Raw genomic sequence first — 130,570 nt, 5'->3', positions numbered from 1 at the left:
CCTTGACCTTGCTCTCGTCGTGCCAGACATCGGCAGGCTCAGCTGACCAATCGGGAGGCGATCTGAATCTGTGTGATTTCTATCAAATTTGTTATTTCATTAAGGTCAAGTCCACCCCGATATCCTGGAAAAAAGCAGAACTCTGTTGAGACGGTATAAGGCGTACCATTTTTTTTTTCATTCTTACACTTCATACACTGTAAAAAACTGTGGTGTTAAAACTGACACCAATTGGTGTTAATAAAGGACCACACCCTGAGGTGTTAAAATAACACCCTAGAGATTGAACATATTACACCAAAGAGTGTAAATGTAACAACCATATAGGTGTTGTAATAACACCTATAGGTGTAAAACTAACACCACAAAATTAACACCGGTGTAAAATAACTGGTGTGGTCCTCTATGTACACCGGTTAACACCACAGTTTGGTGTGTACCATAGTAGCGCGATGATAAAACAGTATGAGCCAATTCAATGCAAACCATGCTCAGTTTTTTTTTTTGGGGGGGGGTTATTTCCAAGAATTGAACCAAATTATGCCACTGTAATTTGCCTATGATGTAAAAAAAGCATTTACTGTTTGCATTTATCACAATATCAATTTTCAATAAAATCCATACAAAATCATTTATCATAAAACAGAGTGTAAATATGATGTATTTTAACAGAAGAAGATGTAATTCCCTAAAAGCATAAGCTTGTGCATGGCGGAATATTATATGCCTGTATTAAACACAATACGAAAAAAAAAATACAAAAAGAGAAAGGAAACATGCAGGGTTAGGAAAATGCAGGAAGTAAAGAAGAAAGGAAGTGGAAGGGGTTCCCACTTGACTTGGGGATTAAACACATTATTAATACATGGGAATGATACTTCCGTTTTATTTATTAAAAAGACACAGAAACACTCTCCCACACATACAAACTAGAATAAACTTTTTTTAATGGAAAAAGCGAGGGAATATAGGGGTGCATGAGTAGTGAAAATTTAGGGGGGGGCATACACGATGTATGGGACAAAATTTACTCAAAAAAATCTGTGAGTGAGCAAAACGAGAGACGAAAAACTTTGACCTTCATAATACAACGTTTTAATGTGATAGATTTTGACATAATATTCCCAAAATTATTTCTCACGTTGCTCTTTCTATTTTCTTCGTCTTGAAAATTGGAGGGGGTGGGGGTCCATGCCCCCAAAAGTACCCCCATCTGGGGCCACTGCTGTCCATATGGGAGGCATTATCATATTTAAAAAAGTTTCCCTATCATATAATTATGCTTGCAAGCCCCGAACACACCCCATGTGATATACAGTACCTCATCACCCTTATCTATTTTCTCCTAATCATAATATTTTACTTGATCACCAAACAAACTTGCTCTACATGTATAGCATGCAGAATGCAACAATATAGGCCTAGACAGTCAATGTTAGTATTCCTCAGCCATGTTTTTTTTTTAATTTATGTTTTATTGAGTCAACACAGACCAAGTATAAACAAAAAATAACAAATCGAACATTTAACTATTTACAAGTAATCATAAAGTACTATGCAACCATTGTTATGATGTAACCCATGCACTGGGATGACATTATTATGGCACAGTCACATTCCCCCTACGGCGGCCGACCGGCGAGTCGACAACAGTCCTTTGACATTTTTTGAACCAGCTACAAAGGTGGTTTAAACAAAAATGAATAAAAGGGACTGTTTTCGACTCGCCGTTCGGACGCCGTCGGGCAAATGTGACTGCGCCATAACAATGTCATCCCCAGTTCATGGGTTACATCATAACAATGGTTGCATAATACTTGCATTGAATGTCTAGACTTATTATTATATGGCCTTCTGCATGCCATTATTAAGCAAGTTTATTTTGGCGGTCAAGTAAAAATTGATTAGGAGAAAATCGATAAGGGTTATATAAGGTATATCCCGGGGACGTCGCTCCAGCTTCGTGTTCGGAGCTTGTATATCTGTCACCTGACCCTCTATTTGTCACTTTGATGATGCCACAATATTTATCGAAACTTTTTTTCATTTAATTTATGATAATTTCTCCCATCTAGACAACACTGGCGTCAGATGGGGGTGCTTTTGCGGCCATGGACCCCCCTCCCTCCAATTTTCAAGACGAAGAAAGAAAAAAGAACAAGAAAGAAAGGGAAAGGACAACGGGGGAAATGTCATTGTCTGAATTATTATGTCAAAATACGCTATTACAAATTATGTATCAAAAAGGTCACGTTTTTTGCTCTCTCGTTTTTCTTGAATTTTTTTTTGGGGGGTCGATTTCGTCCCATATTATCATGCATGGCCCCCTAAATTTTGTTGATTCACTACACTACTCCTGCATATACCTGTTCCATCTCCCCTTTCTTTTTTTTCTAGTCAAAAACGATTTTATTATATAAATTTTGTATGTGTTGGTGTGCCATTATTTTTTCATCAATGATGTAGCGGTTCTGACTCTCACCTTGTGTCCGAATCCTAACGTGGCCTATATAGCGTCCTTTGGCAAGGCATCAATCCACAGTATTTGCCACTCTTCACCAAGGTGTTAAATGGGTACCCGGTAGGATGCGAAAGTCTATGTGGTATGCCTAGCAATAAAACTCTCTTAGGAATGCTCCACAGGGAGTGGAAAAAGTGTATACATTGTATGCGGTCATGCCAGGGGGCCAGGACCCGATGAATGGGGTAATAGCTGTAAAGCGCTTAGAGACGTAGTTCCGATTCACACGTACTAATATTTAACATATTTAAAAGCAGATCATTAATAATAAAACAGAATAAGCATTATGTCCTTGTATTGATAATTTTCAATCTCCAAGTCACATTGAAATCGATCCCTTCCACTGCCTTTCTGTTTTACTTCCTGCCCTTTCCTATAACCACCCTACTTCCTTTCTCGTTTTGTATTTATTTTGTATTGTGTTTAATACAGGCATATAATATCCCGCCACGAGCTTTAGCTTTTAGGGAAGTACGCCTTCTTCTATCAACAAATGTTATATATATTTCCACTCTTTTATGATAAATGTTTTTGGATGGATTATATTGAAAATTGATATTTGTGAAAATGGAAGAATTCGAATTGAATTGAAATGCATACGAGCGTCTAAAAACGACAGCAACAACAATTTTTTTTTGTTTACATAATAGCTTTGACAGATACTCCACCTATATGACCTTTGTTTCTAACTAGCACGCAATGGAAGAAGCCAGCAGCTTACAAACAAAATCCAAACACCAGAGCAAATAACCGGGGCAAATAATTATGTTTGGTTGAAGGCACAGATAATGATTTTTGGTTAGAAATAAACATGATAGAAAGAGAAGACGTATAAACAAACACAATCTTTGACACAGTTTCCGCGATACCGTGATACTACGTGATTCGCCTCAGAGATTGGTTAAATACAAGGAGATAAACGAATTATCTCCGTTACCACTTTTTACGTAATTCGTTACCAATCTTTTATAGAAATAATGCGATAATCTTGTGATATAGACTCCCAGTTAATATATAAAACGAAATGTGGTTGGGCACGAATCCAACAGTGAGATTTAAAACTCGAATTCGAAAATAAGATTGGGATTTACAATTCTATCCAAGATCAAATTTTATTCAGGATTCATCCGAAAATGAAAAGTTTAGTGAATGAATATTCAAGGGCGGCGTTATTTCATATGGGGCAAGTCAGACGACCCAAAAGTCACGTAACTCACGTTGTATGTTTGATTGAACTATATAAGGTCCATCAGAATTCTTCCTCTTATCATGATTAACTTTTTGTTTTCCCTTTTCTCCTTTTTTGTGTGCCTTTTTTACCTCCTCTTATTCGATACTTGAAAAATCATAGCCGGGGCTGTTATCACACCTGCCCCCCCCCCCCCCCGTTGCCGCCCTTGGATAAATTCTAAATCGAAATAGCTTGGATTATAATCGTTCTATTTTATATTTCGGTTTTAAATTTCCCTTATTTATTTTTGATAATCACTAATATTGCTTGCAGCATAAAGCGGGACCGTCTATCACCAAGAATTAAAAAATACAATTTTATGCTTCTGGATTCAAACAGCAATTTTGCATTTAAAAAAAAGAAACAAAACGTTCTCTTATTAAAGTTGTTTTAAAAAATAGGAGAAGGGATCATGATGCCATTTCATTCTGGGTACATAGTTTTTTCGAAGTATTATGACACCATGACCAAAACTTGAAAATCCATGGATCGGCTGCATGGCCGCATACGCAGAGTTTTTATTTGCTGGGGGGGGGGGTGGGCATGCAGAACGCGCATGAACTTAAAAAAAATCAAAAGCGAGCAGTGGCGTAGCTACGGGGGGGGGGGCCTGGGGGGCACGTGCCCCCTCTGAGATTTGGTGTGCCCCCCTCAGGTGCCCCCCCCCCAGAAAAAATTGGCAGAGCAAAAAAAAAAAGAAAGAAAAAGGAGAGAGAAGAAAAAAAAAGGAAAAGAAGAAGACAGAAGAAAAAAAAGAAGAGGAAAATAAGGAGGAAGACTTGCAATTAAAAAAACAAATCTTTCATGTTACTATATACATCGAGCTTTCATTATTTTTTTCATTTACAAATTTAAGTGGTCTGTAAAATGTCCGTTTTATGGTCTACATATCAGCATTTTAAGCTCACGCTGCGTGGTCATATTGTTTAATTTGCCAAGTTCATATTGTCTACGTGTATTCCATAATGTTCCATTAAACAAATTTATTCAGAATGCTTAGATTGATTCTAGGTCTAAATCTAAAACATGCGCGATAGCCTGCATGTTCTTTATTTAAAATGTACTTAAATTATCCAGTTTCACATCAGAATATCAATAACTGTCTGCTCATGATTCACGATCGCATTATTAATGATAATTTTAGGTCTAAAATCTCAATTTTCTTCCTCTCGCGCTTTGCCCTCGCATCAATTGTTTAGTTACATACCTATCCCATTTATTAATACAAAAATTAGAATGACCATTTTTTTTAGGTCCGAATGTCAAAAAAAATTGCTCGCGCTTCGCGCTCGTATTATTGAAATATATTGGCGTTGGCAGTAGCCATCTAGTTACAAATGAATCTTGTTCAGGATCACACATAACATTGTCCAGAAAATTAAACTTTCGAAAAAAAATACATGAAAGTAAAAAAAAAATCGCTCGCTCTTCGCGCTCGCAATTTTTCATAAGGCCTATGAGATTATTTCATGTTTATGTTGTTTTATAAGAATAAAAGTAAGAAGTGACTGATCGGGGAAAATATAGGTGAAGATAATTTCGGGCCCCGTCCCCTATTGGCGAAAGTCGGATCCGCCCTTGTGACACATACACACACACCGGAAAAATGGCCGGTGCCCCCCCCCCCTGAAAAAGCAAGGACCCCCCAGTGCCCCCCCGGGAAAAAATCCTAGCTACGCCACTGAAAGCGAGAGAGCAATGCGACCGAGCTTATCATTGGGGTGCTTTTGAATTTTGTAAAGTGAAATTAAAGGATTATATACATATTTTTTGGTGAATTTTGTGAAAAATACTATGGAAAAATTATGTTTTCAAAATTAAAAGGGGAAACTGCCCCCCTCTCGCAGCGTACGGCCATTCGGCTGTCAATAGTGCACAATTCCAATATTAATCCTTATTGTGGGTTGATACAAAGCTAAAAGATTTAAATCTTAATCTTTTGGGATTTAAAAATTTAATCCTTAAGATTTCCAATATTCGAATGGTCACTGTTCACTGGCAATCTCTATATTTATTTCAAATCTTTGAAATTTAGAGTGAAGCTTTTTAGAATGCCGGTTTAAAATTATGATTCTATTTATTTTCCATTTTTTTTTATCGACAGCTTTTCTCCCCACCCTCTCATCATTTTCTTTTTAGGGGGGTCTGTCATTTATTTGGAATTATAAAGTCGGTCAGCATCGTATCATTGGGGTTTTAAAATCCACGTTCATTTCCAATTCGTCTAATGCAAATTCGTCCAATTGCCAACTCGTCTACTCTCCTTTGTTCTAACATCATTTCGTCCACTATCCACATGGTCTAATGTCCACTTCGTGTACTCACTATTTCGTCTAATACTAGTAACCAGTAATTGGTCCAATAACCATTTAGTCCACAAAGTTTAGTCTAAGTGGACAAAGTGTTAATATTGTACAAAATGAATGAAAATAAAATGGATATTATAGACTAACTGGTTATGAGACGAAATTGTCATTAGCGAAATAGTGATAAGACGAAGTGATGTTTGGACCAAATGGTTATTGGACCAAATGGTTGTTATTCGAAATGTTGATGGACGGAATGGCATTAGAACTAATAAAACTAGACCATGTGTTGAGTGGACGAGTTGGCAGTAGACGAATTGGCAATTTCCCGCCACCAACTATCACGACCAAGCTTGTTTGATACCCAATAAATTATCTTAATTTACACAAAGAATTTAGATCCTAATTATAGCTGATGGTTATTCTTTTATTCGGAATTCTAACATCTTTAGTACTCTAATCTTATACCACCTAAAATGTCAAAAATAGATCTATAAACAACCCCATCTCTTTGTTTTGGTGTTATCGTATTATTCGCAGTCCAGTGGATATGTAGTTTTTATTTTTGATTAGCTTTTCAAGTTTTATGCAATATTCGCATGGATGTGTGTGTGGGGGGGGGGGGGTATTGACCCCGAAATAATCATCCCCTACACATTTCAAAGTCCGTAAAGAAAACTCAATATAATGTGTGGTCTAAGCAAAGCGAAATTTTGTGATCAAATGCAGCTCGGTCGCCTCCGTTAATAATGTCCCCGCCCCAGACTCATTTCGCCTTTGATCCCCCCTCCCAAAACTAGAAGAAGAAAAATCTAAATTTATGAACACCAATTGAGACCAATATTCTTCAAGTACATGCATATGTATTTTATTGTTTTAAGGTAAATTAAAACTCAATTAGAAATTTACTATTTTATCATGCATGATATTATGACCAATAATGCCTTATCACGCTTTTACAATAATAAAGGAGATATTGGAACGTAGTTTTTCATATCAATAAATCATCGTTTCGAATTGAAAACGACTATTAGACCAATCCTGAAAATGACAGTTTTCATCATGTCTTATAGGCAATCAAAGAAATTGAAAAAAAAATGGACATTGGTATATAAGGATCAATAATTGGGGCCTTCAAAATATCATATACAGACTCTGTTTGCTCAAGTAACTAGCTCCTTGGATTATTTAAAGGGGTACTCCGGGCTGAAAATATTTATATTCAAATAAATTGAGTAAAATTTCCAAAGCAAAATGCTGAAAATTTCATTGAAACCGGATAACTAATAACGAAGTTATCGAATTTTAAAATTTATCAATTTGTGAAAACAGTTATATGCACATCCTCATGAATATTCATTAGGTGGGCTCAGGTGAGGTCATATCCCCACAATAATTTCGTTATTTGTTATGCGATTTTTATCAAATTTTCAACATTTTGCTTTGTGAGTTTTGTTCTATTTATTGAGATAAAAATATCCCCAGCCTGGACCATCCCTTTAAAACGTGCACTGCATGCATTGAGATCGTGATAAACTAAGGTTCAGATTGATAGGCGACCCATGCACAGAGCCTGTGTGATTAATGAAAAACAGTTGCGTGACAAACATGCAGTGGCGTTTTCATGTTCTGGATGAGTCGACTAGAACATCACCCCTTCCCTCCTGACACCATTGCATGCCTACACGAAACCTCATTAGGCGCCATTTTAAAGTTGAAGCGCGCAGGGCCTTGGGAATAATTTTTTTTACTGGGGGCGCTGAAGTAAATTTGAAAAGCGAAAAAAGGGTTTCTCTACAAAATGGAGGTCATTTTGGTCTCGAGTAATTCGAAATAATAATGATAAGTTCCATCCCAGCACCGGCTTCCCAGGGCCATCATGGAAGCCCGCGCAAGATCATACGAAATAAAATTTTAAAAAATCATTGAAATCGGACCTGATTTTGCGATACATTTCCAAAACAGACACCAATTTCAAGCTCAGAGTCGGTGACAGACCCCCCCCCCCACCCATGGCTCCGCCCCTCCCCTCTCCCAGTTTCGAGGTCTTTATTAGCATGAAATATCACGCGCTGGCCCAAGCTGACAACAACCTTGCACGCAGGCCCTCTGTAAATATTTTGACGCCATGATTGTTAATTAATCCTTCTTTGAAACTGTTAAGTTGAAGTTGGGACTGATTTGAGATTATTCTTATCGGATTTAGCGTGTTTTCTACTAACGTTATTTAACTTTAGTATGTGTCATTTCAGAATCTAAACAGTATTATAGGATTCTCATAACGAGGATGATATTTTCTACGTGAAAATCGAGTTGTACTGAACAGCCATAATGGTTCTATTTAGCTTGCCCAGAGGACACAATCTCAAGTGTGAGTAAAGGAAAGAGGGTAGGGGACACGTACCCCTATAGACCCACCCGAAAAATGCCTCAGGCAGGTTTCTGCAATTTATTCTTTGAAGGGAAGTTCACCCTGAAGAAAAGTTTGTTGTAAAAACAGCAGAAATAATAATGATAAAAAAATATTGGCGAAAGTTTGAGGGAAATCTGTTAAAGATTAAGAAAGTTATTAGAATTTTAAGTTTTGGATTTGTGACGTCATAACGAGCAGCTGCCTGCCCCATAATGTTATGTAATACAAAATGCACGAATTTCACTTTTTTTAATGGTTCGTGATGACTATATTTTTGTTTTCGGTTCATGATCGGGGGTGAAATGATTTGTCTATTGAAATACAAAAAGTACAGAAAAAAAAACATTTTCAATGACATTTCATTCATTTTTTTACCATTCGCTTACAATGTAGGAATGCTGCTCGCATATGACGTCATAAATCAATTGATTAAAATTCTAATAAATTTTTAACTCTTTGATGGATTTTTCTCAATTTTTCTGCCATTGTTAAAATGATCCTTTTGTCAGGATGAACTTCCCCTTTAATTGAATTTTATCAATAGTCATTCCCAATGTAGGCCTACAATGATTATTGTCGTTAAAATGAACTGGGGTGACTTTTGATTTTTGACAAACAATTAAACAATTAAGTCATCTTTAAGTAATTAGATTAATCTTTTGAACTGATACGATACAGACCAAAGAGCCCGCGAAGGCATGATCATCAGTAAATATTTACACTTATTATTTCATCTCTGCATGTGTAAACACACATTGTTATCTATCCCGAGCTGATGTCAGTGACTCCAGTATTGAAGTCGAATGAAGCTATTCACGCCAGTCCTGTATCTTTTAATGTGCATACTTATAAAAACAAATTAAAATATAGAAATAAACAAAACTAAACAAAAAAAATCATTTTGGTCTGATTTATTTCAATCATCCTAAAATTCCAAAAGCTAATATAGCATGTATTCCTACACTGTTAAAAATAATTCAAATAACGCTGTTTACTTTAAGAACGGCACAGTAGTTGTTTTGATAATTTAAACAAGTATTTAAAATCTTAAAAAACAAAGTTCAAATATTTAATTTTCAATAATTTAAGCATGGTTGTTTAAGATTTTAAACACTTGTTTAAACTGTTTGAACAACTACTGTGCGATTCACATGGTAAACAGCGTTGTTTGAATTATTTTTAACAGTGTATAGGCGTAATTGTGTTTTTTTTCTGCCAGTGTGTCTGTTCATGCTGTTGTGTATTACATAGGAACCTTGTTAGGATTCTAAAATATGGATTATCAAAATGTTCAATCATTTTAAAAGAGGTGTTTAAACAGGTTGAAAATGCACTAGCTCGTCTGTGTTGATCATAATGAGATGGGCGATGATCCCGTGGAAAGGCGGGGGGGGGGGAGGGTGGTGCCCCCAGTTGTAAATAATAATAACGTTTTATTTACCCAGGGTGGCCACTTAAGTTAGGAAACTGCTACACCAGCGGGCCTTGCATGTGTTATTATTATCCTTCTCCAATCTAAATGCTGAACGCCTAGCAAGAAAGCAGACTTATTTTTAAAGTCTTTGGTATGTCTCGGCCAGGGATCGAACCCACAACCTCCCGTTCATGAGGCGGGCGCTCTACCACTGAGCCACCATGCCCGGTCGTAAATCAACCAATATGTGAAATCCCCACCCGGTCCCCACCCGACCCGCGATGGCAAGAATCTCAAGAAGTCGACACAATCTGTACCTGACACCGATCTCACCTTTCGGCATAATGTTGACTTCTTGATAAATAGCTTTTGACTTTATTCAGAATCATATCTTCATGTATCATAATTATATCGGATTGGACAAATACCATGACATTGTTTTAGCAATATTGTGGCATTATGAAAGTCAGTCATTGACATTTATTATTGACATAGACTATCACTGCGAACTGGAAACGACTTTAGTTATCGAACAAAGCATTGAAGATGCTACTTTATTAGTTTGATAAAAGCTGAATATACACATTGTGATATTTCATTATCATAATGCGCCATTATATACTCTTTCTGTCATAATATTCTTTATATTATCTCTTCATAATGTTCGGAGCTTGTTGGTATTAAATTAAAAATGAAAAAAAATCTACATGATATTTGTTGAAAGCGCTGAAAAATTATTAATATAGGCCCTATCCATTTCCTTCTATGAAATACATTTCTTATGAACTCCAATCCTCGCTTTTATTTCAGAAGGGCCTGACTTTGATCCAGAACACATCAGGCGTTTTTTTTTTGTTCTTTTGCAATAACGGTAAGGATGCATCTGATAGAAATACAGAATAGTGATACGAGTCCCTTAGTACCATGGTAACAGGGGCTAAAAATAGAGCGCTGTGAAGCGTTATTGAGTTTTCGTTATCATAACATTGGATTCGACCCTAAAACTGTATCGAGCAAGGCCCGGGGATTTTGGTAGAGAGAAACTAATGAAAACAAGAAAGAAAGTAGTCTGCAAACGCAGGCTCGTATTTCAAACTTTAAGCATTTAAACCATGTCTAGGGTAAAGACTAGACTACAAACTCTCTGTCCGTGTCAGTAGCCACATAGCGAATCTAGTCTCACTACTTCAGACTCTGAATTATGCACGATGCGAATTGCGAAAAAAACAATTAAGGTCTGTGCCTGTAGACTAGGGTGAAACTGTGCATGGGGCGTGGGTACATAATCTAGCATTTGCATAATATCCATACACTCTAAAAAAAAAAAAGTTTAAAGGACAAGTCCACCCCAACAAAGACTTGATTTGAATAAAAAGAAAAAATTCAACAAGCATAACACTGAAAATTTCATCAAAATCGGATGTAAAATGAAAAAAATATGACATTTTAAAGTTTCGCTTCATTTCACAAAACAGTTACATGTATATGCACATCTTGGTCAGTATGCAAATGAGGGAACTGATGACATCACTCACTATTTCTTTTGTATTTTATTATATGAAATATTTTGATTTTCTCATCATTGTCAAGTGAAATGAGGTCTCATTCCTCCCTGAACATGTAGAATTCTATTATTTTAACATTTTTGCTTCAGGCAAGGAGGTCCTAATCATCAAATTTGTAAAAATTGAAATATTGTAAAATTCATACAATAAAGAAAGAAAAGAAATAGTGAGTGAGTGACATCATCGACTCTCTCATTTGGACGTAACTGGCTCGTTCATATAACTATTTTGTTAAAATAAGCGAAACTTTGAAATGTCATAACTTTCTTATTTTACATCCGATTTTGATGAAATTTTCGGCATTGTGCTTGTCTGATTTTTCTCTATTGATTCAAATCAACATTTTTCTGAGGTGTACTTGACCTTTAACCAATATTGGGTAAAATGGGAATGCATATTGGTTGGGTAACTAAAGATAGCCCAATATGGGGTAAAAAAAAATACCTAGCAAATGTGCATGTTCTCTTTTTAACCAATATTGGGTAAAATTTTACTCAGTGTGTTCAAACTGATTACTTCCATCATCAACTACTGATCTATTTTTCGGTTTGTTTTGACGGCTTTTTAAGCGATGTTATTATTAAACGAACTTTCTATATAGCCCATCCTTCACCACGCCTTCCTATTGCTTTTGATTCCCATTGTTTAAAAAGTTTTTATCGATTTGCCAGCGGAAATTGGTTTTGAATTCCTTCCGAAAGCCAGTTTTATAACGCAAAATAGAAACCAGCTAAAACTGGTATGAACTTAGATTAAGTATAGCAAAATTAAAAACATCTGGGTTGATGTAGCCATGGCTACAATACTTTTTAAAGTCGAAAAGGGATTGCTATAAAGATATTATATCCGACTGGCCAAAAATCCTTGATCAGCCCCCCCCCCCCCCCGCTAATAGAAAAATTACTGTTAAAGGCCTGGTCACACCGCGGGAGCGTTGTTGGAGCGGTCGTGAGCGATAGGGAAAGAGGGTCGAATTTCGCTCTAAAAATGGGGGGAAAAATCGAAAACAACAATCGAAATCGAAAATGGTAAACGGTAGCGAGCGGTGATGATGTTTTTCTCTCCGCTCCACGACAGCTCCAACAACGCTCGGGCGGTGTGGCCATGCCTTAACGGCCCAATGTGAAATGCGCAAAGCAAAACTTATAAAATCAGACAAAAATGCAAAAAAAATTACAATTATTAATGACTGGATACATCACTCAAATCTTGTCAAACAGTCTTATACCACATGGGTTAACCCCATTTAGTCTACTATCGATTGGGTCTACTTGCCATTTGGTCTACATCACACTTGGTCTAATACCATTTGGTCTAATCCTCATTTAGTCTAAAGTCCATTCGGTCTACATTGTCAAAATTAATGAAAATTTGGTTCTTTAAAGGACAAGTCCACCCCAACAAAAACTTGATTTGAATAAAAAGAGAAAAATTCAACAAGCATAACACTGAAAATTTCATCAAAATCGGATGTAAAATAAGAAAGTTATGGCATTTTAAAGTTTCGCTTCATTTCACAAAACAGTTATATGCACATCTCAGTCGGTATGCAAATGAGGAATTGATGACATCACTCACTCACTATTTCTTTTGTATTTTATTATATGAAATATTTTTATTTTCTCATCATTGTCATGTGAAATGAAGTTTCATTCCTCCCTGAACACGTGGAATTCCATTATTTTAGCATTTTGTGCTTCAGGCAAGGAGGTCCTAATCGTCAAATTCGTAAAAATTGAAATATTGTATAATTCAAACAATAAAAAACAAAAGAAATAGTGAGTGAGTGACATCATCGACTATCTCATTTGGATGTAACTGGCTCGTTCATATAACTTTTTTGTTGAAAATAAGCGAAACTTTGAAATGTCATAACTTTCTTATTTTACATCCGATTTTGATGAAATTTTCAGCATTGTGCTTGTCTGATTTTTCTCTATTGATTCAAATCAACATTTTTCTGAGGTGGACTTGACCTTTAACAGTTCCTCTTATCAAAGAATCTATAGCCTAACAGAAAATTCCCGAGAAAATTAGACAAAATGATAAAATGGGCTAAAAGGCAATTTGACTAAGTGGCTAGAAGACGAACTGGTTGTAGGACCATATAGGGTGGGTTAGATTAAGCACTTTGGATGCAATGGGAATAGACCAGTTCGTATAGTTACTGCATGGACAATTTTGGTCAAAATGATCTTTCCTTTCTTTCTTTCATTATCATAGGCAGATTTCAAAGCAAGATATTACATAAGCATGCCTGTCATAATTATCTCGATGAAGAAATTGAACAGACCAGGTGACTAGAATAGCACACCAATGAACACTCTAAGGTATATGTTGCATTTCTACTTAGAATGCATGCAGTGCAATGTATACTTGGCAAACTGTGGGAAATACCGGTCGTTCGTGGACGCATTGTGGGGGGTTTTTGTGGATGTAAATGAGAAACACAACTGAAAATAATATATGAATAATCAAGACATCAAAGTTGGTGCCTATCTCATTAGATTTTAAAGCGCTATGTCACTTTAGTACAAATGACCTTCCACTGATCATGCGCAGAGTGGAACTACAAACTGGCTTAGGCCTATAGACAACTGGAAATTAGAAATTAGTTGTAAATGGGTCACATTGCCATTAGACCAAATGGTGATACCATGGTCACATTTGCTCTACGGCGGCCGTATACGGCGAGTCGAAAACAGCCGTTTTATTCATTTTGACTCAAACCACTTATATGTAGTTGGACAAAAAATGTTAAAACTGCTGTTTTCGACTCGCCGTACAACAAATGTGACCATGGTATGGGTAGACGAACTGACTGTAGAGGAAGATAAAATTTGAAGGAGGTAGACAAGACCAAAATGAACAAAAATTATGAAGTGGGTGAAGGCTGACCGCCAATTTACCACCTCTCTCACTTCAACAATTATCTCACAAAAGAAATAAAAACATTGCTTATATTATTGCATTCTTTTATTTTACATAGTAAGTTTTCAACAACAAGCAATAACAATGATTGCACAACAAAGTCAATATGGTCTCAAACTCTCAACTAATAATACGGTTATAGAACCATAATAAAATTGTGTTGATCAATAAAAGTTATGTAATGTGCCCTTTTCAGAAAAAAAGGGAGCAACAAGTCAAATCTGTTCAGTTAATTTTGATGAGTTGCAAGCCCATTCTTCTACGAAATCCTGAATCATGCAGTATTTTCAACTCTAACAATCCCAATAACATTCTTGGATAAAATACAGATCGTCACTTGTTAACGATTTTTTTATTTTGGTTACAAAATAAATTAATCATTACTACATCTGCATTTAAAAGTTAATGAGGATCATAATTATTAGAATTATTGTTCAAAACAACACCTTTGGTGCCAAAAATGGATTTATGCTACATGCATTCGGTAGCCGCTAGCTCATTACAATTATTATACAATCTATTTTCATCAAAGCAATAAGAGAACAAAAAGAATTTGCAGCAAGTAAATTTTAAAGGTGAATTTTAGGAAATTTTATTAAAACAGGAAAGACATATTGCATAATCTCATCATGCAAGGTAAGAAGAAATAATATTTAAAGGAAACAAAGAAACAATTAATTTACAATTTTTTGGCAGATAAAAGATATTAACAAGAGCATCTATCAGATATTTATTCCAATGCAAATATTTACATTCAATTCTAAACCTGCAAGCAATAGCAAGGTGTTCATCAATGCCAACCAAAGCATGCATTAAAAAATATATAATTTATAGAAACATCAGACAAATATTATTACCACATTAACCACATATACTGGCATCTTCTACTATAATACCAAGAATATAAAAATATGGAATACTGGTACTGCTGGTCCAATTTTATTGAAATATGGCCAAAAGTGAAAATTTTGTGCATTAATGTTACAGTACTCATGTATCTGTGAATATGACAGAAATTTGTTTGGTGGGGGTGTGGTTGAAGGAGAGAATGAGAGAGAGGAAGATAAAGAAGAATGAGAAGGAGGAGAAGATGATGAAGAAGAATAAGAAAAAGAAGAGGGTTACGGGAGAGAGAGAGTGAGTGAAGGATTGAATGAGAATATCAGAGAGAGGGAGGAGGGGGGAAATAAATATAATGAATATGATCAATGGATTTTTTTTAAATATTAAAAACATACACTCTTAAAACACAAAAGGCAAAAAGGGTGGAAAAAGGCCGTAGAGTGACAGCATTTTTCACCCCTACTAAAAACACTCTGACTCCTCGGTCCTTTTATAGTATGATTTACCCCTTTCCACTGTTTTAGTTTTTAGAGTGAGCCCAAATATGAAGTATTTTACCTGGCTTTGATATTATTTCCATAATGAATAAACAGAATACATATCTCAAATTTTCCTCTTTAAAACAAAAAAATCAAATCAAACTCCTTAGTATGAGTTCCTTTATGAAGAAAGTATGTAAAATCATAGAGCTTTTCCCCTGCAAAAAGTGATTTTCACAATGCCCATTGCTGACTGAGAGATCAGTCTGTCCAATGTGAAACAAGGCAAAAACCTAAATAAAATTTTGTAACTGCAGTCCTACTGAGAGGATTTAAATAGCATTACTGACCTAAACATTAAAATACTCATAACTTTCATATTACTGTTTTATTCTGAAACATTAGCTGGTCTGTTTGTTTGATTTTTCAGATTTACACAATTTAACTCAGGAAAAATTCAGAAGCTTTACAGGTTTTCATTTGAGTCCAAGATTACATTAAACCCATCAAAACTTCAAGTTTTATGTTGATGCAAACTGTAATCTTTAAAAGATATGAACATATTTTCTACACCACATAAAATAGACAACTTGTATGTATCATATCACTGCACCATCCTGGTTGGGTGGTGATAACAAATATGTATTACATTACATAAAGCATGTGAACATGTAAATATATTTCCACCAAAATATGCTCTCATTTCTACAAATAACACATAAAATGGTTAACATTTGCTGCATATTGGTTTCAAAATTCAAACGGCAACATAAATCATGATCGAAAACCTGATTACAAAACGCTAATAAAATGAGAAAAGAAGGGTGTGTTCAATATCCTACATTCCCGGTCGTATAAACAAACTTTTTTCAAATCACGATTCGGAGGGAAATTAAAACGATGAGAAAGATGAGTTTATAAATGCCATCACCTCAGATTTTAAAACCTTCAGCATCAAGAATGCAACATTGAACATGATTGACTGTTGAAAAGTCTTTAAATTTGTTCTCCCAGTGGAAGCCTACACAAGCAGGTTCCTAATTGACCTTCCTTGTGATGGGTCAAAATCTGCAACAAAGCTGCGCAAATGAAAACAGGAAATGTAAAGATGATCAACACAGAAGTATATTTTCGACACTGAACGGTGCACCGCTGATCATGTTTGTGTTTTGTAGTTGAGTTTTCAATCATGATTCCTGCTGCTGTTTAAATTTGAAACTCGACATTGAACACACCCATTATCCACTTCGCTAACAATACCAGATGACATGAAATCATGCAATCAAAATATTAAATAGTACAAAGAAATAGAAATTCAAGTCATATTGAAACAGTTTTGGCAAACATTTGGCAATAAAACACATACCATCAAATACATTATACAGAAAAACTGCCATTTGACTAATATACAGTATGTAAATAACATGTAACTTACGGAAGACACTTTTGAATACAAAGGGGAAGGGATGTGGTATCGATGGAAATAAACAAAGTTGTTTTATTTTAAAGCTTTCACACGGCCTTCTAATCACACATTTGAGCGATGGGATTGGAATTAAAGACTACAAACATATGATTCATAGGGAATTGCAAGAAACATGTGTTCAATCACAACTCAAGTGCAATTCCCCAAGTCTATACTGGGGTGTTGTGATACAGATGAGTTGCAAATTGAAATGCTACATCTCTGGATATGAATTCATGAAAACATTGCTTCAAGGTTCATGTATTACTGAAGAAGTTGGTCTTTGTAGACAAAAGTCATGAAAAGTGACACGAGTACATGTATTCATGATAAAATGCAACTACTTCTGAAAGGGAGGCAAGCACATTATTTGGTCTTTATAGACAAATGGTCAAGAAAAAGAAAATAAAATACATTTCAATTCAAACCCCTTTTGATAAGAAACGTTTACTTGGTCTTCAAGTATGAACATTTTACATTCCTCAGACTTTTTTTTTGTTCTACATCTCTTCATAAGTTGGTTTAAGGATATAAATAATGGTCTTTGTACACCACACCCCAATATACAGAGACTTCCATGGTGAAATGATTAAATCAATACCAACACACTAATAATTGGAAGTCATTGCATGGGTACACAAACTATGAATACAAAATATTAAAAAGGGTCAAGGGTTTGTAATACTTTCTTCAAATCTATACTACACAATGCAAGAAAGACATAGCACCAACAAGAACACCAATATCGAAGGTCCATTATTTGTCAGTATTTGGTATAACTTGGCCAGGGATTGAACACCTGACCTCACATTCAAGAGGTGGACACTGAGCCACCATGCCCACAAACAATGCCACAATACAAACTATCAAGTAAAATGTATTCAAATATTTCTCCTTGAAAGTTATAAAAGATGCATTCCAAATAAATCATTCAATCAGTAAATAATAATGCATTTAAATATGTGTTTTTATGGTGATCTCAAATGCATTCAGGTACATCACCTGATTGCAGTTTTAAATGCATTCAAATATATCACCCAGATTGAGATGAAATATGCATTCATATTGCATCAATCCGATGGTGTTTTACAAAATGCATTCAAATATATCCATCTGATGGTGATAGAGAATGCAATCAAATCTATACTGATGGTATTTTGTAAATGCAATCAAATACATTTACCCGCCAGTGACTTAAAGAAAAAAACCTTTGACATCAACCCCTAGCCATGCAGAATTAGAATACTAGTGTGACACATATTTCACTGGTGGTCAGAACCTAGTCTGCTGTGCAAACCCTTCACTCGATTATTAAAAGGGGTCTGAAAGCAAAGCATACATAATGTATTGAAGGCCCCTTCGCTATGAATTGAAACAGCAAATTTTATATGTGCTAGTCTTGTGTGAAGACCCACTTGTTGATAACAGTTTAAATCAGGGTCTGTGCCTGCAGACTAGTCAGAACCTGTTATGAGTGACATACAACACACACAAAAGTAAAAATCATATTTTATTACTCTTTTGTTTTACTCCAAAGGGTCGTCAATCATGGAAAGACTCTTTGTGAAATAACTTTAAACTGAAATGGTTGAACTTGCCAAAGCTTGATCTCAAATTGCTTTGAAAGCAACTATTTCCAATCACATACACCTGATACAGGCGCTTCGAACAAACGGCTTTCACTGATAACATTAGATCGTCCTCGGTAAACTGGCAACATTCCAGCTACAATAACGACCTCATTACTAATAGGTTCATCTATGCATGGGGGTCATTGCACTGTGAAGTTATACGAAAGTTCGTGAGGTAGGGCCGTACGCCGGGGGTAGAAGGTGTGCGTCAACGAGTAGTTGCGGAGGTTGCCGACGCAGGACATGTAGATGTCTGCGAAGCGGCAGAGACGGGACGTGAAGTAGGAGTAGTTGTGGTGCGTACGGAAGACACTGCCGAACTGCTGGTTGAACAGAGACTTGGTCGTCATCCTGGGGAGAAAAAAAGCAAGATTAAAACTTGACAAGTTGAAATATGGTATGATTTCATTTCATGAATATGGAGAAAGGGTCAGCAACCCAAAGGTTTACTACCTTACATGTATGTTCATGAGGGTAATAATAATAACAATAATAATAAAACAATAGTGGGGAAGATTTTGATTATGAGAAGTGTGTGTACAGCCCTTTGTAACCAGAAGGAGAAGTCACATGTATATTAGATTGGATGGGATTGTGGTAGCAGAAATAGCTGATAAGTTAATCTAATGTCACATGATGGAGCGACTTGGAGTTGCGACGTTTCAACTGCTAACTGCTATCATTCATCAGGCACAACACTGCATCTCCAGTTTGTTCAATGTTGTGACATTACATTATCTTATCAGCTAATCATAAAACAGTTCTTACGTAGCACAAGAATGCACATCAAGAAAAAAAATAGGGAAGAAAAGAAGAACGAAAGCTGCTGGAAAAGCATTGATGGTATATTATTATTATCAAAGGAATAGATAATCAATGCAGGTCCTAATTGGGTAGAAGATTTGTATTGTGTTGCAATGAATTCCTACCATAATACACATAATGCCTTTTAGTTATGAAAAGTTTTACACTTTGATAAAAACGTCCCACAACTGGAGTAGCCAATCACTGCAACCAATTCACTGTACAAAGCCTTTCAAACAGAATAAAAAGCCAGAAAGTTCACAACCTTGACTGATAGTGAGTAATAAAGCCTAAAACCACTGACAAACGGTCATCAGCTTGATACACTAACTTGCTTCCTGTCCAATACACCCAATGGCTCATATACACCAACAGACTTTAAAACTATCAACGGCAGGTGCGCAGATTGACCAGGGGCGCGACACGTTCCCTAGAACTGCCCAACAATGTAATCGATTTCTGAGAAGAGCCGCCCTTTAAAATAGTGAGATTTTTTATGTCTGTGTCATGGCTCATATACACCAACAGACTTTAAAACAATCAAAGGCAGGTGCACAGATTGACCAAGGGTGTGACACGTTCCCTAGAACTGCCCAACAATGTAATTGATTTCTGAGAAGAGCCGTCCCTTTAAATAGTGAGATTTTTTATGTTGTGTCAAAAAAACTCTCAAAAAGGGGAATTTGAAGAAAAAAAATTTTAGTGACAAATGTGATGTTAAAGTTGAACAAATTTCTGAAATATTATGGGTTTGACTAACTAGTAGGCAGAGTCACATGTTTACGGGTAAAATTTACTATCAAAATGTCGAAATTATCGATTTTCTTTTTTTTTTAAAGGATATTTCATCTGCGAAAAAAATTGATAAGCAAAAAAAGGTCTTCAACCAAAAATAAAGGATTTCTTACCAGAAAAGAATTGGCAAGCAAAAAAAAAAAGGAAAAAAAGGTCTTCAGGTTCAAAAGAGGGGGCACACGTCTGTTTTCATTGCATTTTTACATTATAAATTATTCATTTGGGGATCAGTTGTGACTCGTGGGGGGGGCAGGGATAGGTCCCCTGCATGAGTTGTGGCTTGTCAGGGAGGGCAGTCTGACCCCCTGCCCCCCCCCCATAGGTACGCTAGTGCTTCTTACCTAAGCTGGTCTTTCTCAGTGATCCATGAATTCACTACAGCTCGACAGTCAGCTGACTCATGTACCTGAGAGAAATAAAGAAATGTAGGGTAAATCTATCAGACTTTCTATATTTATGCCTAGTGTAATTACTTTACAACTTTGTTTTGAGTCCATCAAATCAGTTGAAATAATTATGATATTGATAAGATTGCATAATTTCCTCCATTAATCCATTCATAAATGTATCTATGTATCTATCTGTCCATCCATCAATCTATCTTTCCATTCATTAATTTCTTCAAGCCTATCAATCCTTCACTCAAGAAATGTGCATTAAAAAGATCTTGCAATATACATTAAACATTGACAACTCTTTTCATTATCTATCTATCTATCTAACTACCTACCCATTTTTTAATTTATCCATCAATCCATCTGTTGATTCATTCCTCCAAACCTGATGCACCTCTAATAAGGTCTTGTAATGCATTTAACCATATGACCATTCCATCTATCTATATCTGCATTCACTCATCCATCCATCTGTCCATCCATCCATTCATTATTTTAAACCTTAAATCAATCCTTCACTTACCTGATTAGCCTCTATAAGATCTTGTAATGCCTTCTAACTTCTACCAAACGACCATTCCTACTATCTATCTATTCATCCACCTATACATTCATTCTTTCAAACCTTCTATCGATCATTCACTTACCTGGTGCGCTTCTATAAGATCTTGTAATGCATTCAGCCATATGACCGCTCTCTTGAAAGGAAGGGAGTTGCAGATCTCGATCTCATCCTGAACAGGAAAGAGAAAAAAAATATTCAATTAAAACAGAACAATGTTCATGAACAGGAAGGCAAGAAGGAAATACCGCTTTAAAACCGACAAGTCAATTAAAAGTAAAGGTGCTGAGATTAGTTTTATCATTGAGAGTAATATATTTAGGTGGCAAGGATGAAATTCATGAGATAATTATGAAATATAATTATGAAATTAATGCTTCCACAGTTGTTTTAAACCGTAAAAAAATGCTGTTTAAAAGCTTAAGCACCTTGTCTAAGCCCGTCTCTCTAGCAACTATTGTTTACAATTTTTGTTTAAAAAGTTTAAACAATTACAAAATAGTTTAACAACTTGTTGTTAGAGTGACGGGCTTGAACATGCTTTTTTACTTGGTATGGATTATCATTTCAATATCTCGTCGAAATTCTCCTGTTTAATAATAGTGATTCCCCCCCCCCCCCTTTTTTGTAAATTTTACTGCAACAGGGTCCTGTTGCATAAAACTTTTTACCTGAAAAAACTCTGGTAAAAACTGAAAACTAAGGTTAGTCTGATTTCTGCCATTGATTATAATACAGGGCAAATACTCCGGTAAACACAGCCCGAGTTTTCTCAGGTAAAAAGTTTTATGCAATGGGCCCCAGATATAGTCCGAATAGAAGAGTTCAAGTGATAGAACAGGGGAAATTTTACAATAATTTTGTCAGAGATTTCCTCTGACTAGCTTAACATTTTAAGAATTAAATAATGAAACTTTTGCTGTTTAAGATTTCAAAGCTTTGGTTAAACTGTTAAAACAACTACTGTAAGGCTAATAGCTTAAAATTTTAAACAGCATTTTATAACTAAATAACATTGCTATCATGGAATTCCCCTTTGGTAATCTACATCCTTTGTCCCAGTTTCACCCATGAGGACAAGCAACAAATTGATCAACAAAGTTTTTCTCAGTGGAAGTTACCAATATATCATCGCAGTCACGCCTACACTCCCAAGTAATTAATTTGCTCCTTGTAGTCAACAGCTACCAGAGTGTTCACATGAAACTAGTAATGTGGTGTGGCAACAAAATTACCAATCCTACTACTTTTTAATTTTATCAGAAAATTCGAGTCATGATCTCTATAAGGGAATATCTCAATTTATAAGCAGCATATGTTTGAAAATTTGGGATTTTGCCAGAATTTGCAAGGTTATCAAAATGTTTGCAAAAGGCATGTTGGAAGAATGTTCTTAAACAGTTTTCATTTATGTAAACAGTCTATTTTGCGTCTGATTTTTCTAATATGTTCAAAATTTCTAAGCATGTGTTGCCTTTATTCTGCAAACAGTTTGCTAGCACTTTCAAACAGTTAGACAGTATACTTAGGCCTATCGCTAAAATTCTTTTTTGAATCGCCATTGCTGGTGACCCCGTGACCCTACGGCTCCTATACTGTGTTTGATCAACCCATGAACAAAATTGAAGATCTAACAAGGGCCATTGGTTAACTTTGAAAAATTCCCTGTTAAAAAAAAATCCTGCCCTTTGATGTGAGTCATTCCTAGGAAAAATATCAAATTCTTCCAGACACTTTCATGATATCTGTTACTGAAAAAAAAAATATTTAATTTTTCTGCTGGGGACGATGTGCATGTAGCATTCATTTGTATATTTTTGCTTAGTGAAGCACACTTTTACTTCATATTTTCAGGAGCAAAATCTTCAGGCCTACATTTTTACACGGGTAACAATTGGGACCTTACAGCTCAGATTTTTTAAAGCCAAATCATAATTAACCAATGCCGTTAAAGTTGCGTGAGCTGTATACTGTGTGAACATCGCTGTTAGATCATAGGGAAAGTCCCTAATTAGCGATAGTCATCTGGTGTTCAACTTGCATTTCTTATTTTTCAAATCATTGTTTGGCATGAGGTCAATATCAATGTGCCCTCTTAATTATCGTGATTTCTTTTTCTTAAACGTTAAGGTAATACCCTATTCTTTTGTGTTTATTATACTCCCTATATAAGTGCAGATCTAGACCTACTATATATATATATATATTTGCTTGCATTGGAAACTGAAAATAATTGTTATGGGGCAAAACATTCTCTACAGTAATGTTTTTGCCTCCTTTTCTGACAAAACCAACATATTTTAAAAATTGTCTTCAGCATTGCATTCTCATAGGCAAAACTACCAGTTTATGACATTTTCTTAGTACGAACATATACCAGTAACTAGTTGAAATCATCATGTTAGATTTTTTTGTGACTAATGACATTATTTTTTGGTGGGGAAGTAAAACCCCATGCATTAATTTCTTCAGTACATGCAGATCAGATTGTGAAATATATGCAGGTATGAAATTAAAACTTAATATATCACATGCAGTTTAGAATAGCATTGTATTCAAATATCAATTATAACTATATATTACATAGCTCTGGAAGGGTTTCCAAACTGAAACTGAGAAATTATATCATAATAGGCAAACAATGACATCAGACAGAAAATCCTACATTACATGTTTAGGATTCATTAATCACCCGGTAAAACCCAACTCGATATGTCGCATGGAATTCTAATAATGGTAGGCTACAAATAAAGTAGCATAATGTCGACAATCTATTTCATAAGTTGAATATTCGACCAAGTAGCATTACAATTTTTTTTTAATCTGGGCCCCCGTCCTACATAGAGTTGCGATTGATATGATCAGCGACCTTACCTATAGAAAGCCTGCAAAACCCACATCTAAAATGCATGTTTATTCAAAATATTTTTTGACAAATACGATGTATATAAGTAACATAAAATTATTGTTTTCTTGACAATTTTATGTGTTCACCTTTGTTTACAAACTTTTTTTTTGCAAAGACAAATTACAAACATTACAAATGATGATTCAACATTCATGTGTGAAAAGGCCATAAGAATACCCTGCACCTTTACTTGAAAAGATTAAAATAAAATGCAACTTTTTTGTAATTGTTCTATTGAAGGTCATAGGTTCATTAAATCATCCTCATACCTCTAGCCCAATTCCCTATTCATAATCAACAGTACAAAGTATGATTATAATGTAAAACATATTGAATTTGAAGTTAATAAATGAATGTAACTAGGAAATGAAGTGATATTTACCAACAGTCACTGTTAAAAAGAAAGGATAATGTTCGAAAAGAATTCTTTAATTTCATTCTAAATTAAGTTCAAATTTAGAGAATTTATATGATCCCTGGCTAAAATAAATTTCACATTTAACTCCTAATTTCCATTCTCAAAATTTAGAGAGAAGTTGAACAGCCTCCATATTACACAATGACTATGTAAAGTATTATTACAAAAGCACCCTTTCCCCTGAAAATCTGTTTTTAAAGGACAAGTCCACCCCAGCAAAAATTTGATTTGAATAAAAAGAGAAAAATTCAACAAGTACAACACTGAATATTTCATCGAAATCGGATGTAAAATAAGAAAGTTATGACATTTTAAAGTTTCGCTTCATTTCACAAAACAGTTATATGCACATCTCGGTCGGTATGCAAATGAGGGAACTGATGACATCACTCACTCACTATTTCTTTTGTATTTTATTATATTAAATATGAAATATTTTGATTTTCTCGTCATTGTCATGTGAAATGAAGTTTCATTCCTCCCTGAACACGTGGAATTCCATTATTTTAACATTTTGTGCTTCAGGCAAGGAGGTCCTAATCATCAAATTCGTAAAAATTGAAATGTTGTATAATTCAAACAATAAAAAACAAAAGAAATAGTGAGTGAGTGACATCACTGACTCTCTCATTTGGATGTAACTGGCTCGTTCATATAACTATTTTGTTAAAAATAAGCGAAACTTTGAAATGTCATAACTTTCTTATTTTACATCCGATTTTGATGAAATTTTCAGCATTGTGCTTGTCTGATTTTTCTCTATTGATTCAAATCAACATTTTTCTGAGTTGGACTTGACCTTTAAGCATATAAAAAGCTGTGTACATGTATGATGTGTGTTGGTAGTCCGAAATGGTTTTTAACTTAATAGAGAGTGCAAGGACCTATTAGGGCCACGTAGAGAGTAAGCAACTGAATGATGAATATTGATCACAATGATCTACTTTTAAGATCTACCAGCCTACCCATTCAGACAAGCAAAAATCGACTGCATACCTAATTACCTATTCATTACTCCCTGTAATGAAAGAGAGTGTATACACACGAATAGGCTATTGATCAGTCGGGCTTTTCATAATCTTAAAACCTTTTTCCAGAGTCAACGTTCCACAATCATGATTTTTTTTGTTGTCTATTCCCCCGGCTAACCCACTTTTCCAATGTGAATCAAATGACACATTCATGTGGGGCACATGACCGAGTTTATAGGCCCATTTTAGAATCACATGACACAATTTAAGTGGGCTTGTGGACTGCATTTACTCACATAGATGTGTGAAGTTGGCGGGTCAATTTCAGTGGGGGGGGGGGTACTCAGGGGAAAATGTGCCCCCACCTTTTGGAAAAATCCTGGATCTGCCCCTGCAATAAATCCCTAATAATGGGTACTTTTTTAGCCAAAATGACCCATAAATATGGGTATGGGTTTTGAACCTTCAGCCACACCCCCCCTCCAAACCAAATCTCAGTACCCCCAGGGGGCAGGGCGGGGGTCACTTGGTTATTTTACCAACTTACACAAGTCAAAAGACATGATAACAGTAACAAAATGAAAGTCGCTTTATGATATAAGTTGACACTTTATATCCATTTGACTTTGCACAAAAAATAGTTACAGACTTGTTGCAGTTTGATATTTGTCGCGCGTGCCGTTTCTGAATGAGCTTTGAATACAGAGCTCTTCCAAAGTTATGAGTGAGCAACAAAACTTCTAGCATTATACTTTTTGTTGCCTTATCAAAATGACGTCTAAAGAGGGTCAATAATGTCAAATTTAGACAATCATCATTTAACATTCCAATCATATGCTATGAGTCCACTGGGACATTGCCAGTTTGGGCCCATGCAAAGCACCCTGTGTCACCAAGAAAGGTGCTTATATAGTGGCGTGCTGTGACTCTCAACTGGCGTATGGTGACGTGTCATGGTGCCAAAAATTGAATTTGGTGCCACAAAAAATTCAACATTGATATTTTCGTCACACCAAGTGTGCGAACTGGCGAGGGTCCAGTGGACTCCGAGCAATGCAACAGTTTAATGGCCTTGATCAACATTCAAATGTTAGCACCATCTCTTCACAATGTTTTTCTTTCTCTTCAAAAATGGCTTTTGAGCAAAACGTTATACATTTAGTAATTGGATATTCAAACAGAAAAAGATTAAATTGAAATTTTTCGACCTATTCTTTAAGGGTTTGAAATTAAAAAACCCCAAACTATGCACAGCAGATAACACATTTTCACTGGGTGCATGCCCAATCAAATAAATTTTGATGTTAAATTGATAAAAAATCATCCAAAAAAACCCAGTTATATCTGGATAATTACAACAGTTTTAGGGCATACAACAAAGAAAAATATGAAATAGGGGCTTGAGGCAATTATTTTCATTCGAAATTCTCAAAAGAGCCCTGAAAATAAAAAAGTCGCATAAAATATCCAATCACTGCAAAATTAAAGCTTGTTCTATGCTGCAGATTTAGACTTACGAAGTCATATAAACTAGTAATGGATTGGAAGAATGACATGCACTTTTGGGAATTTTTCCTAAGCTATAATCGATGAGCAAGCTTTACATCTAAACCTTTTGTTAAGTCACACAATAAAGAAAACTGAGCAACCGTGGAGAAATCCCTGCGAAAATGCTCCAAATTTGTACTTGTACCTCCTAACTGTAGGGCATTTTTTCAGTGATATTCCCTCATACAAAATAAAGCTTGTCGCAAGCTAGTTACCAGCTTGTCACAATCTTTTTAAGGGTGTTGTCAGCAATAGCTGCTAATCTTAAAACTAGCTTGGAATATAATAAATTATCTTGCAATTATCTTGCGACTATCACTAGTTCGTTCCAAATAGAGAAGAACACTTGCTCCCTCAAATTTGCTTGCAGAAAGCTTGTAATATTTTGAACCTCATGTTTAGTGTACTAGCTTGCAGGAAAACAAGCTAGTTTGCAAGCTACTTTGAGCGATTAAGCGTGCAACTCATTTACATATTTGGAACAAAAGTAGCTGGTCGCAAGTTAATAATAAGATTGTACCAATATGTATGAACATTTGTATTTAAGGGTTATAAGTACATATACACGTGTTTCACTTCACTCTGGAAAAATACCTTGTTCTGATCTCACTAAAATTCTGGAACGGATAATCCCAGGTATTTTCCATGATCACATGCTGGGGTTCCTCCGAAACAAAGCCGCTCACAAATAATACATCCTCCAAGAATTAGTAGAGCATGAAAACCTTGCTCACCAGTTTACTGGACCAAGGACGGATCACAGAATATTGTCTTCTTTTCATTGTCAGATTAAAGGAGTTTCATCACACAATGCAGAAATTCAAGATACTTTTTTTTTCTTTTACATACAAACAAGAAAATTAGGTAAAATAACCAGGTAAATGCTCCTTTCTGAGTTTTCAGGGCTCTTTTGAGCATATGGGGGTTGGAGGATTTCCTTGAGTCCTAGCTGCATCCTTGCAAGCTGTTGTCAACCTCGGCCAACATCAGTTGACTGAGAATGAACAACAGATCCTTTCATTGGGACTTAATTTTGAGATGGCTCGATCCTAAGCAATAACTGAAAAGAATTTGCATTGTGTCATTTTCAATAAAAATGTCTTTAAAAAATTCAATTTGAATCAAACAACCCAAATGTTGTGGAAATAATGAAAATATAGATGTACTAAATGGACAATTCCATAAAATGATCAAACTTTTTGTATGTCCAACTCTATTTTTCTCAAGTCATACTTCACTGACCAAGTTAAGGTCCTTTGAGAACATTACAGACTGTCAAAAGAACAAGAAATCAGAGACAGAAAATTTCACGAAGCCTGAAGGTCCCACATACATGTACATGTATGACAGGGGGGGAGAGGGAGGGGGGGGGGGTCAGACATACATATATCATGGAATTTTCCAAATGTAATATGTATGAAACCCAGTAATAATCAAAATCACAAACATCAATAGAGAAACAAATGGATTTGGTATGATATCATAACTTGAATATTAAAACTTGTATACGATAACCAAAACCCTTGCTTATTTTTCCAATTCATACTGATTAAAGAATCATTTATAACTATAGTATCTTCATTTTGCACATATACTATTCAGCCATGTATGATCATACTTGCTGGTCATTTCATTGTATTCTCCTGGCAGGATAAACTTTGTGATGGTCACCTCCTCACTCTATCATTTAGGCCCCTTAATTCTGAATCTTTAATCTTAATCTAATCTGATCTGATCATATCAAATGCATAGTATTATTTTATTTGGGTGTATCAAGAGTAGGAAAGTCGAAGTGGCAGGGCAGAGAAATACAATGGTATTTGAGATAGCTACCACTGTATCCCCTTATGTCAATCCATTTCACTGAAATCTATCGACAGATTTTCTTTTCTAACATTACACTGGATAGAGGCGTATGAGGGAGTATGTGTGTATGTGATTGAGTATTTAAAGAAGTATGTCAATCCCGGGGGGGGGGGGGGGGGGCACTTCCATTGATGTGTGGATACCATGCGCGACCGTGGGGTCTCGAAAAGCACCCTAAACACATATTTTCCATATATTGAAAATGCGCCCCTTAACAAGTATTGTCATGTAAAACCCTACCCTTAATAAGTATTGGAAACAAAACGATACTCTTGGCAAGTATTCCCTGAAAAGAACCCCTAAACAAGTACAGCCATATTTTATTGTTATGTCACAGGTCCTCAGGTTGTCGGTTTTACCTTTACACATCATTTGGTTTAGTACGACCCCACCTTCCACACCTCGCGCAAATCGGACTCTAAACACGTAGGGTTGGGGCAAAAAGGACATCCTTTATAAAACATTTTGATTTTGTTTTATCATCCCCACAAATTTGACCCTATAGCGAAATAGATACCCTTTTTTCATTATTTTTGTGTTTTTGACACCCTTGTCACGTTACATACGTAACGTGCCCTATATTGAAAAAGACATCCTATTTACTTGTTTTTTTGGTCACGCATGGTATCCACTCGTCAATGTAAGTGGCCCCCCCGGGGACCGACCTCTAATGTCACCATCTGAAAGAGGCAAGTCTCCTCATTTCTCTACTCGAAAAAGGCAAAGTAGTTGTTGTTTTTCATACTTTTTAGTTTCAAAGTGGATACATGTTTCCATGCACTAGCTTTTGTTTTAAACCCTTTTTTCCACTCTTTACAAGAAATCCAATGCCAAAAATGAGTACAGGTAAAAACTTAGCCTAGAATCATACACTATCACTTTTCTTTGAACAAACTCAAATACACTCCTAAGTCCAGAACGTGTCCAGAGGTGGATAGGTGCACGATAAATATCTGATAAGTGTCAAACTTCCAGGCAAGAATTCAAGGTAATGTGAAATCAATTCAATGCCGCTTTTTATAGTTCTTACATCCCTGGATTTACACATAAACCTAATGACGTATGTGGTGTAATAAATAGGTCTATTGATCTCCTTTGAAAGTGGTATCCTTTGCAGACAAATGACCAAGGTCGAATGGTCATTGTCCTTGCTGTCATTTAAAGATACCCTGTTGGTATTGAAGGACAATCGCTAAAAAAAACAAGTGAGAGGACTAATCTGTGGCTTCAGTCAAATAAAAATAATTGCTAGTCACCTAATAGCTGTCAGCTATATGTTCGAATGTCAACTAATCTGATTCTGAAGGCCATCAAACCAATTTATATAGATCTAGATGCCCCTCCAAGTCCACCCCAGAAAAACATTGATTTGAATAAATAGAGAAAAATCAAACTAGCATAATGCTGAATATTTCATCAAAATTAGATCTAAAACATGAAAGTTATTTTACATCAGATTTTGATGAAATGTTCAGTGTTATGCTTGTTGGATTTTTCTCTTTTTATTCAAATCAACTTTTTGTTGGGGTGGACTTGTATCACCAAGAATTAGGCCTATACACTTATTTAAATCATAGGAAATGCTCTTGAAGACATAATACCACACTGATAAAGGCCTACTCGCTACTCGGGGGGGGGGGGGGGGGGGGGGGGGGGGGGGATCAGCGAGGAGGTCTCCTAGAATTCAATATGAATATTAACAATTCCATTTTTTGGAAGAGCAAGAAATATGATGGCCACAACACCGACTTTCCTGAATTTTTCCCTCGTTTTTATTTCCATTCTTCAAGAACAATTGACCACAGCAAAGAAAGAAAGAAAGAAAGAAAGAAAGACAGACAGACAGACAGACAGAAAGAAAGAAAGAAAGGATACTACACAGAAAGTATTATACAGGTGGTCAGGACATTGAGATCTTCTGTCTCACTTGCCTTCGGTCCTCTAGACTTCTGAAGCTAGACTGGTTTCAATTATGGACTGTCAATGATGTAGGCCTATAATACTGTGTTAAGATTCAAAAGTGAAATCCAAATGATGATAGAGAGAAAAGAGCAGGGGGGGGGGAGGAGGGTGTTTCACAAATTAGGAATATGGAGACTGCTTTTAAAAAAATACGAGTTTGCCTCCATTGCCATACATGTAAGTTTGTTTTGTTTCTATATTTATGTGCTTTCCTTACAAAATCATGTTTCGATACAAGGTTATAACAACCAAACTTACACATGTACCTGTTTATCTCATATTTATCTGCCTTTATCAACATATCAAAATTGCCTCTCTTATAAAATATGAGCAACATGTGTAACATTAAAGGTATTGTTTAACTTTGTGAGCAGCTGATTTAAAAAATTCTCAAACCAAGATGAAACATGTGTACAAGTGCATGTATTAGAACTAATAAACCCTGAAAATAACCACTATTGAGAATGAAAAGCTAAAACTACAAGGCAAACCCTGATTTTGTAAATAAGCGTCTTATAGACACCTAAATAGTACAAACAAGTGTATGGGATGAAATTAAGATGGTGTTTCCGGTCACTTTATATTTCAATTTTTGAAGCACTAAATAATTATTTTCGAACGCAATTTTTTCTGGACTTCATTTTTGTAACATATCACAGACACAGGTGACAAGTGTGACCTTCTAGCTCAGATTTTTTAAAAAGTCAAACCAATGTTAACCAATCACTTTAAGTAAATAACTGTACATGACCTTCCATTAGCACAAGAAGTATGACCAAGGAATATCTGTTGGGATGTCACCCGTAACCATGACAACTGCACAAATCTGTGTTTCTCGCTGCTTGAACGGATATGAAACTAACGAAGAATTTACGTAGGCAGGAAGGACCCCTCACTAGGGGCATAGAAGTAATTGGAAATGGTTCGTAAACAAGTGTTGTTATGCACCTTGGTGAAATCATCAAAAAAAGAGCAAGGAGCAGCATAAGTGATATCATTAACATGTACAATTGCTGATGTGGTTTACGGTACACCATGTGGAGTGTTATAGAAACAGTGGATAGAAGAAGAGAAGAAGTGGATAGGCGAGAAAGTGGAGATTTGAGAATAGAGTATTCTTTCTTGAAAATAGTCCTGAAAAGGACTGTAAACCAGAAGGAATGTTGAGTGAGAACAGCTTGAGTAGTAGAGCTGATGAGGAGATGCTGGCTTGAGTCGGGCGAGTAGAGATGATGAGTAGTAGAGAGACTCGACGTTTCGGACAGGTTGACTGTCCGTCTTCACTTTCTCGCCTATCCACTTCTTCTCTTCTTCTATCCACTGTTTCTATAACACTCCACATGGTGTACCGTAAACCACATCAGCAATTGTACATGCCACCATGCAAACCTTCAAACAACCATTAACATGTACTTGAATATTCTTGGAAATATCCCTAACATTTGGTTTGAATTTTAAAAAAATCTCAGAGGCAGTTTTTCTCTGTTATCAATTTTTCATCCCAGACCCCCATACCCCCGCCCCCTTTAAAAAAAACATGAAGAAATAAATCAATTAATTACATTTGGAAATCTTGATACTTGGTCTTTTTGAGCATTTTTTTTAAACAAAAAGTAATCAAGAAGTTAAGAAAGTAATTACAAAACAAAAGATTTCCTTAAAAGATTTATGCTTCCTGCTAATTCTAGAAAACTAAAAAAAATTATCAATGACATTTTTAAAACATTATATTTTTCTCTCTTCTCTATTAAAAGAAAGAAAAAAACAATACAAGTATTTTCATCAAACTGAACTATTCCATATTTTGTTATTACTACCAGTAGATCAAAGCACACCCACGAATAAGAGACGTGATAAAACAATACGACAGGATCTACAAAATTTCATGGCTTCCTCAATATCACCTCAGCATACCAATACATAATAGCAATACTCAACTATCAAACAGTCTTGCTGGTCATTATCACACCTTCAGAAAAAAGGGTCAATTTAAACTGCTGTCAAAGAAGCATCAAAATTCATATGCCACTTAACACAAGCAGAAAAAAAACAACTTAGAGAAACAACCAAAATAAAGCCTCCATTCCTCCACTAAATTAAGAATTATCACATATATATCACAGAAATTGGAAAATTAACATGAAAAATAGGAAATCTTGTAATAATGCTGAAGGTATGTAAGTTGTAATTTTAAGATTGAATGTAAATTGCAAAAGAATTACTATCCTTTTTAAAAATATTATGCATATGTACTTCTTTGACTACATGCACAATGGCAGATCGAAGATTTTGAAATAGACGGCAAAAATAGCCCCCAAAAAAGTGCAGATGATAATTCTATTAGATAATACATGTAGTTGGATGTCACAATATTCCAATGGGCAATTATCAATATATGAAGAGCTTATTTCAAAAGGGGCTTTATCCACTTTTGACCAAAATTGATTTTTAAAGATGTTGAACTCTGCTAGCAACATTCATATGTTTCATGTTGAAATTCCATTGTTAAGCATGTTGAGATATGAAAAAATGGATGTCAACTGAGGTTTTATTCCTTAAGGAACTCCATGTAAATCCAAAACTATCCAAATTATAATGATTTCTTAAAAATTTGAAATAATTGTTCGATTTTTTAAAAACATGATTAATTCATGATGGTAGCACTACAATAAAAAGAAAATAAAACTGGATAGGGGAAAGTGGTGAATTTAAAAAAAAAACTTAATTTACTGAAAAACGCTAAAAGTGGATTTAGCTCATTTTGGAATTAAACCCTTCATATACATTGGAGATCCACCCCTTCTTTACGCCCCTGCCTGGATCCACTGCAGGATGAAGTATTACCAACAAGTATGAGATTACATCAAGTCAACCCTCAGCAGATCCCTCACAAACATCATAAAAACAAAGACCATGATCTGCCATATTCATGACATAAAGTACTGGTATTGTTATTTCTTGCTGGTATTTTCTCACTTTCAGTGTCATTTATCAGTCCATTAGTTTGATGGGTATCACATGATATGAGTTAATTATCAAACTACGGAAACTAGGTCAAATATTCATGTTGCCCTGCATAATAGCGAGAGGATGTAGGGCTGGATGATTTATAGTTAGATTAAATGGGAAGTTCACCCTGGCGATTTATTATTGTTTGAAATATTTTGATTTTCTCGTCATTGTCATGTGAAATGAAGTTTCATTCCTCCCTGAACATGTGGAATTCCATTATTTTACCATTTTGTGCTTCAGGCAAGGAGGTCCTAATCGTCAAATTCGTAAAAATTGAAATATTGTATAATTCAAACAATAAAAAACAAAAGAAATAGTGAGTGAGTGACATCATCGACTCTCTCATTTGGATGTAACTGGCTCGTTCATATAACTATTTTGTTAAAAATAAGCGAAACTTTGAAATGTCATAACTTTCTTATTTTACATCCGATTTTGATGAAATCTTCAGCATTGTGCTTGTCTGTTTTTTCTCTATTGATTCAAATCAACATTTTTCTGAGGTGGACTTGACCTTTAAAAAAAAAAAGAAAAGTAAAAAAAAGTAGGAAAAGTCTGATGAAAATCTATTAAAAATAAGAGACTTATGCTTTTTTTATATAAGTTTTTGAATTGTGAGATTATCCATGAGCAGGTTCCCCATATATCATGGAATATGCATTCCATAATTATTTTCAAAGGAGCATGATGAGTAACAATTCTTTTCTTTTACTTTGGAAGTAGGCAATGATGCATCTCATGATATATCCACAGCATGAATAAAATCAGTCAATACTCTGAGAAAATTGCATTTTTTCTTTATTGATATCACATGACATGGATGTGATTCTCATTTGCCACGTCACAAAATAAAAACTGTAAAAATTCCTTTAATAGCCGTTATTCCTTGATGGATTTTCTTCACACCTTCACCAATATTTATTAATATAATTTGTCTTTGATTAAAGCATGGAGCGTTGTGGCCCAGTGGATTAGTCTTCGGACTTTGAAACAGAGGGTCGTGGGTTCGAATCCCAGCCACGGCGTAATTTCCTTCAGCAAGAAACTGATCCACAATGTGCTGCACTCAACCCAGGTGAGGTAAATGGGTACCGTAGGAAGTAATTCCTTAAGAAGCTGTGTGCGCTATGAACGCCTAGCTTAGCCGGGTATAATATAGGAGCGCCTTGAGCACCTAACAAGGTGGATATGTGCGCAATATAAATATCCTATATTATTATTATTAATATCAACTTTTATCAGGGTAAATTTCCCTTTTAAAAATTCTGATAGATATTGTCACATAGTCTTGATATGGTGCATGATGCCTGTATATCACATACCCTGACATTGTTCAAAAATGATTTGTGGTACAACTGGGGAGCGTTTCATCAATATTTTTGTCCGACAAGTTGTCAGGTCTGATTAAGATTGGCTGAGAGGCACTGTTACCATAGTAACTGTCGGAAAAAACAGTACTTGTCGGACGATTTGTCTGACAAGTCCTTTTATGAACCGCTCCAATGTAGATAATCAATTACTCAAACATGCAATGCAACAAAGACATGTAAAAAAAAGTCAACACAAAATGTGAAAAAAAAGGTCTGCAGTATGAGACTGACAACCCAGAACACAATGGCATAGTTGATGTCCAACACAAGAGGGAGCTATTGCATGAAATTTTGTTCAAGTAGAGTCAGTGGTACACTGTATACCACTAGCAGGCACAGTGATTTCTCATAATTTGTAGTCACTGCCAGGCAGATGAAATGACCCCCTTCACATAGGTAGCTGTACAAACACACAAAAATTATACCAAAATATATTTAATATACCCACCCCCCTGGACATCTGCCCATGAAAATCTTACTGAAAAAAAGCTTATAAAAAGTGATTTGACATAAGTAAGCTGATTGGAGATTTCAGAGTTGTGGTTGCCTTTTTTATGTAAGTGCTAGTGTTAAGAAAAGAGTGAAAAATCTAGCTTGCTCTAACACTGAACTCAGGTTTACAGCAATAATACCAATAACACCACAGGTAGCTTTAGCACCTATCAATGTCAAATTCAGCACCAACATCCTTTCGGGTCAAACCGCTTACACCAATTTTAAACACCACTTTTCAACACCAAACCTGAATCTAAAGGTAGTTGGGAGCATTTCACAAAGCATCATGTAAGTAATTTTCAGTCATAAATCTCATTTCAACCAATCACATACAAGTATTTTATAAATTGCTGCCAAAATGCTTCACACAAGACCATTCCATGATGACATCTTCTTCATCAGCAATTACTCCAATAGAGAATTATCACATCAAACCAAACTTAAAACCTACATAAATATCACTCAACCTAACACCAAACCTAACACTAAACCTAAACTAACCCTGATCACAATCCTCACAATAGTCAGTAACAAATGTGTTATCCCAACCCATAAAGCGACTGCACACCTTATGATTGGTCTCTGACTCAATTTTGGAATAAAACGTAGTAGAAATTGATGCCAGTATTGAGAAATGGAATATCTTACTTTGTAATGTTCGAAATCATCATACAAATACCTATGTTCAAATTTGTGACTATGCTATCATCCATCTTAGAATAAAAGCAGATTTAATATCTAGTCGTAATGACTTCATAGCAGTCTTACGATTGGCTACGATTTGGACCTAATTTGGCCTTTACTCCAAAATAAAGGCTTACAATCTTACAAAATGGTTATGATTAGTATTCTTTCAATTAATTTTAACCTCAAATGTGTGTGGTGTGCGGTGTGCTTTAAATAAATCAAACATCTTGAGAGATCTAGAATTAAAAGGAATAACTTTGCTAACTAAATTTGACAAGCAATTTTTTAATCATAAACTTGTGTAAAGCTCTCAACTACATTCTGTGCAGTCCTATGTAAAAATCTGCCACACACAAAACTTTTTGTGTAGCCGTCTTCAAAAAAAAAATGGAAAGAATTGCAATCCAATATCAGGAAAATTATTCCCTGGGACAATTGCCATTGGAGCAAATATCAGGTGGGTCCGTGGGTGTTTCATGAAGCTGTTCGTAAGTTAAGAGCGACTAGTAATACTTTCTTATGGTAAATGGTATATTCATTGGCGATGGTTTAGCGCATATGAAAGGATCACCAGTCGTTCTTAAAGTTGCTCTTAACTTATGAACAGCTTTATGAAACGGCCCCCCCGGTCAGATTTCAAATGATCTAAAGGAAAGGGCATTGATAGGGTGTAGAGGTGCCATGGCCAAGTGGTCAAGGTCCCTGACTAGACACACATGAAAGTCAGAGGTTTAATCCCTGGCCACAGCACTCGAGAAGGGGGGTTACAATCAAATGTACTTTTTAATCTTTTACTTCAATAGGAAATGCTAGAGGAATAATTGCCAAAATGTTTGCATGTTTGTTAAAAAACAATGATAATAGAGGCATCTAATACCCGATGACTACATTTTCAATACTAACAAATGTACAAAATACTGGCACTTACAATAATTGATTGAACTTGTAAGGCTATTTATTCATCAAATACATTTTTTAACGCCTCATCCAATATTTTGCTTTATATCCTACATGGTTTTGTTCAAATAGCATCATATGGAAAAGCATATTCTAGATATGCTGTTGAAACACAACGCCCACCAAAGAAAATTTGCTATTCCGCGACGTCAATGATGGAATAGTGCGCTATTGAATCACTGACGTCATGGATCATACACTCTCTCAGACACTGCGGTAGGTGAGGTGCCTCTGCCAGGTAAGTTTCATGAAGGGATTGTGCAGGCACTAGTCGGGTACCACTCTGAGCGCTGGCTTCAGGAAATGGAAGCGCAGTGTGTAATCTATGAGGCCGTTCTCATTACGCTTTCTAAAACTAGTTTACTGGAAACCGATTCAGGAAACCAGTTTGGAAGATCGCTTTGCTAGCATTCCCACTTGAAAACATGAAAGTGGTTTTCAAAATCACTTCACGTAAGGCGCTCTTGTTGCTATGGAAACGCTCTCAGTGGGGTGACACGTTTCGCGCGAAATTCGAAACCGCAGCATAGGCATTCTCCACCTGTCATGTGGAGTAGCGCGCTCAAAATGTGCGAAGATTGCTTCCCGAAGAACGGTTGTGTCCTCACTTAACGAGGCAAAGCGATCTTGAAAACTACATCACGAGGTGGTTTTCCAAACTGGTTTGGAAGATCGCTTCCAAGACCGCTTTGACCGTTCTCACTACGCGTTAAACTAGTTTCCAGTAAACTAGTTTTAGGAACGTAGTGAGAACAGCCTCTATATTTTGGTTCATATTACGAATGAGGACTAGATTATCATGATCCATTGTTCTAACTGATTAAAATCAGGATATAAAACAAATATACCAGGCCTTCATTTCGAAAGGAAAGATGGAATTATTCATCCTTGGTTGTACTGGCAATATCACTATTTTGCCCGAGGGACCTCTAACCTCGTACAAATAATTCCTCACAGCCTGGTATACAGTGTATTTGTATCACACTCAAGGCTATCTAATATGTTATCTGCTAGTTAAAGTTAGAACATGTATCAAATATAACTTTGATCTTTTTCCCACTCTCTTTGTCTACTGCTCTGAAACACCTTGAGCATCTAATTGAGATGAAAAGTGCACTGGAGCGTTGTGGCCCAGTGGATTAGTCTCCGGACTCTGAAACAGAGGGTCGTGGGTTCGAATCCCAACCATGGCATAATTTCCTTCAGCAAGAAATTGATCCACAATGTGCTGCACTCAACCCAGGTGAGGTAAATGGGTACCTGGCAGGAATTTATTCCTTGAAACGCAGCGCGAGTAACAGCTGCACTGCTAAAGCCAGGGTAATTATGCTGCATATACTGTAGAGCGCTTAGAGACTTCTGACAAAGTAAGTATTAAGCACAATATAAGCAAGTATAATTATTATTATTACAAGTTCTATGTCTTATTATCATTATCATAAATCCAACATGAAAAGCAAGATAAGGCTACTCACATCGAGTTCCGGTATAATACCGCCAGTCCTCCAGCCATTCTTCAAACATGGCTCGACCAAATCACTGTACACATGGTCTCCAAAGTACAACACACCTGATCCATGCCAGTTTGTTAATTGGGTAAACTGCTCTACATTGCCCTACAGAAATCAAGAGGTGAAACACAAAAAGAAATGATGGGTATAGTTGCAGACAAAAATTGCAAATTTGAACAAAGTTATTGTGAAAGCAGCATGTAAGACTGAGTTTAATTCAAGGATAAATCGCAATTTCAGAAAGAATATTATTACACTAATATCTAAGAACATTGATATATAGCTAAAAGAAAGATTCTTGGCATCTGATTAGTTAAAAAGTATTCAATATTTTACCCATTCTTTGCTGCATGTATTTTTAAATATTCCATTACACGGCGACTGTGCATTTTTTCTTTTTAACATTTCACGGTGATGTTTACTTCATCAGAGCACAGGTTCAATGCACTTTATACAACTGGGCCCAGTGAAAAAATTTGAAAGATCAATACTGATTGGTTCCTCAGTGGTTGTTTTGACAGCATACTCATGCAGCAATGATCTTGATTGGTCAAGCTATCTAACGATTGATCGTAAACCTTCCTGTTATGGGGCAATGAGTGCGTCACCTGATGCATACTCCTGTTATCTCTGATACGCGTATATTTTGATCAGGATCGATCAAAAAGAGTTCAATCATGGCAGCGGTAGATTTGAAAATTGCGCCGATCACTGAACAGGATTGGAAGATCTTATCAATTCTGTTGACTCAGAGAACAAAAAGAAACCAATCCTAAAATCTCTAAAATGATCAAGTGACTGCTAGATTTAGGAGTACAACCTTGCCTTTTGTTGAAGCTTATATTATTCTACGAGTAACTTTAATGCATTCCTGTCCCTTTTTTAAGCTAATCAATGCAAGCATAAGGGTGAAGGCCCCACCACTCTCTACACATAGAAATAAACTCATGCAAAGAATTAAGTATAAGATATTTCCGAAAAAATCTAAGGGTGTGAACTTATGTAAGGATGTGGAATTTCATGTAAGTAATCAAGCCTTTGAAGTCATGTTGGTAGTACTGAAGGGAAGATGGTGAAGAAAAAGAAGACCGTATCTGCAGAGGACATGGCAAGAATTCAGAGTTCAGGGGCACTTCACACAAGAACACCGTTGGGCCTACAGAAGAAAGTGTTTGGAGACATCATGATCTACTTTTGTAATCAGGACATAAAAATTTGTGCGACATGAAGCCTAATGATTTCCCCATAAGTCGGGATGAACAAGGTCTGAAATATGTGACCAGATGCAATCAGCAAAAAAAGAACAATTTTAATACTCATTCAGTTTCATTTGATTTCATTGCATTGATGCATGTAAAAATTATTTTTCATCATATCTGTATTTTTTTCTTCGGACTAAGTATTTACTTTGTTTTAGATGATTTGAATGCTATATTCTATATTTTTTTGTACAATTTTTTGTATTATGAAAAGTTATTTGAGTTTGTGAAAAGTGTTTTTGTTGATGTACTATTACTTGTATGATTTAGAACTGAATGATTTTAATAAATACTATTTATTAATACAAAACAAAAAATCGCGAAGATGATGACAGCTCTTCAAATGGATTCATGTATGAGATTTCCTGTTATGACAGATGCCCAGTTGCTTGTTTTGAAAAATACATTTCCAGATTGAATCCACTGAATGTAATGACTTTTGGCAAAAACCGTAAGAACTTGCAAACTTGGCTCTGGGTATTGGTAATGCAATGTCTCCTCCCGAATAAACACTCTTGGAGAAAAAATGAAGGTAATCTCAACTTCAGTAGGGAGTAGCAGTGTGTACAAAAAAAATTTATAATGGCATCATGCATTTCAACACTGGATAATGCAGGATTCTCAAGTTTTTATATATTTTTTTATTTATTTACCACTTGTGAGATGGAACACCCTATCAGCACATGGTGTTTTTTGTAGGGGTCCATGCACACAACAATAAAAATATACAAAATACAATCAAACATGGTAATGACAAAAGCACAAAATCATATGACATAAATCATAAGAATATACAATAGTGGCGAAAGTCAAGACATAATGAGTGATAGTGGCCACCACAGTGAACAAAGTATCAATCACTGCAGAACTACCAATGATGCGAAGAAGAAACAAATGAGTGATGTTCTAACAGCTAAAGTTGTTATACATGAAAAATCTACATCAGTACCAAATCCAGAGCCCATGATGGCTGTTCAGTTGCCTAGACCCCAGTCTGACCAGCCTGGGCCTAGCCATAGCCTACCCCGACCTAGGCCTTGCAATGATAGCATGCCAGGGCCAAGCACAAATCTACATGCACCTATTCATCCTTCAGGTCCAAATCCAGAAAACCAGCACAACTTCGAGCCTTGTCATGCCTGGCATTAACTCTGACGCTAGATTCCGTGATGCAGCTGGTGAAGATCGACCTCCACCATCTGAATTGCTCCCTATGACTTCTTCAAAGGAAGATCGCATTCTCCAAGAGCTGACCAATATAAATGCATCCACTTTGAACATCAGAAATAATGCAAACACGACTGAAAACCTAATTTTTCATGGTTGTGCGGTTCACTTTCACGACACAAAATCACTGACTGTTTCTATAAATAAACACTCCCTAGATGATACTCAGAGCCACCATGAGAAATCTTCAATGAAAGAAGCTTTCAAAATGCACGTGCTGCAAGGTCAGAAGTGTGGCTACAAGAATTCAATGCTGAGAAATGTTTGGTGCTATGTATAAGAACAGCAATGCGATACCAATTGATTCACAGGAGGAGACTAATCAAAAGGACTTGGGGGTGTAATCAGTCACAACCTCGCCCAACAATACACATTGGTAAACCTGTGTGAAGGGTCGCTACAGTGTATATCGCTCTAACTTTCCTACACACAGACCCTTAATATGTTAAACTGGGGCTTTGTAGAGTCAAACAGGTATAGTAAGATGAAAATGTCAGCGTCCATGACGAAAATCTTGCTTTGAAGAGCAGTATACCCCAGTTTCCCTTATCATCAATTCTCTTCTCCGAGTACTACAAACCCTATTGCCCTCAAGCATGAAATTTAAGTATAGAAACACCTGTTTCTTGACCTCGGTCCGAAGATAACACACCCCAGCATCAACGGTCACAGCAGGGGGCCACACACGATGGATTGCAATGTGTGTAGTTCTGGTGAGTGCATGGAGTTCCATGTATACACACGTTGATAGAAACTTTTTTCTTTCTTTCTCTCTTTCTTTCTTTCTTCCTTCCTTTCTTTCTTTCTTTCTTTCTTCTACAGGCAGACAAGTCTTACATAATAGCAGCTGTTAATCATCATTTCGTCCTTGACTCAACGCTCGTTTACTGGCCCGTGGTGGTGAAATTGAGACAAGGGGATTACCTGGCCAAGATGGGTTTATCGGGGTTGGAAATGTTGAGATTTTTCAAATGAAAAATGGGGTATAGGACCGCAGTTTGCAGTCCGAAGTGCGGTCGAGAATCAAATCGGAGGTTCACGTTATGACAGGCCTATTTGAAATATAGATTTATGTTTTCTTACCTCAAGATATATCTTTCCTTTCTTGAGTTCTGTGACTTTGGCCCAAGATGGTGTCCCTGTTTTCCTGTAGATTGATCTGAAAGGCCTGCATTGAAGAAAAGGCACAGAAATATTAAAAAGCATTAAAATCAGTTTATAGTAACTGTGTACCAGCAAGAAATTAATTAACATTTAAAGGAAACCAAAATACAAGGAGAGAATCCACTTATTCACCCATCAAAAACTTGTTTCATCAAAATCAGTTAAAGAATAAGCGAGTTATAACTGTACATGTAAGTTTGAATAGTCTTGCTGTACTTTCTATGGGGATCCTCAAATTGGCAAACATGCTTCACATGATTTTGTGGACAACTCTCATTTGTTTTGTTAAAATATTTTGAGATTCTCCCCTTTATATTTTACATATTTTACATTATCTCATCCTTAACTTGAATTATGCGGTAGGAATTAAATTTTCCCATGGCATATGTTATGCTCCGAAGGAGGCAAGGTGCAATTTGAAAGATAACGGGGAACTAAAATCTGAAAATTTGTGTACAAAACAAATGGAGAGTTGTCCACAAAATCTGTGATTCTGAACCATGGTGGCCATTTTGAGGATCCCCATAGAAAGTACAAGACTTTAAAAAAATGTCCATAACTTGTTTAATTCATAACCGATTTTGATGAAACTTGTTCTCAATTGTTCCTCTCATTTTTATACTCTTTCCAATAAGATTGCTTCTCTTCTTGGGTTTTGGTTTCCTTTAATACTCAATCCAGGTGAAATACTCCTAAAGCCAGGGTAATAATATCCAAGTCCTTTGGAAGCGCATAGGGATGTTATGATATAATGTGATACGCACTATACAAGAACTGCGTTATTATTATTATACTCCTTGCAGGAGACTGAAGGGATTCATTGACATACATGGAATACAAAATACACTCCGATTATTACAAAATAGAAGGAGCATCCAAGCTCGTAGAAGAAACCGTTCTTCGAAATTCGTAATAAGTCCAGTTGACAAGATTGCACGTTAAAGATTATTTTTGTCGACATACCTTGCGGTATCGTTGAAGAACTGCGGTTTCCTGGCCTGAGTTACAATGATGTCAAAGAGGTTAGCCCAATCAGATCCAATGAGGTGGGACATTCCACTATTCCTGTAGAGCAAAAACAATTCAATTTGTGAAGGCATTTATAATAATAATAACCGCTGGATTCATTAATGCTATTTGCCTGAGGATACAAATCGCTGCTATCATTAGCCCAGCTATAGCGGTGCTGCCATATAGGTGCTGAAGCATTCAAAGAATTTCTTCCTACCAGGTACCCATTTACCTCACCTGGGTTGAGTGCAGCACAATGTGAGAAAATTTCTTGCTGAAGGAAAACACGCCATGGCTGGGAATCGAACCCATGTCCCTCTGATTGAAAGACCAGAGTCAAGACCACTAGACCATGATGCCCCCACATGACTACATGACCTTCCGCTACAAAACAACCCCATTCACATTGCCACTTGGTCTGGTCTACACCCACATCTTCAACATTCCATTTGGTCTATGGTAATCAAAGTCTAATCTCACTTCATCTACAACAAGGTTGTCTAGTAAATAACCATTCAGTCTCTTTGCCATTTGGCCCATTAACCATTTTATCTAATTTTCAATTAGGCTGTACCCCTTTCGCCTAGCATTCACTAATCTGCTGGATCCTAATCTGTCTCATTGTACAATGCCTACTTAGCTTGTTGTATGCGATCAAATGAGAGGCCGAATGTCAAATATTTGTACCGTTGCACACAAGACGTACCATCAAAAATGTACCGGTGCACAGCTTTCAGATGTGACGTCACAATACAATTTAATTCATAGCGCTCAGTAATAAGGTGCAAGACGCATATAAGCCTGCTGGTCATGTGCCCTTGTGGGATTTTGCTTTTCGCTTTCATTTTTTTTTGCTCCCTTTTCATAGATCACTGCAGGGAAAAACTCTGGGGTTTTTTCATATTTTTGCTAAATTCCGAGGCATTGTACAACAAAAAATAGCAAATATTCTTATTCGTGCAATGGTGCAAGATTTCGTATTCTGTGAAAGAAATAAACACTCTATTCAACTGGGCTAACGCCTTGTTGAATAGAGCATCTTTCTTTCACCTCATGCGAAATCTCGCAACATCACACTCATGCCTATTCGCTATTTGTATACCATCACATGATGTAACACTCACTTGGCCTACCTGACATTAGTGTGATGACTAGATAGTCTAATTTCTACTTTGTCTACTCAATATGAAAATTTGATTTCTAAGCCGTGAGACCGTGTGAGTATTAGACCATGTGACATAGAGACAGATTAATCCAAGTTAATAATAGATCAAGGAGGTTTTGACTATCTGCTGGTCGACCACGTGGATACAGCCTCCATATAGAGCTCACAAATTTTACTTGCATTGATATTTAGGTTAAACGATTGGATCTTTAGCTTTGAAGGATAAACAGAATTGTGAAAAGATTTCACCTGTTGTATTGCACTGACATTTTCATGCAACTTTCTTCCAAAATATCAATAACAATTTGAATTTGTTTCCTGAGGTGAACATATTGCATTTTACTGCAGAAAGTAAATTTTTTATCAATTTTATTTATATGACACCTAGACAGATCCTTGTCATTTGATTGGTTGTTTGATATCGATCATTCAGCCTATTTTACAATGACATCACCAACAGTGCAATGTTGGATCCATTCATCGGGCAATTTTGGATCCATACGATTTTGTCCACTACACACACGCACACCGAGACACAGGCACCACCTATGAGCACCAGACGTATTTGCAGCGCACATGTTGTATGAACGCGACAATCAACAGACTGAGCTCGCATTGCATATTAAAATTTCATATGAAAAATAATGTATTTTTTAGGTGTCATGTATAAAATCAAATAACGAATGTTCTTTTCATTCGTGCAATGGACAGAATACTTCATTCAATAAGTATGACATAAATGATCAATTCAAAATTTTTTAGGTGTCATTAAATCAAATAACGAATGTTCTTTTCATTCATGCAATGGACAGAATACTTCATTTGGTGAAAGATTAAATGAATGATCAATTCTACTCAGCTACACCTCGTTGAATGGATCATTTCATCTTTTACCTCATGAAGTATTCTGTCACTCATAAACATTCATTATTTGTAGATAATCATGACCATTGGTTTTGATGTTAATCCCCCTTAGTAAATGAACAAAGAAAGTTATCTTCTCAGGCCTTGCCATCACTCTCTGCCTTTTCTCAACACCTTATGGCCATTATTTATTTAGGTACAAAGTGTAAAGGAAATCTGTTTAAAAATGGGAGATAATATGAAACAGCTTAATTTATTCTTTCACAGATAACCCCCCACCCCAATAATATAATTTGGGGGCTTTTCATTCTTTGTCTTCCCCTTTGTTACAAAAATGGCAAAGTATGGTCCTCTTCTGCTCTCAGGGGGTGAAAAGGGTTGAGTCTTCCCTTTAAAAATATACAAAACAGTCAACAACATTATGGTTATAAATGAAATACATTGATATACCGAAAGGTCATTAATTTTTTGACAAGAAATGTAAAAGCTGATGAGCTTTGGAGCACCAAGACTTACACAAATGCAAATTCTGAATTGGTGATAAGGAAGAGTTGTTTCCCTGCGTCGTGCAGTCTTTGAAGAAGTTCAGGAATGCCGGTATCCATCTGAAGATATTCATCTACAAAAAAAAAGATATAATAGTTATGATAATGGTAATAATAGTATGAATACAAATAATACAAATCACCGAGAGGAATTGGTATACACATCATGAAATGAATTAAAGGGGAAGTTCACCTTGACAAAAAGTTTATTGTAAAAATAGCAGAAAAATTAATGAAAAACATTGCCGAAGGTTTGAGAAAAATTCATCAAATAATTAAAAAGTTATTAGAATTTCAATTATTTGATTTGTGACGTCATATGCGAGCAGCATTCCTACATAGCGAATGGTAAAAAATCAATGAAATGTAATTTTCTCAGAAAATTGAAAATGGTTTTCACTTTAACTTTTGTATATCAATAGACAAATCGTTTCACACCCGATCATGAAAAGAAAACAAAATTAAGTCATCAGGAACCATACAAAATTTGAAATTCATACATTTTATATTACATAACACATGGGGCAGCTGCTCGTTTATGACGTCACAAATCCCAAACTTTGAACTCTAATAACTTTCTTAATCTTTAACGGATTTCCCTCAAACCTTCACCAATTTTTTGTACTATTTTTTCTGCTATTTTTACAACAAAGTTTTCTTCAGGGTGAACTTCCCCTTTAACTAAGAAATACACAAACAAGGTAACTTTGGAGAAGCTCCAATATGCCCAAGGTATAGCCAAGGGCGTTAGAACACTACACGGGTGAATTGAAGAATTAAAAAAATGTTTACCAAAATGAAGAATTCCCAATACAGGGCGTAATTAGGATTAATCAGTAGAACTAAATGTGAGACCTCAGGAAAACTAGTGTTTAAATAAAGTATGTAATCCCTTTGAAAGAGAAATACTTTGATTAATATAAGTACTGGAATATTAATCCACATTCGTCTATGAATCTGTCAGGATTAATGCAAAAGGAGCACGGTCGCAAAACAGGCAGAACTTGTCTGCATGTATCATGAAACGTACAAATTGGATCGCAAGTCTCTCAGCAATGGAATATAAATCAAAAACATAAATCTAGAGCATGACTTACGGACATTGTTGGCAACTTCAGTGTGCATTGATCCGGAGTAATGTACCTCTTTCACAGCATTCTGAAATAATTCATAAGAAAAAAAAATTTAGCAATAGATTTTTAATTGTATGGGTAATTTTATATTTTGTTGTTGTTATTTCCATTTTAATGCAACATGATAAGAATTATGACATGAATTTGATAAGAAATAATCAAGCTGCCCAAAACGTTGAGATGCATCATCCTACTCTCCACTGTTAAAGTGATTGGTTAACATTGGTTTGATTTTTAAAAAATCTGAGCTAGAAGGTCACACTTGTCACCTGTGTCTGTGATATGTTACAAAAATGAAGCCCAGAAAAATTGCGTTCGAAAATAATTATTTAGTGCTTCAAAAATTGAAATATAAAGTGACCGGAAACACCATCTTAATTTCATCCCATACACTTATGTGTACTATTTAGGTGTCTATATAAGACGCCTATTTACAAAATCAGGGTTTGCCTTGTAATTTTAGCTTTTCATTCTCAATAATGGTTGTTTTCAGGGTTTATTAGTTCTAATACATGCACTTGTACACATGTTTCATCTTGGTTTGAGAATTTTTTAAATCGGCTGCTCACAAAGTTAAACAATACCTTTAATCTTGTCTTGTCTTGCTGCAACTGGGTTATTGACTTGCATCTCTCACCATCCCAACAGTCCTTTCGAAAATAACCACATCTTGGTGAACATTAAACCTATTCCACACCAATTCTCTTGTTTGATTTTATGTTATCATAAATCCCTCTGAAGAGGGGAAAACACTCTCATTTATATACTTACGTGAATATCATGAAAGAGATATTCAGCATCATAGTCAAATCCTCGTGTCCTTAAAAACTGCAAAAAATGAACAATATATTAAAGGACAAGTCCACCGCAATAAAAAGTTGATTTGAATATAAAGAGAAAAATTCAACAAGCATAACACTGAAAATTTCATCAAAATCGGATGTAAAATAAGAAAGTTGTGACATTTCAAAGTTTCGCTTATTTAAAAAAAAATAGTTATATGAACGAGCCAGTTACATCCAAATGAGAGAGTCGATGATGTCACTCACTCACTATTTCTTTTGTTTTTTATTGTTTGAATTATGAAATATTTTGATTTTCTCGTCACTGTCATGTGAAATGAAGTTTCATTCCACCCTGAACACGTGGAATTCCATTATTTTAACATTTTGTGCTTCAGGCAAGGAGATCCTAATCGTCAAATTCGTAAAAATTGAAATATTGTATAATTCAAACAATAAAAAACAAAAGAAATAGTGAGTGAGTGACATCATCGACTCTCTCATTTGGATGTAACTGGCTCGTTCACATAACTATTTTGTTAAAAATAAGCGAAACTTTGAAATGTCAGAACTTTCTTATTTTACATCCGATTTTGATGAAATTTTCAGCATTGTGCTAGTTTGATTTTTCTCTTTTTATTCAAATCAACATTTTTCCGGGGTGGACTTGACCTTTACTGATCAGTATTTACTCTCAAATGCAACATGAGGTTACAATCTGAAAATGAGTATGAATAGAATCCAATCAAATGATCACCCACTTGTTTGTATGAATGAATAAGATAATATGTGTCAAAGGAATCTGGAAGAAAATGTGTAATTGCTAAAAAGTGAGCAAAAAACAAAGATGGCATTCCAGTCTGGTGTCTGATGTTTTTCAAGACAATAGTATTACAATGTCTCACATGTGCTTGTCTGTATTAGCAACCTTCAGCATGGTTGTCTTTTTTTCCTGCTTAGATTTCATGATCACGCAAAATTAAGTTTATGTAAATGTATCAGATCTAGATCTGCAATGGTTAATGTCAAAGACTTTCTTGTGATATCATTTTTTGCTGTTAACTACATCACCCCACGGTGTTTGGCACCATAACTCTTTGGCCGAACACTAAACAAATGTGTGATGGTGTAGATGAAAGAGGAAATGAATATAGACCAACAAAATGTTATGTTAATTTCATTCACGTTTATGCTATGACTAGTTTATATTGGATTATTCACATCTATTTTTATTATTATTGTCATTTTATTAGATATTACAATGATTTATTAAAGGAGACACACAAAGAAAATTTCACGAAAGTGATGATTATAGACAAATTATATATGGATGGAAAGGTATTGTCTTTTTATACACAAATATGTCACTAAAAAGTCTTATAGATGTCGTGGAAATGCAAGAAATGAAATTATTAGACACCCTTCTCAGCCCCCCAGACCGACAATCACGCAGCCGAAAACGGTCGAGAATTATGACGTCACACAATCGACGTGCTCATCATCTCTCTGTGCATCATGCACTGAATCACCTTACTGACCTGTTCAATATCTTCCGAATTTACCGTTTTCTTCATGTAATGTGATATTCAATTTCTGTTTTCGACAACTTCAGACCAAACGTGATTCAGAACTGTGTTCCTTTGCCCGTTTTTATTGAATTGTGGACTGTAAAGACCAATTTTGTCCACTGCAGTCGTCATTGTGTTGCTCCACTCCAGTCAGTGAGTGAGTGAGTCGCTGCCCAAATAATATAAGTAGAGAATCCCAGAGAATCTAATCAAGAACTTGAAAATCAAAAGCAGCAATTAAGAAGTAAGATTTAATAAATAAATACAGGACTGAATAGAATCTCACATGAAAATAAAAAGAAAAAAAAGAGCTGATAGGAATGGGGAAGGAACATAATTTTAAAAAAAATCCAGAACCAAAAAAAAAATCAAAGAGTTTCGAACCAGGATCCCCGCACTCATAAAAAAAACTGCGTGCGTACAGATTTGTCCACAGACCATGTTATTATATAGACCGTGTTCATAACGATATATGAACAAAGTGCGTTCGCTGCAGTTGCCTCGCAATGCTTCGGCAATCCAAGTGCAATTCCAATCATTTCGCGATCATATATTGCCGTGTTTTTTTGTGGTTCCTGAACTTGCTACGTAATTAAATTTCATAATTTTTATTCAGTTGTGAAGACGAATGTCTATGCTTTATATTGATAATAATATCAATGTGGTGCAAGCATGATTTCTAAGTGAAAATATGCTTTGTTTATTCACGTATATTTCTTGAACACAAATAATTTTTTCTAAGCTAAATATCGGTTACCAAAATATGTTAAATGTGCATTTCATTTTACTGTTCAGAAAATTCAAACTTTTATCTATGTAATAAGACCAATCTTGAGAGGAATAAACTATTCTAAGAGCAAAAAACGCTGATTGGAAAGATCGTCTTCAATGGGCTGCTGTCAGCTCAGCTGCTCACTGCTCGTGGTGTGACGTCACTCAGCTGGAGCTCGCCAGAGGACGGACGAAGGCAGAAATATGCCATGAAAATAAGTCATTTTTGAGAGCTGATTTCTGCAAACTCTAATCACTATTTTAAAAGGTGAAGTTATATATCTGATTAGTAATACTTCCCCTTTACAATGATGACCAAAAAAGTCATTATGAAATACTTTTGATTCTTCGGTTGTCTACTTTAATGTAAATTTCAATAGATAGCCCATGTGAACATTTTCCTCTTTTAAATGAAGTCATTGTAATTATCATAAACTTAAGCCCTCTCTCAATTCAAACCTACATGACATCCACGATCATGTACAGTATTTGATGTCAAAAACTTTTATCCTTAATACAGTCCCAGTGGTAAATATCATCACTCCACGGGGAGGGGGGGGTCTAGAAATTGTAATAACAATTTCCCCCATGATTATCATCTTCAGTTCAACAATATGCATTTATTTGATCTTCTAGCAGATGGTCTAATTCTCCGATTATGGATAAACCTACTTAGTCTACTATCAACTTGGTCCAATTGAAAGTTGGTCCAACCATCAATTGGGCTTACTGTCATTTAGCCTAATGCCTGGATGGTCTAATTTTCACATAGTCTACTTACTTTTGTGCACTTTGTCACACAAATACATTTTGAACTGAATTGAATAACTTTAATGTTCATAAATAACATTCTATTTGTTCATGAAGAGTTCATGAGAGTTTATGAAGTTCTTTTTTGTCTAGGAGGGTTTAACAATATTATGCACCAAGGCAACTTTTACATATTTTACGCCAAATATGTTTTTGCGGGAATCCTACTATAAAGGTACGAGGCGTCTTTTCATGACTTCCTGCATTGACTTCATACATTCCTACATGACTTCCTACATGTCTATGATGATGACATGTGAGGATTGGTAAGGAACTGCGTTATATAGGAATTCTACGGAAAAGATGTGGCACAATCTGTTGACAAGTGCGTAAGTGGTGTTAGGCCAAGTGGATATTAGATGCAATCCGTCTAGTCGGAAATTAGACAAAAAAACATTAATGGGCTTAGTGGCAATTAGACCAAATGCTTAGTAGTCTTACTGGTAAAAAGGTGAACTAGGATTAGTCCATGTGGCATTGCCTGAAGGGAAGTGGACGAAGTATGTATAGACCAAATGAGTGTAGACCAAGTGGCAATATAACAGATAAAGCATACCTCTATGACATTGACGAGAAGACACATCTCAGCTGTAGCAAACATATCCATCAGCTGACGAAGACCTTTCTCCTAGAGAATATTGAAATGATCAAGAAGGTACAATACTTCATGTTTCTTCAAAAGAGAAAAAGTAAATTTACATGTCTCTCAACGCTGTTTTGGTTTCTAATAATGATTTTCTGACATGTATTCACATATCCATACATGTATGTCTTTGGTCTCTAAAAAAGAGAGAATAGTCCCTGTGGAGGTTGTAGCCCAGTGGATTAGTCTTCGGACTTTGAAACAGAGGGCCGTGGGTTCGAATCCCAGCCATAGCTTAATTTCCTTCAGCAAGAAACTGATCCACAATGTGCTGCACTCAACCCAGGTGAGGTAAATGGGTACCAGTAGGAAGTAATTCTTTAAGAAGCTGTGTGCGCTATGAACGCCTAGCTTAGCCGGGTAATATACGAGCGTCTGAGCACCTAACAAGGTGGATATGTGCGCAATATAAATATCCTATATTATTATTATTTATAAACTATATAGTTTGATCAAAGTTATTCTAATAATACAGGTTTCTGTTTGAGATGCACTGTTAATGCCGGATCTCACAGCTATGTGTAAGGTGGATCACTCACAGTTTTGTGATAGAGCAGTATAAAACAGTACTCCTGTGAATTGCTTCCAAATTAAAATTCACAGTATACATTTCAATCTGTTCATTCTGCCTTAGTATAAACAGTATTATAGAATGGATGAGAAAATCCCTGCAATCTGATTGGTTGAGAGCTATGCAAGAATTTTTACTGGGCTGCATGAATGATATCCCGATAATCATAACGATATCCATTGTAAACAAGCTATCGTCCGAAAGGTCATTGTGATGTCATCGCGCATGTACTGTTACGCTTGTTTACGTCAAAATTTTAAATTTTCGATGAAGGCAGAATGAATGTAAAATGATCTGTAAGTACAAATACGGTACCATAATTGTCATAGGGATTAAAACTGCTTGCATGCTCGTTAGTTGAAAAGTCCGGACATACGATCTAACTTTAGATCTACTGCCCTGGGCTGGCTGTGCACAGCCAAATCTCCACTGCAGGCCCTGGCAGCCGTAGGTGCTGGCCCACGGCGCAGCCCAGGCATACACACACAGCTATTGGAGGTTTGAGGCTGCATCATAGATCTAGTCAATGCAAAGCTGTATCTGGCATTTTGGGTATGATAATGCCTTTGTGCCACCATATATCAGGTTAGGCATACATTTTATGTTGTCCAAGGTTATCAAAGGGTCTGCATTACATTTTGGAATTTTCATGCATCCGTTCAAAAAAAAATCATGTGTCCGGTAAATTGAATTTATCGGACGCATGAAATTATCATGCATCTGGTAAATTATTAATTTTTTGGTTTATTCAATAATTTTTGTCCATTCTATAAAAGAGAGGATGCATGATTTTCTTTCGTTGGTGAGTGGAACTGTGTGCACGCGGTAACTGGCATTTTCGTCAAAACCATGCCAAAGTTACCTTGTGCACACAGTTCCTACTGACCCACTCTAACCCATGCATCATTTGTATAATATGGATCCTAATCAAATGATTAAATAAAATCTATTACATGGCTAGTAATTCATTTCAACTATGAGGCAGATTTGCCAATGGAAGGTACTACCAGCTAGTACTATTTGTCGGTCATGATTTTGAGATAAGGATCAAATATTAAAGATCAACATCACATTATAAAACAAATAATACACAGAAATTTGTATGGGAATTGAAATAATTACCCACAATTGTAAACTTTGAAACACTCTAGAACAGTGAGAATTATTCAAAATTTTCCTAGTGAGTTATAATTCTTACTAACGCCCTCAATGATGTTCATTATTTGTGATAACAACAACTCTTCACACTTACATAGCCATGCATGCTGCGATCAACTATCATTTCGTCAGGTATATGGGTTCCGCCGTACATCTCAATAACTTCTTCATTGCTTACTGCCTGCAAACCTCTGCCATGAGACAAAATAATCCTTATAATTCCTTTCAATACTTCAAATTATATTCACATACTACATATATATTTTTGTAATACCAATTGTGTGGAGGAGCCGTGGTGTAGTGGTTAAATTCACATCCATACGAAAAGCTTGTGAGCCCTGTGAATTTCACTTTCAAAATAAAGCTCTATTATCCTATTATTTCATTGATGTTGTCAGCATTGCATAGAATTAATATGTAATCAAACAAAAACTAATAAAAGGAAAAAAATCAATGAAATAAATAAATGAACAAACAAATAGTTTACTTTATCATATGACAATCTACAACTAAATACTTAATAAAATGAATACTTTAGAAAGATGAATACTTAAAAAAGTATAGCATTAATAGTGAGATTAAATTGCAGATGAATTTGTATCTAATAGAATTGAAAGATGTAAGAAATTGCCACATTCCCTATCTATACTTTCCCTACATAGGTGTTTCATAAACTTGAATGAGTAGATAAATGAATCAACAAATAAAAAATTCATAAATACATACATAAATACACAAATACACAAATAAACAAATGAATAGATAAATAAATAAAATACGAAAAATACTAACCTCCTCACTGTACCAAGCTGTATGTGATGGAAAGCATCAACTTTCAACAGAACACCCTAGAAATATAAAGTAGAAAGTATAAATATTTGAATTCATTGCCTCATTGAAAATCAGGTCTACATATTCGGAGAGAAAAAACTTGAGAACATCATGCTGATAAATATGTAATCCAAGAGAAAAAATAAATTTATACTATAACATCTTGAAATCGAATTTGATGTAATATCTAATTTAATCTGGAAAGCAGAAATGAAAAACGAGTGAAACAGATTAGAGCAAGTTTTAAATTCTAAAAAAAGTCGTAGTCTGTGACTTTTCATATGTACTATTTTGCTATACCGCTCATATCCAGGCAAACGGTATTACATGCTATGATACTAAAGGGTTTTTCCAGGATACGCCCCGAGTTGACTTTCTGTTTTCTAGGTCAAAGACTCTGCACCTTCTTGTACTAATAATGTGACCAAAGTACATACAATGTACATTAAATAGAAATAAGTTGTTGGACATTCAAATGCCTTGTGTCCATGCAGGGCACATAGCATCACTTGTCTCGCTATGAAGTCTATAAAAATAATTTTATTGGAGATTAATATTATAAACCAATGAAGATTCATCAGAGTGGATTTAGGTTATAATGTAGCAGCATCTAATAAAGAAAGAAGAAACATGTACAAGGAAATTTGTTTTGGTCAGAATTAAAGGAATGCCATCCATTTGAATACGGGTATGCATGTTTCCCCAGTTACTTACATGTACATGGATAACAGACTGTAAAAACAGTAAAGTAAAAACTAGATTTAAGTGTCTAAAATATACCTGGGTGCATTAACAATATTTTACAGTGTAAAAAGGCTTTCTGGGCAGCGTTTCATCAACATTCATCCCTGAGAAGTAATTGGATCAGGACCTACGTAGGGCCCCTGGGGCCCGTTGCAGAAAGAGTTGCAATTTAAACGCAAGCCAAAAAATCAATCGCAAGTCCCAAATGCGCGCTGTTGATTGGTTGAAAATCAAGTTGCGCAGATTTTCTGAGTTGACAACTTTATTTGATTTTGAGTTGCTGAGAAATATAGTTCCTATGGTAACTGTCAAAGAAAACATCCTTTTTTGGACAAAACAGTCCTTTCTTGATATGCTTCCCAGGGTCCTGTATTATAAAGACTTGTTATAATAATACATGGACAATTTCTATTACAAGTCTACTAGCAGCCAATCAAATCAAATGATTTCAGTAGCTTTTAACTGTTATTGTAAATTTGGTATTAGAACATGTTTTATGAAATAGGTCCCAACTCAAATCAAACATTCTGTTGGGGCCTGTATCATAAACAATGATATCTCTGCCATTGTTGTTACTACATAATTGTGATTGGCAGCGGAGCTGTGTTACCGTGGTACATGTAGTTGCCATACTGGCAAACTAATATGATAGTTGTAATTCTTCAAGGCCTGGTCCCACCGGCCGACGGACACACAACGTACCCATAACGGATACAGCTGACAACCAAATTTTCGGGGTAGCTCATCCGTTTTCATCTGCTCCAGACAATGGACAAAATGGGCGAACAATGAAATCACAGTGGATGGATACAGAGCGAATGAAACAAATATGCAAAGATTACACAATGGATACATAACGTTTTCAAACGTATGGCAGGATTCTTTTACGTTTTACATCCTCTCTGCCTCCGCAAGTGCAGTGGGACCAAGCCTTTATAAAACAGGCCTCAGATGTCACTTACATGTACATGATCAATGTGAGAAAGGTATAAGAGATTGAGAGTATACCTACCTTTTGTGTGTCGAAATGGAGTCCTCTGATTGGATAATCTGGATTGTAAGGCATATCCTGGATACCAGGCGGAAACTGAAAAGAAGAAAACAAAAAGACCCATAATAGCAATGGTGACGGTGATGACAATGATGATGAGAATGAGGATGGTGGTAATGATGATGATGATGAAGATGGTGATAATGATGATGTAGATGTTATTATGATGACAATGATGATGAAGATGATGTGAAGATGGTGATGAAGATGATGATGAAGATGGTGAGGATGATGATGATGGTGATGATGAAGAAAAAGATGGTGATGAAGATGATGAAGATGGTGAGATACTGTAATGGTGATGATGACGAAAAAGATGGTGATGAAGATGATGAAGATGGTGAGATAATGGTGATGATGGTGAAGATGGTGATGATGATGATGAAGATGGTGATGATGAATTGATGATGATGATGACGAAGATGATGATGATGTTGGTGAAGATGGTGATGATGATGATGAAGATGGTGATGATGATGGTGATGATGATGGTAATGATGGTGATGATGATGATGGTGATGATGATGATCATGATGATGATGGTGATGATGGTGATGATGATGAAAAAGATGGTGAAGATGCTGGTGATGATGATGATGAAGATGGTGATGATAATGGTGATGATGACGAAGATGGTGATGATGATGATGATAAAGATGGTGATGATGATAAAGATGGTGGTGATGATGATGATGATGATGGTGATGATGATGGTAATGGTGATGATGATGGTGATGATGGTGATGATAATGAAGATGATAATGATGATGGTGATGATGATGGTGATGATAATGAAGATGATAATGATGATGATGAAGATGATGATGAAGATGATGATGAAGAAAAAGATGATAATGATGAAGATGGTGATGATGATGAAGATGATGGATGATGAAGATGATGGTGATGATGATGAAGATGATTATGATGATGATGGAGATGGTGATGATGATGATGATGAAGGTGGTGATTGATGAAGATGATGATGATGGTGATGAGGATAATGATGGTGATGATGATGATGGTGATGATGATGATGATAGAGATGATTATGATGAAGAAGATGATGGTGATGATGATGATGATGATGATAAGAGGTAAATTTAATATAATAATAATTATATGATGGCTACTTTAAATGGCAAAAGTGAAAATTATACAGATATTCATAATGAAAATAATAACAACAGCAGCAGCAAAAACAACAACAATAATGACAGTAATAATAATAATAATAATACAAAAATTATAAATAACAACCACAACAATAATAGCAACATGAATTAAACACAAAAACCCAATGGTTGAAAGTGAAACTTTCATTTTTATCATCAGCCAAAAGAGGTATAGATTTTAGCATTTGAAAGCTACAACTACATACATGTAGGGTTTTTTATTTTCCCACAAGATATCTAATTTTTCCCTTTAAATGCATCCCTGCCTTGAGTTCAATAAGTACTGCTTTAGAACTCCTCAAAACCCATATGATCACACTGTACACTTCCGTACAGTATCTGCATGGATGCATTTGCTAGTATAGTATCACATTACCATGAATGTGATATACCAACAGCATCACACATTATTGATTTTACAATCATGCCTAGCCCCAGGCAAAGGCTGTGGCAAATCGAGCTTCAATAAAAGCCTGTTCAGTTGGGTTCACACATAACACTCGCCAATGAACCTTGATTTTGCCTCCATGTAAAAGCAATGATACTGGGTTCCCAGCTTTTCAATAATACATAATTCCTTTATTTTTCCCTGATGAAGCTTCAAAATTCCCTAATTCTTTAAACCCATTCCCAGTTTTGCTTCTTTTTTTAAAGTTGTTGCAGTGAATTATATATACATTTTCAGTATAAATGTAAAACTAATTAGTATCACCATAACCAGTCCTTCAATGGATGTTGTTTTGATATGCAACAAGATATAATAGGTTCTGACTGAGAACCATGAATTTGACTTTTGGGCTGATCAAAATTCCCTCATTTTTCCCTCATTTGAGGTATTTCTTATAGAATTCCCTGATTTTTCCCAGGCTGGAAAAAAGTAAAATAATTTTCCCTAATTTCCCTGATGGGCTAGGAACCCTGCAAACAATAATCACATTATTAAGGGTGCTGATTTCATAAATCAGGGAATTTCAAATTAGGATTTAAGAGAGGAATGGTAATGCCACTAAATTTGGATATTAAATACACTAAACACCTTCAAGAAAACATTGATAATGATTGTTTCATGCAATGGGATATTTTCCTTGAATAATTCTGCTCATTTCAATTTCAATGGAGCTTGAATATCAAATGATTAGTACGTGTATGAACACATCCGAAAGATAATGGGATTTAGATTCATCTCCAATGGGACCTGTATAGTCTATATCCTCATTTTAATAGAGGAATACTCCCACGCAATGTAAACAAATTAAGTGAAATCAGTACCGCACACAGCTGGCTTTATAATATAATGTACAAAACCATGATGGATTGGAAGTGTAGATCTTGTATCATCAGTAGTTTTGGGTATCAATAATAACATATTTTAATTGCCATCATTTATTTGAGTAGCGGTATAATAAAAGAACTATTTGTGTTTGCATTAATCAAAAACATGTAAAGGCTTGAACTGAATTTGAGACATTGCTCCTACATGTACATATATATTTATCTTTGTGTGTCAGGGAAAATTATGATTATTACCTTCTGCAGTGGGGCTAATTTTTCCTCCTTCTGTTATGCATTTCATATTCATTAAATTGTAATTTGTCTAAATGATTGCTTACAATTTAGGTATTTTGCAAACATACAGGAACTAAACAGCTCTGTATATTTGTAATATTTTTGTAATATTTAAAAGTACTAAAAATACTTGACTGCTTTTTTAGTAATATGCACATTAGAACAGTTTTAAGCACTTCAAAAATATTACCTACATGTAGGCAGTCATGTTAAAGATCCTAGCTTGCCTGCTTGAAATGTTTTTTCTTTCTCCACTCCCTGGGGAGCATTTCAACAATAGTTTCAATCCCAATTGTTGGGCATACAACATCTAGGCTTTTGCATCCAACTGGGTACCCATTAAAAGGGGTAGTTCACCCTGAAGAAAACTTTGTTGTAAAAATAGCAGAAAAATAATTAAAAAAATATTGATGGTTTGAGGAAAATCCGTTAAAAATTAAGAAAGTTATTAGAGTTCAAAGATTTGTATTTGTGACGTCATGAACGAGCAGCTGCCCCATATGTTGTGTAATATAAAATTCATGAATTTCCAACTTTGTATGGTTCCTGATGACTTAATTTTTGATCGGGTGTGAAATGATTTGTCTATTGATATACAAAAGGTACAGTGAAAACCATTTTCAATTTTCTGAGAAAATGACATTTAATTGATTTTTTACCATTCGCTATGTAGGAATGCGGCTCGCATATGACGTCACAAATTAAGTAATTGAAATTCTAATAATTTTTTAATTCTTTGATTAATTTTTCTCGAACCTTCAGCAGTATTTTTTATCATTTTTTCTACTATTTTTACAATAAACTTTTTTGTCAGGGTGAACTTCCCCTTTAAGACCTGGGTGGAGAGAAGCAATGTAAAGATCAACACCTTGCTAACGGCCGCTAGGCCACAGAGGGATTTGAATGTATGGGGGGGGGGCTAATGTGGACATACATACTTTTTTCTTCAGGATCAGATTGTCAAGAGCCTGTTTATAGATGAGATGATGTAATGCATCGTTGTAACAAGCCAGCGTGTAATCATAGTCAAAACCATACACCTCAATATCGTCCAAGCTTACTTCGTTGTTGGCAAATACAGTCTTTGGGTCGACTTTAAATGTGTGGTTTGCAGCTGCAGTGGATAGGATGAGAAAATGAAACAATTTGAAAGGGAATTAATACATGTATAACCCATGGCATGGGCTGGGGGGGGGGGGGTGCTAAGGCAGAGGAGTTCCGACACTGGCAAGCACAACAAAATTTGGTACCCTTCTTCTGCTTTCAATAGCAGATTTTTCAAACTTTAGTTTAGATGTACAACCCCATACCACTTGAGTTCCACCCCCCCCATGCTCAAACCAGCCTCTGCCCTTGATAACAAAATGAAAGTTCAGCAATACTGCCCTCAATTTATTGCTATCAATGATACAACACTGTAGTATTATTACTAGCAATAAATTGAGGGCAGTTTTGCTTTAATTTATTTTACAGGCGTTAAAGAAAATTACAATGTTTCAACTTAACCCGCGTTCCTAACCCTGAACTCCCCTACCATTCGCTTGTCAATTGACGTTCCACCAAAGTCTTCAGTAAAAAGATTGGACACTTTGCTGACTTCGCGTAACGCTTTGCATCGATTTACGTGTAAGATAATTTTTGTGCCTAGTCTTTCCCTTGTAGTGTCTTTCATATGAAGATAAATCTTTTGAGAAATCGCAAGCTCACTACATATTTTGTCAACGAGAAGTAAAATCAACGCTATTTCATTTTCAGGGATATTCATCATTTATCATTAGGAGGAATTGACTGCAGATTGTTTGGTAAGTTTCGTATGACTTGAGTCTTGAGTCTCTTGACTGTGTTTATTACCTTATTACCGGATCTACTGGAAAAATGCAATTAATTATGCAGTCGTGTTTCCAGGTCTATCACTGTTGCTATCTCCATCTAACTATTAAAATAATGTGTGCCTGTGTGCTGTGCCAGAGTTACTATTCCCTCTTAATATCCTCTTATTAAATTTGCGGGAGTTTGTTGCAATTTTGCATGCGCCATGCCTTCAATTTTCCTGTACACGGCGACAGTAATGCACCCATGGGTGGCATATTATTAGAAATTAATAACCTAGGCCTAGCTAGCAGTAGCAAAGCCAAAAAGAAAAAAAATTTGGCTGGCCATCGCATCGAAAGGATACCATTACCATTACCATGATTCAATGATTTTACTTTAAAAATATAAAATGGTGATCAGCCTAGAAAAATAAATGGTAGCTATTTTAAAAGATAAACAGAAGACAAACATGAGGAAATGGATACGAAAGTGCATTAGCACCTCTTCGGCTCTTAAAATTAAAAACTAAAGGCGAAGCCTCGCTCTTGTCGTTTTGCCATGCCTGTAGGCTGTACCCTGTCCTGCCCTGCGCCTGTGCTCTCCCGCGCCATGAGCTGTTGGCACTGCAAAAACTGACTTACCATAACCCTCGCAGTAACTTTTCAGTGAATTGTAATCCTCCCATAGGTCACTTTCTGTCAGAACCTTTGCTGGATTACTAATCCGACGATCTATTACATGATCATACAAAACTGGTTTAGAATAAAACCGCCGAATTAAGGGCGATTTGCAGAGAACTTTCCGCCCTGAACGAAGAGCAGCAGACGCCATTTCTTCAAAGTGATGTAATATTTGAGAAATGCGATATCGATACTGCTTCGTTTTTAAAGTGCGCCAGCTTGCTTCATCAATGTTATTGCGTACAGGTACCGTACGGTAATCAAATTAATTTTCAATTATTGCCGGGGGAATTGAAACAATATTAGAAAGTAATATTTCAGATTTTCACTCGAAAAGTTAGAAGAATCAGAGAATTGCTAGTATTTTATTAACATAATGATGAATTCGATTAAGTTCCCACTGCCATATGCAGATAGAACACTGGCTGGATAAGATTTAAAAAAATATATACTTACGGGCCTGAAAAGAAACGTCAAATGGGCGGTTCTGAAAAATTAAAAATAATAAACGTTGCTTTTGTGGTCGTTCTAGAGCTAATTACAACACTGAATTTCAAAAGTTTTGCAGACAATTCTTCACTAGTATTTATTTATCTATATAAGAAAACGTGATGGTCGGAAAACTCCCTCCTGCACAAAAGATACCCCTTTTTTCACTTTAAGAGAACAAAGTGGCATATATTGCATTAAAGTTCAAGTCCACCCTAGAAAAATGTTGATTTGAAGAAATAGAGAAAAATGTTAAGGGAGGAATTGTTTCACTTGACAATGAGGAGAAAATTAGAATATTTCATATTTCATATAACAAAATATAAAAGAAATAGTGAGTGGGTGACATCATCAGTCTCCTCATTTGCATATACCGACCAGGATGTGAATAGAACTGTTTTGTGGAATTGAGCGAAACTTGAAAATGTCATATCTTTCTTATTTTACATCCGATTTTGATGAAATTTTCAGTGTTATGCTTTTTAGATTTTTCTCTTTTATATCTTCTCTTTACTGTCTGCATGCTGCTTAATAGAATCAAACTCGGAGGCGAAAAAAAAGTTAATCATATAAACGGCACATTTTTTCTTTCGCCCCCCAAAATCATGTTTTTTTTGGTTTTTTTTTTTTTTTGGGGGGGGTAAAAACTGCCCTAACTGCCTCCGATACTGTTGCACATACCTAACATTAACAGATTGAAAATACTTGATTAACTCTGAATTAAATCAATCAATCAATCAATCAATCATCAATCAATCAATCAATCAATCATATTTCGAGCACCTATCGGTTTCGTTCTTTTATCACCTGTTTATCTAAAGCTGGATAAATGCGATTGGTTCGAATTGCATTGGATTGAAGTGTAGGGAGTACATGATATTTTTTTTTCACTGGGGAATTTTTCCCGAATTATGCATGTCATATGTCTGCAATTCCAACGTTGTCCTATCATAGTTATCAAAAGGTCGGGTCAAAATGTTGAGCTTCTGAAGTTCTGACCTCAGAATATATTTGATCATTATGATTGGGAGAATTGATAAAACTCTCTGCATCCAGGCATCTAAATTTTAGGTGCCCGTCGAGCATCTATACACTCGTACTCTGCTACTATACCACTGCACATCGCGCGCCAATCCTTCACTGAGCTACACATTCGTCGTATTATATTATACGGTATGCGGTGATATACACTACTGCGCTGCAGGTGCATGCTGATTCCAAAACCTATCCAGTGATACGGGCGTCGGACTCAGAGCCTAAAAAAGATAATAAAAATCATCGTCAGGAAACAATATAGGATTCAAGATTCACTCAGTGTCGGTGAGTATTTTTTCGATACACATTTGGGCTTACTGACATCAAAAGAGATTATTGTTTTCGTTTGGTATTTTTGTTGAACGAGATGCCGCAAAGTCCTAAGTGCCGTCGGTATTCCACCATGACTTTCGCCGGAGCCAGCGGCGTGAAAAACATTACTTCGTGGTATGCTGAAGTAGACAGGCCGAGGCTAGTTAATTTTTAGGGTGGAGTGGCGGCGACTTTGAAAGACTACGTGTACTAAGGGAAATGCGAAGTTGAATTTGAAATCTTTAGAGAAGAATTTAACAATTTGGGTAAGCTTGCTGTGAGAATTAACAAGTTTGACAGGGACATGAGACTCCTAGTTCAAATTGAATGTTTTTATTGTTGGGGTCGGGGTAGAGGATGGGGAGAGTGGACAGTGGGGGTCTTATGAAACGGCCTTGAGTTCTGTTCTATCTAATATTCTAAGCCACCTACAGCCACAAAAAGCATTGAAAATTGTCTATAGGTTTAGACAGCCAATATGCATCAATGTAGTTAGAAGAAGGTTTGTTTTTTCGGGACCATTCATGAGCAGACGCCAAGTGATAGCATTTTCTCAATCATTCTGATTCTATGAGTTATGAATTGATTGTTTATTGACACTCACACGTATTGCGAGGTTAGTACGGTTAGCCTCATATTTTTTATTATTATATTTCTTTTTTGGGGGGGTTGGAGGGGGGACTGGGACAATTTTTATTACCTACTGCATATTTATTGGATAAGCTTTATTTTTGCAGGGTATGGGGACTTTTTCGGGCTCTTTTTAAATATCTAGGGACCAGGGCTATAATTTGGAGAATTCAGGGGGAGGGGGGGAGGGGATTTGCATAATACATTTTTCCCCCTGCAATACAGGTATCAGAACTAGTGAAACTCCCTGTTAATACCATTTTAATTAGATGTAGATTATGTCCTTTAGAGTGCATCCGGGGTGGCACTTACATTGACGAGTGGATACCATCCGCGACCAAAAAAACATGTAAAAAGGATGTCCTTTTCACGACAGGGCATGTTACGTACGTAACGTGATAAGGGTGTCAAAAACACAAAAATAATGAAAAAAGGGTATCTATTTCGCTAGGAAAATTACGTGTTTAGGGTCGAATTTGCGGGGATGATAAAACAAACTTAAAATGTTTCATAAAGGAAGTCCTTTTTGCCCCAACACTTCGTGTTTACAGTCCGATTTGCGCGAGGTGTAGAAGGTGGGGTCGTACTATAAACCAAATATGGTAGAGCCGACGACCGAATAGGACCCGTAACAATAAAACATTCCTGTACTTGTTTAGGGTTCATTTCAATGAATATTTGCCAAGAGTATCGTTTTGTTTCCAATACTTGTTAAGGGTAGGGTTTCACACGCCAATACTTGTTAAGGGGTGCATTTTCAGAATATGGAAATTACGTGTTTAGGGTGCTTTTCGAGACCCCATGGTCGCGCATGGTATCCACTCGTGAATGGAAGTGGCTCCCCCGGGGGGTGCATTTGTGAGGTTGTTGGTCATGGGTGAGTACATGTATGTGTACATATGGAGATGTACCTTTGATTGACCCCTTTTAAAAATGAGTTTTTGGAAGAACCATGGTGTCGTGGTTCTAACTCTCACCTAATCTGAGGATAGGGTTTTTTAATTCCACCGCAGCCTAGCGTCCTTTGGCAAGGCATTAATCCACCCACACTCTATTTCTGATCCGGCAAATTATCTTGATCTGAACAATCTTGATATTATTTGTAATGGAGATGTAATTATCTATCGTACTAGTTCTTAGGATTAATCTCGAGATTGCAATCCCAAGTCAACTCATTATTTGCAAAATAGCGCGCTATTTTACAAATTATCCCGCTAATTAGCAGGTGCAGACGCACTCAGGATTATTCATTCACAGCGTAAGACCATAATGCATCGATGCCTTGCTCGAGCAGGAATTGCTTTCCTTGCGATGGTGGAGATGGGTTTTCTTGAATCTCGAGGTTAATCGCGAAAAGGGCCGATCAGGCAAAAATCTTGAGATTGAGCAAACCCGGGCTGATGCAGCACCACCTTATTTCATGCTACCAGGTAGGATGTGAAAGTTGTTGTAGCTTGTCCAGAAGTGTGTTCGCCTCTCTTGGGACTGGCTTGAACACTCCTTAGGGATTAGAGGATTGCATGATTTCTTTGTATAACTTTTTGGATCTGATCATGGGGTAATGATATATCTGTATTTGGGGCTTTATGTAGGTATACATAGTACACTAACCGGATTCATTACGTTTTACATGTACCTACATATTTGGTCTTGATTACCCTTTAATACTCTACAGCTGATCCAATCTGAGAGAAGCTAGCCGTTATGCCTACTCCTCCGGATGAAGCTGGCGATGCCCAGACGGGTGAAGTTGCCATGGAGACCAATACTGATCCTCCGCCCTCAGAGACTGAATCAGGAGCTGATAAAACTCAAGATGTGGAGCAAGCAGGTAAGAATACTGTGTTTGTACTGTACTTGTAAATTGAGATCATTTTCAAATTTAAAGAAATAAGTTCAATTAATTTTGTATGGTTTTAGATATTACATGAATCAATCCATTTTTTAGAAAGAATTATTTGAACAGCTTTTTGTCCTTTAATTGATAGCATCAAAAATACATCTTCCTTTTGCTCAACTGCATTTTCATTTTATAGAGAGTCTGTCTGAAATGAATGAATCTATTGACAAATGATATTGAAAATTTGTCAATTTGCTTCAAATGGATTGCCTTGACAAGAACTGTCCCGAGAAATGCAGTGTTAAGTTTACTATTGTTTGAACTTTGAAATTAAAAAAAGTAGAATTTTTGAAAATTCACATGTATTTATTGAATGAATGAACAAAAAAGTTTCTCGTACAGTATGTATGCCTCTTGTTGGCACAAAAACGTTCCATCCAAGAAAATTTGAAGTATTGAATAGGTCAAATATAGTTATGTGTTATTGTGTTACCTGTTCATGAAGCATTATATTTTTACATGATTATGATAATTGTAGAAATATATTTTCCGGAAATATAGATTCTTAGTAAATTCATTTTCATCAAAGTTGTTATGTACGACAGTCATGCTAAATCCAGTATTTAAGTCAACGTTTTATGATTTTTCATCGCTTTCGTATCTATGGCTGCTTTTCATATGGCATATATTGTGCATAAGTACGCACATTGCAGACATGTCATTACCTTTAAAAACCAGAGCTGGAGAGTGATGCTACAATATGCATATTTTCCATAGGCATGCAGCAAATCGCAGTCTTGATCTTCAACAGGTTAATATCCATAGTTGGAATCCAAGGTTATCTGTAGTATGTTGCCAAAATAGTCTATTGGACTTTGAAATAGAAATGTAATAAATGGTCTTATGTGAAAGAGTTGCTCTTTATGTAACTTCCGTGTGTTTTAAATGAGTTTCCTATGGGATAAAGATTTTAATTTTGAAAGGGCATATACAACCAAATGTCTCTATAATGGGGACAGTCCCTTCCTTTTTTTTTGGGGGGGGGGGTTGAAAGAAAACACAATTCTCATCCATTATGACACATCTAATTTTGTGAAGTTTTGTTCACAGGGTTGTGTAGATTTTTTTTAGCAACGTCCATGTTTTGTTTAAATTCTGTGCAATCCTACATGTACAAAACAACAATGCAATGTCTGCAGTATATACTTGTACATACAGGTCATAACATGACGTTATATCTACTCTCCATTCATTTCATGCAGCCTGCGCGCATAAGGCCTGCACGTGACTTGACGAGCGTGGATAATCACTTGATTCACTTTTCATCACTTGTCATTTATCTTGCTGGATTATTTATGCCATTGAAGACATTGTACATTGCTTTAATACATGTATTGTGTATTCCATTAATTATGGATTTGTTTGTGGTACACATGAAAGAGTGAATGTAGACACAAACTTCCATGAAACTAAGATAAAAGTCAATGAACAAATTGTAATCTGCACTTCATTCACTTCTCTGCGCTGCACTCATCAAATCAATATTATGGCTATGCCCACTGTGCAATTGAGGGCAACCCATTATATTTCCCAAATATTTGAGTTTTGAGTGTTTTGTTTTTTAAAAAAGGTAAAGAATGCCTTGAAATTCATTTTCATACAGAAGTCCATGTTAAATACTCTCTTAAAGCATTGATTTATGCTTTGAACTCCTGATTGTGAAAATTGTGTTTTTTCCAATCCTGAAAGTTAGTGCTGGAGTTGTCTGAACTCAGACTTAAGTCACTTGACCATTTCTTAGCAACATGTGACAGGGGCAAATTTGGTTCAATACCCATGATGGGGGGGGGGGGGATGTTTCACTAAGATTTAAGTGTGACTTAGAGTCACACTTAAAGGTCAAGTCCATCCCGGAAAATTGTTGATTTGAATCGATAGAGAAATATCAAACAAGCATAACGCTGAAAATTTCATCTAAATTGGATGTAAAATAAGAAAGTTATGACACTTATAAGTTTTGCTTGTTTTTCCCAAAACAGTCATATGCACAACTCAGTGTTTTTTTTATGCAAATGAGAGTCGATGATGTCCTTCACTCACTATTTCTTCTGTTTTTGATTATTTGAATTATACAATATTTTTTTTGTACAGATTGGACAATAAGGACCAACTTGACTAACCAATAAACTGTTGAAATAATGATAATTCCATATTCAGGGAGAAATAAAATTTTGTTTCACATGACAATGAGGAGAAAATTATGATTTTTCATATTTCATTTAATAAAATACAAAAGAAATATTGAGTGGGTGACGTCATCAGTCTGCTCATTTGCATACCGACAAGGATATGCATATTAAAAATATAACTTTCTTATTTTACATCAGATTTTGATGAAATTTTCACTGTTATGTTTGTTGGATTTTTCTCCTTTTATTCAAATAAATTCTCTATTGGGGTGGACTTGCCTTTTAAATATCCATTTGTGTCGTATAACACATAGCATTGGTCAGATCATCTGCACCGGATGCGCACTTCTGTGATATAGCATTTGTCTCCCCTTCCCCAGTTGGATACAGTGCCCATCTAACATCTTCTCTAGAGCACTGCTCTCTATAAAAGGTACTGTTCCCGGAAATACTACATGTAGTCTTTCCGAAGAATGACTTTCTATGGAAAACTCCCCTATTAACTTAGGGGAGTTTTCTTGGAACAGGGATCATATTTATCTTTAACAGACTAACGGAGTGTTGCAAGAATCTTGCATTTGATTGCAAGTAAATATCAACACCCAAATCCAATCATAAGTCTTGCAATCAAGTGCAAATTTGAAATCGATTGCTGGGTCCCGTTTCATAGAGCTTGTTATAATAACAAAATTGCAATAACAGTTATAAGCTACTGAAATCCTGCAATTTGATTGGTTGATTAAAAAATTATCACAGAAATTTCTGTAACAAGACTTTGTGAAACGGGACCCAGGTCTAGTTCTTGTATCAACTATAAATTGCTTTGTTTAGTTAAAATTGTTGTACCACTTGTAATTTTGCAACTATATTTTCTTGCAACATCCCCAATTCTATATTAAAAGCTCTGTGTCTTAAAGTGCAACCTCCTTCCTTGCTTATCATTGACTGCTCTATAAAATGGCTCTGTACATATTATTACTTTATTTAGTCACCTATGATATTTATGCTAATTAACAAAACATACCAGCTTTGCTTTAATCATCAATTTCCAGTACTCGGTATTCATTTGTTCCTGAGATTTCTAGCGACAGAGCCCCAAAGTCGTACCAAGATGCTACCATTTGGTCAACTACATGTATGTATCTGTAAGTTTAGTTGATTTACATTATACATACATAAGAAATTCATCATACATGTACATTTGATTTTGAACAAGGAAATAACGTAGTCAAAGCATTAGACCTTAGGGGAGTATTCCCTTTCAGTCCTTAAATTAGGACTATCACTCGGAAGTTACATGTATTATGGATTTTTTAGAAAAGAGAATAAAGATGAAAGATGCGGAACGAATAAAGACTAAAAAATGAAAATATGTTTTAAGGATTGGCAGCTTTGATTTTTGAAAAGAATACCCTTGCATCTGTGTGCATCAGTAGAAAAAAGTAAAACTCTTCTGCTAGGCAGACTCGCCGTAAATATCAAAGATACATTCACATTAATCAGCAACAAAATCTGTTTGGCAAACATTAATAGCGATAATAAATTTATGATATACATGTTCATGTAGGCAGCCTTGCAATATTTGTTTAAAATAACTGAACATTTATAGCAGTTGCTACTTTTCATACAGTAAAATTATGTCAAGTTCTGTCATATAACCAGTCATTCTTGCCAAACATTAAATCATCTATGTACAGAACAAAGGCACATAATTTGCCAACACTTGGCAAGCTTCTGAAAGTGAAACTATATTATGATCATCACTCAGAATTAATATGGCTTTCCATCTTGCATATATTGCCAATGCAAGAGACATTTAGCAAGATCTTGTTCATGACCTAATTAATGATATCCATACAAGTACATGCTTTGCATATAAATCTGGTTCGTGGTGAGAGCCAATGCATCTTTTATTCCATAGAATGTTCCCTTGGAATACGTTCATGTACATGTAGGTCATAACTTCGCTTTTGCTGCTTATACAGTACTTACATACATGCATGTAGAGCATATTATATACAGCAGTAATAAGGATATAACAATTGCCATTTATTATTAGATTTACATTTAGATTGCTTCCTGCTATAAATGGGAAGATTCTATTCTCTTAATGTCAATGTATTGTTTTTCCTTTCTGTCTCTCTCTGTTGTGCCCTAATATAGAGGACCATACCCACCAATCCTCTGTTGCCGTTCCTTCCGATCCTACCTCAGAACCTCTTGGTCCCCAACAACCTGTCTCACTGCACCCCTCTTGCACCCCCTAGTGACCAAACAATACCTTTAGAGGGTGAGGCGCAAATGCCTTCTGAGCAGTACCCCTCACTTGTGACACACATATCACATGATCAACAACAATCTGAAGACACAGCTCTTAAAGTGTCTGCTGAAATTGCTATTGATTCATCAGTTCTAGCCCAATTAGAAACAGAATTACAAGACATTGCCACTCCAGCAGAGTCTGAACATGATGTTCATGTTAAAACAGAAGAAATCAAAGCAGAAATACAAAATGAAAATACCAGTGACTTTGAAAATATGCAAACAAAAGAAGCAAATGCCTCAGACACTTCACAATCTGACGGTTCATCCACAAGGGCACGCACTAAGAGATCTGCGTCTATAGAAATGTTTGGCTCTTTCTTCCCTGAGCAGAATGTAAAAGTGGGTTCTAAGACCAGAAACAGAGGGGGCCCTCAAGGGATGTATGTTCCTGGAGCAAGGGTGAAAAGGTCAGGATCAGTAGAAATGTTTGGCTCGTTCTACCCAGCTCACAAAATTGGAGCTGATTCAGTTTCTGGAAATAGTGGAAATCTGCAACGTGTTTCTGTTCCAGGAGCAAGGGTAAAAAGGTCAGGATCAGTAGAAATGTTTGGTTTCTCTTTTCCAGAAAAGAAAAAAGATGAAAATGTAGAAGATGATTTTTCAGATACTGACAGTGTGAAGAGTGGTAGTATGCGCAGATTCTCTATACCCCAAGCACGCACTACAAGGTCAGGATCAGTGGAAATGTTTGGGTTTTCTTTCCCTGAAAACAAAAACGAGGATGGTTCAAATATGAGGGAAAGTGACAAATTGCCAAGGTTTTCCGTTCCTCAGGCAAGGGTTAAAAGGTCTGGCTCTGTAGAGATGTTTGGGTCCTTCTATCCAGTTGGCAAAGAGCCCAGGGAGAGATCGAACAGTGATGCTAGTCAAAAGAGCGATCAGCTTGAACCAAAGTCTGTTCCTTATGCACGAGTTAAACGGTCTGGGTCTGTCGAAATGTTTGGGTCCTTTTACCCAAGCGACAAGGCGGGAAGAAGCACAGAGGTTGTTGAGGATGTTGAAGAGAAAAATGGATGTCAATCCTCTTGTGAGAAACCTGCCATCATGAACCAAGGTAGTGCTTCATCACTGCATGCTATAGTGGAAGCTGATGATGATCGTGCAGGAGTACAAGATGGGACAGATACAGGAGGAAGAACTAGACTGCAACCATTGCATGTTCCAAGAGCAAGGGTAAAGAGGTCAGGTTCAATAGAAATGTTTGGCTCATTTTACCCTCCTCAAAATGCTGGAGCAGATTCAAGGTCTGGGGCAAGCGGGAAGCTCTCTCCCATCTCTGTACCTGGGGCTCTTTCCATCTCTGTACCTGGGGCACGGGTAAAGAGGTCAGGGTCTGTTGAAATGTTTGGTTTCACTTACCCCGAGAAGAAGCAAGATGAAGGTATTGAGGATGATTCTCTAGAAAGTGATGCTCGTAATCGTGTGGTGCGACGATTTTCTATTCCTCAGGCACGTACCACAAGATCTGGCTCAGTAGAGATGTTTGGATTCTCTTTCCCTGAAAAGAAAAATGAAGGTGATACAGATGAAGACATCCCTGATAATGCAGTTGAAAGGAGAAGTGAAGTCCGAAGATTCTCTATCCCCCAAGCACGTACTACCAGGTCTGGTTCAGTAGAAATGTTTGGCTTTTCTTTCCCTCAAAGTAAAATTGGTGAAGGTGAGAATGCAGAAAACACTATGAAACACCAAAGTAGATGTCCATGGGCAAGAGTGAAAAGGTCAGGTTCTGTTGAAATGTTTGGATTCTCTTACCAAAAGAAGAAATCAGATGCAAGTTCTGGTGGGAGAGATCGCTCAGAGAGTGAAGGTAGCAGTGACTCTATGCAACGGTTTTATGTGCCCCAAGCACGCACCAAAAGGTCTGGGTCGGTAGAAATGTTTGGATTCTTATATCCTGAAAACAAAATCGCAGAAGGATCGAATGGAGGCCGTCTACGACCAAAGTTTGTTCCCAGAGCTCGAGTCAAAAGGTCTGGGTCAGTTGAAATGTTTGGCTTCGGCTATCCACCAGACAAAACCGAGGGAGGTTCAGAAGATATTTCTGATGGTGATAATCAAAGTATTGTCCGACGCTTTTCAATCCCTCAAGCACGTACCACAAGATCAGGGTCAGTTGAAATGTTTGGATTCTCCTACCCTGAGAAGAAAAGCAATGAAGATCAACAGGATGATGATGAAGATTCTGATAACGTCAGGCGAGCAAGTGGGGAAATGCGAAGATTTTCTATACCCCATGCACGCACTTCAAGGTCAGGGTCGGTGGAAATGTTTGGATTTTGTTATCCTGAAAAGAAAGATGATGGTTCAGAGCATGAACAGGGTAGTAATTTGCGACGATTTTCTATCCCCCAAGCAAGGGTAAAAAGATCCGGGTCCTTAGAGATGTTCGGTTTCTCTTATCCTGAAAATAAAAATGGGTCAGGTTCAAGTGTTACAGGAAGTGGCAATCTGCCAAGGTTTTCCATTCCCCATGCAAGGGTTAAAAGGTCTGGGTCTGTTGAAATGTTTGGGTCGTTCTATCCAGCTGCTAAAGATTCCAGGGAGAGATCAGACAGCGACGAAAGTCAAAAGAGCAATGATCGTGATCGAAGATCTCTTCCCTTTGCTCGTGTTAAAAGGTCTGGATCTGTAGAGATGTTTGGGTCCTTCTACCCATCTTACAATAGTGGAAGAAGCAGAGCGAATAGTGACGGTAGTGATCAGGATGATCTTCAAACTTCCTCTGTGCAACCTGATGTCTCAACCACAAATGACTCTTCAGTGTCTTTGCTTCCCATTGGTGAGGCCGATGATGATCATGTAGAGGAAGAGCTACCCGCTTCCCCACAACCAACTCCTGATGATTCTAATGAAGCAAATGCAGAAGACTTTATAGATGATTCCATTGCTAGACCTCGTACTGTACGATCAGGGTCTGTGGATATGTTTGGATTCATTTATCCGGAGGATCAGAATGTTAGTGAAATTCAAAGAAGGCCATCGCAGCCAATTGTGGTTCCACAGGCTAGGGTTAAAAGGTCTGGATCAGTAGAAATGTTTGGCTTTTCATATCCTGAATACAAGAATGGTGAAGCTTTAGACACTGCTGCTGGTGGAGATAATCAATTAGAACAAGTCCCAATGGCAAGGGTTAAGAGATCAGGATCAGTAGAAATGTTTGGGTTCTCATATCCAGCAAGAAAAGGTGCTGAAGATTCAGAAGATAGCGAAAACTCAGATAGTTATGGTCAAAAGAATAGTCAAGTTAGAAGGTTTTCTATCCCTCAAGGACGGTCTAAAAGGTCTGGATCTGTAGAAATGTTTGGCTTCTCATTCCCTGAAAAGAAAAGTGAGGAAACCCCAGAAAGTGAACCTCAATTGGAAAGTGAAGGTCAAAATCACAGTCAGGTCCGCCGCTTCTCTATTCCGCAAGCACGCACGACTAGGTCAGGTTCGATTGAAATGTTTGGATTCACCTTCCCAGAAAGCAAAACCGATGATGAAGGACAAAGGGTCCGTTGTCAAGTCAAGTCTCCTTGGTTTAGAGTAAAACGGTCAGGGTCAGTAGAATTGTTTAGTGGTTCATTTACAGCACACAAGAGGGTTGGGCTTTCAAACAATGCAGACAATGTAGATCAAAATACTGATAACCAAAACACCTCTGTTGAGCCTGACGATATCATTGCAGAAGATGAAGCAGAGCATGCAGAAGAAGAGCGACCAGCTTGTCCTAGAAATTCAACTGGGCTCCCTGCTGAAACATTGTCCCACCTTGCCACCATGGCAAATTTATCCTCAGAATTTGAGTCAACTCCTGAATCTGACCTACCAACCACCCAAGTCCTTGAACACTCCAACCCACAAACGGACAATACACAACAAGCAGAAAAAGAACACACAGAGTCCAAAAATTCTCAAGACCTTACACAAGCTCCTAGAAAAGATTCTGAGTCAATCAGCAGTGCTGATTTTGTCATGATCCAACATGACGATTTCTGGAAAGAAGTGAAAAGAGATTTACCCAAGGATGGGGGTAAAGAGAAAGATTTGGAGAATGTCAGAGAGGGGAAAAATGATGGAGAAGCTGTATCACATAGTGAGCTTCCAGGAAATCAAGAAAGTGATCGAAATGGTAAAACTTCATAGAACAAAATTAACAAGTTATTTGTATATATGCATGTGCATGAAGATATACACCTATAACTTCACTCTATCATCATGGTCATAACTGATTATAACAAAATATGACGAGAATACCTGAATGCAACTGAAATCCTTCAAATTTTCATCATAAAGAAATTAAACCTTGTCTGGGTATAAGGACAGTTGGAATCAGTTTTCAGTAGAATCTGCAGATTCTGGGTGTCACAAAGATTTATTTTGAATCATGCAGAGAAAAAACTTCAACATGTGATGTTTGAAAATGTTATTTTTGCTTCAAAAAAAAAACTTTATCTGATCTTTTCCCAAAATGATTCCTCAATTTATCAATACAGTTTTTGTCTTGAGCGAGACTATTCAGGCGCCTCTTTTCCGACGGCGGCGTCAAAATCAAACCTAAGGTTAAGTTTTTGAAATGACATCATAACTTAGAAAGTTTATGGACCTAGTACATGAAACTTGAACATAAGGGTAATCACGTATAACTGAACATTCCGCCCTGGTTTCAGGTCACATGACCAAGGTCAAAGGTCTTTTAGGGTCAATGAACTTACATGTAGACCATGTTGGGGAATCAATATCAAAATCTTAAACCTAACGTTAAGTTTTTGAAATGTCATAACTTAAAAAGTATAAGGACTTAGTTCATGGAACTTACACATAAGGGTCATGAAGTATTTCTGAACATCCTGCCAGAGTGTCAGGTCACATGACCAAGGTCAAAGGTTGTTTAGGCTCAATGAACTTTGGGCATACCAGAGGTATTTTTTTTTACTTTGCATTGTATCTTTAAATTTTTATGGAGGTAGTTCATAAGACTTGGACATAAGAGTAATCAAGTATCACTTTTTTGCCATGGTTATTCCATATTATTCTGTACTTAATTTCATCCTTAACAATTCTGGGTCACTATTTATCCCTAACAATCCACCAATTACATTTTTAACCCAGACATTTTTTTTTATATTTCTCATTAACAAACCCTTATTACATGTAGGTGTATGTCTTATATATTCTTGTATTGGATGCCTATTTCCTTATCTACTGTGTATGAACATAGTTTATTTTCATCTCATATGTGTATATTGAAAAGTATTACTCATTATTACCTCATAGTGTATATGTACATGTACATTGTATGTAGGCCTACATGTATGCATGGTAATTGATATTCAGTCAGAGCAAATATGGGTGTCTGTATCTCTGTTGCCTCTCTTGCTATTCAGCCATTTTCTCCCCTTTTTTTTGGGGGGGGGGTGGAGTTATAGCCACTTCCACATACTGAGTGTATGAATGTAACAACTGCCGGTTAAAAAAAAATTCTTGCAAAATGAATTTTTATTTAGATTTTACCGACAGTTGGTCTGTTCATGCTTTAACTTTTTGGTTTGTTAAAAAATTCTGAGAGTGTATAAGCTAGATAGAGACTGTAGTTAGGGTCATTATCTGTTTCATCCACTGATGCTTGTTGAAATTAGAATTTGATCATTTGAATGGAAGAATTGAAACAATCATGTTTTTTTTTTCTAATATAGGTCTTCAAACACTAATATATCATATAAAAAATATTCAAAGATTTTGAAAATTATCACATTCCATGCTCCAAAGTGATATGAATTTTGACAGTTTGGTCGTGAATATTCAATAAATTTTGAAAACCTTTCTTGATAATGAAATTCAATCATCATGAACCATAGATATTTATAAATGTATCACTTTATCAGGATTACTTGCTTACTTTGTCTTTTCTTTGATTAAATTTTTTTGAAAACTCATTAACATTATTCTTTGATGAATTTTCGCAAAATTTTCAGTAAGATCTTTCTCTAATTTTCTGCTTTTATTAGTTTAAATACTAGTGGAATTCCCTTTCAATTTATTTATCTTAGGCTGCGTTTCTCAACTTTTCCCAGTTAGAAACATGTTTACCACTCTCAAAATGTGTTTCCATGGAGCTTTAAAAAATAATTGCCCGTGCTAATCATCTAATTGCAAAGTAAAAAAAAAACAACAGACTTGTCAGTGTACAGCTTCATTGCCCGGGAGAAGGGGTCGCGTATAAAGGCTCATGTTTTTTTCGCAATGTAGCTGTGTATACTTGGTTTGGCCATGGAGCTCCATGGTTTGGCGATCATCAAGTATTCTCTGAAAAAGAAAATGGGTGGAAGTGATCATAGAAGTATTAAAATCACCACTGCAAAAATGTGTTTCTGGCTCAGACAGGTCATGGATTGCACAAATGTTTGCAAAATCTTCAAAAAGATTCTGGAACCCTGTTATCAATACAAATGCATTCATAATCTAAAAAAGTACCCTGAAAGTCTTAAACCCAGTTTGAAACATAATCCTAGCAGAGAAATCAGGTGATAAATATACCCTTATGTGTATATTTTGCTTGGAATGGAACACATGTTATTAATCAATATCACTAATTATATTGACAAGTACTTCCATAAGAAGGTTTTTAATAGAGGTCCCACATCTAAAGAATCACAACCTTTGAACTTTAAGAATCTGCTGCACTCTTCGTATAAGAGTAGGGAGAAATCTTGGAAATGCAGACGGGATCGATGGTCCTCCTGTACTCCTCCAATTTCAGTTGGGGGGGGGTGGGGTGATAGAGTTTACTCACATTGATTCACTTTAATAGCTCTTTTATCTTGGACATAGGTGATGCTAAACAAATAATTATAATGATGATAATGTTGTAGGTAATTATAAAGACTAAATGATTATACTACAAAATAGTTACTAACTGATATCACTGGTTATATTGACAAGTAAGAAAGTAATGTCTAGAGAGAATCACCAACTTTGAGCATTAAGAACCTGCTGCACTCTTCGTAAAAGAGAAGGGAGAAATCTTGGAAATGCAGACCGGTGTAGTGGTCCTCCTGTACTCCTCCAACTTCAGTGGGGGGGGGATAGAGTATACTCACAGTGATTCACTTAGCTCTTTTCTCCAGGACATAAGTGATGCCAAACAAATAATTATAAAAATGATATTGTTATAGGTAATTATAAAGACTAAATGATTATACTACTAAATAGTAGACTAGATTTTTACTTGCACAAACAGCACAATGTTTTATAAGCACCAACAAGTATGCACTGCAGATGAGCACCCAAGATATTTCCTTAGCACTTCATCCTGACTTATGGATCCTGCTGAGTATTGTCGTATAAGTAGAAGTATGAAATTTATTTTTGTAAGTTTCTCTGATTCATTCTTAATACATTTTCTACATCACTGTCACATGTTCCACCCTAACCATCGTATACATTCGTAATTCCGAAGCTTTGTTATTCCGAAGGTTTGGATATTCCGAAGGTTCCTTAATCTGAAAGCGAAATAAGGTTCGTTGTTCTGAAGGTTCGCTAATCCGAAAACGGAATAAGGTTTGTTGTTCCGAAGGTTCGTTTATCCGAAAACGAAATGGGGTTCGTTGTTCATTTCGTTTTTGGACTAACGAACCAACTGAATTACTAACCTCATTTAGTTTTTCCGCATTAACAAACCTTCGGAATTACGAACCTCATTTCGTTTTCGGACTAACGAACCTTCGGAATTACGCCTATCATTTTCTTTTCGGATTAATGAACCATCGGAATTACGCCACAAATGTTCGGATTAACGAACATCGAGGTATAGGCAATTTACGTGTTTCGGAATTACGAACCTTCAGAATAAAGAACCTTCGGAATTACAAAGTGCAACCTTAACCGTCACCCTAAATATATTCTTGAATCTATTAAATCAGAAACTAAATGCTAACTTGGGATAATCCATGTTTTTTGTTTTTTGTTTCACCTGCGCAGTGAAGTGAGACTAGGGGCTATTATTTATGTCAACAGTAAAGACATTGGCATTCAAGTTATACATAACCAATTAATGTATCCCAGATGGTCTTTTTACAGAAAATCTTATGATGTTTTTTATTCATTGATTTTCCAAGTATTTTGGGTGTTATCCCACAAAGGTGAGCTCTATGAATACCAGTATGCCCATGGCACTGTTTTGTCATAGCTTTCAAAACTCAAAATGTTGGTAATTGTTAGATAGCAAAGAAAGTCTTACAAATATGCAGATCATATTTTAGCAGACTTCAAAATATGTTGAATTCTTTGTGCTTACATTGTGGAAGAACTTTATTTTAGTTGGGATGTCTGACTACACTGGCATACCCCCCCCTGCCCTTAAAAAAATAATTTAACCTAAGATATATTTATCAATGCTAACTAAACAAGATGTCAGCAATTTATACCATCGACAAGCACTTAATTTTTGCAATTTCTTGTAAATTTCGGCATTTTCTACTGCTTGGACCCAAGATTTAGTAAAGAGTGGTACAAGTCACTTTGGCGAGATACTGTTTCCCGGATAAGACACATGAATACCACTTCAGGGCCATATTATTTTGCACAATACTTGGCCTCTCAAAAGTATTTTGTTCTACTCCGACTTGATGCGCTCCTGGATACTGTGCCGTTTCTCAAATTACCTGGTCCATGATAAGACAAACAGAACAAAACACATAGCATTTGTAAACAGTTCAGCCTTACATAGAAAATTGACACACAGGTCGTGTGGTCCAGTGGTTAGAGCATTGGACTCATAATCGCAAGGTTGTGAGTTCGAATCCCAACTCTGCCATTGTCTCCACTTTGATAAAAAGGCCCAAGAGTGATATCTGTCGTCTGTTACGTCAGCCACTATGACTGATTAACCTAGACGTGAAATGTTTCCAAGGTAATTGGTTATATACCAGCTTGGCATTTACCAGCTAAAAATGCTGTCCTGCCGAGTTCCTACGGCAGTTACCACAAACAGAAACAGAAACAAACAGAAACAGACAGAAGCACTTTGGACCTGCAAAATAGTTTGTAAAGATGGGTTGATAAAAAATGAAAGTTTTCTTGAGGAGTCCAGACTCCAGAGAGGCATTCTTCTGCGCTGGGTCGACCCAGGATTAAGAGGAGGTGCAGCAGTGAGGCAGTGATATAGGGATGAAGAGAGAGTGGTTCAAAGATGGGAAGATTCAGGGGATCAACATTGACAGAAATGGTAATAATTCTTGATTTGTTTGAATAATAATATTCCGCTCCAATATAGCATTAACATTGTTTTAAAATGTTTTAGAAAAAATACCTCTGTCATATTGAATAGAGGAAAAGCAAACCATCCAAGCGGGGGAATTTGTTATGGAGGCCTAAAGATAGACTTTTGACAAGGAATTGTTACTTGGCTATATTCTTTGTCAAGTAGTGGCTGGAAGGAGACCAGCAGTCAAAGAAGAGAGCTGGCGAAGATCAAGATAAAGACTTTTGTCAGAACCTTGCGTTCACTGCTTGCTGTGAATTATTCATGAGCATGCTGATGCGCCATTCTGCACTATTGATGCTGATGACGTCATCCCGGCGGGTTAGAGGCACTGATCTGTATCCAGTATCAGTGGTACAGGGTCATACGGGGTTCAATACGAACGATGCTAGCTGATCGGCCGCTACCTTTCAGGTAGAGATTGTGAGACGGTAATAGTGGTTAAAATAATAAATCCAAGTCGAGTTCCTAAAGGCACTGACTGACCTCGCATCTCTCGCACTACCCGGCCTTTCACGACTAATCGTTTTTTAATCGATAGGCATTTAATATAATTATAACAATTCAAGTCCTTGTTTGAAAGATTCCTTGATGAATGCCTTATACATCATATCACCTAACAATGATGGTTGCCAATTTGACAACTCACCAAAACAGTTGATGAATTCAGGTTCATCCTGTGCTCCTTTCAGTGAATAAATTTACGATTTTGGTCAGTAATTTACATCGTGTGTTTTTTTTTACAACACTTGAACATATTGACAACAGAAGTTATGGCCATTATTCCACTAGTTAATTCAAAAGTCTCAAATGAGACCAATAATGGCATTTCTAGCTTTTCTTCATAGTTTCCATTCATTTAGATCATTAAGATGGGGCGTGGTCTGGCCCCAAAGCATTACCCATACAAGATTTGTAATCATTCCATCAGTGATCAGTACCTTTAATTTTAATCAAGATATGCATTCTTCTTAAAGTCTAAAGCCCAAGGTTTGCTATTGGCAGAAAGAATTTGTATCAAATATTCTATACATATGTAATGCTGGGATTTGAATCACCTGTTGTGTTTTCAAACCGGCCTAATCTCTACCAATATTCCACGCTAACATACTTCTTAAGATAAGATGCACTGTTTGTAATGTGTTTGTGGAACCGTAAAATATGCATGTAAAGATGCTCTGTGTGCCATATCACCAAGCGTAGCGATTGATGGTACGCCTCATTCTTACGATTGATGATCGTGCGTGATCAATGGCGGGTGTCAGCTGTGTGATTGATTGCTGAGCCTTGTGTAACTCCCCCCCCCAGGGAAATACAGGTGACTCATCCCAATGCATTGGGAGTTAAGCTGCTTCATGAATTTCTAATCATCAGATACAGTCAGAGTGTCTGAGATGGTTGTGCCCTTGTGGAATTTACAGGTAGTGTAGTGTTTTCAAAAAATTCAAGGTGGAAAGAAACCAAGACCCCGTTCTCACTACACTTTCTAACACTAGTTTACTGGAAACTGGTTCAGGAAACCAGTTTGGAAGAGTGCTTTGCTTGTGTTCCAATTTGATCACCCAAAAGTTGTTTTCAAAATTACTTCAAGTAAAGCGATCTTAATGTTACGGGTACGCTCTCAGTGGGGTGACATGTTTCTTGCGAAATTGGAAACCGCAGCTTAGGCATTCAACACACACAGTGTGTGGAGTAGTGCGCTAAAGTGTGCGAAGATCGCTTTCTGAATAATGGTTGTGTCCTCACGCTAAAACCAGTTTAATGCCGCAAAGTGATCTTGACAACTACATCGCGATGAACCAGTTTGGAAGATCGCTTCGAGCGTTCTCATTACACATTAAACTAGTTTTCAGTTTCACTAAACTAGTCTTAAGATAGTAGTGAGAACAGTGTCCAAGTTGTGTTCATGAACACTTTATATGTATGCCTCATTTACATTTTCTAAGATCATCATACATGGATTAGTCTATGATATTTTGGTGGCATTGTAGGTGCTATGGGGCCATGGGCTACAATATTTCTGTTTACATTTACTTATGGGCCATTGTACGTTGTCTTGTGTTTTACATTGTAGAAAGAGGTGGTACTGAGATTGAACGATGTCCCTCTGCTACGATAAAGCAAAAATTACTGGCATCAAATGTTAGAAGGGGGCATAGTTTAGTAGCACTTGCACACGCTGACACTCTCTTGCTCTACAATATGCCACTGGATGGTTTCAAACTGCCTCGATCACAAAGGCAGTGACATAAATTTTTGTTCTAATGATTTAAAATTCAGGAAAAATTAGCCTACTCAATTTGAAATCACGATTATTTAGATTTTATAATTGCGACATCACAGTTGTTTGCATTTAAACTTGATGGCTCGTTATCAAGAAAATTCCCCTCTTTGTATTGTTTTGATTGACTCTAATGAACTCAGGGTCATTACCAATATCTCTTGGATGATTGCCAAGTTAGCATGTCAACTATCCTTATCATGTTTACAGTATATGAAAGTACCAGGGGCAGCACCATGGGGGGGGGGGGCTGGGGGCGGCCCCCACTGATTTTGTTTTCAAAAGAAAAAAAAGGAGGAAATGGTGGATTAAAGGTAGAAAGAAGATCTTAAAATGGGAGATTTGGGCTGTGTAACCCTGTAATATCACTAAAATTCTATTAAGATAAAAAAAATGACATCACATTATGAATCCTCTTCACCCCCCCTCATCCATCCAACATCCCTACCCTTCCCAAATCTGTTTAATCTGGGTTTAACCTCTCGCCACTTCAAATGAACAGGTAAAATTCATAAGTTTCGTCAGGCATACTCAGTTCTCTTTAGAAATGTACGTTGAAGTGCAGTATGTTCACATCAGACAAAGATTGAGGTTCAAGGGTGAACCCAACCTTGGTTACCAAACTGATCATGTGAAAGCAGAAAATTGTATTAAGACATTTTCTGTTGTTTGAAAAGTTATAAGAGACTTTCTCAAATTTGTAATTTGCAGAGTAGGATTATTAGTAGTGCCAGGGAATTTTTTCCATTTAGTCACATACTTATCAGGAATTTATGGATTTTCTCCTAAGCACCTTTATCCTCAGAACAGTAACAGTTTTTTTCTTTGAAAATGAAGGCAGCGATCTGTATAGCTGGTTGCCCAATTCCTATTGAAATGTTGAAGGTTATTAGCAAATGTAAATTGATTTTAGTATGTGACTGTATGGAATTGCAACGATTATCTGATTGTGTTTACCTCTAATGACTTTAGAATGAAGTTTGAAAGCTGATATCCACAGGGAAGTACTGAACTGTGCTTGTCAAAGAAATCAAGAGCTATAAAGATGGCTGACTGATATACTCTTATCAGAGCTCTGTATCATTTCAAGTGAAGTTGTTGCTTGAGATCAACTAGGGATTGGATCAACAGTGCTTGAACATGCCTGGATGTTCGGCATATCAAACATATATACTTGTAATGCCCTGTTTCTACTATTGTGCAATCCGTTACGAATGCCACGATATACATGTACCTCCCGTAACCAAAGATACTACAAGGGGAAGATGGGACACTTTGGCGATTTTTGAAACGCTCGATAAAATGCTCATGGGGAAGGACGCCCACTAGCGTCAAGCAAGTAAACCAGGCAAACCATTGCACATTGTCACGCTGCTGTGTATAAAACATGGGGAAAATGAGAGAGGGGATTTTTGAGAGGGCACAAGGGCGGCGCATGGGAATAACTCCACCTTTTATTACTCAGAAACCTCTGAATATATTCATCTCTAATAAAAAAAAAGAAAATTGAAGGAAAAAAATCTTAAAATGTTCAAATATTCTATTCCTTCACTCCACCATTTCTCTCATATGTTTTGTACACAACCAGATCGCGATACGCAAAGGTAAAAAGAGGTTGCTACTTAACGCTGTGGGGCGCTCTTCCCGAGCGTTTCATTACGCTGTCTATGTATTGTCCGATCTTCCCCTTGTAGTATCTTTGCTGTAACTAATTCCCAGAATTTTTAACCATTCAAAATTTTCTGCAATCAGTACGATTGCCACAAGTACATGTATTAAATCTGATACGATCTGACACGAGTGTCACACGACCACTATGATTATTACGTGATTAAGATCACTAATTCAATCATGGAGCGATTGTGAAAATGGGAACTAAATTTAGGTATTTCAATTTGGACAACACAGAATCTTTCAGAGAATTTGAAAGCTGCAGGTTGATCTGCAAAATCTAGATGACAAAGCGTCCTTGGATTAGAATAACCATCAGTTGTGATGATGAAACTAATTAGTGGTGTGCGGCTCCAACGTTTGGAGCGTCCATGTGAGGCAAGGCATAATTAGGCAGTAAGGTACTGTATATCATGTATGTTGATGCCATTCTAATTAAGTTAGATTTCTGGATATATTCTGACATGGTGAAATTGAAATGTAAAGAGCGAAATTGAAGATGTAAATTGTAATAATAAGAATGGATAACTCAATAAGATTAATAGTTTGACCACTTCTGAATATTGTGCTGAGACTCTTAAAACTGTGTGTGCATATGTATTAATATAGTTTCAATGATGGATTGTAACTACCAAATACATGTATCCTATTTATTTCTAAACATGTTTTAGCTAATGGAGCTAATAGTAATCACGCTGTAACTGAGGAAACAACAGAACCTGTGGTCAGAATTGATGTTCCAACGGTGTCTGTCACGGTCCAAATCAGAGATCCCAAAGATGAAACAGCCGTTGATGGACAAGCTGCTTCAAATGCAGCGGAAGCGGAAGATCAGGTTTCTGATATGCCGCCCTCTGCTGTGCAAAGACGGGTCAAGGGTGAAGCAAGTGCCGACGAGAGCAAACGAAGATCGCTGATGCTGTGGGTAGATCCAGATCTGGTGCAGACGGTTCGACCCGACCAGAGTACAAAGAGTCCACAGCATTCGCCGGAAGACATCCCTTCGGATCTGAAGAGGCTGAAGAAGGTTATAAGGAAGGAGCGATGGGCAAGTGAAACAGAACATGAGGTGATTAAATCTTAGGTCCTATTCACAAATATAAAGAGAAACTAATTAAGGTCATATGGTTTCAAAATAACTCATTCTACCGTGTAATTAAATAGATATAAACGACAGTGTCTATTCCTTTTGCTCTTTCTAACTGACATCCCCTTAAGTGTAAGAACTTGTTAGAGTTTGGCTCTGAAATCTCAAATGTGTAAGGTTCAGAGGAACATTTGGTTGCTCTGAACCCCCGGTAATCCCTGTATAAATGCACAGAATCAAATAGTCAAAGGGTTATGAATAGCTTGTTTGAAGGGCTTTTCAAATCAAACTTTTAACCATATCAGCTGAATTACCCATAAGAACAGGGTTTTAAGTTACCCAAGGCCATTGCCATGGGTGCCATATTAACTGGCCTTCGTGCCCCTCTAATTGGTCTTTGAGGTTTGTTCTATCCTGTAATTTAAAAATGTGGTCTTGAAAGAACCATTGATTGGATAGTTGTTATTGAAAGAAGTTGGAACCTTGTTTTTGTTTTGCTCAAGACGGATTCTGTCTTTTATGATCAGGTTCGCAAGGAGATGTGGAAGAATCTTTGTCTCCAGAACAGCGCAGGAGCATCTGTGTCCCATGTCTACCAGGAAGTCGAAGAAGGACTCTTTGGGAAAGGGCCAGACTCAATTGGTAAGTTCGCTTGATGAATTTCATAATTGTCTATCATGCAGAAATCTTTTTTTTGAATGCTTATATAAAAAACAATATTTTGAGCCCCCCTATACCAACAGGTGAAAGTAAGCAAGTGGGTGGATGGGTTGGGGCGTATGTTTCTGTTTATATGTAAATGTTGGAGATTAGTCATTTACAGGGAAATCATGATTATGATGCAATTGTATGTTTCATATATTGGTGTGTGGTATTGTGCATTTGTATCTGAGTGATCTGTGTATGCTTGTGTACAGTGGGAGTGGGTTGATACGTGCACATTTTGGTACATTGGTGTTTAGGTGAGGGTGATCCATATGCATGTGGGTGTTGGTGTTGTTGGGTTGTTTGTGTGTGTGTGTTTTTATGAGTGATGCACTTTATGAGTCTAAAGTTGGTTTGTGAGGGTTTTTATGGTCTAGTTTTTTTGTCATTAGTACTTGCAGGTGCGTGTTGATGGGTATATGTGAGAATTAATTTACTTCACTATGAGGATGTCTGTATGCGTGTTATACAATGTAGCATAATTTTATGCATTTAAAGTTGATGTGTTTATTTCAATAATCACGTTTGTTGGTGTGGATGTGTGTTTATGAATGATTGATTTCATTATTGTAAATATGTGTGTGTGTGTTTGAATGATTTAGTTCCTCAATTTGTCTAAGTAGAGGTGTGGGTGTGTGTTTATTTCTGGTTTAATTTATTGTCTGAGCGAGTGGGTTTGTGAGTGATTTGTATATTTGCCAAGGAGGGGGTGTGGGTGTGGGTTTGTGTATGAATCAGTTTCTTTGTCTAAAGTGGGTGTGAGTGTGGGTTTGTGTATGAATCAGTTTCTTTGTCTAAAGTGGGTGTGAGTGTGGGTTTTTGTATGAATCATTTACTTTGTCTAAAGTGGGTGTGAGTGTGGGTTTGTGTATGAATCAGTCTCTTTGTCTAAAGTGGGTGTGAGTGTAAAGTGGGTGTGAGTGTGGGTTTGTGTACGAATCAGTTTCTTTGTCTAAAGTGGGTGTGAGTGTGGGTTTGTGTATGAATCAGTCTCTTTGTCTAAAGTGGGTGTGAGTGTGGGTTTGTGTATGAATCAGTTTCTTTGTCTAAAGTGGGTGTGAGTGTGGGTTTGTGTATGAAGCAGTTTCTTTGTCTAAAGTGGGTGTGAGTGTGGGTTTGTGTATGAATCAGCTTCTTTGTCTAAAGTGGATGTGAGTGTGGGTTTGTGTATGAATCAGTCTCTTTGTCTAAAGTGGGTGTGAGTGTGGGTTTTTGTATGAATCATTTACTTTGTCTAAAGTGGGTGTGAGTGTGGGTTTGTGTATGAATCAGTTTCTTTGTCTAAAGTGGGTGTGAGTGTGGGTTTGTGTATGAATCAGTCTCTTTGTCTAAAGTGGGTGTGAGTGTGGGTTTGTGTATGAATCAGTTTCTTTGTCTAAAGTGGGTGTGAGTGTGGGTTTGTGTATGAAGCAGTTTCTTTGTCTAAAGTGGGTGTAAGTGTGGGTTTGTGTATGAATCAGCTTCTTTGTCTAAAGTGGATGTGAGTGTGGGTTTGTGTATGAATCAGTTTCTTTGTCTAAAGTGGGTGTGAGTGTGGGTTTGTGTATGAAGCAGTTTCTTTGTCTAAAGTGGGTGTGAGTGTGGGTTTGTGTATGAATCAGCTTCTTTGTCTAAAGTGGATGTGAGTGTGGGTTTGTGTATGAATCAGTTTCTTTGTCTAAAGTGGGTGTGTGAGTGTGGGTTTGTGTATGACTTGGTGTCTTTGTTGACGTGGATGTGTCATTGTTGGTTTGTTTGATTTTGTTCATTTGACAAAGTGAGTGTGGGTTTGTGTATAGTTACTTCATTTATCCAACTCAGGTTGTGTACGTGTGGGTTTGTGTGTTGTTTAAATGGATGTGTGATGTGGGTTTATGTGGCTTTAAGTACATATGTCTCTGTGTATGTGGATTTGTGTCTGAACTAGTTTATCTTATGAAGATGATGTGTGGGTGTGCGTTTGTGTGTGTGTGACGGTGGTTTAGCTCATCTGTTTTTGTCACTTCCCTATATGGAAGTGAGCAAGGGGCTCAGGCTTCTTCTGCCCATGGTCCTATTTCAATGGGTAAAAAGTCCTCTGATCACCTTTGCTAAGCTTTATTTCATCAACAATATACTCACAGATAATGAGCCGATTTCATTTTATTTTGAAGATAACCTTGTAACATTTATGTCCAGGGTAAAAAAGGTTTTGAAATTCAAGAGCTAGAAACTTTGCAATATGTCTTGTGCTGTCCAAGTAGTATAAGTTTGAAAAACAAACACCCAATCATATTTTGCTAGACTTTGTGATCTGAGCAATTCATCAACAATGTACTTACAGGTGATTTCACCATTTGATATGAGGTTATTTTTAAGAAAACAGAAAGCAAATAACATACATACATACATGTAGCTTGTCCCATACTTCCCAAGTAGAAAGAATTTAGGTAAAGCAAACAACTATCATATTTTGTCAGACTTTGTGATCTACTATCTTAAGTTTTATGAATGTTTGTTTGTGCGTGAATAGAATACAAAAAAGAGAATTCAATTTGAAATGTTTACCAAACATGATTTGTTTTGAGTACCCACAATTTGTTCCTTTTTTTAACGATTGGTTTTTGTTGGTGTGATCCAGTTTTCAAGACTCTGTACCAACTCATGTCAGTGTTGGCCCATTTAGGCCACCATAACCATCATATATTTTTTTTTTACTTGGCCTGAAAAAAATGAAGAAAACATCAAAATGTAAATGAAACTTATAAACAAGTTAAATGGTTCTGGCAGTACTTTCTAAAACTAAAACCCCACAATCTATACAAGTTAATACACAAGGAAAAGATTTGAGCTTATGAATGCAACACCTCGGAAATTAAGACAAATAAAGAATGCTACAAAAATATCTTCATGGTTTGTGCACAAGAAGTGTAAACTTATAGATTGAGTCTGGATCCTACTACACAATTTCAACGAGTTACCAGGGTTCCCAGCCCATCAGGGAAATCTGGGAAAATTATTTTGCTTTCTTTCAGTCAGGGAAAAATCAGGGAATTTGATTTAAAAAATACCTAAAATCAAGGAAAAATGCCCCAGATCACCAGATGAAAGAAAAATCTGAATTTTGATTAGCCCAAAAGAGAAAAGCACGGTAGTCAGTAAAGGCCACCGCACACCTTATGACCCGACTGGTCGGCGACTGGCTTGCGACTGAGTGAGGGGAGATGAATCGCAAGGCAGTCATAAGCCTCGACACCGCACACATTGCGATCCGATCTGTGACTCACGCATGCGCTTTTTGCTTTTTGGCATAGCATCTGAAAAATTGCGCTTACTACTGCGTATGCGTGTTGTTTATCATAATACGCGTCATGCAACTCTGCTGTCTGATTGGCTGGAGGTTGGATTGAGCTTGCGACCCAGTCATAAGGATTCGACATGTCAAATCCTTCCGATTTTCCTTGCGACTTGTCTCTGACCGGTCTGCGACGCTCAAGCTGACAAGAGCTGTGACGTCACATCTCCCCTCACCCAGTCGCAAGCCAGTCGGCGACCGGTCGGGTCGTAAGGTGTGCGGTGGCCTTTAGACTGTTATATTGTTGCATATCAAAACAGCATCCATTGAATGACTGATTAGGGTGTTTATTTAGTGTAGCCTCGCTCCCTGCAGTACAGTTTTTATACTGAAAATACATGTGATTCACTGCAACAACTTAGATAACATGTGAAACTGGGAATTTGTTTAAATCAGGGAATTTTGAAACTTCATCAGGGAAAAATCAGGGAATTTTGTTTTCTTGAAAAACTGGGAACCATGAATTACAGAACTGAGGTATTATCAATCTCACATTGACATAGGAATAGATTTTAAGATCAATCATTGAGTTTGTGTTCTGCTGCTTCGGGGCCCTGAGAAACACTATCCCATAGCTGAGTCAGATCTCAAGTGCAGATAAAACATCAAACCACACGGTGGACGGAAAAAGTGAATATTTCACCTCAGCGTTCTTTCAGTTTCACTCATTCCTCTGAAAGACATAAACAGGAAAACATTCAAACCAAAGGATTTATACTTAGAGCAATGGTAAATAATGAAGTGCATTTTTTTTATCTTGCAACTTTTCCAGATAAAAACAATCTGGAGATAGTTTGTAGTGGAGATTCTTTTATCAGGATATTTTGGTGGCTTAATCCATTGGCAGATCTAGCCATGTTCGATGTAATGGTATTTCTGGGGCTCTTATGTGTGTGCAAACTAGGACCCGGTTCCCATTACCGCCCCAAAACTAGTTCAACGTGTAATGAGAATGCTCGAAGTGGTCCTTGAAGCAATCTTCCAAACCGGTTCTGAAAAATCACCTTAATTTTGCGTGAAATCTATGACCCCACTGAGTGCATTCCCGTAGCAAGAAGACCGCTTTACGTGAAGAGGGTTTTGAAAACCACTTTTTGGTTGATCAATTGGAAACGCTAGCAAAGCGATCTTCCAAACTGGTTTCCTGAACCGGTTTCCACTAGATTAGATTTCGGAATGTAATGAGAATGGTGCCTAGTTGACCCCTAAAAATTTGTGTGTCAAAAAAATATGTGTCATTGGTCCAATTTTTTTCCATGCGTAAGTTTCTTATTTATGAGTTTTAACAGAAGGAAGTGGACTTGATCACTCTGTCCTGGGGAGCAATTTATGAAGAAAAAGAAAGATCGAGTCATAATTACTGACAGTTGTTATAAGCTACTGAAATCATTGCATCTGATTAGTTCTGAGCAAATTTGTCAGTGAAACTTGCATCATGAAACATACTCCAGTAGTATATGGGAGAGGAACCCTTTGATATAATGTAACCCTAGGAATGATAATCTGTTGTTTAATCCGGACCCGTAGCACAAATTTTTAAAGCGATTAATTTATAATTTAAAAGAGTAATTCTGATCGGTTCCTCGTCAGTCTACTGATCAAAATGCGCACGCAACAATGATCTTGATAGACCGTTTGATTTAGTGATTAATCACTAACCTTGGTTTTACTTGGCAGTATAGGTGCTTCTACACACTTTTTCACGCTTGTAATTTCCCCCTTAAGAATGTTCCTGAAAATCAGGTAGAATTTGTTATCAAAATTTTGAGAACACTCATAGTACATGTATGAAGTGATTGTGTTTGCATCAGCACTTTCGTATGAAAGTAAGATAGACATCACTTTCTGAAATTGCCTCCTGGTTCTTTCTATATTTTTACACTCCAATGTTTCACAAGTATTGGTTTTCTATTCTTGTTTTTCCCTCAGACCCATCATCCATCACCCTACCCAGCTTTGTGGACCCTGACCACTCTGCCGCCTCCTACGCCCTCAAGTCGGAGGGTCAAGCCCGACTCAACCGCCTCCTCTGCGTACTCGCCGACACAAGACCCGACATCCTCTTCTGTCCACTGCTGGCGCCTTTGGCTGGCATGCTTCTGCATTACATGAGTCCGGAAGAGGCCTTTGACAGTCTCTCGGCGCTCCTAGGAAGCACCCGCTACAAGTTCTTGGAGGTGTCCTGGGTGGAACACGAATCCTTCAGGATCAGTTTTGAGAAGCTGGCTGCAAGGTTTGCGGTAGGTTGGCAATCCTTTCTGCAATGATATTAAGTTATAAATACAAGCTGGCTGCCAGATTTGTGGTAGGTTGGCATTTTTTTCTTGGCAATTTTTTTTGCAATAAACGTGACTGCAACCATGATTACAATCACATTATTATCCTTGCTATTATATTTATTCTTGATCATACTGTGATACCAACAGATACAAGCTGGCTGCAAGTTTTATGGTGGGTTGACAATCTCTTCTGCAATAAATGCAGATCCAATCATGGTTACAATCACTTTTATCTTAGCTCTATAGTCTTAATCATACTTATGGTAATTAGGAGACATTACTCTAAAATTCTATTTCACATCAAGCATAAGTCCTTTGATTGAACACAAATTTGTCGTTGATTTAGGTTTGATTGCAACTCAGTTTTCTTGCAACGCCCTAGTCACGCCTTATTTTACCAAAGCTTTAGATGGGCTTTAAAGGGGAAGTTCACCCTGACAAAAACATTATTGTAAAAATAGCAGAAAAAATAATAAAAAATATTGCCGAAGGTTTGAGAAAAATTCATCAAATAATTAAAAAGTTATTAGAATTTCAATTATATGATTTGTGACGTCATATGCGAGCAGCATTCCTACATAGCGAATGGTAAAAAATCAATGAAATGTCATTTTCTCAGAAAATTGAAAATGGTTTTCACTGTATCTTTTGTATATCAATAGACAAATCATTTCACACCCGATCATGAAAAGAAAACAAAATTAAGTCTTCAGGAACCATACAAAATTTGAAATTCATGCATTTTATATTATATAACACATGGGGCAGCTGCTCGTTTATGATGTCACAAATCCAAAACTTTGAACTCTAATAACTTTCTTACTCTTTAACGGATTTTCCTCAAACCCTCACCAATATTTTTTACTATTTTTTCTGCTATTTTGAAAACAAAGTTTTCTTCAGGGTGAACTTCCCATTTAATTATACTTATGGTAATTAGGAGACATTACTCTAAAATTCTATTTCACATCAAACATAAGTCCTTTGATTGAACACAAATTTGTCGTTGATTTGGGTTTGATTGCAATTCAGTTTTCTTGCAACGCCCCAGTTACTCCTTATTTTACCAAAGCTTTAGATGGGCTTTAAAGGGAGAATGGCTTTGCCGTTTTCTTGTAAAATACATTTGGCAGCATAGGCCTATTATGAATGATAGATACATTAAAAAACTAGATGTGGCCCTGAAACTTGGATACAGTATATGTTTTTATAACCATCTTGAGTAAATTGTATCCTTCTCATTGAAATGATTGGTTTTGGGGTCACAGTTTATGTCAACATTGTTTGAGTCAATCTACATAATTTACATGACAAGTCAAACTGAAACTATTAATCAAATTTTGTTAGACATCTGCAAGTGATGAATAGGTCATTCTGCACTAATATGGTGATCTATTTATCTTGTGCATGCAATATAGATTATACAATTATGGTTTTGGTTTTGGTTGTTTCATTTGAAATGAAAAATTAGATAGAGTTTGTTCTGTCATACCCTATGTATACACCTACTGGATCAACAAGACAAAGTCATAGGTCAGGTGAATGTACTTTTGCTTTTACCCACAATGCCCTATGACTGCCTAATTTGATCTTTTTTTTCTTCCAAATTTAAGAAAAGGAGCCCAAAGCCATAAATAAGTTCAAAATTAATGATTTTAAAAGTTATTGTTGGATTATCTGGTGGTCTTAAAGCATAAGAATGATTTTTTTTTTTTGGGGGGAAGTGGGTGGGGTCTTGGTAACAATGTGATCCTCTGTCCTACATGTACACATTTATGTTTGTAGTCTCACTAGTCTGCTATGAACATGAAGTGGGGGCGTCTTGGGCCAGTGGTTAAGAATCTTGTCTTTCAATGAGAGGGGCGTGGGTTCAAATGTTTTCCTTCAGCAAGCGCCTTTAGCAGCTGGAGCTACAGCCGGGGTAGTATATAGTGCGCCATTGAATAGGAAACTAGATAAATTGGCTCCTCATTAATGCTATATGTTATTATTATTATTATCATCATTATTAACTTAAATTTCTAGGGATCTGTCTTTCGGTGACAAGAAAGAAAGGAATGTTCTTCATTGACTATATAATACTTTCAAGGATACATGGACAACAAATAGACATTTCATGAAGTCAAAGGTGAAATGTGAATTTTAAGCAAGTTTGGGGGAGATTTTTTCCATAAAGTCAAAACATTTGTCAAAATGGAAAAAATGGCTATGCTTTTTGAGAGCTTGATATGTATGAAAATATTAACTAACAAAGGATGATTATTTGAATTAGCCTAGAAAAATGACATTCAAAGGTGAATAAATTCAGAAAATGACATTTTAAGTGGAATTACTCTTTTTTCAACTTTGTATAAAAACCATATTATATTATAAGATTTGTTGCCTGTAAATAATTGATAGCTATTTTGAACAGATAGAAACTTTAATGAATATTTTTTAACTCAATATATTGAATTTTTGGTAGGAGTTTTTTTTTATCATAAAAAATAAAAACTATGATACATGTAAATGTTTTGTTTTATACATTATTAAAAATAAAGTCAAGGATATATCACAATGTGGAGGCTATAAGTACATGTATCTGTCATTTCGACCAGGAAATGAAACTAGATAGAGGAAATGGACATAGAATAAGAGTCATCATTGCTTTATCTATTTATGTTTTGAGAGGATAGCAATGAGAGCTTGATTATCATGATCTTGAGCAAAACAGGGAGATTTTACATTGTAAAGGCCACATTGATCACATTTCTGTAATGAAAATTACCAACATGATTTCATGATGGTTCTATGAATTCAGGATAACAATTCAAATTTTGTTTGAAATGCTAATGGCTAAATGTGGTTGGTTCTATGTTCCTACTTGTCTCCGGGGGGGTGCACTTCCATTGACGAGTGGATACCATGCACGACCATGGGGTCCAGAAAAAGCCATATTCTAAAAATGCACCCCTTAACAAGTATTGGAAAAGAAATGATATCCTTGGCAAGTATTCCCTGAATGGAACCCCTAAACAAGTACAGCAATATTTTAATTGTTTTATGTCAATGTATATGTTTAGTATAGGGCCCAACCTCCCACACCTCGCACAAATCAGACTCTAAACAAGTAGCCTAGTGTTGACTGCTGTTTGGTAAACAGTACATCCATTATAGAACATTTTAGTCTTTTTACCCTGACAAACTTGACCTTAAACACGTAGCTTTCCTAGCGCCTTATTACGTTATGTACATAAAATGCCTTATCTTGAAAAAGACATCCCTTTTACGTGTATTTTGGTCGCAGATGGTATCCACTCATCAATGTAAGTGCCCCCCCTGGGCTATTTGTCAAGCATGAGGTATTAAGGGTTGCAAAATCTTTAGACATGAAGCCACAAATTTCTCCAGAGCTTAAATACATGCATGTCAAAAGAACCCACAACTTTGGGTTTTTCATCCTAATTTCTTAGTAGTAAAATTCATGATACATGTACAGCCAACACTGTATATAAAAACTGCAAAAAGGAAACAAGATATGTGGTCTTTGTGAGAAGGATGTCATCTTATCACTTATTGTATTTATCCTGTCTTATTAATCACAATTCTTCGTTAGCTTTGGATCCACTACTTGTACATGTATACCCATACAGAGGTTGGACTATCCAATCATTTAAATTTAATAGTAATATCCCTATCTAATGCTGTAACCGATTTTTATTCCAATTCCCGATCCGATCCGATTTTCCCCTTTTTTCTACATTTTTCCGAACTCCGATTTTTGACCAGTGGGGAAAAAATCGGATCGGAAAAACCAAAACATAACAAGACAAAAAAAAGAAAACACGTGGCGACATGTTTGCCGTCAAAATGCGCTGGTGATTTGTTTAGATCTCAGACAAAAGCGGTGGAAGGAAAAGAAGATAAAGGGGAAGAAAATTATGATTTGTTTTTATCTGTGATATTAGCGGAAAGGCAGGTGGAGAAGAAGATTATGATTTGTTTTGATCTCCGACATAATCGGGGAAGAACAAAACGATAGTGATGATAATTGGTGATAATTTGTTTTGATCTCCGACAAAAATGGAGGAAGAAAAACAACGAAAAGACGATATGTTTTGATCTTAAGGGGAGGCAAATAAGATTTAGTTGAACACGCTGACATGCGCGGTAATATTTACGACTATCTGACTATACGTCCTCTAAGAGTTTACGATTACCTCCGCTATCACTACGATGTTGTAGAGAAGGTAAATATCATGGTGAACAACTCTGGATAATAATGCGTCTTTTTCGGGAGGTCATGCGACCTTATGAGTAAACAACTCTGGATAATAATGCGTTTACCGTGATATTCACCTTCTCTACAACATCGTAGTGATGGCGGAGGAAATCGTAAACTCTTAAAGGTCGCATGACCTCCCGAAAAAGACGCTTTATTATCCAGAGTTGTTTCCCATGATATTCACCTTCTCTACAACATCGTAGTGATGGCGGAGGTAATCGTAAACTCTTAAAGGTCGCATGACCTCCCAAAAAAGACGCATTATTATCTAGAGTTGTTTACCATGATATTCACCTTCTCTACAACATCGTAGTGATGGCGGAGGTAATCGTAATCTCATAAAGGTCGCATGACCTCCCAAAAAAGACGCATTATTATCAAGAGTTGTTTACCGTGATATTCACCTTCTCTACAACATCGTAGTGATGGCGGAGGTAATCGTAATCTCATAAAGGTCGCATGACCTCCCGAAAAAGACACATTATTATCCAGAGTTGTTTACCGTGATAGTGCACCTTCTCTACAACATCGTAGTGATGGCGGAGGTAATCGTAAACTCTTAAAGGTCGCATGACCTCCCGAAAAAGACGCATTATTATCAAGAGTTGTTTACCGTGATATTCACCTTCTCTACAACATCGTAGTGATGGCGGAGGTAATCGTAAACTCTTAAAGGTCGCATGACCTCCCAAAAAAGACGCATTATTATCTAGAGTTGTTTACCATGATATTCACCTTCTCTACAACATCGTAGTGATGGCGGAGGTAATCGTAATCTCATAAAGGTCGCATGACCTCCCAAAAAAGACGCATTATTATCAAAGAGTTGTTTACCGTGATATTCACCTTCTCTACAACATCGAAGTGATATGTTGTAGAGAAGGTGAATATCATGGTAAACAACTCTGGATAATAATGCGTTTACCATGATATTCACCTTCTCTACAACATCGTAGTGATGGCGGAGGTAATCGTAATCTCATAAAGGTCGCATGACCTCCCAAAAAAGACGCATTATTATCAAAGAGTTGTTTACCGTGATATTCACCTTCTCTACAACATCGAAGTGATATGTTGTAGAGAAGGTGAATATCATGGTAAACAACTCTGGATAATAATGCGTCTTTTTCGGGAGGTCATGCGACCTTTAAGAGTTTAGATTACCTCCGCCATCACTACGATGTTGTAGAGAAGGTGAATATCACGGTAAACAACTCTTGATAATAATGCGTCTTTTTCGGGAGGTCCTGCGACCTTTATGAGATTACGATTACCTCCGCCATCACTATGATGTTGTAGAGAAGGTGAATATCATGGTAAACAACTCTGGATAATAATGCGTCTTTTTCGGGAGGTCATGCGACCTTTAAGAGTTTACGATTACCTCCGCCATCACTACGATGTTGTAGAGAAGGTGAATATCACGGTAAACAACTCTTGATAATAATGCGTCTTTTTCGGGAGGTCCTGCGACCTTTATGAGATTACGATTACCTCCGCCATCACTATGATGTTGTAGAGAAGGTGAATATCATGGTAAACAACTCTGGATAATAATGCGTCTTTTTCGGGAGGTCATGCGACCTTTAACAGTTTACGATTACCTCCGCCATCACCACGATGTTGTAGAGAAGAGGCCTATCGTTGATCGGCGGTAGTGTCGCGCGCTGGAACGTCATTATCTTATTTTCCTTCCTCCGATTATGTCGGAGATCAAAACAACTCATCATCTTCTTCCTCCGCTTTTGTCGGAGATCAAAACAAATTCTGCCATCAGTGTAGCGTGCCGCATTTGTCCACGCGCCGGCCACATACAAATTTTAATGTATTTTTTTGTTTTTGAATATCTTCCGATCCGATATCCGAACCGATTCCGATTTTAGGAGCAAAACTTCCGAACCGAACTCCGATCCCGTAATTGCTCTAACTTACAACATTGTCCCTATTTCCCCATACATGTAAATTTAGAGATATATGTTGTACAGGGTTTTTTTTCTCCCCAGGAGCTATATGGAAAACTAATTTCCAATTCTTGATTAATCTACCATTAGACCCAAGTTTCTCTTTTAAAAAGTATGCTGTTTGTACTCTGCTTGTAATTTTGTTAAAGGGGAAGTTCACCCTGAAAAAAACTTTGTTGTAAAAATAGCAGAAAAATTAGTAAAAAATATTGGTGAAGGTTTGAGGAAAATCCGTTAAAAAGTAAGAAAGTTATTAGAGTTCAAAGTTTTGGATTTGTGACGTCATAAACGAGCAGTTGCCCCATGTATTATGTAATATAAAATGTATGAATTTCAAATTTTGTATGGTTCCTGATGACTTAATTTTGTTTTCTATTCATGATCGGGTGTGAAATGATTTGTCTATTGATATATAAAAGGTACAATGAAAACCATTTTTAATTTTCTGAGAAAATGAAATTTCTTTGATTTTTTACCATTCGCTATGTATGAATGCTGCTCGCATATGACGTCACAAATCAAATAATTGAAATTCTAATAACTTTTTAATTATTTGATGAATTTTTCTCAAACCTTCAGCAATATTTTTTATTAGTTTTTCTGCTATTTTTACAATAAACTTTTTGTCAGGGTGAACTTCCCCTTTAAGTGAGAATGCAGATTCCTGCCAGACTTCACTGTCATTATGAGTGTTTTCTGCGGTAGAGACTGGCCTGGATTTGTTTTTTTTTTACTTTCAGGTTCCAAGTACTACTACACAGTTTCATTATCACCCGCAGCTCTGAGCTTCCTTACGAGGAAGTTGTTGATTAGACAACAACAATGGCTCGGGGTAATTTTCAATGGCGAGGCACATTTCGAATTCTCTGAATGCTTTATGAACTGTTTTCATCACCAATTAAAGAGTTTCTATACAATGCCATAATACGCCAGATTGGGTTAAATAGACTTGTTAGGTTTAGAATGCTAACCTCAAAATTTTTCGTCCAGTTTAGCAATTATCATTTGATAGTTTCTTAACAGAGAGGAGAAGCCGTGTGAGTGCATTTACAACCAAGGAGTAACTCCTCCGTACAATGTCCTCTTCTTGTATTGGATATGAAAATATTTGTTTATCAGGTCTCAGCTAATTTATAGAATTTTTCTGATTATTTTACTACATGTATATTCATATCATTTTACCCTTGTTTCGTTAGGGGGTCTACATCTTACCAGCTTTGCTTTTTAGTAGGCCCTTCCACTTTTTTCATTTTATTTGGTACCGGTAGGCCTATATTTCAAAACTGCATATATGCGGAGGATGTATATACTAATGAAAATGAATTTGTTATGAAATGTACTTGAGAATTTATGGAATATGAAGATATGAATAAATAAATAATAAGAATGAATAATATAGGATTTCTATAGCGCCCATATTCACCTTGCTTGGTGCTCAAGGCGCTCCTATATTACCCCGGCTAAGCTAGTCTACCGAGTCTGGTGCATACAGCTTTTTGAGGAATTTCTTCCTGCCGGTACCCATTTACCTCACCTGAGTCAAGTGCAGCACAATGTGGATAAATTTCTTGCTGAAGGAAACCACGCAATGGCTAGGATTCGAACCCAAGACCCTCTGTTTGAAAGGCGAGAGTCAGAACCACTAGACCACAATGCACCCAAATGAATAAATTAATAAATAGATAGCTAAATAAATAAATAAATAAATCAACAAAAAGAGCTGCTACTGTAGTTAGTAGGATTTCATCCTATTTTAAAGGATTGTTAAGGGAAAAGTGACACCAAATAATGTCGGAATTTTCCCCTAGGATTTTGCAATTAAAATAAGATTTTTGTAATAATATTTTAAAAACAATTAAGAAAAATAAGACTTTAGGCTTGAAAATAGGATAAAAGTGATAAAGAATATTTTTCATTACAATTTAGGTTGGTAGCTGTGGACAAATCATACAGCAAATTTACAATATTGAATAGTATCTTTTTATTTCAGTGCCCCTAAAAAAATCAATGGCACCTGATTAGCCTCCACTCAATAATTGGCTATTAACTCTCCACTTTAAATGAGCAGCGTTATTTAGGGTATTGGGATTAGCTTTCAGATCCATTTTAGTATAATTCTCTCACAGTTTGAGCTCCTTGCGATATCAAGGATTCAATGAAGTCAAATTAACCACGGATGTAGTTAACTGCATCAATTGCTGTTGTCATGGCAACATAAAAAAGAGGGGCTCTTATTTTGATTGCTTCGATCCATCAAGAGGTGTCTTGGGTTCATTTGAGTGTGATCCCTCATCATGCTTCTGATACGAACCCCCTTTGATTCTTGAAGCGTATAAAGAACCGCCAGTTCTAGTAATATATATTGCCCGGGTAATGGCTGAAACTATGCCCCATTCCAATATCTGATGACTGATGGTCAGGGAGGTATGAAGCCTGAAATCACTATCCTTCCATCATATGGAAATGGAGCAAGCTCTTAAGTTTGCCTTGTACAACTTCTGACACTAGTAACTTTGTTTCACTATTCAGGATCTTGAAGATTTTAAGGAAAAGTTCGAAGGGTTTTTCTTTTAGAAAAAACAAAATTCTTAGCTTATTTGTGCCCATCTGAAAGTGACATATGATGGATCATGCTCTCCAAGCCCCCTCCCTATTCCCTAATGGACCTCTGGTAAAGGCCTGGTCACACAGCCGAGCATTGTTGGAGTGGCCGTGGAGCGGAAGTGAGGGAGGGTCAAATTTCGCTCACAAAATTGGAGAAAAAATAAAAAACAAAAATCGAAAACAAAATAAAAACAATCGAAAAAAAAATGGTGAATGGTAGCGAGCGGTGGTGATTTTTTCTCTCCGCTCCTCGACCGCTCCAACAACGCTCGGGCGGTGTGACCAGGCCATAAAGAGCGTCTCTCTCAGGAACATACACATACTTTCTTCAATGTATTGCTTTTCAGGCAAATTGACCCAAGCCGCAGCCAATTGCATCAATCGCAGTTGCTATAGCAACACAAAATTAGCTCGGCCGAGAGTGTGATTGCCTCAATCCATCTAAAAATTGCATGAGTTCAATCTTAGAGTGATCCCTCATTTGACAGTTGGTCGAACACCATTTCGGCTAGTCTACAGGGTTTCTGAATTCTGCCTCATTCAGCTCTGTAATGTCTCTTGTAGTGTTCAAGGCACGGTCAGACCAATCGCACCAGTTTGGCAACAACAAAAAAGAAGAAAAAGAATAGCCCCACAGACCCTAATAAATCCTGCAAAATTTTAATTACATCTGGCCAAAATGTGTGCTGACTTACCATGATTTCTATGCATCTTTCCTTTCTGTTTGAAATTGATGAATCTTGTCAAATGTTGGTAGAACATTGTCCATATTGTAATCAGCAGATATTGTGCTTGAGCTGCTGTCAATTTTCAAATGAAAATAGATGTAAGAGCTCTCTTTCATTTCATAGGTTAGTAGTAAAAACCCTGACTGGCTGACGCTATTTTTCCCCTTCGTCACAGCTTTTGAACTAAAAATGATTTGACTAGTCTTTTTTTTTCAGTTCGGGATTCTTCTTTACTGTAGGTATTTTTAGCTGAGTGCATGATTATTTTTGCTCAATGTTCATGAAAATATTCTTCCATATGATTGCTCCAATCATGAAAGCATTGATATTTTGTTCGTTTATTGGCAATGATTTCATTTCAGGTAGCCAATTTAGCATGTATTAGTTCATTCTGAATATTTTTAATTGTTTTTTGTGGGAGTTATAAACATAAACATGTATTGATACATGTAGATAATAGTTTTCATATATTCATTTTTTTTCTCAAGTAATAATTTCTCTTTTTAATTTATGAGACCAATGTGTTTTGTTTATATGTTATTATTAAAAAATAAAACAATCACTGAACAATGAATACCCAAAACACGTGTATCTAGTTAAACAGACAAAGAAATATAAGAAGAATGTAATGTAGGATTCTATAATTTTGTAACTACAAACTGACATACATTGTACATAGCCATGTACTTATACCAAAATTTTAGAATTTAGAAGAGATAGATCTTAGATATTTATTGGTCCCTGAATGTTTGACACCTATTCAAAACTTATTTGTCAAACTGTAAAAACCATACTTGATTCGAAATCTATCAGATCATGTTGTCATAAACTGACAATTGTCAACAAGTGAAGTTTCAAAGTTTGAAAACTATTTACTTGTACCCAAGGTCAGGATGTGACGATAGTTTTCAAGGTTTGCGATTGTTTGGATAGAACAAGCGTTGGACAACGTGATCAAGTTCAGAGCCTGTGCCACCAGAACCTCACATGAGTTCCAAGGGTAGCACTATACAGCAGTTCAAGTGCTTGTTTTGACAGGGATGTGATCTCTGCACCCCTTGCCTGGATTGTGGTGCAATCATCATTTCCTCAATTAATAGCACTTTCATTTATCTTTTTTCTTCTAATTTACCTATAACCTATAGTACTGTATGCAAATCTAGTTCTGTATATGCATGTACATTACAAGCGATTTTACAGGTGAATGTAGGGCCTGATCGCTGAGAAGGCAGAAACAAAAAATGCTTTTAAGCAAGTAACCAGAGGACTGAAGGCTTAAGGTCCTCTCCGAGGGACCTGGTAGTGGGATAAATGCCTTACTAAATGATTCTAATGCACCCAGTTGGAATAAAACCTGGGTCACTGGAATCCAACCCCCTCCCATAGCGCCACTCATCCCTCCCCCTCTCCCCTCCCCCCCCCCCGCTTCACTGAATGAGCTATCACCGATTGACAAATTCCTGTGGTTAATCCAAAAAAAAAACTTTGGGAAAGATATACCTCTGAATCATTATTTTTCTTTGCTTTGTTCTCCTGTCTCCCCCCCCCTCCCCCTCACAGGCATCAGCTCATAAGATGTTTATCAAGCAAGGAGATGTCTCGGAAATCTATAACGACTGGATATGGTGGATACTTGAGGATCTGCCTTTCTCACATATCGTAAGTAATTAGTGTGATTTGAGAGGAGTTGTGGCTTAGTGGAAGCGCCGTGGTGTAGCGGTTCTGACTCTCGCCTTGTAATCAGAGGGTCGTGTGTTCGAATCCCACCATGGCCTAGCGTCCTTTGGCAAGGCGTTAATCCACACTTTGCCACTCTCGCCCAGGTGTTAAATGGGTACCCGGTAGGATGTGAAAGCCTGTATGTAGTATGCCTAGCAATTGAGTCTTGGAACTCTTGTTGGAATGCTCCCCAGGGAGTGGAGAAGGTGCATACATTGTATGCGGGCATGCAAGGATCCGATGACCGGGGTAATAATATGTCTGTAAAGCGCTTAGAGACGTCATTCCGATGTATTATGTGCTATATAAATGCGGAATATTATTATTATTAGTGGATAAGTCTCTAGACTTTGAACCACAAGGTTCAAAGTCTGCCCATAACTGGAATTGTGAAATTAAAGCAAAATGTCAAAACTTTCTCATTTTGTATCAGTTTTGATGGAATTTTCAGTGTTGTGGTTGTCAGTTTTTTTTTCTATTATTTAATTGAGCTTTTTGTGTAACTGGACTTGACCTTTCAAAGAAAATAGCGTGCGAGTGCTTGGGAATCGCAGTTTGTTTAAAATTTAGTATACTGTCATCAAAAAAAGAAGAGCTTTTCTCATCAGTATATTCGTATGGTGTTTTTGTGTGTACAAAGTCCCTAAGGAAATCCTGGACATGTATATACTTTAATGCATACGTTAGATAGGAATCAGTGGACATTTTTTTATCATCATTCTTGTTGTTTATCGTCCCTCCTATCGTTTATTGTTATTCTAACCTTGCTGCTTTCGCTATAAAGGCATCACATTTAATAGTTAATTCCAATACAAAAGTGCTTTGACAAAGGAATAATTTTCATTGTGAAGAGGTAAAATAACAATGTATGTGATAACTAATTCACCAGCTCCCAGCTCTTGAAGCTTAACTAGATTTCTGAAGTTGGCGTAGCACGCGATGATTCCACGGTGGTTGTCTATGCATTTATTAGTGGTATCTGTCTGAACTCGTTTAACCATGATTGGCAATGAAGCAATTTTTCAGTCTTTTTATTAGCACAGCACCACACAAGTAAGCTGGTTACTAGACAATCACTAGGTCTTGAGCTATCAAGAATGTGACTTGGATAAGGTTTGGTGTCAGTGCTACATGTCGGGAAGGCAATCTGGATTTCACTTGTAACACCACACAAACACTACCACCTACACCAACACCAAACTTTTAAATGACCCAATGTGAATCACATCACACTCAACTGAGAGTTTCAAACCTGAAACAAAGACCGTTTGACACAATTTTGATACCGGTACACCTTTATAATGTGTTAGCCAAAGGAAATGCACTTTTCCTTTGTAACGCACACGTATGACAAAATCATCCGCACTTGTTAATGTAGTTCACGTACTGCCACCTACCATTGCCCTTTAGGGGAGAATTAAAATAATGTTGAGGGGAAATTGAAAGTATAAATGGGTAAAAAAGATGAAACAATTATTGTTGGTCTGCAGTTTCTTTTCAAATTTGTTTTTAAAAAGAGTACAAATAATAAAAATTTCCGCTACAAAGTAGTACTCTTCAATTGCCCCAGTATTGAAACAAATAATGTTCCTTTCTATGTTTTATGCATGTGACTTTGGGCAAAATAAATTCAATCTAATAGAAAAATTAACAAAAGGCCTGGTCACACCGCCCGAGAGTTGTTGGAGCTTTCATGGAGTGGAAGGGAAAGAGAGTCGAATTTCGCTAACAAAATTGGGGGAAATGATCGAAAACAAAAATAAAAAACAAAAAAACAACAATCGAAATTGAAAATGGTGAACGGTTGCGAGCGGTGAGGATTTTTTCTCTCCGCTCCACGACCGCTCCAACAACGCTCGGGCGGTGTGACCAGGCCTAGAGATTTTGAATCTGACAGCAGAACATTTTATCCTTTCCCATCATGGGATTGAATGGATGTAGAGAGAGAGAGAGAGGTGAGAATACTGATTTCTGCCCCACCCCCACGGGATGGACCTGACAATATAGTGCTGTAAAAGTTCTCACATGTAATGTATCTCGCCTTATATATACTGCATGTAGCGGCATAAAGATGTCAGCCCAATGTGAGTAAATATTGTTCAATGAAAACGAAAAAACATAAAATAGTGTATTAATGGTTTGAATAGATTCAAATGAAATAGGACTAAATAGCAGTGCTCTTTATTAAAGTTTTTGAAAAAATTTGAGAAAATAGTTTTCAATCATAACAAGAAACTGTAAAATGGTGTATATTGAACAAAATAAAAAATAGTACTCTTTTATTAAATTTGTTGCACAATTGTTGTATTTACCTAATATTTTCATATATCTGCATTACATGTCTACCTGGGCAGTATGAGAAGATATCTGTCAGTACTCTCTAAAAAAGTTTAAAATAGTGTTAAGTGTTTTTATATTTTTTCATATTTTTTTGTTTTGATTGAATATTGATCAAAATAAAACAACTCTGCTGACTGCACACTACCAAGGGATTGGAGTGAGATAGTAAACCAATGGATATAAGGAAACACTTGAAGCCCTTCTACTCCTTTTTAATAAATTGCTCACTTGTGAGAATGTTGTTTATTTTAATCATACAACATCTTTTATTTTTGTTACCATATGTATTAATTTTGTACTTGAATCATGTTGACGGATATACAACTTTTCTATCTCGAGTCTTTGATAGTAGTGAAGAGGTTATTTGATACCGTGCGCTAGTGTGCTATGATAAAGCACAGCTTGAATTGCTCTTAATTTTCAGTTATTTTTTGTATTTCCATCACTGCTACAAGGATGTAAAGCTATTTGTTCAAACACTTTTTTATAGATTGATGCTTTTCCCAGGATGGAAGACATTATTCTGTAAATAAATGATATTTGAATAAATAAATGCTAACAAATGTTTGTGTGAAGCCCTATGGAGAATTCTTATTACAAAGCAAAATTGTGAATCGTGATTTGTTATTTTGATTCTAATTTGCATGGATGAAGCCAATATTCAATATTTATTTACTTTTAATGTTATTCTATTTTTAATACCCATTTATTCTCCTAGATTCGAGTGATGGACTGCTATTTATCAGAAGGACTGAAAATCTTTTACCGAGTGGGGCTGGCCATTCTCATGCTTTACAAGAAACATAGAGGTATGATTGATAGAAGGTCGGAAAGGGGGATGACAATGGAGAAGAAAGGGAGGAGGGGTAGTGAGAGAGAGAAGGGACGGATAGGGGAAGGGCGGAGATAGAATTGGAGAAGAGGGACGTGGAAAGATATAAGAAGCGGGAGACACAGAGAGAGGGAGGAGAAGAAAGGAAGGAGAGTGTTGAGGAGAGGGAGAGAGAGAGAGAAGAAAAGTGGATGGAGGAAGAAAGAAAACGAAGGAAGGAAGAGAGGATAGATGGAGAGAAGAATTGGGAGAACAACAGAGAGGAAGGAAGAGGAAAGATGGAAGGGAATAACAAGGAGAGAAGGGCAAAAGGAAAATAAAAGTGAACAAGAAATAGATTGAAAAAAGGAAAATAAATGGAAAATATTATGAAAAGAATTTTTTTTTAATTACAGTGAGACCTGTGAGGAAACATATTCTCTCACAAATTACATTTGTTTGATTTTTTTAGAAAGTGAAGTAGAGATGTGAATGTATGGTAGGGAGGATAAAATGTGAAGGGAAGAGCAAAGAAAAGGTTTCACATTTTACTATGTTTCAAAGGTGAATATTTTATCCAAAGACAATCAGGTCATTGCGCTTTGTACCAACTATTATGTTGTTGATGTTTTTATCAAGGGTTTGAAGGTGCATACCATTCAGATTTGAATATTTGTGCCCATTTAGCCAATAAATATGTTATTCTTTGGATCAAGCCCACTACACACCTGCTTCCACAAGCAATAATGGGTGCTTGACCCAGTTTTTATGTGAGTTTGTATAAAGGTCCCTGGATATTGTGTTTGTGTTATGGGGTGTTGGGTGATTATTATCACAGATAAGATCATTGTCAGTGTCATGATCAAATGTATCTCTTCCAATGTCCATGACCTTCGGTATGGTGTGCAGCTCACGTGCATAGGCACGCTGGGATCATGGCTGTTTGTTAAAGGAGAAGAGCAGGCATGCTTTGCTTTATTTCTACTTTTTATGGTTCCTATTCCCATATTTTTTTGAAAACTACAGTAAGACCTGTGAGGAAACATATTTTTCTCTCAATCTGAGAAATTAAATGGTTACAAATAGGATTTGTCTAAGGGATTTAGAAAGTGAAGTAGAGAATTTGAATGTACAGTGGGAGGATAAAATGGGAAGGAGAAGAGAGAGAGAGAGAGAGAGAGAGAGTGAAGGTTTCACATTTCAGTATGCTTCAAAGGTGAACATTTTATCCAAAGACAATCAGGTCATTGCGCTTTCTACCTACTATTATGCTATTGTTTTCTTGGGTTTTGAGGTGCGTACCATTAAGATATGAATGTTTACGCCTATTTAGCCAATAAATATGTTATTCTTTGATCAAGCCCACTACACGCCTGCTTCCACAAACAATAATGGGTGCTTGACCAAGTTTTTATTTGAGTTTGTATAAAGTTCCCTGGATATATGTGTTTGTGTTTTGGGGATGTCGGGTGATTATTATCACAGATAAGATCATTGTCAGTGTCATGTACATGTCAAATGTACATCTTTCAATGTCATAACCTTGGGTATCGTGTGAAGCTCACGTGCATAGGCATGTTGGGATCATGGCTGTTTGTTTAAGGGGAAGATTAGATAATGTATGCTGTAAACTGTAAAGCCAGTTTAAAGCTTGGTAAAATGTAAAGGGCTGGTCACACCGCCCGAGCCTTGTTGGAGCGGTAGGGAGAGAGGGTCGAATTTCGCTCACAAAATTTGGGAAAAAATCGAAAAAAAACCCCAAAAAACAATTGAAATCGAAAATGGTAAACGGTAGCGAGCGGTGATGATTTTTTTCTCTCCGCTCCAACAACGCTCTGGCGGTGTGACCAGGCCTTAGAGTGTCAGTATTGTGAATTACATTGTATATTCATTTCCATTCAAACAAAGTAGAATTTAAGGATAGATGTTTTATACTAAAGGAATCTAACATCCCAATATTACAAAAGTATTGTGGTCATTTGAATGTTTTTCATCCATTATGAAAAATTAAAATTTCGCCCTCTCTCAGTAATGTTTTATTTCTATTTAAAAATAGCCCTTGAGCACTTCTTTTGCGAATTTAGTAATTGGATATTAGATAAATACAGATGAAGATTATATCCTGAAATTTTCAGCCTATTCTATGCTTGAGGAGCCATTCTATGCCATATGGGTTTTAAAGAAGACAGAAATGAATTCAAATTTAAAACTGTACAAACTGATTTTCATTCCAAATTTCAAGATGAAATCACTTTCACCATTTGCAGCCATTCTGGATTTATTTCAAATGTTTGAAATTTAGAACTGTGTCCCACCCCGTCCCCCTTCTCCACTGATAATATAATTTCAAAATCCATTTGTAAAACAGGCTTGTTAATGTTTCTTTAAGTGTGTCTTTTATTTATTTTTCTTCAATTGTCTAGGTACCGCAGAGGCGCCCGATGGCGTAGCTGCTTCTATCCGAGAATTTGTCAGGACCATTCCAGTCAGCCCAAACACTCTCCTAACAGTAAGTAAATAGTATTACATTTCTGTTTAATGAAATACATGAGAGACAGGTAGGATTATTCTTCACAGTTTGATACTTTCCACATTGCATAAGGCAGAGTTATTGATGGCAAGAACCTCAGGAGTGATGGGGTTTTTCATAAAAGTAATATGTAAGGTAAAAACTTGGTGGGATTGAGTGACATATTATTTGATTGCGACCAGTATTGGTCTGAATTAAGTACTGATTGTAATTGCGAAGTGTCAGTTGATTTAAGACGCTGTACTAAAGACAAATCATCAACATATTTAAAATAGTGTATAGGAATATTTTCATATAAATCATTTACCATAATTAAGAAAGAAAATACAGACTTCATCATCACCAAACTGAAATATTTTCATTTTTTTGTCTCTCTCATTAGGTTGGATTCCAGTTCCGAGGTTTGTCTAGGTCTGTCATAGGAACATATCAGACAAAACACAAAGAGACGCTACGAGAAGACAATTCACCGTACAGGGCCGCTAGCAGAAGACAGAATGATGGCATCACCAAGCTTAACCACATAAATTCATGTATAATCTCCCATCAACAGGTATTTTTTATTTATATGTTTTATTGATTTTCAAAGGTTTACAATCATCAAATCAGTGCACATGTAACAAAAGAAAATGTAGGATAATCAAAAACCAAACTTCAAATTCTAAAAAGATGCAGCCTCCGTAAGATCATGGACATTAACTGTGCAATCACTAAGAAAACTGCAAATTCTCCAAAAAAATCCCCAAACTAATGCTAAAGCCAATTCATGCATAAAATCAGTGGTTGCATTTTTAAATCAAGTAAAGCCCCAAACTGCTAAATTTAGGGTTCAGCCTTTCATTAGAATTCTGATGAAATGTACTTAAAAGTTGATATCAAAATATTGTTTATATGAATAAAAAAAAAAATTAGAAAATATTACTCTTTGGGAACAGGTGGCATGAAGGATTACATATTTGACTGAATAGGCAATTGAATATAAATGAAATTCTAATAGACTCTCCTCAAGAAAGGGTTGTTTACTGATATCAAGTTTAAGTACATGAATATTGACAATATTTTATGCAATTTCTCAAATTGCATTGACTGCACAAAAAAGTATTGCATAGTGGTTTGTTTGTTTTTGGCCTTTGGCAAACCCTTGTCTGAAAATATTTAAACCCATAATAAAACAATATGCATAACAGTAGTATACTGATGCTTGAAAAGAATGATCTCAATCAAGTCTTTGAGACTTTGATCTCATAAATATACCTGAAAATTACTCTGTAGTTTATAGGTGAGATGATATCCTTTTTGTTTTGTTTATTCCTTCTACCAATAATTGTATTCATTTCTTGTCATTTAGCTGCACACTCTATGGAGCTGGGTTCCAAGTCGGTTTAGCATCTATCAACCGAGGTTGGTCTTCACGACACAAGAGCATGGATTCTCGTTGACGACCTTCTATACAAGGTGTGAATACTGTGAGCCTACCATTCTACTCATCAAGACGTCGGACCAAGAGGTACGTAGGAGGATGATGATGATAGTGATGATGGTAGTGTGGTGAGGAGGAGGAGGATTGTGATGATGATTAGGATGATACGGATGGTGTTTGTGGTGATGTGAAGGTGATAATGGTGGTTTTGGTGGAGGAAATTATGATGACTTTGGTGGTAGTAGTGATCATGATGACTGAGACAGTAATCGATGATGATGGTGAAGAGGATGATGGTGATGATGAAGATCAAGGATGATGATTATTGTGGTGATGGTAATGATGATGGTGATGATGATGGTGATAGTGATGGTAATGATTATAATGATGACAGGGATGAAAGTAGTGATTATTGCAAAATGATGATGCATGTCGATAATAATAGTATGAAATAGCTTTTAAAATTTGCTATATTGATGGATTGATTGATTTTATTTCCCATGATGAAAACAATAAAAAATGTGTACATTCAAACAATAAAAACGTAATAATTGAATCAATGATATAATAAATAGGTATTTGAATTTGAAATTTAAAACTTATTTTGTAAGAGAAATATGGGAAAAACCAAAAAGCTGCAAAGGAGCTTGAAAAGGGTTATACCAGGAGAAGAGCTATCACAAAAATCTCAACAGATATACATCTTACCATGTCACTCCTGTTCTGTCCTTTCCGTAGATCTTTGGAGCTTACCTATCAGCAAGCTGGAGCACCCGAAACGACGGAGACCAGAAGGGTATCTACTTCGGCACCGGCGAGAGCTTCCTCTTCAGCTTCGCACCAGAAGAAAAGAAGTACCCCTGGGTCGGGATCCTCCCCAAGGAAGAAACGAAGGAGGAGGTGGAGAAAGAAGAGAAGAAGGAGGAGGAGAAAGAAGAGAAGGAGGAGGAGAAGGAGGAGGGGGAGGTGAAGGAGAATGGAGAGAGGAGGTCCAGCGGAGGAGACTTCAAGAAGAAAATGAACGAGATGTTCATGAGAGCGTCAAAGAGCCTTATTGCCGTTGGAGGAGGGTGAGTCTACTTTCTAGCAAAAATGTGTTGACTTTTTTTCTTATAGTTATTGTTTTCATTTGCTTTTGAAATTGTTTTTTACGGGATATGATGTGATTTAAATAAAAAATTTCTTATTGCAATCAACCATGTAATTTTGTCTGTTACATGACAGCTGAAAATGCCATTTTTAAAAAATCATTTAGCCATCATGAAAGTGGAAAAAACTCAATCTTCAAACTGGTTGTTATGATGCATATAGTCTGCCTAAAAGTGGCGGTAAAATTCACATTATTTCATCGTCCCTTCCTTTTCAGTGACGGAGACGGGATACTGTTAGAAGGCGATCTGACGAAGGGATTCAGTACGCACTGTTTGACCTTTGAGAACCCCGGCCTCGCGAAGGAAAGGTCGTACAACTGTGATGTCATCGAGGTCATCACCATGGAGGATGGGAGGAACCCAGTCAACGGAGAGACGGCATAACCAACAGGAGAGGGCGCTTTAGTCGCACCGTTTTACATCGCTGTCGATTAGACGAGTTTTTGCCAATTTGGTTTGCATTGGAGTGGTATAGTGGAAAAGCATTGGCAGAGTGGCATCAGTGGGGATATGTTTCTGATAGGCCAGAGTTTCGTCGAGTCTTAAATGATTCCTTCCGTTGTGTTTATGCGTTTGTCAGAGGTTGCACTCTCACAGCACATGTAGTATGTAAAATATGTGTTGCAGCGCTCTCACAAATGCACCAGTCGGGAGCCATTTTATAAAGCTGTTACAAATGGATTGACGCACGACTAGTGACCCTTTTGTGTGCTAAATGAAATATCCCTTCCTATGTGACTTGGAACCTAAGAACATGTTCAAGTCGTGCGTTACTATACTAACAGCTGTATGAAACATGTCATTTCCCACAACATAGTGGTGCATATTGCACTGTAGTGCTCTATGAAACCTGCGCAATGCACATAACATGTTGCACTGGCGGAGACGCATGTCGTCACACTATTCAAGAGGGGGGGGGAATGACAATAGATGCCCCCCTCTAGACGATAGGTTTGCCACTCCAATCTATGCCATTGACATGTTGTTGTATAATGGAATATTTAATAATTAAGTGAACCTACTGTGGACTGACTAACATTCAGTTTACAGTTGTGAGGAGTCGAACCAACATTGGCCAAACTCTGTCTATAGATGGCGCACTTCTTACTTGCACACCCTTGTCTTGCTGTACCTTGTCTTGTGCATTCCTAGTATTGCGGACTGGTCGGTTTTCAAAAAGCCGTCCAGATCCAAACGTCGTCGGTACTCGCTATTTATTTGACCTTCATATTATTGGACCGTCTGGTAGAGACTCTTATTAGCTCATTCCGCAGAGAGGATAACTCTGGATAAACAAAATGAAGGAATAGATCGTAGAAATTGTTTTAGCATTAGATTCATGACAGACCATAGGTAGCTGTATATATTGCAAAACAAAACTAATGAAAATTGTAGAGAAAGTAATGAGAACAAAGCCACTTTCATTAGGTTTCCTGAGGATTTTTTTCCCTCGAGTGAGACAGAATAAAAAATTCAATATAGCTGTATCATACAAGGAAATTATCTCCATATTTGATGTAGGTGTTAGATGTAGCTTGCCAGGCCCTTTTACATTACGATTATTTCGAAACTCCCAGGCTATCACTCCTTAAACAACTGAACTGCATGTATGAAGGTGTGTTCTTCATCTCTTGTTAATATTGCCTTTAGTCAGTGTGTTCCTCATCTTTTGTGTATGTGGCCTTTGGTCAGTCAGATTGTCATTATGCAACAGTAGGAGGTATTGTTTGATCATGTTGCACTTATTCATGTGTAAAATAACAATAAAGAATAAAACTTCAGTCAAAAGGCATTTTTCATGAAACAGCTGACAAAGATTACTGGCCTGTTATTTCTACTTTTTCATGAAAATATGCAATCAGACGAAAAAATGGCAGGCGTTGTTCTTGAGTGTTGAGGTTACATGTAATTGCTTTTTTTGTACTAGACGTACCTACACAGTTGCTGCACCTTTGTCAAACTGAGCAATAGTGTCCGTTTTTATAGTCGATTCAGTGGAAAGTGCTTTCAGATTTGTAAGAAAAGTGTGTTGAATTACGAAAATTAATTATAAAAAGAGCTGTTGAGGTTTGGCAGTTTATGCTTGTCTTGGTTGTAGAGAAATTAGTCAGTAGTATTTTGTCGTAGTAGTAGTCAAAGTACATGTATACAGTGTCCAGTAGGCAAAGTAAGAAGCTATGCAGATCAATGATAGATAAATGGATATATCAATTATAGGTGATCTGGGGACGCTTCACAAAGTGTAAAGTGTGACTTGAGCCTGGCTCATAGCTTCCAGGTGCTTTGAGCATTTGTCTGAAATCGGTACATGCACTGCACAGCACAAGGTTAGCTAATGGCATTGTAGCAGGTTTCTGCAAAAAGTTCCATTTTCAGTGGCGTTTATAGAGCACTCTATCACTGGCATTTTCTTGCAGCGAAATAGTGATGTTACGTCTTGTATGTAGATTACACTTGTCTATTTAGCTCAAGGTTTTGATGTCACTTTCGCATATCAGTGAAACTCGGATTTGTGTATAATCAATGTGTGTGGCACCCAAGCAATAGTTTGTTATGCATGACATTCAATGTACAGACCATTTATATAACTCCTGCACATTTGTAATATTTTTTTTGCATATTGAGGTACCAATTTATTTTGGATTCCATCCATTTTGTGTCTGTCTTGTGATAATTCAAATGCGTCACATTATATTTTTCTGCGAGGAGATGTTCATGTATATATTTGGCAATTTTTTCTTGTGATAACAAGCTTTGAATATATAACCAATTCCCACAAGTGCTTAGAAATAGGAGAGAACATATTGATCTTGTATGAATAATTTCCTTTATTTAATATACTTCGCAAGAAAGATTTACTCATTCCATTTATTTGGTTTATTCATTGAAAATGTGTTTACAAATATTTAGATGTAAATCATAACATAGTAATTCACGAATGGGGAGACTTATTGTTATTATTATTTTCATAATTCCCCCCCCCCCATAGGTTCAAAGAGCTTTCAAAAGTGCATTTGGTCATTTTTGTAAATGAACTCAGCTAGTGAAACGTTACTTTATTAGTAACATTTCCTATAACCCACCTTTATATTATTTCAGCAATCAAATTGCATTTTCTGTACATGGTCTGTTGCTAGGCCAGGCAATTTATACATTTGTATACAGTTGACTGTATCTGAATATGAAACTACAATAATTGATAAGGACGCTTATACTAGTGGAGTCATATACATCAATTTTTTTTCAAAAGATTATACATTATGGTTTTGATGGCATTGACGGAATGTCCAATTGCTATTTGAGACGTGCTTGTTATATTTTATGCAATCTAAATACCGGTATGCTTGTATTGTGCTTTAATAATTACAAATGAAATATATTTTGAATATACATGTATATTCTTTATTCAGTTCTTATCATTGTATATGTTTATTTTGACCATTTTTTGCATTATTTGAAAAATTTGGATGAAAATATGAGCTTTATTTTCTTAAGGAATATATCTTTTCTGCCAATTTTATCTGGATTAGCATTCTATTTTAATCTTGTAATATTAGTTGCCCCTTTTCTGTATGTTTGATTTATTTTCATATATTGATGAGTTCATTCCACCTATATATAACTGATTTTTTGTTTGATGATGGTATATAATATTTGTACTTATGTTAGTCCCGTGTAAGTATATCCATTGTATCTTTGATATGTGATGCAGTTTGTCTGCTCACTAGTAAACCCAGGGAAATGAAATAAAACGATGAACGTTTAAGCTTTTGGATGAATGTAAATTGCAGGCTCTTCGAGCATTGGCAATTGTTTTGAATTTATGCAAAGTACTGTTATTGGCATTGGTATAATCAGTATATTTCATTTACCATTTGTTGAAATGTATTGGATGATTTCAAGCATTGTGTTCAAATATGGTGTACAAGTTGACATTGAGTGCATATGGCAAGATGAGAAAAGCTTTATAAAGAAGTAATGAGCTGTTAAAGCTCTTACAATTGAACAACACATTTTGCTTTCATCGTTATGGCTAGCCAAAATGTTGCCTCAACACAAATCTCACTTTTGATACCTAGCTTCTAGCTTGAAATCACCCAATTATCCTATTACATAAATGATTATTCTTTCAGCGTTGCTTTTAGCCAGATATCATGAATTGTACTTTATGCTCCTTAATGAACCATTTATACTTTAGTTTACCCAGTTAGATACCTGTTGTGATCTTCAGAAGTTAAAGGTCAAAGGTCATATTGAGAGTAATAACATATTGAAATATTAGATATGTTAACAGATAATCTGTTAAGAGAGGCTGTTCTCTGTAAAAACTTTATTTTTCATCCAGTAATGGAACATCTGGTCTTGAAAATATATAAAATGAAGTTTATTCTCCTGAAACCTGATGATCTCTTGCAGTTATATTCTGTTTTTAAGATAAATGTATGTTTTCAGTTTTGTTTTGTGTAATAGATGCTACCACAATTGAACAAATGTCCTCTTCTGGAAGTATGTATATTCCCTGTAATCTTGCCAATTGAGTTGTTCTATATCTGAAAGTACGTATATTTCCCTCTTTTTTGTGAACTATATTTTCTCCTTGTTGCCATCCTGTATTATCATTTAAATCTTATTTTCTACCTCTTTTCTTGTTTGTTTTAATGCTGTTGCTCTAAAAAAAATTGTTTATCAACATCTATTCCTGAGGTATTTACCTTTACACTTTTGAAGCTGTTTATTTTGATGAATAAATCAAATTATAAAAACTCCTGAATCAAAGCTAGGTCATGCTTCATATCCAGGGGGAGCTTCCAACTTTCCATCATGTTCTCTTTGGAAGGGGAGGGGAATGGCCTTGGCTAGTAGGGAGAAAGAATATAAAAGAATATTGTTACTAAGTAGCAAGAGGAATTTCGCTAGAATGCAGTGGCGTACCTAGGATTCTCCACTGGGGGGGGGGGGCAAATTCGTCGGCCAACAAAATTGACAAGCAAAAAAAAAAGGTCTTCAACCACAAATATAGGATTTTGTACCAGAAAAAAATTTGACTAGGAAAAAAAAAGAAAAAATTTCAAAGGACCTGGCCAGGGATCAGTTGTGACTCGTCAGGGGGGGGGGGTAATCTGCCCCTTCTGCCCACGCACCCCGTAGATACGCTAGTGATAGAATGGATACATGGAACGAAATTTCATTCAGCAAGCAGTTTTAATTCTTCATCAAATGTTCTGGAATAATGTTTGTGCAATTGTATTAATGGTGCTTCAGATTTTGTTTTTATTCGTCAAATCTCAATTATGAAATCAAGATGTGATAGTAAATAGTGTTTTAATCGTGAGATCTCAATTATACATCCAAGATGTGCTAGTAATAGTCTTTCCTTGACTTAAATCCATGGTCACTTGCAAACATACTCTATGATTTGTATATTTTTTTGTTATGATTAGATTTTATTGATGACTATAAGGGAATTGCAGGAAACTCATCAATTGCATATATATTGAAATCAATCTTCTGTTTTACAATTAATTGCACGTTTGCAATTTAATGCTGACTTTCTTTATGTAACAAGGTGTGTAAACTGATTTGCAACGGCTAAAATTGACTTATCAGTTGTAGAATTATAGCATTTTTGGAATTGGATGTAATTTACAATTGATTGTAAAAAGGTTTGTGCAACTTCCCCTTAGAAATAGTTGGAATGTAACTATGACCTAAAGCTGCACAGGAATGCGAAATGTACCTGTGTGTTACGCTGGAATGTAAAAGCAAGTGTAACTAAAATTTACATGACATTTGACCAGTGAAATACCTTCTTTCATTCGTGTTTCATTTATTTCCTTTCACAATTATTCCATTCCAGTGCAGATATGTAGTTAAGTGAGATTTTTTTTTGTAATCTCGGCCCTGTAATACAAACCTTAGCGATTGATCTTGGGACCATTTTCTATGATTGATTTCATTATTGACTGTGTATGATCAGTATTAATACTCAACTCCACAATCAATCGCTAAGCTCTCATGTTACGGGGCCTTGCACTCGATGCATTTCTCAGCTTGCTTTCATCATGATGTATGATGGTAGATTGATGTGAATGTTTGTATTATTGCTCCTACCCGTATGCTTCCAGCAGTTATTGCTTTATTAAAGAACACTTTCAAAGCAAGTGATGGAATATTTGGTATTTTTTATTGTGATATATTGGGCCCGTCTTACAAAAAGTTGTGATTGATCGGATCTATTGCAACTATGGAAAGCCAGCAACATCAATATCTGACATACATGTTTGTTCAAAATATTTTTTAGAAATGATGTAAATTCATATACTCGCTGTTTTCTTGACAATTCAGTATGCTTCTCTTTGTTTTCAGAACATTTCCTAAAGAAAAAAATTATGACAGTGATGGCTTTTCATATACTTGAGTTGATCTGATTAACTGTAACTCTTTGTCAGTGTTGTTTTCCAATATGCTCTTCACACTGCATTTCCTTAACCCCATACTATCTTTTTTCCATTCACACTGTCTTTCTTAACCCCATACTATCTGCTCAACCGTGGTTAATGCCCTAACCTCGGACTATCCCTCAGCTCATGAATATTGATGATTTTACCATACAGAGCGTGATTAATGTGCAATTCGACTTCAGTGATTGGCTAATGCTTAGCCCCACTTTCCTGAGCCCTGTTTCGTTTTCACACTGCATCTCTTAGCGCCGCAATTGTGGTGCTAGCACCACAATAAACCGGCTAACCCTGCTTTTTTGCAGGGCCAGATAGTACCGTACTATTTACCGTGCTAGCCCACTTTGCTAAAACGTAGTGTGAGAACGAAGTGGGCTAAGCTTAACCCCGGGAAAGTGGTGGGGCTAAGACCCCCCTTAGCCCCTCCAATCTAGGACAAAAAGTGCAGTGTGAAAAGCATACAAGTAATTTTGGGGCAAGATTTCATGTCCCTCTCATATCATGATTTCTAGTTACAATTGAGGACCTGAAAATTACCCAAGATGGTTGATTTTTCGTGTTCACACTCCATTCCTTTTGTAACCTTTTTTCGTTCTTCATCCCTTTCTCAATATTTACTGTTTATCATTCTTTTCCTCTATCCCTCCATCCTCTCTACATTTGCTCCTATCAACCAAGCTAACTACCATCCCCTTTTCTTCATCCTTCTTTGAATTGTCCTCTCTTATCCTTCGGTGCTGGCTGCACAGAAATGTTGTTTTTACCCTAATAGAGGGCTAACAGTAAGGTCAGTCACATCTTTTTGATTGTGAAGTCAAAACATTTCTTTCAATGTGTAAGTAATGCATTGTTGTAACATTAGGCATCGCTGCCCCATTATTGGTTGTAACGGCTCTGTTAGAGCATTGTTAGCGCTAACGTTTCTGTGAGGTCAGTACTGGTCTATCATCCTCTTTCTCTTCTTGCTCCCCTCTCTTTCTACATCTTCCTTTATCAAGCACACCCAACCCTTTTCTCCTCACCTACTCTCAACTCTCCCATCCACCTCCTTCACCCCTCCTCTCGGATTCTTTCTCTTATCCACCCTCTCCCCCCCTCATTCAATCACTTTCTCTTTTCCTGTTCCCCTCTTTCAACATCTTCCTTTATCAAGCAAACCTAATCCTTTCCTCCTCACCCACTCTAAACTCTCCCACCAACCTCCTTTACTCCCCCTCTCAGATTCCTTCTCTTCGTCTTATCTACCCTCTCGTACCCTTTTCATAAACCTATCCTCCAATTAGCCGCCTAAGAGTAATGCGGATAATTCAATAAAAATTGCGTTCATAAACTCCGAAAATAAGCCGCATTATTTTTACGAGCGCCCGTCCTGAAAAAGGCGGATAATCGCCATGACAACTGGACACGCCCCCTCCGATGCGGTTGTGTTGGAAAAGGGTGACCTTGTGACCACACCATGGCAATTATCTGCATTATTTGGAAATGCGTTCATAAACTCAAAATCTTATCCCGATGCCGCTATTATGCGGATAATAGCAGCATCAGAGTAATGCGGATAACTCTTGTCCTCCAATTTTACGACCAAATTATGCTGCTATTAGCCGCCTAATTCATAGTAATTGGGTTTATGAAAGGGGTATCAGTCTCCCCCTCATCCAATTTTCCTCTCCCATATCTCTTTCTACATCTACCTTTATCAAGACAAGCTACATGTAATCTAACCCTTTCTCAATTTACTTTCTCCTCTCACTTACCCCATCTACTCTTCATTTCTCTTCCTTCTCCTCCCCTCTCTTCCTCTTTCTCTCTATAAATAAATCAGTCAGTGAGTTAAAGGAGAATGAAACCATTGGAACAAGATAGCTTGTGTGAAAACAGAAAAATCAAAGAAACAGATCAACGAAAGTTTGAGAAAAATCGGACAAATAATAAGAAAGTTATGAGCATTTGAATATTGCGATCACTAATGCTATGGAGATAGCAAATTTGCAATGCGACAAAGATGTGTGATGTCACTTGTGAACAACTCTCCCATTACTTTGGTATATATTTTACTAGAATTGCCTCTTTTATCACATCTATCCATAAACAATGTGTGCTGTTTACATGAGGGCATGTAATACATATTTTTTAAGAATCATGGATAAAGAGTTTGTATCATCATAAGAAAAAGCAAAAAGAGACATTTTGAGGGTATTTTATAGTCCACCAAAGGGAAAGTTGTTCATCAGTGACATCACACATCCTTGTTGCATTGCCAAAGTGAGGATCACCATAGCATTAGTGATTGCAATATTCAAATGCTCATAACTATCTCACTATTTGTCCGATTTTTCTACAACTTTCTTTATTCTTATTCTTTGATTTTTCTGTTTCTACACAAGCCTATTTGTTCCAAAGGTTTCATTCCCCTTTAATCAATCACTTAATAACTCACTCCCTCACTCTCGTACATCCTCACTCGTTCACTCTCTCACTCCCTCGCTTTTTCTATCAATCAATCAAGAATCCATCTCTTCCATGTCTTTCTTTCTACTTTATAAACCCTGTTCCCCATGTGACCTCTCCCCTCAAGCATATTTAGAAATACTCAAAAATTACTACTCATCTGAACACACAAATATTGAAATAGTATATCATGACTATTTATATAAATTGATCAAGAATAATTGAACATGGTGCAAGTCAATATTACATATTTCATCAACAATGGAGCAAAATAAATGATAAATACTTAGCACCATGCAAAATAATACAGAAAAGTACAATTCTAGTGCTCACAAATCATGGAGAACAAAATTAAAGAATGCATTGGTCATCCATGATACATACGGTAATCTATCATTGTGACTTAATTCCAGTTTTACATAAATTTCTATTTTCATTTTCATTTCTTAAAATAATGATTTGATTCCTATAGTTGATACAATTGATTTTCAGTGCTAGTTTGAAAAATTTTCAATACAGTTATGAAATCATAATTTATTAGCATCATCATCACCAGGACAATAATCATCACCATTGCCATCATCATCACCATCCTCATCATCATGCTCATTACAACCAACATCACCAACCCATTGTCATCATCGTCATCATCATCATCACCATCACCACCACCATCATGATTGTCATGATCACCATCCTTATCCTCAGTATCATGAAAGCCTGAATTGTATTTCCAACAGTGCATACATTTCATCCCTCAGATGAACAAGGACAACATACTGTAAGATCTCACATGACGAGCCCACTGCAGAATGCTTAGACACAGGGGCCCGAATTCACAAACGTGGGTTTGAATGTTTTGATAAATGATAAATCCATGGTTTATGCAGATTTCCTGTATAAATTACGCTTCATTTAGCATGTATCGCGTGCGTGTATAAAAAAATGTCCAATGCTGATGGACGCTTTTGTCACAGTGCGCCAAATTGACAACTGTTACCATGGTTAGATACGCTATTTTATTCATGAGTCCACTGTTTGACGAGTGGACTCGTGAATCAAATAGCGTGGATAACCACGGCAACAGGCATCAATTTGGCACACTGTGACAAAAGCGTGCATCGGCATTGAACATTTTTTAATATACGCGGTAAAATTATTTATACAGGAAACCTGCATAAACCATGGATTTATCCGTTTTCAACCGGTTTCAAAACCACCTTTGTGAATTCGGACCATGGGGTTTTCCCTGGTACAGTGGTTCTCACGCATACCTTCATCCATAACGTTTTGCAAAATAACTGTCTGGGTGCATGGGGCTTGATGGGAGGTCATATGCTCCAGTTGGTGTACCGTAAAGCTGTTTGTAAGTAATGAGCGACTTTTACGAATGACTGGTGACCCTTCTTGTCCTAAATGATGTCCCTAGATATAGCTGCCTTGGCATCTGAGAACATGTTCCAATCTTTCGTAAAGTCTGTGTAACTTTACGAACAGCTTTATGAAACACCCACCAGAATAATGGTCGGATGGACCCATATCAACATCATGTTTATTCTTCATAAGGATTACATTCAAAGGAAAGCCCCAAGAAGTACACAGACACAGGCTAGGGAACTAGCCGTCTTTCAATGCTCATCCCAACCATTCACACAATCCTTCTTTCCCGAAGTTGTAAAACTCTGGAATGGCCTCCCTCAAACTATAGTGGACGTTAAATCTTCCCGCATGGCCTTTAAATCTGCTATCCAAACTCCAAAAATTATTTCATTGTAAATCCCCTAAATACATCATCTCGTTGAACTTCCTCACAAACTTCAAGTTAAAGTTCCCAGTGGAGACTTTTTTTAAAGTAAGGAATGCAAGGCAAAAGGAAACAAAAGCTGTGTCCAAAGCTTTCCCACATGCTGGATTTCACTGCGGCTTTCACACTCCTCCATTGCTTTAAGGGGTTTTCACAACTGCTTGTGCAATCATTTGCGATACACTTGATCACAATACATGCTGCACAGAATCGCAACGGTTGTAAGCAGTTGCACCACTAATTGTGAAAGGGGCTTTAGTGAAAAGACGGTGAGATGAATTCAAGCTAGAAGCAACATCCATACATGCTCAGGCTTATATTAACGTTCCTTGTTGGTCCGAACTGTCCTCACATTTTGAGTCTGAACGGTTCATACTCACTCAGTCTACAAAGCAGTTTTCTGCTTCTCAGATATTCTATTACCACATGGGATAAACCAACTTGACAACTAATACACCTTCGGTATAATTGCTACTTTGGTCTACACTGCACCTGGTCTAATACCTGTTTAGTCTATTTCTCATTTACGGTAGTCTAATTAATTCATTTATTCCCACATTGTCTACTTATTATTTTGCACTTTGTCACACAAAAATTAGATTCATGAGCAGTTTACCTAACACTATAGACTAAATGATAAAATAAATCAATTGGATATTAGACAATTTAATGGGTAGAGCCTAACTGAAAATTAGACAAAAAGGTAAATGGGCTAAAATTGCAATTAGACCAAGTGGTAAGCAGAAGTAATTCTGCAATTTAGAGTCCCAATGAGGTGACAGCCATTCAGTTCACTTGTTGCCTCATAAGCACACGAAATGCCAGAGACTCTCGCAAAAGGCCTATCAAAATCTGAAGACAGTATTTTGCATAAGTATGAGGTAACTGTTTGCTTTTTCTTGAAGATGAGCAGCCGATGTCAACTCTTGATCTGAGCAGAAAGTTTACTGATGAGTTCCTCGATCTCCTGGATTTCTTGGTGGACGGCAGCTTCTGATTTGATCTTCTCTAGCTGCAAACCAGATGTAAAAAACAAAGAGATCAGTTAGATGAGTTGATACTAAAGATAGTTGGTTCATTCAACATCCTTTATCAAAGACATGTACATGTACTTAAAACAAAAAGCAAACAATTTTTGTTGGTAAAGGGATGACAGGCATATTTTAAGAAGGGCTTATGAGGGAGATTGAGGTGGTAGTTCAAGGAGAAGGCCAAATAAGCGTGGAAGAGCCAAGTGCAGGAGAGTAGGAGGGTTGGGTTGAAGATGCACTGAATCAGGCAAAGTGGAGGGGGGGGGGGGTTAAGGGTGATTGCTGTGAGTGTGAGATGAAACCGACCTCGGGGTTCACAGGGACAAAACCAGATTAAAAAACTTGGGATTGATGATGAAAGGTGATGGGACAACCTATCACTTCACCATCATTTTAAGGCAATATAGCAACAACAAAAAAATCACTGTTTGTGGAGTTGATGGGTCAAACTATTACTTCTGGGACAATATACCGAATAATTACTGATTTTTTAGTTGATGGGATAACCTACCATCTCCAGGACAATAAAACAATTACTGTTAACTAACACAAACCTGATTAGATTCTAGTTTCTCCCCTTTCCTTTGCTTCTCCTTGAGAGTCTCAATCTGCTTCAACTTCTTGTTCAGGTTTTTCAGTCTCTTGTCTTCTATCACCGCACCGCCAGCTACGGGGGTAAAGAAGACTGGTCCAGACTGCGGGACCTCCTCTTCCACCTTACTCTCTGGGCTTGCTGCATTGTTAGAGGGGAGAGATATGATACCAGTCCTTTCAAACTCTTTCACCATGGCTTGTCCATCTCGGTCTTCTGGATCTACTTGTGGTCTGTGATAAAAAACAGTAGTCATTTTGAATAAGGGAGTGAAATTATTATGCGAATTGCAACAATTTTGAAACTTACAATATATTGAAACTTTACAGCATTTGAGTGATATGGAATATTAAAGACATTTACCTTTAGTGTATAACCTATTGGTTAAACTTGTATAACTACAAGGAAACTTGAATTTATAAATCAACCTCCCATAAGATGAATAATCTCCCAAGTCAAAGCAACTTTTCAGACCAGATTATTCAAAACAGTAAATTGCCAATACGTCTATGCCAACTCGTCCAATCACCACATGGTCTATTTTCATTATGTCCAATGCCATTACGTCCATCAACATTTCATCTAACAACCATTTGGTCCAATCATCACTTTGTCTAATCACCATTTCATCTATAACCATTTTGTCTCATAACCAGTTGGTCTAATTTCCATTTCATTTTCACACATTTTGCACAATTTAACACTTGGTCCAATTAGACCAAATGGTATACATGTATAGACTAAATGGCCTTTGGACCAACTGGTTATTACATGGAATGGCATTAGACTAAATGTAAGTAGACCGTGTGGTGAGTGGACGAACTGATGGTAGACCAAATGATAGTAGACGAGTTGGCCTTTGGATGAATTGGCATTAGACGAATAGGAAATAAACCATTCAAAACATGTTTCATTCTTTTTCAAATTCAGTTCCTCTTAGGTTGAACAGATTTCTTTGGTCCCCAAGAATTGAGTGAGCAGATAAGTTTAATTCACTAAATGGATGTCTGCAGAAAAATGTGCATCCATATTAACATGTGTTATGTTGGAGGATACAAACCATCTATACCATGCACTCAACAAGCTACAAGGTAAATTTTCATGACAAAATTATAAGAATCCATCAAACAACGGAACAAACATGTCCATCTTCCAGCTTAAAGGGATGGTCCAGGCTGGAAATGTTTATATCTCAATAATTAGAGTGAAATTCACCAAGCAAAATGCTGAAAATTGATCAAAATCGGATGACAAATAAAAAGTTAATGAATTTTAAAGATTTGCATTATTCCGGTGAAACAGTTCTAGCCATGTCTTTTTTACTATTTATTAGGTGGGCTAATGATGTCATATCCCCACTTATTCTTTTGTATTTTATTATATGAAATTAGGTTTATTCAAAATGTTTCTACCAAGAACCACAATTGGATTGAAAACTGATTAAGTGCATTAGTTAATCATTGCCGCAACCTATTTCATCATAATGGAGACACATCATTTACACATGTATGAAAAAATGAAACATTTATGATTTCATGTAATAACAGAAAAAAAAGTGGAGATGTGACATCATCAGCCCACCTTATGAATATTCATGACAATGTGCATATAATTAATAACTATTTTCACAAAATATTGATAAACTTAAAAATTCAATGACTTTGTTAGTTATTCGATTTTGATGAAATTTTCAGCAGTTTGCTCTGTGAATTTTACTCTATTTAATTAGATATGAATATTTTCAGCCCGGACCATCCCTTTAATCCTTAGGTGACCAAACAATTACAAGATTCTTTAAAAATACTGCTGGATTCACAAGTTGATCATTTGATAACTAAATGTTGGATTGTCTATTCTTGAAATAACTAATCTTCAAAAAGTTTTAGAAAGCGAAATTAAAAAAATTCAGTTAGGATTTTAATGCCAGACTCACTTCACTCCAGCTGTTAAGTCTTGAACGATCCAAAGTTGTTGCCTGAGTTTTCCTGCCAATTTCTGGTCCTAAAAATGAGGAAAATAAAACAGAGTAATGCCCGGCCCTGCAATTCATGGCGGATTAGTTAATAAAAAGTCCCTAGACTATATGTACATAGAAAAACAATGAAATGAAAATGAAAATCCAGAGGTCCCAGAGGAGAGGGATAATAACATCTTTCTATTTCTATTCTATTGGATATGTCATTCCAAAGAATCAAATTCCATATAAAATAATTGCTCCTCTAAACAATTACTTTGCGAGTGTGCAGTTCTTGAGTGTTCATTTTCCCAATATGGACAATTTGAAAAATGTATAAGTAAAGACTACCAATGGATGGGTAGCATAGCATGTATGTTTTACATAAACTTTTTAAATGTTAATATGTCATGGTGCAGTCGTTTCAAATTTGGACAAGTATAATTTTGCTGTAGATACATATTTTTCATTATGCTGTATTTAAATCATACATTGTTGTATCACTGTTTATGTTATGTATATAATTATAGTATTTTATGTCATATGGTCGAAAGATTTTGAAATGAATATGATGTGATAAAGGAAAAAAAAAAATTGGACAACTGATTTATTTATCAATTCATTTTCTTTTTATAAAACTCAATCAGAAATTATAATACAGTATACTACTAATGGGGGGGGGGTTAAGAGTTAGAGGGGCTCTAAAACGCACAATACATACATGTGTGTAGATGGATAACATTATGAGATTGTGAATATAATTGATTATGGAACAGTGGGAAAAAATAAGATACTGGAAAAGCCAAATACTCAAAACATCAATTATCAAGTCACTGAAACAGAGAGTTGACAGTTGAGAGTTCTTCTTCTTCTTCAAGCTACATTGACTGCATCCTTCAATCCGAAGGTTCTTGCAGTATTGTAGTACCAGGGCCGGAAAGGAGCAATACACCGGGTGAACACCCTACTCTTTGACGAATAGTGTATTGGTTTTAACATGCATAGGTTGTGACACTCCTATACACGGGACCAACATTTGCGTCCTTTCCGATGGACAGACTGTTTTCCGACTGCATTCACACCTGCACTGAATACAGTGGTGAGGCACGCTAACACACAATGCTATAGCATCAGATTTTTGTTAGCCGCGTTTCAGCATGAGCGGGACACGAACCCCTCACGTTGAGATCTACAATCTTATCCGAAACATGCGCTCTCACCAACTGAGCTACGCTGCCTCCCTGTTGCATCCTTTATGTTCATAATGTAAAATATATAAACTAATAATTCAACAAATTTTGTAACAATTATGCCATCAATGAAAAAGTGAAAGTTTTCATACAAATGACAATCATATTGCAAAAGTAAATAGCAAGAGTGGATAAGGCCACCCTGATGAAATATGAACTACCTTATTGATTTTGGCATCAGCTAGTCTCTGCCTGAGCTCTTCAATTGGATCAACCTGAGGTGCCTGGGAGGAAACACTGCTTTCATTCTTACTCTTCTTAGCCTTGGCTCGTCTCTTCTGATTCTTTTTCCCTGATTTACCTCCTCCTCCATCTCCTCCCCCTTCACCAGAAAACCAATCAACATCTAGGTGCACATTGATAATATGGGGGGGGGAATGAGAATATATCATGTTTAGTTTACATTTAGAATCAGCCGCCCTAATCTTTGACCCAGTCTCAACAATGAAAGAAAAGAAAGAAAAAAATAATGAAATAAAAGGAAAAAAAATCAGAAAACAAAACATATAACTCAAGTCCAGGCCAAGAAAGGAGAGCTTAACTTCCTTAAGTTAAGAGAAAGGCAGAGCCAGCGCCAAAGTATAATGTTCAGCAATGAGAGCAGATAATCATAGAGAATTTTTTTTTTTAAAATGACATGAGAGACAGTCACAGAGTGAGAGAAGATATTAGACAAGTAACACCAACAAAGTTAGAATAAAAAAAAAATCATTTTTTTAAATACTTTGTATCACTATCAGTCTTGTTCTACTTTTCCACCTCCCAATCGATTCCGCAGATCCATGCCTCCTCCTACTTCTTAATCTTGTTGTTTCTCTTCCCCCTTTCCATTTTTTTTCTGCTCCTTCACATCACTTTCAACGTTCGAGTCAGAACAAGACATAGACCAAAAGCTTCGGTCTCTGTTATGTTGGTTGTTCAGCTGAACTCCGTTGGCTTCACTCACCAAATACAGAAACCCACTCATTCAATGAACAAGGTTATGATATATAACCTTGTTCTCAGTTACATCCCCATGTGTGGCAAAATAATGGTGGCAATGTTTGGCTTAATTTCTCTTTTTATATGGGATAAATGCTTTATTTCTTACACTTGTCAGTTTTCATAACTATTCATCATATAACTTGGCACTTATTTAAATTTAATTCTTTAATATATTTTTTTCTTAATTAAAAATAGAGATTGAAAAATAAAAATTTTCTTACCATATTACTTTCCACCAATAGAGGACGTACACAAAAATATGCCCAAAATAAGATCGGATAAAACGGAAGTGAATTTGTGCAACAGCTGAGCTGAGGTAAGTCACCATGGTCGCTGTTTTTGTTCCTTTTAACTTGATTTTTCTCTTTTTTGGCAATAAATGCCAAGAGGGAATATTAATTTCCATTTTGCTTTTTGGTCGCGTTAATTTCAAAATTTTTATTCATTCAACTTCAAGACCATGAAGACAAAAATTGAAGAGCCCCGACGGCCGACAGGGGGATTTTGCATTGAAAGTCCCCTAATGGTGGCTGCACGATAGCGATCCGTCTGTGTACGAGGAGAAATAAAAAAAAAGTTAAAAAACTCCTCGAAACAGACGGCTGCCAGCTGTCTAAACAAGACAGAACTTGCTGAAGCAGTAAGAACTTAGGCCTAAAGAAGTTTGGACACTATATAATACCTACATGAATACCTATTTGTGGGCCTACTTATTATAAACCGCTGAATTCAAATACAAAAAAGTTCTTTTAATGTAGGAGAAATTTTTGAGCTCTTTACGTCAATATTTTAAGTAGAATTCAATTATTTACCTGCCATGTCGATTCGATGCCAGCCACACAAAGTAATTGGTAAATTTGATTACTATTAAACAAAGAAAAGTAAATTCCAACTTTGGCGTGGATCTTATCTATGGTGTTTCTGTGTAGCAAATTGACAAGGGAAACATGGGGAGGCCGAGGAGAGACACTGAACTAGAAACACATTTTTATTTTTCATATTAATTTTCGTATCACAGGGATCACGACCAGGGACCGTGACCTGATTTTTTTTTTCTAGTTTCCCCCTCCCCTCCTTTTATTCTCTTTTCTTCCTTTTGTTTGATTTCTCATCTCCCCCGGGCTCCCCTCATAATGATATCTTTTATGATTTAGGCCTTGATCCTCGCATGCACTGATCATGATTTTTAAAAAAGTGCATATTAAAGGATTATCCAAGGGTGAAGAGGCCACTAGCTGCCACAGTGGGGAGGGGGGGGGGGTGAAAACAGCCTACAGTCGCTGATCGAGTTTCGTGTTCGAGTCCCACCGCAGCCTAGAGAGATAAATGTAAGCGCGAAATACAAGCTGTTTTTTTGTTATTGAAACCTTAAAAAGTGACATTCCAACCGCATTTCAAGCATATACTTTTTAGATTCTAAGCATATGGTGTATATAAAATGCGAAAAAGGTCTTCGGCGAGGCTGTCTCGATCGAGGCTCCTTAACTTCCTCCTCTTCCTTTAATTTCTACTCTTTTTATATATCTACTTCTCCTCCTTTCCCAGGACCAAAATCCAGTTAAAACCAATTAGAGTAAAACCAATTGAAACCAGTTGGCCAACTGGTTTCAATAGGGAAATTGGAACAACTGGTTCCAATTGAAAACCAGTTAATTGCCAATTGGTTCCAGTTAAAACCAATTGGGCAACTGGAACCAGTTGGCAATTGGTTTCAATTGATTTCAAATTGGTTCCAGTTGTTCCAATTTCCCTATTGAAACCAGTTGAATCCAATTGGAGGTAACTGGTTTCAATTGGTTCCAGTTGAAACCAATTTGAGGCAACTGGTTTCAACTGGAACCAGTTGAAACCAATTGATTTCCAACTGGATCCAATTGGAACTTCCAGTTGGAATGAACTTAATTAGTTACAAATTAATTAACACTTGCACTAACTATTGCTCATGTCAACACAGAAGCAGTGTTATGCCTGTATATACCAATGTAAAGGGCATTGATTACAGACTTTCATTATGTACATATTTATATGGAAGATCTTCAAATATATGTATTTTTATTTGATGCAATTTGGTAACAGTTAGTGGTGTACTAATTATCTTTTAATCTATTCTAATTATAATCTATAACATTTATGAACATGGTTTTCACTGCTAAGTATTCCAAACACTTATCTTAAAAAAGTGTGGTACTTCAAATTAACAAAAATCAACAGATATATTGTAAATTATGATGAATCTCATAAAAAACATTAATTTGTGCACACTGGCAGAAAATATGCAAATTAACTGGTTTCAATTGGATCCAGTTGGGTAACTGGAAAATTTCCAATTGGAAACCAATTGGAAATCATTTCCAGTTACCCAACTGGATCCAGTTAGGATTTCCAGTTACCAAACTGGTTCCAGTTTTATTTACAGTTACCCAACTGGTTCCAAATTAGAATTCATTTCCAGTTACCCATCTTTCCAGTTAGAAGTCATCTCCAGTTACCCGATTGGTTCCATTTAGGATTTCCAGTTACCCAACTGGTTCCAGTTAGAAATCATTTCCAGTTGGAAGTCATTTCCAGTTACCCAACTGGTTCCAGTTAGGAGAAGTTCCAGTTGCCCAACTGGTTCCAGTTAGGATTTCCAAGTTACCCAACTGGTTCCAGTTAGAAATTCCAGTTGCCCAACTGGTTCCAGTTAGGATTCCAAGTTACCCAACTGGTTCCAGTTAGAAATTCCAGTTGCCCAACTGGTTCCAGTTAGGATTTCCAGTTGCCCAACTGGTTCCAGTTAGGATTTCCAGTTGCCCAACTGGTTCCAGTTAGGATTTCCAGTTGCCCAACTGGTTCCAGTTAGGATTTCCAGTTACCCAACTGGTTCCAGTTAGGATTTCCAGTTGCCCAACTGGTTCCAGTTAGGATTTCCAGTTGCCCAACTGGTTCCAGTTAGGATTTCCAGTTACCCAACTGGTTCCAGTAAGGATTTCCAGTTGCCCAACTGGTTTCAACTGGAAATTGTTAAATTCCAGTTAAAACCAATTGAAACCAGTTGAAACCAATTGAAACCAGTTGGAAATCCAACTGGTTTCAATTGGATTTTGGTCCTGGGTTAGAAGATATCAACTGAAAAAGAAGAAAGGATCTTTTCGGGATCTTTTCCTCCTCCTCCGATCCTCCTTCTTCTTCTTCTTCTCGGCTTCTTCACCCTCCTCCCCAAGAAGATCAAAGAGGAAAAGACCATTCTTCTGAGCCCTGAGCGCCTTCCCCGATCCTTCTCCCCCCCCCCCTTCTCCTCATCTACTTCTATATTAACAATACTGGATACCCAATAGACTGGGCCTATATTTATCTCAAATTGTCTTCAAAAAAATTTATTTGATTTGTAACTTATCACTGTAATTGTCCATATAAGTGTTTGTTTGTAAAATTGAGATTGATCGAATACGTGTGGATTTTTATAAATAAATTTTGAAACTTGAAATTCAACATTTACACTTCGTGCACACCCCCCCCCCCCGCCCCCCCCCCCTTCTGTCTCGTATTGGC

The 130,570-nt window shown here is 36.6% G+C and overlaps 3 protein-coding genes across 3 annotated transcripts; 1 reads left to right on the top strand and 2 right to left on the bottom strand.

Annotated features, from left to right (window-relative positions):
- Nucleotides 1-17,708: 17,708 nt before the first annotated feature.
- Nucleotides 17,709-61,756, bottom strand: LOC121430042 (5'-nucleotidase domain-containing protein 3-like). The gene is made up of 15 exons (XM_041627314.1): nucleotides 61,552-61,756; nucleotides 60,037-60,212; nucleotides 56,319-56,393; nucleotides 54,524-54,579; nucleotides 53,826-53,922; nucleotides 51,916-51,987; nucleotides 48,200-48,256; nucleotides 47,393-47,453; nucleotides 46,267-46,369; nucleotides 43,674-43,775; nucleotides 42,630-42,714; nucleotides 39,025-39,165; nucleotides 21,441-21,527; nucleotides 20,740-20,804; nucleotides 17,709-19,150 (listed from the first exon to the last, which is right to left on the bottom strand). The coding sequence occupies exons 1-15, from the start codon at nucleotides 61,739-61,741 to the stop codon at nucleotides 18,940-18,942; spliced, it is 1,578 nt and encodes a 525-aa protein (XP_041483248.1). The 5' UTR covers nucleotides 61,742-61,756; the 3' UTR covers nucleotides 17,709-18,939.
- Nucleotides 61,757-63,285: 1,529 nt separating this feature from the next.
- LOC121429529 lies at nucleotides 63,286-110,339 on the top strand (the record flags this gene model as incomplete). The annotated part of the gene is given in 13 exon segments (XM_041626588.1): nucleotides 63,286-63,399; nucleotides 65,732-65,887; nucleotides 70,249-70,348; nucleotides 70,350-74,524; nucleotides 84,278-84,675; nucleotides 85,221-85,335; nucleotides 90,641-90,951; nucleotides 102,108-102,206; nucleotides 105,325-105,415; nucleotides 107,841-107,926; nucleotides 108,330-108,500; nucleotides 109,296-109,454; nucleotides 110,106-110,339. Coding segments are annotated over 12 exon segments (6,066 nt in total), but the record flags the coding sequence as incomplete, so codon positions are not given.
- Nucleotides 110,340-121,808: 11,469 nt separating this feature from the next.
- LOC121430137 (eukaryotic translation initiation factor 2A-like) lies at nucleotides 121,809-127,978 on the bottom strand. The gene is made up of 5 exons (XM_041627416.1): nucleotides 127,852-127,978; nucleotides 126,217-126,401; nucleotides 124,785-124,852; nucleotides 122,814-123,084; nucleotides 121,809-122,240 (listed from the first exon to the last, which is right to left on the bottom strand). The coding sequence occupies exons 1-5, from the start codon at nucleotides 127,856-127,858 to the stop codon at nucleotides 122,148-122,150; spliced, it is 624 nt and encodes a 207-aa protein (XP_041483350.1). The 5' UTR covers nucleotides 127,859-127,978; the 3' UTR covers nucleotides 121,809-122,147.
- Nucleotides 127,979-130,570: the final 2,592 nt, after the last annotated feature.

This window comes from Lytechinus variegatus, chromosome 16, assembly GCF_018143015.1.
Source record: "Lytechinus variegatus isolate NC3 chromosome 16, Lvar_3.0, whole genome shotgun sequence".
NCBI classification, from domain to species: domain Eukaryota; kingdom Metazoa; phylum Echinodermata; class Echinoidea; order Temnopleuroida; family Toxopneustidae; genus Lytechinus; species Lytechinus variegatus.
The sequence above is the reverse complement of the archived record's forward strand: the minus strand, read 5'-3'. Positions and strand labels throughout refer to the sequence as shown.

What these genes read in the sequence shown, in the direction of transcription:
- LOC121430137 (XM_041627416.1), bottom strand. An exon ending in CTGATGCCAAAATCAATAAG is followed by an intron (nt 124,853 to 126,216) that starts GTAGTTCATATT and finishes CCTCATTTTTAG; the next exon opens with GACCAGAAATTGGCAGGAAA. An exon ending in AGAAACTAGAATCTAATCAG is followed by an intron (nt 122,241 to 122,813) that starts GTTTGTGTTAGT and finishes TCTGGTTTGCAG; the next exon opens with CTAGAGAAGATCAAATCAGA.
- LOC121430042 (XM_041627314.1), bottom strand. Translation starts at nt 61,741, where the DNA reads ATGGCGTCTGCTGCTCTTCGTTCAGGGCGGAAAGTTCTCTGCAAATCG. An exon ending in ATCTGATCCTGAAGAAAAAA is followed by an intron (nt 56,394 to 60,036) that starts GTATGTATGTCC and finishes TCTTCTTTTCAG; the next exon opens with TTTCCGCCTGGTATCCAGGA. An exon ending in TTCTCGTCAATGTCATAGAG is followed by an intron (nt 48,257 to 51,915) that starts GTATGCTTTATC and finishes CATTTTTTGCAG; the next exon opens with TTTTTAAGGACACGAGGATT.